A 128,123-nucleotide genomic window follows, 5' to 3' on the forward strand; every position below is an offset into this window, starting at 1 on the left:
AGAGTCACCCTCTTCAACAGTGCATGCAACCGTAGGAAAGACCATTCTCACAGAGCAGTCACCACCTTGCAGAGTCACCCTCTTCAACAGTGCATGCAACCGTAGGAAAGACCATTCACACAGTGGTGAGGGAAGAAGTGGCTCCTCACCTAACCAGTCATAACTGAACATATTCTAGCCAACTGTGTTGCAGCTAGACTGCTGTCACATACACAAAAAGCAATATCCAACAATAAGGTGCCTTCCCCTTCAAAGTGGGGAAGCATTAATCCAAACAATACTCAAACATCTACATAGTGTAAGGAGTTTCTGTCAATAAATATTGACTGAATACCTGTACTCTAGCTTAACAGCTAAATCATAAGAAAGTCACTAGACAGGAAGTTTAGGATTGAAATAGCAATTTGGTGCTTGAAAGCATATAACAGATTTACCTTCAACATATGAAGTAGAGCCAATAAACAAGTTTTCCTTCGAAGTTTCGGTAACCTTAGAATCAAAGATGGAAGAGTCGGCCAAGCTCGTCCTCTCAGTAGAGGACGTTGATCCAGCATTGTCAGCCATTGTTTGTACTTTTCTACGTTGGCTGAAAAAACAAAATTTGAATAAAAATACATGAAACAAATACCATCGTTGGACAAAAACAAGCATTAGGGGCTCTTCTTTTATACCTAGAATTTATAAAAAGCATCATTACCCATTTTTCTTAAAACTGAACCAAAGAAAATCACTCAACTTCTCTGGGCCTCAGTTTCCTCTTCTGTTAAAATAAAGATAATAATACCTGACTCTCAGGAATATCGTACAAACAACAATTTATCAAAAGTACTCAGAACATTAGGTGACATAGAACGAACACTCAAAACATACTCATAATTATTCTACCTGTCTCCTCCACGTCTTTGCCCTCAGCCAACCTATTTCTCTTCCTATATTCATTTATAATACCACCATCATGCCCTAAAAACTCCCACTCAAAACCCAGATCCATCCTTACTCTTTCCTCTACCTCATTCGCCCTCACCAAAATTCCAATCAATCCCATTTCAAGTATCTCTGAGACCTGGCCCATCTTCTCTAAGCTCAATGCCACAATAGCCACTTGGTCAAATACAACAGCTCCACACAACTTTCTCTGCCACCAGTTTCTTCAGAAGTCACTCTTCACAGGGTCTTCAGGGGTATGGTCCTAAAAACAAACGTGACCATATAACTTCCCTGCTTAGAACTCCCAGGAGCACTCCTCCGTATAATGACCAAGTCCAAATTTACCATCCAGTTTACAATTTGGTCCTAGCCTACCTGTTCCGCCCCTCTCCTCTAATTCCTCCAGTCCACAATACTGTATGCTCCAGCCACAATTTTTCAAATACAGATCACAATTTACTCCACACCTACTTGCATTTAATAGTGCTCAATTCTCCACCTAGAATGTCTTTCAACCCCCAACCCACCAGTCTTGACTCATTCTCTGTGGATTTCTCTGATCCTCTCATGTGTAATTGGATTGCTCCCTTATCTGTATTTTCACGTTACTTTACAAAAGCCTCTTCTTTAAAAGATTTAACAAAACAATTATGCATGGGTTAGTACCAATGACTCTAGATTGTGAAAGAAAATCCTTTTTTTTTTTTTTTTTAAGGTTTCCAGGACTTAAGAGTTGAAAAGTTAAGCAAGAAGGGAATGAAGAAAAAGTTGAATAGACTGCCATCAATTCAAACGGGGGTTTTATATACATTTATTATCTTCAAGTATTGGACAAATATAAAGAAGAGGACTCATCTTTATCTGGAGGGACATGTCTGATCTAATTTACCCTTTCCAGCTTTTACAGATTAATAAAAAATATAAATAGCTTCCACCAGATTCTTAGCAAAATAATAGTTTAAGTAAACTGTATGCTGTGGAGAAGCATTAAGGCATCATTAGATTATTTCTGGATGGTGATACTAAGTAGTATGAAGATGTGCACATTAATAAACTAATAGACCTAAAAGCACAATTGTCAGGTCAGGCGACTCAGCTTCCAGTGTCAGTTCTGCACTTACTAGGGTAAGCCTCAGTTTCCACACTGGTGAAAGAGCTAACAGTACAACTCAAATCCAGTAGTTATGAGGAAAATTGAATACATGTCTTAAAATGAGTGACAAGTATCAACTCTCAAATAAAATTCACACTGTGGACATTTCTTAGTGTCTTCCCAAAAATCCATGTCAAGCATTATCCTAAGGCTCTCCAAAAGAGTGCTCCAACAGTTGTTAATAACAGTCTTTATTTAGAATCAATGATAAATTCCATACAGCTGTTATTTTTTTGTTACGTCTCTTTCACTTAATTGTTTTCAGTAAAAAAGACAAGACTCTAAACAGGCTTTCATTCAAAGTTCCCTTAAAGAATATTTTTTTAAAAGTCAAGAGATGAACTAACCTGCTTTAAGGAATGGAGGAGAGAGATTTTAATAAGTCAAAAACACTATGAGTTCACATTTTTCTCCTGTGTGTCTGTTTAAAGACTATCAAAACAGGTAACTAAAAATTAAAGTTGTCTCTGATGGTACTGTGTATGATCAATTCATTGCCGAAACAGCTTTAAAATTTAGGAAAAAGCAGCTGCACGTTAAATTTATGACATAACATCCAACAGCTTGATTGCAAACTGAAATACACTCTTTTTCATTCACGTATTCTGTAAGCTTTTAAAATAAACACAATAGGATTAGTGTTCATAAACCTATACAGCTTATTTCCCATCCAAGAACATATTCAAGGAGCTTCTGACTAAATACACTAACTATAACACAGGCCTCTTTTAATCTCAAAGATAAAAATTGTCATTTAGACAAATATTCACTTTAGGCTTCCTTTTATTCACTTTTTAGGCAATCATTTTCACGGTGGAGGAGCTAAATGCAATACTGGATCTGTTGGTGTTACTGACAATCATGTTATTGTTAACATTATAATTAACAACTAACACATTTAACGCTTAGTAAGTGGCAGATATTGTGCTAAACCTTTCCCTTGTATTTCTTAAATCTTTGCAGCAATCCTATAAGGCAGGTACTATCATCCCCATCTTATAGATAAAGAAACCTAGAACGGAGAGGTTAAGTAACTTCCCCCAAATCGCACAGTGAGTGGTAAAACAGGGATTCACAGCCGGGCTGATTCCAGAGGCTGCGCTTGTAACCACTAATCTGTACCGGGGAGGATGGGGGGCGGCGTTTTACGGAAAAACCAAACTTCCCACAAAGACGCCAAGCAGAATCCTGGAGCGAAACCACCAAGTACCCGGAGATAAGCGCCCAAAGGCTGCAGCTGCCGGGCCCGGAGCCACACAGGACAGCGCGGCTTGCCAAGACCCCCTTCCAACTCCCTCCCTGCACCCAGAGTCTTCCGGAAATACCTGACCAGGTGAGCGATGAGGACCGGCTCCCCTCGGCGTCACGAGCAGCGCGGGGAGCGCGGGAGAGTTCACGCAGCCGGGCAGCCGGGGCTAGGGCGCTCCGGGATTCGCGGTCACCGGGGCGGGGCTGTCCGAACAAGCCACGGGGCCCCCTGCTTCGGTGACGCTGCCCGGCTCCCACCGCCCCCACCCACCCCCACGGAGTCCTCACCGCTCTTAAAAGACGCCCAGGACGTTCCACCGCTTCAAGCGCCGACTCGTCTCCCGGTCCCCGCCATTCCTCGCCGGTGGCAGCCACCGCAATTCAAAAGTGAGCCGCTCTCTCTAAGAGCCATGCCGATTGGCGCGTGATGTCAACCTCCTTCCCATAGGTTGGAGCCTCCAGAGAGGGCGGTGATTGGCCGCTGCTCTCCGCCCGCCTCCCCGGAGGCGCCGACTGATTGGTCGTGCGTGTGTTTCAAATAAACCCAACGACTAGGACGCCGGGACGCCGGGACGCCGCGAGATTGTAGAGTAGTGCCCGGATGTGACCAGCAGTGGGTGGTGGTGGCCCCTGCGCTGCTACTCTGGGAGTAGCAGGTGTGTCTGTGGCTACCGCATGTTTACTCAATAAACATCATCCCGTTTCCTGAAGGCCGTTTGAGTGGATTCTCCTCCCCTCGACTTTTTTCTTAAAGCGGCACCAACCCCTTTAAACCTAGTGCCTCCACAGATGCGTTTTTCTGGTTGCTGTGAGCTGTGAGATTTTTCTCCCTACATCCTTTCTGCTTTAGGAATTTAAAGTTGGGTCAAGGGGTTTTGACTTCGCTGGTTGTGTCGGCTTAGCAGGTTAAGGACGCGGGAACCCGGGTGCTCTCCAGGTCGACTTCCAATTAGTAGCCGCTTCTTTAAATCCTCATGTATGGAAAGCACTGTGCTCTGGTCTAGGGAACTTCACGGATGATGAGAATAAATTCTTAGGGCATCTCACACTTTTTTTTTTAAATAGAAGCTTGCATTTGAGCAAATGTAAAAATATGTCATGAGATTCTAGAATTTCCTGGAGCCAAAAGAAATTGCTTCCTGCTGTCCCCCACACACAAACACCCCCTCTGAGATCTTTTACTTTCCCCTAAAGTCTAGCCAAAAGTGTATCGTTCTTCCTGTAATTACTATTGCTATTATAAAAGAAATCTTTTATTTACTTTATTTCTCTAAATATAATGCCCTGTAACACAATCTCAATTAGAACACCCCTCCCCCAGATGGGTTTTGCATAGTTTCCTCCTAATCGCTGATTTAAACAAAAGAAGAAAGGGAATCCGTTGCCAGAAGCTAAATCCCAATAAGAGGAGGAAAACAGACTTCCGAGCATCTCAAAACAGGTTGTGGGGATTTACAGTTGTTCCTAATTTTGTCAGGCCACCTTAGAACGCCTGAAGAGTTTGTGATCCAATCCACAAAACAAGTAAGCAGTCTGGTAATTACTGATTTCCCTGGATTGAGGAATATTTAGTCTTCTCTGCATTATGATGCCTTGATAACCGTTAGGGCAAAAGAAGAGAAAAACAGTCATTGAAATTGAACTTTGGAATGTGCTTGCGTAAACTAGGGTGTGCCCAGCATTCCAAAAATTCTCATCACTGAAAATATATTAAGCTAGTGAGCAAAGCAGCCTATTTCCTCTGTGCACTGCTCCCTGCTAAACAGGCTTTGCACCCAATCTAGTGATTGACTATATGGTATCACCACACAAATTACACACTAGCCTAGCAAAAGCTATACTTGATTCCTTTTAGGGGATATATGGCAGTTGGACTAGCAAATAAGCAAGCAATACAATCTTTTAACATTTCCTAACCATGTAACCTCCTTTTCCATTTCCTAGCTATGTGATCTCAAGTTATTTAACCTCTCTGTGCCTGTTTGTCCTTTTAAAAAAGGGCATGATAGTACTTACCTCATAGTGTGAGGATTAAAAGAGTTAATATATGCAATTAAAACATATTCTGGCCTACAATAAATTCAATAGGTGTTAGCTGTTATGATTACTACTACTTTTACTACTGTTGTGGCTGCTGCTACTATTAACTACTGCTGTTATGTCAGCTGAGGTCCCGTAATTGCCTGATGGGACTGATGGGTCTCTACACTGCCTTCTCACCCCTGACCACAGGAGCAATGGCACCTGCTTCTATTGCCTTTACCCCACCCTACCCCAGCAGCAAATCCCACCCCCCATCAGACCAAGCTTGATGTAGTGAAGACCTCCCTGCGTTCTTTTCCTACCAGAGGGAGAACAGTCCTTCTACACCAAAGCTCATCTCCCTCTTCTCTTTTAAGGGAAAGCCTGCTGTGTTTAGGCCATTTCCTCTTGTTTAGAAGACATCGCCCTCTTGCTGCTGCCCTTGACCACGCTTCTGTCCCCTTCCAACGGAGACACTAGCCGAGATTCTTTGTGTTAAATGTTAGCCTCCTCCTCCAGGCTCCTTCACTGAAAATATAATTATTGAGTTCCTATGTCAAGAGGACAAAACTGTTTAAAGTATAGCATAGACAGATCGAAATGAGAAGTTCTTTGGAAGAATAAACCATTAAAAAATACTTATGTGTCATCCACAACTCCTAAAATGCTGAATGAACAAGTTTCAGACAAAAAGTACTAAAGGAATTGAACTGAATTTGATTATTTAGTATATTAAAGTGTCTGACATATTTTCCGCAAGCAGTAAAATCATTTCCAAGGTGGATAAAATGAAATAGAACTACTGAGCTTCCTCCTTTGGAGGATCAACTTCCTCACCTCCATCTCTGAATTGAGTGACACTCTGGAGCATCTTTCCTGACTCCCATCTTACACTTGATCCTCTTCCAGTTTATTCCCTCCTGATTATTCATATTTCCTTTCTTTCCTTCCCTCCTGCCCCATCTCCATCTTCTGTTGTCATCTACCCTCCTTCAAAGCAACAGAGAATGGAGAGTTAGGAAAGTTAGTTTTGGGTTTTGGAATATACCCACTCTCACTGACAAGTGCACACTGCCCATCAACCACTCTTCAAATCAGAGTGAACAAGATTTCTCACACCTTTGTAGTTTGTTCTAATCTACTAATAAGAACTACCATATCTGAAAAATTATTAAATTTGTTGCAACAAGTGGCAGCATTTGTTGTAGTGGTCTTTGTTTTTATTACCTAAAGTTGTGATGACATATATTACAATTTCTAGATTTTATTTTTAAATGCAAAATGTTAATCAACCAATAATAACTATTTTATAGTAAATTTAAATATTTCATCATAGGATTAAATGTTTTACTGTAACTAAATACTAACATTGTAATGTCACATAGATCTCATGTAATTGTTTTTCTCCTCTATCACCATCCTTACCCCATCAAAGCATTTATGAAGTACATAGCTACATATAATGCCACACTAGGTATAGTCACAAAGATTCAGTCCCTCTAAGAACTTATCACTTAAGATTTTTATTTCAAAAATTTTAATGAATAGCCATGAAATTCTGTCCTTTCTTGGAATTATTAACATTTTCCAATTAAAATGTCATATTTCTGAGTTGGTTAATACAGCATCTTCTAACCTGTCATCTCTGCCTGTAAAACAAGCTTTAGAAATTATAATCACTGTGAGCCAGAAGAAGCTATTTTACACACTTCAGTAGTCAGTAATTAGGATACGAATCGTTGCTTTATTCATATGAATCATTAGGTTATAAATCACTTGACATAGATTTGCAAGACTATCCAAATCTAGCACTTAAAATTTCACTTGGACAAATAGAATTAGCTTTCCTTGACGGAGTAAGTGGTTTCCAAATATGATGAGGCCATTATTTCAAATTATATAATTTGATTAGTAAAATTTTAGATGTGGAAAAAAAATCTCAGTTCATTAGTCTCAGTCTTTATTTTACAGAGGAATTTTACCAAGGCCAGCAACATAGATGTTATAGTCCTTTACCAAGGTCAGGCAGCTAGTTAGTGGCAAAACCACCATCAAAAGTTTTAGGTCCATTAATCTAGTCTCTCTTTTTATTAAAGTTATTCATATTTATGCTATATATTTTACTTATAAAAGTACCAATGTCTTTATTTGTAATGCTTATTTTTTTTACCTTTGAAAATATTAAGATGCTTTCAGTTCCATGAGAGCCTTGTTGGTCTTGTTCACCAACGTATCTCGAGCACCTCGCAACAGTTCTTGGCACGTAGTATGTTCTCAAAAGTTGTTGCATGCATAGCATTGCAATTGAAATCAAAGAATCCATATCGCCTTCTTCTAATCCATTCTCCAGCCTGCATTCAGAGCAACGTTATGCAAATCCAAACTCATCATAGCACCACTGCTTAAAACACTTCAATCCTCCTGGGCCTGCATGGTCTGACCTCTACCTACATTTCCAGCTTCATCCTACACCATGTTCACTTTCTTTCTCTTCAATCCTATACCTGCCTTCCTTCTCAAAGACTTTTGCGCCTGCTCTTCTCTTTATTAATCCTCTGATCCCCATTCCTTTAACCTAGAGCTGGCAACTTCTACTCATCCTTTAGCATTTGCTCATTTACCACTCCTTGGAAGGTCTTTCCTAACTAGCCACACTATCAGAACTCCCATTATGCAGCCCTCAGCACCATGAGTATCTCTTTTGTAACTTATCAAAGATGTGACTATTGGATTGATGTTTGTCTCCTCCACTATCTAAGCTACTTCAAAGTAGGGAAAATGTCTTTTTGTTCATCATTTTATCCACAGAGCCTAGCACATAGAAGACACTCAAATATTTGTTGAAATAACAAGTGAATGAATTAATGAATAAATGAACTTATTTTTCTTATAATATCAGTGATGCTTTTTCCAAAGATACTAACAAAAGTTTCTATTATTTTTACTTTTATCTAACCCATTAGTTATGATAATTTTTCAGGAAAAATTAAGTGATATACTTCCAAAATTAATATATTCACATCAGGGGCCGGCCCTGTGGCCAAGTGGTTGAGTTCACGAGCTCCACTGCGGGCAGCCCAGTGTTTCGTCAGTTCGAATCCTGGGCGTGGACATGGCACCGCGCATGGAGCCACGCTGAGGCGGGGTCCCACATGCCACAAGTAGAAGGACCTGCAACTAAGAAGATACAACTCTGTACCAGGGGGCTTTGGGGAGTAAAAGGAAAAAAATAAAGTCTTTAAAAAGAAAAAATATTCACATCAAGGATAAAATAACTTTTATCATTAATTGACATTTGAGTAAATTACCCAAGAATGGAATGATTTTTGTACCACAGCTAGGCCAGCCCTGAGTGGAAGAGAGTTCAAGCTAATGGTGCTAAATTGATTTAGTTAAGACTTGCCAGTGTTTATGAACATAGTCAATTATCCATATGAAACATTCAGTTTTCCTACAACCTATGCTTTCATACATTATACACTAACACTCATAAATTCCCTCTTCCACACTATCTACTGACTTGTAAACATCTGAGTTATCTCAAAGTGATACTGTCTGCCAGTTTGGTTTTGGGAGCAACTCCATTGTGTAAAGTAGTATTTGCTATGACAACAATTTGAATACTTTGTACTTAGCAATATTTTTGTTGCTGCTGTTCAAATAATGGAAAAATGGAATTGCTAATACAGTTGAAATAAAAATGGAACCCAGGTCATCAAAAAATGATGGATATTTGGCCTCAATTGTATGCCCATTTGACATAAGCAGATTAACTGTGGGTTTAATAATGAAGGAAAAATTACAGGTATGCAATAATAGAAATGCATTTGGGGAAGATATTTAAAAGGTGAGATACAGTGTTACAAATGATATTCAAGTGCACAATGCAACTATATATAAATCCTATGTATGGAAAAACTTAACTGTAAAGAGATACACAAAATTTTCTTAGTATCTATATCTGGACAGTAGCATTTGGGGAGATTATTTCTCCCTCTCCTTTCCATTTTTCTGGCAATTTTCAAATTTTATGTCATGAGCATTTTAGTGGACAATTGTTGTTTTCCTGGCTGTTGAACATTTAACCCTTCCCTCCTAATAATAGTCTGATTTCCTTTTTGAGGAATACCTCATTGAATATGGTTTTAGTGAGAGGTAATGCTTATCTGTTATCATAGATCTAAATGGGGCCACATCTTCCCATAAAGTTCAGCCAATCAGATGCTCTCTCATAGGACTTTGAATTTTTGGCATGTACTAAAGATATGGAAAAGGTTAAGGATCATTGCATTCCAATAGCTAGCAACAACAGTGTGCAAACCAGATTCTTGTGGTCAGATAATCTTTGCTGATGTTTCTACTGCATATGCCTCTGGAGCTCTCTAACTCCTGCCCTTTTCCCAAGGCTGCTCCTCATACTGATTCTACAAATTTGCAAAACAAATTAAATCTTTTTTTTCCTCCAAGATAGCTAGAGTGGTTTTCTATTGCTTGTGACCAAGCACGCCAAGATATGAAGATATGTTGCTTTTACAAATCCAAATCTCATTGGCTCCACCTTCAAAATATATCCAGAATCAAACCAGTTCTCATCCCCTGCAATACCCTTTTCTAGGCTACCATCATCTCTCACCTGAATTATTGCAATAGCCTCCTAATTCATCTCCCTGATTTTACTCTTAAACCCTCACCGTCTATTCTCAATAAAGGATCCAGAATATTCCTGTTAAAACATAAGTCAGGGGCCAGCCCAGTGGCAGTAGTGGTTAAGTTGGTACACACTGCTTTGGTGGCCCAGGGTTCACAGGTTCGGATCCTGGGCACAGACCTAGCACTGCTTGTCAAGCCATGCTGTGGCGGCGTCCCATCTAAAATAGCAGATCTTCCTCAAGCAAAAAGAGGAGGATTGGCAACAGATGTTAGCTCAGGGCCAATCTTCCTCACAAAAATAAATAAATAAATAAAAAACAAAAGTCAGATCATGTCACTCTGCCCAAATTCTTTAATGGCTTCCCATTTCTTCCATACTAAAGCCAGTGTTCTCACAATAGTTTTCAGGGCCCCATACAATCTCACTGACATCATCACCTATTCCTCTCCCCTTCACATCTTTACTCACCTGTAGCCACACTGGCCTTTTTGCTGTTCCTCAAACATGTGAGGCATGCTCCTGACTCAGGTTGTTTCCTCTGCTTTTATGTTCTTTTCTCACATGTGCATGACTTGCTCACTCTTCCTTAATTCTTGCTCAAATGTACCATCTCAATCAGCTTAGGTGGCTACCCCACCCAAAATTGCAGCCCTTCCACAGGCACTCCTGGGCCCCTTTGCCTTGCTCTTTTTATTTCATAGCCATTGTCACCTGTAAACATATTATATATTTATTTTTTATGTTATTGTTTATTGTCTGTCTCTCCACACTAGAATGTGAGCTCCAGGAAGGCAGGGAGCTTTGTCTGTTTTGTTCCCTGGTAACCAGTGACCAGGTCAGTACCTGCCACACAGTAAGCACTAAAAGATTTTTTGAAAGGAAGAGAAAGTGGAAGAAGAAAGGAAAGAATGAAAAATAAAAAGAAGGAAAGGTTTCAAAATGTTCCAAATATTATTTACATATTATAATGAAATTTTAGGCTATTGTTTTCAAGCGTTTTGAATATTTCTTCAAATGAAATATCATGGTGAGCTCCAATCATAAAGCAGATAAAAGCCAGGCTGAATTGAAATAGGGAAAGAGGGGTCCTGATTGGCCTTCATAGAGACTGCAGAAATTTAAGTTCTTCCAGAACACAGAATGTGAAAACCACCAACCACTGACCACTGGCACAGAATTTGAAAACCACTCACCTCTGAATTTGAAAGGCCAAACCTTTGCTTACAGAACAAGAAGCTGACATTTACTCCTAATAGAGATGCACACCCAGCTATGAAGTTATTTTGCAAAAAAAAAAAAAAAAAGAATTATCTTTGAATTTGACTCATGTTAATCTCTAGATCTGATTTTTTAGGAAATACAGGGAACAGAAAAATATGATAAATCACACCACAGGGATACAACCAGCAAGATCTAGACTTGTAGAAACTCTACAAGACAACCTGATTTCTTCAACAAATAAATTGCAAGGGGAAAATGAGCAATGAAAGGGTAAACAATAGATTAAACTTGAGACCAATATAACCAAAAACAATATATGTATTTTATTTGGATTGTGATTCAAACTTTTTTTTTAATTATAAGAATAGGATTTCTGCTTCTTCTATAGCTGAGTGAACGTCTAGTTGACCAATTCTTTTACAAATAACAATGTAAATTTTTGTAATAGTGCAAAGAACAATTACCTGAAGGCTCTGAACAGTGAGCAAAAGCAGGTAGATTCTGCAGGAGAGTAAAAACTTGGAAGAATGGACTGATATGGGATAATTTTCACAATTTAATGGCTTTTTGATAAGGCAACTCTGCAGTTAGTGTCATGTAGAGGCTAAAACTAAGAAAAAAAAACAAACAGTCTTTCTGGCATAAAGTCCAGAAGACAGAGTTTGGGGTAACCACAGCTGCTGGAAAGTAATGGGGAGTCCTGTTGATAGCCTGAGAGGAGCACGCCAAATTCTGCATATAAACTGAAACCATCTCTAGCTGAATCCTTAATCATGCAAATACAAGGAGGACTGGTAGTAGTCCAGCCAAGAAACAAAGAACAGAGCTAAGTTCTGAGCTGCTGCCCAAAAGACAGAGTTTTCAGTTTGAGTTCAAACAAGTTAATTGCCTGAAAATACAAAAATAACAATTTTTTGAGGACTATAACAGAATTCAGAATATTCAAGACATAACCATCACATCCAGGTTACAATCCAAAATTCTGTGCCATACATAAAAAAACATGTGACACATTCCAAGAGGAAATAAGCCAACAGATGCTAATTCTAAGATAGCCCAGATGTTGGAATTAACATCCAAGGACTTTAAAGCAGTTATTGTAACTATGCTAAATGAGATAAAGGAAAATATGCTTGTAATGAATGAAAACAGAAAATCTCAACAGAGAAATAGTATAAAAAAGAATCAAATGGAGCATAAAAAGGAAGAACCATAAAAAAATTCACAAATCATATTTCATCAAAATTAAAAATTTATACCCCTCAAAAGACGCTGTTAAGAAATGTTAACAGTTAAGAAAGTGAAAAGACAGCCACAGATTGGAAAATATTATTTTCAAAATACCTATGTGATTAAAGACTCATATCCAGAATATTTAAAAAACTCAAACTTAATTAATAAAACAAGCAACCCAATTTTTTAAAAATGGGCAAAGAAAGATCTGACAGATACCCCACCAAAGAAGAGATACAAATGGCAAATATGCACATGAAAAGATATTCGACATCATTATTCATCAGGGAAATGCAAAGTAAAACAACATTCAGATACTACTACACATCTGTTAGAATGGCTAGAATTTAAAATAAAAATGGTTAGTACCAAGTTCTGGTTAGGATGTGGAGCAGTAGGACCTCTCATACATTGCTAGTGTGGATGTTTCTTACAAAGTTAAACATATGATTGCCATAAGACCCAGCAGTCCCATTCCTATGTATGAGGATCTTTGAGGAAATTTTATTCACAATTGCTAAAAACTGGAAAAAACCCAAAGATGTATCATTAGTGAATGAATAAACAAATAGTGGTACATCCAAAACATGTTGTACGATTCCACTTATATGGCATTATGAAAAGGACAAAGATATAGGAACAAAAAACAGATCAGTGGTGGACAGAGGCTGAGGGTGACGAGAGGGGCTTTATTGCAACATGGAACAAGAGAACGTTTTGAGATGATAGAAGTAAAACATTAATGGTATAGTCCAGGTGATCTGTAAATAGGTATTCACTGTTAAATTATTTTAACTTTGCTGTATGAAAATTTTCATAATCAAATGTTGGGGAAAATATTCAATAAAAAATGTATTTAAAATGAGAATATCAAAGAAAGGTAAATGCAGACTGGATATTTAATGATATGAAGGAATTATTTTTTTTACTTTTGTGTGCATGATAATGACATTGTGGATATATTCTTGAAAGAGATCTTATCTTTTAGCGATATATTCCAAAATATGAAAACCAGACTTTTGAGACCCTTGCCAAGTTTTTCTCTGTTCCCCAAATTTACTTATTTTTATTCATGTAATTGACTTTGTGGGCTTTCCAGTTCTCCTTTTTTTCCTATGGTAGTGACATACTGACACTGAACACAATACCTTTACTAAATTCTGGAGCAGAAGTAGAGCAAAGGAGTGACTATTAGTGAAGGAATTCACAACCTATGGGATATGACCTCAAAGGCGCTGGGACCCAAGAGAAGTTTTAAACCTACGATGACTGAGCTACTGAAATTCTAGCAAACATAAGAGACCAAGTAAACAGTGTGTGAGATCCTAAGGACCAGAGAGGCGCAGACAGGAAAAGAAATTCCATATTTTGGACAACAAAGGTAAATCAGAGAAAACCTAAAATTCATGAAATTACATGATTCTAAAAGTTCTTAACCTTTTAAGTTCAAGCACTCCGCTTCAGCAGCCCAGGGTTTCGCTGGTTCAGATCCTGGGAGGGAACATGGCACTGCTCATCAGATCATGCTAAGGCGGCATCCCACATAGCACAACCAGAGGCACTCACAACTACAATATACAACTATGTACCGGGGAGCTTTGGGGAGAAGAAGGAAAAAAAAAAAAAGATTGGCAACAGATGTTAGCACAGGTGCCAATTTTTAAAAAAAGTTCTTAACCTTTGCCCTCTAGTGAATGAACTAATAGGTACCCTATGGAGTAGTTTGTGAGTTTTTGTGAGAATTGTATAAAATAATGTTAGTGCTTAGAATAGTGAAACATAGAAAGCGCTCAATAAATGCTAGCTATTAGTATTGTTATTTATTTGCCAAATATTTATTAGGTACTTATTATACACCAGGCACCGGGGATAAAACTGAAACAAATGGATGCAACTTTTGCCCTCATGGAGCCCAGAGTTAAAAGTGAACTTTACTCAGACCATCCCCATTCCATCATACTGCTTTCCTTTTTGTACAACTGGAGTTCACAAGGTCATATACCATCCTAACCATCCATAATAGAGAGGTAATTGTATGTTAATATGTATAAAATGGAAAAACATTTCCATAATGCATACTAACATGAAAGCTGTGATGCTTGATATAGTCACAGACGTGGGGGAAAAACATGAATGCTTTATCTCTCATTATTTTTACCTTCTCTTTCACACGCAGTTGAACTTATTTTATAGAGGCTATTAAAATATTATGCTATTTTCTCCTTCATTAAGCATAATTCCTTTAATTTTTCATTAACGTTTTGCATGCTTCTCTTTTTGAAGATTAAATGGAGCTGTTACCTATAATAGAGATTTTTTATCAACATTTTCAAATTACATATTTTCATTTTCCTAATTAAAATTTTTTGTTTGTTTTCTTTTCTTTCTTTTTTGCATGAATGTGGCTGATCAAGGAATTGATATATATTAAATCACTGCTCTTGAGAACACCAATACAAAACTAAAAGCCGGTAGGTTATTATATAGTGGATACCTCTAGACAGCACGTCGATATTGTTTGATTTCTTAAATTGTGAACATGGATTGCGTTTATAAAACTTGGAAAACAAAACAGCCTAATTGTGCCATTTCCTTATCAAAGCTTTGACTTCCTGTTAGTTACCAATAGCACTTTCCCGTGAACACTCAAGGTCTTTTACAGACTCTCCCCCAAGCAGAAAGAGCAAATGTGTTTTCATGCTATGAAAATAAGGGACACAAGTTAAAAGACCCATTTCCAGGAAACTCTCGAGCTACCTTAAGGTAAAAACCACAATTCATATATTTCTCTGAAATTTTAAAATTAGAAATTACATCATCTACCTATAAACTTTACGAATAATAGTGTAAATCTCAAAAAAAAAAAAAAACAAAAAAGCTAGAGTTTCCAGTCTGTTACTCTATTCCATTGTCTCCTTAGAACTGCAATGAATATATTTACTATCTTACTACTTAGGTTCCTAGAGAAAAATCTAATATGTATTATCACAAGATTATCAGAGGGAAAAGAATTTTTTAGTAAAACAGACTTTGTAGTGTCTTGAGCAAGCTCTGGCTTGGTATCTTGAGTGTACTTTAGCATTCCTCAAGACAGAAAAATTTTATTATTGCGGCACAGTTCCTCTTCTTGAACCAAGAGAAGGGAGTTTAAGCAAAGGCTTTGTTTCCTAGGCCACAGAAATGAAGGGCTGGGTTCCGGTTTACCATCTTTAGCTTCACCTCCACCTGCTTCACCTGGTGGTTCTTTTTATATCTCCTCTCAAACGTGGACTTGTTCTGCCAGGAACCAGGGATCCACAGTGGTCTCCCTTTCCCATGGGTCCCAGGCTGAATGAAAGTGTACCAAGCTCCACTACTTTTGTAAAGAATGTGAATCTGCTCCAGAGTACTGGGTCCAAAAAACATCATTCTCTTTAGTTTTCTCAATTAGATATATCTGCTGAAGCTTGCTACTCAACAGCACTGGTGGGAAATTTAATCCACTTTGTTTAGCTGATTATATAGGAGAATGAGGATAGGGCAGACAGGCTCCACCCCTTCTCTGGGATCATAAACAATCTAGGTCATCATATACAATCCAAAAAATTGGGGGCAAAGGATTCAGTCCATTTTAATCACCTCTGAGATTTTTTTTTTTTTGGAGGAAGATTAGCCTTGAGCTAACTGCTGCCAATCCTCCTCTTTTTGCTGAGGAAGACTGGCCCTGAGCTAACATCCATGCCCATCTTCCTCTACTAAGATGTTAATTAACGATGCCTGCATAAATTATTTGCAGGCAGCCACCTCTACTCCTTTCATGGTATGCTTAAACAAGAGTATCTCTTATTCCCCAAAATCAGGACACTTGGTGTTCAGCCTCCAAGCATCCTCAGGCTGCTCCTACTCAGCAGCTGCCCCTGTTTCTTCCTTCTCCTAGAGTCCTGCGTGGGAGTGGGTTTGAGATCTTCATCACTCTCAGAAGTGCCTCCACCATGCTTCAGGAAAAATACACTGGAAGTCAGGCTAGAATCCACCTTCACCTCAAAGGACTAGTCTGTGTTTTCTTCCTCCTCTTCCTCCCTCCAATGCTTCCAAAACACAAAATGGCTTACTTCTTTGAGGGCAAAGAGGGGGGTGCTAATGAGTCCTCAATGTCATGGAGCTCTTCACGGGAAGGAACTCTCACTCCTACATGTGCTTTATTTAATGCTAATTTACTACACTAATTATTTAAATGAGTTATTATGAGATACTAAATCAAAACAAATTAAATTTAAACATTGATTACTTACTTAATGAAACCCTGAGACATATAATCAAATTTCATAATTTATTAGTTAAAAATCACAAGGCTAATATATCAGATTTTCTTAAATATTATATATACATTTATCAAACTAAAAAACACAAATTATACTTATTACAAAACTGATTACTACTTTTATACTTCAATCAGTTAAAAAAGTATTAATATTATGGATTTAAATTTATGCTTTTCATTATTTCTATACTATCTTCATTATTATTTCTCATTCATCTTAGAAGTTGCCTTCCTAGGGTTACAGAAATATTAATTACCTTGAAGGTTATAGTACCAAACAAAGGAAACAAAAAACATCAGTGCAGGGTAGACAAGGTTACAGATTGTGCCTTGTCAGCATATTGGGCCTGGTTGCACCTTTCAAATCCTATCTGCTGATCTCCAGAATGTACTTCCTTTTCATACTTATTTTTTGTGGCAAAGACTCTAATGTAAAATTTAGGTTAAGGTATTTTGGGCAGAGCGGAGTCAGAATCAATAAGAAAAGCAGGGGATAAATCATGAATATTAGGGCTAGAGAACATCTTAAAATCAATCTCTGTTCTCTTCATTTCCTAAGCGAGGGAAGACAGAAAGAGAAGGAATCAGATGCTGATGGCAAGGAGACTGTTAAGATGGCCTTTTGAATAGGCCAGGAATCATGATTCTATGGTGATGAACAAGGATGATAGCCGAAAAAAAAAAAAGGCAGGAAAATGTGAGAGGCAGGGTAAACAAAACTGAAGACTTGCCGGTGACTGATTAGATGTAGGAGAATAACATAAAGTTAGGTTGAACTGCAAGTTTCTATCATCAGTAGCACGCTATGGGGAATTGATTTTACAACAAGGTATAGCATGTTTACAGCAGTGCTTGCCTTGTTTCTCAGGGCAGCAAAATTAGTAGAGCCACTGAATGGAGTGACCACCGTTGCACAGTGCTATTTTATATCCCCATCAGGGTTGGTTATCAAATTGGTTTTTCTTAATCCTACACAATAATTTTAGGTGTTTTAAAACAGTGATACTCGAAGTGTGAGTTGTAGATTAGAACCAGTCTATAAACTTTTATCAATTCACAATAAGTACAGAAACTGCAAGTGAGCATTTAGAAACTTTAATAGCAATTTAACATTGCTGTGTCCAAGTGCATGATCAGAGTAACTTAGCGAAAATATTGGTCTGAAAGGATTGAAAAAAACCTGGTCCTTTACAGACAGTTTAAGAAATTCTGTTTTCAAAGATAAGAGAAGTTATTCATAATATATGAAGTTATAAAAGTAGGTGATAAAACTTTATATTGTATGAGACTGTTTTCATGAATATATATATTTGTCTACAGTAAAAGTGGAAATATATTAACTAAAAAACGATTAAACAAAAGAGTGTATATAAAATACTTAGAACACTGCCTGGTGCAGAGAAACACTCAATAGATGTCCTGATGAAGATGATGACGATGACATTGCTGTCAACAATGGTGACAATGCTGGGACCTCTCTGCAGGTGCCAGTCCTATTCTTGCTGTTCTATAACTACCAAGGATTTCAATTCCTTTTTTTTTCCAACTTTTTTCTCCCCAAATCCCCCCAGTATACAGTTGTATATCTTTTTAGTTGTGGGTCCTTCTAGCTGTGGCATATGGGATGCCACCTCACTGTGGCCAGATGAGCGGTGCCATGTCCACACCCAGGATCCGAACCAGCGAAATCCTGGGCCACCAAAGCGGAACACGCGAACTTAACCACTCGGCCACGGGGCCGGCCCCAGGATTTCAATTCTATTTCAAAGCTGCTGCTACAGCAACTACTGTGCTTAAGGGTCCCTCCTGCTGGTGTGGGCTCCACCCAAGGATCTCAGCCTTTTCATTGTGCCATTCCAAGCACACATTCATCATTACTCAAGGATTGTTCCTATGGCAGACAGCCTCATGATTCTTTCTCTTTCTGGGTCAGTTGCAACAAGAGGGAACAGGCTATTAAGCCTACCAAGAAACCTAGACTACCTTACACAGCTTAAAAGTCAAAATGCACGGTGTTTCTTGTAAAAGTCGGCTTACATCTTCCTTGAAGTTCTTATCTAGATTTTCAAATGAATACAAATTTATTAAAAGGGTTATGGCTGAAAGAAACACAAGAGATCAACTAATGGAGATCAAGGAGCGAAGCTTTGGTAACATATTTGAGTGTATAGTCCAGCTTTGCCATCGCCTAATTGTGTGGCTTTCTTATGCAACCTCTCACATCTCCTCTCTTAGCCTGAGGTAGTAATATTACTTATCTCTCTTTCAGCAGTGACCTGCAAAGCATGTGCTCGGTAAATAATAGTTATGATTATTAGTACAACTCCACCATTTACAGAGGAGGAAATTAGGTCTAAGAGGCCCAGGATCCCATGGTTGGTCCATAATTGAACTAGGACTCAATGCCAGTGCTCTTTCCCATCCCCCTAGCTGCCTTTCACAACTCTATGCTGCAATTCTGAGTTCTTAGAAATAACTCAGCATTGCGTTTATTTTGTCTTCTTGGAAAACAGGCAAAAAATATATATCAGGTTCAGTGTATATTTTTATTTTGGGCGTTCATTAATTTAATTCTGGAAATGCAGTGGTGTGGACCTGTAGATGGAGAGAAAGAGGGAGAAAGAGCAAATGCAGCTAAGTTGTAATTCCTGTGTATCCAATGGCTGTACACCACTGACTAGCCTCTACCTTCAGGAATTCACATATGTTAATAAGCTGGGTTTACAAAATATTAAAAAATCATCATAATTGTGAGTTTATTGTGTAAATGGTTATTTTGGGGCTTTCAGTTACAAACAACAGAACCAACTCACTCTAGGTAGATTCAACAGAAAAGGCCCAATCATTCTGAGAGGCTAAAGCTGCTTGGATTAGAACCCAAAGCTACGATGAGACAGTCCACAATGCCTCTGAGAACAATGAGCATGGACACTACTACCAGCCTTTGCCTCTGAAGCCCCTGAGAGCTCCGTGCCTCCCAGCCAGATTGCACAACACCTCATTCCTCATGACTTTTTTTGGGTCATAGGCCTTCCATGAGTACCACTAATGGCAGAAACTAGGGCACATGCTTGGTGATTGAGATGTGAGAGAGACTGGGAAGGTGACAACTATAGCTTCTAGCTTGCAGACCTGGGATTCACAAGGTGGGAAATTACCAACATTTACAGAGTGTTCAAAAGAGTCCAGGAGGCCACAGATAGACCAAATGCCCACTATGATGCTCATGAAAGTTTTCTTTGGAATAGTGTCCCATTCATATGCCCCCAAGACGGCATAGGAAGATTCAGATGATTCACCTTTTAAACAATATGGCATAAAGTGAATATTTCTGGGAAGTTAAATAGTTTAAAAATTTCGTTTTTATTCTTTTCCCCTCCAAGATTCCTCTCTGTCCCCTACTTTTCTTGTTATTCTCCCTCTTTTTTTCCTTTTTATTCGCTGAAACTATAATTTCTCTAAATATGTTTATCAATAATCTGTATAAATGACAGCTGTCATTAAATTTGAAGAAAACATAGAGTGAATTTACCAATGCTTCATAATATTCACGCGTTCAAAATATTTGCTAAGCACCTACTATGTGCCAGGCATTGTTCTAGGCACTGGGGGTACAGCAGTGAATAAAAGACACAAAATCTCTCTTTCCCTAGCGGATAGAATGAAAATTTTAAATTACTTCAAGACCTTACAAAAAGTAATCAGCAAGGTAAGATAAGGTTCAATACGAGAAAAGCAAAAGTACAGTATATAATTCAATTTTCAACAATAATGCTCTAAAATAAGGACTCTCCAGACATAGTTCAAAACAACACAAAATAAAATAACTGGTAGTTGTTTTCTAAATGAGTGACTAATGTTGCATACCTTTTAAAAAATAATTATGATATGGGAATATATTAGCAGATATATAAAGAGAAAAATGAGGACACAACGCTGCAGGCCAGGACTTTTATGTGGCTTCCTCTTCTTCTGTCTACTGTTTAAATATTGTTAGTTCTGTGTTCAACCCTCTCTCTGTTTTTCTGACTTTTCTTCCTGTTAATGTTTTAAATAATCAAATTTACATGACCAGCTAAGTTCTCTCTCCTGAGATCCACACCCATACACTGAACTGCCTACCAGAATCTCCCTTTGGAAGTCTCGTGGGTTCTCGAACATCAGTAAGCCCCAAACTGAACTCAATACTATCTTACACAGACCTTCTTTTGCTGTATTTTTTAAGCGAGTGGTGCCATCTACCCATTGCCTATGACTCCAGAAACAGTCATCTTCCACTCCTCCCTTTCCCCAAATTGTAATAGCCCAGCAATCCTGTGTATCATACACCTCTAAAATCTGTCCAGTAATTTCCACCTCTTCTGCTGCAATGTTACTCAGGGTGTCAGCTCTTCTCACCCAGATCATCACTTCCAGCCTGACATCCTGACTTTCATCTTGCTCTGCCCACTACCGCAGGCATACACCATCAGAATAATCTCTTTAAAAGTGTAGATCTGATTATGTTACCCACCTTCCATTAGACTATTTCAATGGCTTCCCAAGCCCTCAGGTCAAGATAAAGCTCAAAGCTATACCTTAAGAATCAAGGTCCTTCATGATGTATTTACTGCCCCCTTCCCTACCCTGAATTGTGCACTGGAGCGCCAGGATCCGACTGGGGCAGGGTGTTCTACTCTGAGGAAAGTATGTATGCACGCTTTGGATCAATTATAGCTTTGCAGCACCTCAAGTTACCGTCCTCAAGTTTATGAGGGGCTTGCATTTAGAAAGAAAATGATAATTACTTGTTTAGCGTCTGAAAGCATACAAGATTGAACATTTGTACTAACAAGATTAAACTGAATCAATGGGAGATTTTGGTTTAGTCTTAAGAGAGAGAAGAGTTTTTCTGTTTGATTGATTATACCTGAAGGCAACTTGTCAAATCTCCAGAGGTGTTTAAAAACATAATTTTGAGTAATTAGATATTAATCTACCAGGAGGCAGGCAGTTGTAAGAAAGGATTTCTTAAGAAACCTCATAGCTTCTGATTTTTGTGGTGGAACATTTTCTCTTTCCCCACTGCTGTGCCTGGTTAAATCCTTTTTGCTTCTTCAGGCTCAAAGCAAATATCACCATTTCTGTGATGCTTCCTCCACTTAACCTCTAACTGGATGGACTAATTGCTCCCACCTCTGTGTGCAGTCGCACTTCTCACAGTGTATTATTCTTGTGTTTTGCTTCCTATAGTGTATTATTCTGAGCTGGACAAGTGTGTCTCCTCTTTAAAGGCAGGAAAGTCACAAGCTGGTAAGCTTACTGTCCCTATCTGCCATCCCCCTCCACTACCCTCCAGCATAATGCATGCAATATATTTTTGTCAGATTTAACTGAATTGCAAGTTAGTCTTTAATGCACTACACTTTGAAGTGTTTGAGGTTTTCATTTGTTATTGCTGAATACATGAAAGTAGCTTGTGAAATTGACATTATTGCCTTACCATCACAGCTTCTATATGTAACTAGGACTTCTTAACACAGTTAGAGCATGAGCTAAATTTAATATTTTTCCGAAATCAAGTATTTGTAACCCTTAAAAAATTTTTAAAAAGCATCATGCTAGTAAAAACTGTAGCGAATAGCAATGGAATATTTAAGTGTTTACAAAATCCCTTTAGTCACCAGCGTCTAAATGAACGTATGTATAATATGCATCCATATTTGGCATACTTTAGTTTTAGTGTGTTGACTGAAATAAAGAGTCTAGGTGGGGGCTGACTATGTCCGAGTGGTTGAGTCCGTGTGCTTCGCTGCAGGCGGCCCAGTGTTTCGTTGGTTCAAATCCTGGGCGCAGACATGGCACTGCTCATCAAACCACGCTCAGGCAGCGTCCCACATGCCACAACTAGAAGGACCCACAGCAAAGAATATACAACTATGTACTGGGGGACTTTGGGGAGAGAAAGGAAAAGAATTAAAAAAAAAGAGTCTAGGTGATATTAGTGAAGGAGTTTATTCAATAATCAGCATGAGGAGTTCAAACCCTGGGAAAACAGTTCAAAAGAGTATTTGGAGGAACTGCTCTGAAGGGTGTTTAGTTGAAGTGCAGCTTATATCTCTTTCACAAAACAGTTCATGCGCAGGGAAGAGGGAAAGAAAAAAACTTACAACTAGACTTCATATTTATCAAATAAAAAGGGCTAGAGTACATCTGAGCTAGATTATACACTGAAGGTAACATAAACAAGAATTTCTTGGTTATACATCAAACAAGTTCAGAGACGCCGATGATGTCTTTGTGTGGAGGGAGGCAAGGACCAGTGTTGTTAATTATTCCCTCAATCTCTAAGAAATGCAGCTGGGAAATGTGAGAGCGAGGTACCCCTTTAACTCTTATTGCTATGGATCTGTCCAGCTGGTGTCTTCAGTCATGAGGTGTAGGGTTGCAAGGTCATTTGACACAGGCTGAGATGGCCTGCACGGCTGCTTCATAGCACAGCGTGGATTTTACTCTATTGACCTAAAGCCTATGCAGTTGGCTTGCTAGATTTGCCTGTTAGACCAGGGAGAGGGGGCCCAAAAGTCTGTCCACAAGTGAGTAAATATTCTTTCAATGCAGTGGGTGATAAGCAATCAACACAGACCCAACAATGCTTTGTCTAAGAACTGAAATAAAGACATGGGAGAATTAACCTTATATATTACGAATTTTAATATTAACTGAGGGAGTGGTACTTTTTATCACTAGACTATACCTCTCACACCACATTGTATGTTCTTTTTTTCCCTTTATATCCCCAAATCTAGCATAGTAATACAAACAATATTGTTTAAATAAATAAGTGAAAGAATGAATATATGAATGAGACCAAGCAAAAGTCATGCCTAAGAATGATAGTAGGATAATAATCAACCTCACTGGAAATTTATGTTTCCTACTTTTTATACAGAGAGAGAAACTGAAGTCTAAAAAATAAAATACTTCATATCATTATCTTGTAAGGCTGTTATGATCTATACCCTTAGCATTTCCAAGAGAGATATTTCCAATAAAGATCCTGACTTTAATTTTAGTTAGGGTACATGTAATTTCTCGGGCAATCAGAATATTTCTCTACCCTCATCCCTTTCTTGCACACAATGCATGATGCCTAAAAATTCTACCGCTAAATATTATAGCTGTGTTTCTGGTTTGAAGGGTTACAAATCTGAAAAAACTAGGGCTTTAAAAAATATTATTTTTGATTTGTGAAAGAAGAATAGAGAAGTTACTCATTCTAACCTTAAGAGAGAAAGTTTGAAGAAAAAAATGTATATATGCTCTTTCACTGGAAAAATATAAATGAAATTACAATTACTTTGTTTATCATTTAGATTACTAATTTCCTCCCCACTTCCTCACCATCACCTAAAGAAGGGATTTAGAGGATGACTATGTTTTTAAGAAAACAGGATTTGTTATTAGAGCATTGGGTTTAAGTCCTCTGTTTCCTTTCTTTCTTTTTTTTTTTTTTGAGGAAGATTAGCCCTGAGCTAACATCTGCTGCCAATCCTCCGCTTTTTGCTGAGGAAGACTGGCCCTGAGCTAACATCCGTGCCCATCTTCCTCCACTTTATATGTGGGACGCCTACCACAGCATGGCTTGCCAAGCGGTGCCATGTCCACACCCGGGATCCAAACCAGCGAACCCCGGGCTGCCGAAGCGGAATGTGCACAGTTAACTGCCACATCACCAGGCAGGCCCTTCTAAGGTATTTTTAAAACATTATTATAGAGTAATGAAAGCAGAAAATTTAAAAATTCAAAGTACTAAAAACAAAATACAATTATTCATAGTTCCACTGCACAAACACAAATGCATTTGAGGTTTGGGTATATTTACCTCCAGTTGTTGTATTTAAACTTTTTTGTGTTGTTTTAAACATAATTTGTGTCATAATGTATATTCACTTATTATAACCCAATCAGTTTTTGTGGTAGTATCCTGTTTTTAAAATTATTTTAAGGGCTATGTGCTATATTTACATTTAGATATAATATTTACTTATTTTAATATGTAGAAGAAACTCATTTATATGTTTATTTTAAAATAAATATTTTCTTATAAGAAACCATTTACATAGTTAGAAAGATGTTTTAAAAAAATTTTAAATCGGGGCTGGCCCCGTGGCCGAGTGGTTAAGTTCGTGCACTCCGCTACAGGTGGCCCAGTGTTTCGTTAGTTCGAATCCTGGGCGCAGACATGGCACTGCTCATCAGACCACGCTGAGGCAGCGTCCCACATGCCACAACTAGAAGAACCCACAACGAAGAATACACAACTATGTACCGGGGTGCTTTGGGGAGAAAAAGGAAAAAATAAAATCTTTAAAAAAAAAAAAAGGATTCAAAACTGTCTTTAAAAAAAAAAATTTTAAATGACTAATATTTATTAAAGAATTTGTTTTCTACATAAAGATTCATATTATAGCATCATTTATAAAAGGAAACAGGGTACTGTCTGTTTACCTACCTTCCTTAACATCTGTATGATCTATTCCCTCTTTATAATTTTTTGGAGTAAAACAGGGCCCTGAAAATTATTTCACATTCCTGGACTCTTGGCAAAGTTAAATATTTTCCTATGTGTTTCTTTACTAGGTGTATTTTCTGCTACATTGATATAAACATTGTTAAAATGTACTAATCCACTAATTTTTATCAGTGCATTTTTATATTGATAAAAACTTTAAAATAATAGAAAGTTTAAATGTCTAAACAAATGTATCAAAAGTCTTCCATATTATTTTTTACTATGTGTAGCAAATTATCATACCTGAGTTACAAACTCTAGGAGCAAAAATCCTAAAACAGTGCTCACATGATATAATGCTGTAATAGTTGACTCATTTCCCAGGAGCCTTAAAATTACAACTTGCTGAATTAATTGTAAAAGATTCCATTTAATGACACACATTCACATGCAAATAATGAAATCCTACACACTTTAAAGATTTTTGTCTTACCTTTTAATTCCTGGTAACATTAAGGAGTTAAAAAATAAAAGAGTGGAGGAAGTCATCAGCATGATGGTGGCATAAGACAGCCCTTGTTTTTGTCTCTCCTCTCCCAATAACAAAATTCTGGTATCCATCCAGACAAAAGTGCCTTTGAGGGAGCTACAGGTCCAGCACCAGGTGTCGAGGGACCTAGGAGGAGTCTAGCCCACCCCTGCATGGGGTAATAGGCAGACAGACTTCATTTCTAGCTGTGGATCCTGCAGTGGCCTGTGAACTATCTCCAGTCTCTCTTGGTCAAGGTCCAGGAGTCCCGAGAGAACACTGAGTTAGACAATCACTCAAAGAACCTTTGTTGAAGTCTAGATTTCCAGAGGAGAAGTCCCAGTACTCTGTTAGAGCAAAAAAATATGATTTTGGATGCATCAGAGTGGGCAGTCAGTAATGACTGGAGGAAGTGACTACTACTTCAAATGTGAACACACTCACATTTGCAAAATGCAGTGCAAAACTCCAGGAAACATTGAAAAATCAACGAAACACAATACTGCCAAAAAATCACAATAGTCTTCCAGTAACCAAACACAAAGACGTGGAGATCTCAGATAAAGAACTCTAAATAAGTGTTTTAAGGAAACTCAATGAACTACATGAAAACACAGAAAGACAATTCAACAAAATCAAGAAAACAATACACGGATAAAATGAAATGTTTAACAAAGAGATAGAAATCATAAGAGGAAGCAAAGCAAAATTCTGGAGCTGAACAATACAATAAACGAAATAAGTGCAATAGAGAACATCAAGAGCAGACTGGATCCAGCAGAAGAAAGAATCAGTGAGATCGAAGACAGGAACTTTGAAATTATCCAGTCAGAGGAGAACAAAGGAAAAAAATGAAAAAGAGTAAAGAAAGCCTACATGAGTTATGGTATACCATCAAAAAGACCAATTTGTAATCATTACTGTTTCAGAAGGAAAAGAGAAGGAGAAGGGGGCAGAAAGCTTATTTAAAGAAATAATGGAGGGCCGGCCCAGTGGCGCAGCAGTTAAGTTCGCACGCTCTGCTTCTCGGCGGCCTGGGGTTCGCCAGTTCGGATCCCGGGTGCAAACATGGCACCGCTTGGCAAAAGCCATGCTGTGGTAGACATCCCACATATAAAGTAGAGGAAGATGGGCACGGATGTTAGCTCAGGGCCAGTCTTCCTCGACAAAAAGAGGAGGATTGGCAGTAGTTAGCTCAGGGCTAATCTTCCTCAAAAAAATAAAAATTAAAAATTAAAAAAAATTAAAAATAAATAAATAAAAATTTTTAAAAAAATAATGGCTGAGAACTTCCAAATCTGGGGAGAGATTTGGATATCCAGGCTCATGAAGCTCATAAGTCAGTAAACAAAATCAACTTAAAGAGATCCTCTCCAGGATACATTAGAATAAAACTGTCAAAAATCAAAGACAAGGAGAAAATCTTTAAAGTAGCAAGATAAAAAACAAAAAAGCTTATAAGATACAAAGGAACCTTCAAAAGGTTATCGGTGGATTTCTCAGCAGACCCCTTACAGGCCAGGAGAGAGGAAGGTGATATATTCAAAGTGCTGAAAGAATAAAAACCCACTAATCAAGAGTACACTACCTGGAAAAGCTGTCCTTCAGAAATGAAGTTAGATAAATACTTTCCCAGACAAACAAAAGCTGAGGGAATTTATCACTACTAGACCTGCCTTACAAGAAATGCCAAAAGGAGTTCTTCATGCTGAAATGAAAGGATGCTAATTAGTAACATGAAAATATACAACACATTGGTAAAGGTAAGTATATAGTCAAATTCAGAATATTATAATACTGTAATATGGTGGAGTATTAACCACTTAACTTTAGGATAAAGGTTAAAGGACAAGAATATTAAAAATAACTGTAGCTATAATAATTTGTTAATGAATACACAATATAAAAAGAGGTAAATTGTGACATCGAAAATGTAAAAGGGGGGCCAGCCCTGTGGCCTAGTGGTTAAGTTCGCGTGCTCTGCTTCACTGGTACAGGGTTTCGCTTGTTCGAATCTTCGGCATGGACATGGCACCGCTCATCAAGCCACGCTGAGGCGGCATCCCACATGCCGCAACTAGAAGGACCCACAACTAAAAATGCACAACTATGTACTGGGGGGCTTTGGGTAGAAAAAGGAAAAATTTTTTAAAAAATGTAAAACGGTGGGAATAAAAGGGTAGAGATTTTGTATGCAATCAAAGTTAAGTTGTTACCAGCGTAAAATAGACTGTATATCTATAAGATGTTTTATGTAAGCCTCATGGTAACCATGAAGCAAAAACCTACAGTAGATTCACAAATGAGAAAGAGAAGAGAATCAAAGCATACCAATACAGAAAACCATTAATTCACAAAGGAAGGCAGCAAGAGAGGAAGAACAGATCAAGGCAACTACAAAACGGCCTGAAAACAATTAATAATATGACATTAGTAAATCCTTCCCTATTAATAATTACTCTAAATGTAAATGGATTGAATTATTCAATCAAAAGACATTGAGTGACTGGATGAATTAAAAAAACAAGATCCAACTAAATACGGCCTACAAGAGTAACTTTAGTTTTAAGGACACACATAGTCTTAAAGTGAAGGGATGGAAAAAGATATTCCACGCAAGTGGAAATCAAAAGAGAGCAGGGGTAGGTATACTTACATAAGACAAAATACACTTTAAGCCAAAAATGGTAGCAAGAGACAAAGAAGGTCATTATCTAATGATAAAGGAGTCAATTTATCAGGAAGATATAACAGTCAAAAATATATATGGATCCAACATTGGAGCACCTAAATATATTAAGCAAATAGTAACAGATCTGAAGGGAAAAATAGACAACACAATAAAAGTAGAGGTCATCAATACTCCACTTTCAAAAACGGATAGATCATCTAGACAGAAAATCAACAAGGAATCATATGACTTGAAGCATGCCTTAGAATAATGGACCTAACAGACATATACAGAACATTTCATCCAATAGAAGCAGAATACACATCCTTCTCAAGTGTATATGGAACATTCTCCAGGATAAATCATGTGATAGGTCACAAAACAAGTCTTAGCAAATGTAAGAAGATTGAAATCATATCAAGTATCTTTTCCAACCACAATGGTATGAAACTAGAAATAGATGACAGGAGGAAAGCTAGAAAATTCACAAATATGTGAAAATTGAACAACATACTGCTGAACCACCAATGAGCCATGGAAGAAATCAAAAGGGAAATAAAAAAATATCCTGAAGCAAATGAAAATGAAAACACAACATACCAGAACCTGTGGGATGGTGCAAAAGCAGTTCTAAGAGAGAAATTTATAGTGATAAACACCTATGTTAAGAAAAAGAAAGATTTCAAATAAAAAATTTAACTCTATATCTCAACGAACTAGAGAAAAACAAACTAAGCCCAAAGTTAGCAGAAGGAAGGGAATAACAAAGTTCAGAGCAGAAATAAATAAAACAAAGACCAAAAAGACAATAGAAAAGATCAATGAAACTAAGAGATGTTTTTTTTTAAAGAAAAACAAAATTGACAAACCTCTAGCTAGACTAAGAAAAAAGAGGATTCAAATAAATAAAATCAGAAATAAAAGAGGAGATATTACAACAGATACCACAGAAATACAAAGGATGATAAGAGACTACTACGAACAATTATATACCAACAAATTGGATAACCTAGAAGAAATGGATAAATTCCTAGACATATACAAACTACCAGTACTGATTCATAAAGAATAGAAAATCTGAACAGACAATAACATGCAATGGGATTGGAACAGTAATCAAAAACCTCTCAACAAAGAAAGGCCCAGAACCAGATGATTTCCCTGGAGAATTCTACCAAACGTTTAAAGAATTAATGCAAATCCTTCTCAAAGTCTTCCAAAAAATCAAAGAGGAGGGAACACTCCTAAACTCACTTTACAAGGCCAGCATTACCCTGATATTAAAGCCAGATAAGGATGCTACAAAGAGCTGGAAATAAACCCTCACACATAAGATCTACTAATATTTAACAAAGGAGCCAAGAATACTCAATGAGGAAAGGACAGTCTCTTCAATAAATGGTGTTGGGAAAACTGGGTATCCACATGCAGAATAATGAAATTGGAGCCTTATCTTACATCGCTCACAAAAATTAACTTAAAATGGATTTAAGACTTAAAAATAAGACCTGAAACCATAAACCTCCTAGAAGAAAACATAGAGAAAAATCTGCTTGACATTGGTCTTGGCAATGATTTCTGGATATGACACCAAAAGCACAAGCAACAACAGCAAAAATTAATAAGAAGGACTACATCAAACCAAAAAGCTTCTGCACAGCAAATGAAATAATCAACAAAATGAAAAGGCAACCTACCGAATGGGAGAAAATATTTGCAAATGATATACCTGATAAGGGGTTAATATCCAAAATATATAAAGAACTCATACAACTCAAGAGCAAAAACAAAACAAAACAAAGCAAAACAAAAAATACTATTAAAAAATGGGCAGAGGAACTGAATAGACATTTTTCCAAAGAAGACATACAATGGGCCAACAAATATGTGACAAGGTCTTCAACATCACTAACCATCAGGGAAATGCAAATCAAAACCACAATGAGAAATCACCTCCCACCTGTTAGAATGGCTATCATCAAAGACAAGAGATAACAAGTGTTGGGAGGATGCGGAGAAAAGGAAACCCTTGTGCACTGTTGGTGGGAATGTAAATTGGTGCAGCCACTATGGAAAACAGTATGGAGGTTCCTCAAAAAATTAAAAATAGAACTAGTAGATGATCTAGTAATCCCACTCCTGGGTATATATCTAAAGGAAATGCAAGCAGACTATCAAAGAGATAACTACATTCCCAAGTTCATTGCAGCAGTATTCATAATAGTCAAGATATGGAAACAATCTAAGTGTCCATCAACAGATGTGTGAATAAAGAAGATATGGTATGTATACACACACACACAATGAGGCATTATTCAACCACAAGAAAGAAGGAAATCCTGCCATTTGCGACAACATGGATGGACCTTGAGGACACATTATGCCACGTGAAATAAGCCAGACAGAGTAAGACAAATACTTCATGATATCACTTATATGTAGAACCTGAAAAAAAAAAAAAAGGCAAACAGAAACAGAGAGTAGAAAAGTGGTTGCCTGGGGCTGCAGGGCAAGGGAAATAGGGAGAGGATATGAACTTCCAGTTTTAAGTTAGACAGAGAAAGACAAATATTGCATGACATCACTCATACGTGGAATCTAAAAAAAACCAAACTCATAGAGATAGAGAGTAAAATGGTGGTCGCCAGGGGCTGGGGTTAGTGGAATTGGGAAGATGTTGGCCAAAGGGTACAAACTTCCAGTTATAAGATGAATAAGTTCTGGGGATCTTATGTACAGTGTGGTGACTGCAGTTAATAATACTGTATTATCTACTTGAAAGTTGCTAAGAGAGTAGATCTTAAATGTTCTCAGCACAAAAAAGAAAAGGTAATTATGTGACGTGATGGAGGTGTTAGCTAATGCTGTGAGGGTAATCATTTTGCAATATTTAAGTGTATCAAATCGATACATTGTACACCTTAAACCTATACAATGTAATATGTCAATTATACCTCAATAAAGATGGAAAAAAATCAAACACAGGGATAAACATTTAAGAGGGGCTAATCAAAGTTTTGGATTGCTTTTCAAAATTTTACATACATGAAAAGCAGATTTGAATTTAGTAAACTTGTTTTTTTTAGATATTCTGTTATGTACAATTCTTTACCTGATTATATTTAGCTGTGGAGGAGAGGGAATGATCTCTTTTCACATTGTCAGCCTTTCAGATCTAAATATTAGACTTTATCAGCTATACATATCGATTGAACTACGGCTATGTGCCTAGAAGTGAGTTGCGACCTGGATACAGGGCTAAGGGCAGGCACTGGAGGAGGTAATAACTTTAATTTGGGGCTCAAATTTTTAAAAAGAGTAACTTTCTGGGAATACACTAGCAACCTAACAAAAGTAAATATCCAATAGAACTAACCAATAATTGTTTTTTTCAAGATAAGTATTTAAAAACCAAGATGCAGTAGAGGAATTTGACTGAATAAATAACTCACTTGATTTATTTTTAATACACCTAGTTGCTAAAATTTAAATGTCATCCTGACTACTTGGCCTAAGAACTTAGGCCAGTGGACACTTTTTTTTTTTTAAAGATTTTATTTTTTCCTTTTTCTCCCCAAGGCCCCCCGGTACGTAGTTGTATGTTCTTCGTTGTGGGTCCTTCCAGTTGTGGTATGTGGGACACCGCCTCGGCGTGGTTTGATGAGCAGTGCCATGTCCACACCCAGGATTCGAACCAACGAAACACTGGGCCACCTGCAGCAGAGCGCGCCAACTTAACCACTCGGCCACGGGGCCAGCCCCAGGCCAGTGGACATTTTTAATGATTAATTTTTGCAAAGCACATTTTATCAATGTAAATCATTTATTCCTGAGCAGCGTGGACTAATTATCCTAGCATTGATTTACATAAATCCAACTAAATCGGTAAAATAAATTCTGATTGTAAATCACTAACTCTGGTTCCACCAGTAGCTCAGTTAAGAACAGACCTGAAACTTCTGCTGATAAATTTTATTATTTTACATCATTCATAAAATCAATAGAAGTTGCTCCTGAAAGTAAGAGTCTTGAGCACCCAGACCTTCGATTGAGCAGTGGGCTGGCATAGGCCCTTCTCCCCTTGTCTGTCTGATGTGCTTTTACTCACCTTTGAAGACTATTCTTTCTACACGTCCACTATAGTACTTAGCAAGTTTTCTTCTATTTATTTTCCTGTTGACTATTTTCTTTCTCCTAGACTGAGAACTCCTTCCATGCCAGGATTCTGTCCCATTCCCAAGCATGATACGGTGTTCAGTATTTAGTAGGCCATTGGTAAATGTCTGCAATAATAAGGTAATTGTAACATATTGTGATATTATATAACCTTGAATATTAATCAATTCCTCCATACAGTTTTATAATAGACCGTGAAAAGATATCTGGTTCTTGAATGCACACATAAAATGGAAGGAGCCACTTTATATCAAAAACTATAAAATCATTTTCTCAGGGATTATAGGAATATAAGTCTTAAATATGTTAGCCATAGTTGTTTGCATCAGTCTGAAAATCTGAAAAAAATGGAAAAATGGAGAAAAGATACTTAACCAGAACCCTACTAAGCAGGTAAATGTTTAATAATCTTTCTGAACCAAGATTCTGAAATAAGAAAATCATTTTAGTACTTTCAGAAATATTGAAAATTACTTTAAAACAGATTCTTTCAGGGTACAGCTACCCAATAACATAACTCTTTCCATCTAACTCATCTCCATCTTTACCCAGAGGCAAGTCATTTGAATTGGCTTTGTGAGAAAACTGACTCCTACTGCTCATTGGTCAGTTAGCAGTTACAGAAGGTGCTTCCATGATAAGCTTCAAGGCCCAGACATACTAAATGTTGAACTTTATAAAATATTGTCACTCTGAGAAAGTGACATTTCAGCAGATACCTAAATAATAAAAATGGGCCAACTAGAATGAAAAGTAGGGGGCAGCGAGTGCCGGGTAGAGGAAACAGCACAGAGTGACCTGTGTAAAGACTGGGGCAGAAGAGCCTAAGTATATCTGACTACTGAAATGAAGCCCAGTGTGGGTGCAGCATCCAGGACAGGTTGTGGGGACAGTAGGTGAGTTACGGAGGTAGGCAGAGGCTGAGCAGCCAAGGTTGCTAGGCTTGGAAAGGAGCTTGGAATTTATTTGAAGATAATATTCACATTCACAGGTGACTGGCTGGAATCCTGAATGCCAATTCACCACTTTCTATCAGACACACCCCGGGACCAACAACTATGCCCAGTTGTCTTCACAGGCCACACCTTTTCTGGTGGGTAGATCCATCAAGCACACCAAAATAACAATCAGTTCCTTGGAGAGCACAGGATGTTTTAAAAGCTAGAATGTGCCTGACTTTAAGCAATAAATATCTTTGGTCAAAGACCCTGACTTGTGTCTTACTGTAGAGCATCTTTCTCCTTTGGGAAACCTGAGCTAAAGTTGACCAGACGATGGTTAAAAAAAAAATGGTTTCACATGTTTTCTACTGACCTTAAACCTTCTGATTTTTTTATTTCTACCTTATTTTAGAAGATAGGTGTGTGTGTGTGTGTGTGTGTGTGTGTGTGTGTGTGAGATAGATTCTTTGGGCAGTATCAGGCTTACATTTCTGCAAGGCAGATAGCCACCAACACAGGCCATGATCCTCCTCACATATACTCTTTTCCTATCAGCCTGAAACCCAAACAGTACAGCCAGTCTTTTGAGTTAGAAAACAAAGAAAGTATTACTTCCAAGAGGCTATTCAAGGTGCAGGAAAACTCACATACATCCCCTACCCTCACCCCACCCCTTTTCCCATTAGTCAGAATTAGTTATTAGATTAGGTGTCGTTCCAAAAACAAAAGCCTGAGCTTTAGAAGATGAGCAAAGGGAATGTCACCTGTACAAGAGTTGCCCAAACTATCTCCGGAGACCTGGGGACTACCATGGGGAAGGGGCAGGATGCCCTGCTAAAGTGCTTCCATTACGCATTTAACTCTTGGGTGCTGTACTGGATTGAACAGTGCCACACACCCTTCCCAAATCCACTTCCTTCCCAGTACCCCAGAATACGACCTTATTTAGAAATAGGGTCATTAGAAACAGGGTCATTGCAGATGTAATTAATTAAGATGAGGTCATAATTAAGATGAGGCCCATGAGATAGGATGGGCCCTTAATCCAATGTGACCCATGTCCTAAGAAGAAGATAAGGGAGATGAAGACGGATACACAGGGGAGACAGCCATGTGAAGACAGAGGCAGAGATTGGATGCATCTACAATCCAAAGAAGACCAAGCATTGCCAGCAACCACAGAAGCTAGCAGGAGGCAAGGAAGGATTTTCTCCTAGAGCCTTCAGAGAGAGCATGGCCCTGCTGACACTTTGATTTCAGACTTCTAGTCTCTAGAACTGTGAGAATAATTTCTGTTGTTTTATGCTCCTCAGTTTGTGGTACTTTGTTACAATAGCAGCAGGAAACTAACACAGTTACTGAGGGCAAGATTCAGGGAAGTGGGAGATGAGGCACAGGAGCGGTCCCTGAGTTGTGGGTTTATGATGGGAAGATGAGGCACTCTGATGCTCTCAATCAGATGCACCACTGCCGTGTTCCTGGAGCTGCCTTAGGCTAGACTACGCTGGATCCATCAAACTCCTGGATCTTTTGGATGATGATATAATAGGATGGTTGCAAGAAAAAGAAAAACTTCCTTTTGTTCTTTGAAGACAAGCCAAGGTTTTCTGTCTTAAGTGAGTATAATGCTGTCATAATTGGCAACATCAAGGATGAACTTCAAATCATAGTCAGTAGAGGGTGTTATGCAAATTAGGCACACGTTATAAATACAGTGATTTACAAACCAGTTTTCTTCAACATATCATGTAGCGACTTTGACCTTAATCAAATGTTTAACATTGCATTTATATCATGTTGCTGAGAATGTTGCTGAATATAATTCTGAGTAAATCAAGGACCGAACCCTTCATCTTACCCTCAACCTGCTTTCCATCCAGTATTTCTTATGTTAGTTGATGACATTACCCAAACCAAAAACTTTGAAGTCATTATTGTCTCCATCCTCTCCCTGCTCTTTCAAGAATCTAGTTAGGAAATTCCAATTTAACTTCTAAATGCTTTCTTTCACTTTCCTATCCATCACTACTCCGTTTCTCTAGATCAGACAGTCCACCTTCTGGCCTCTTCTTCTAGACCTCTTTTGTCAACGTGTCCCCCTCCTTCTCCTAAACAGTAAATGCCAAGGCCCTCAGGCCTGCTTTTCTTCCCCCAAACCCTCTCATTCTCAGCTGCTCTCTCACCCACTGTCACAGCTTCAGTTACGGTAAGATTCCCATACTTACATCCCCAGCTTGGACCTCTCCTGTGAGCCCTGACTTGTATGCCTGTGAGTCTACTCAAGATCTCTACTTGGATTTTCCATAAATACCTCAAACCTAAATACTCCAGGCTCAATTTGTCATTGTCCCTCAAATCTTTTACTTTTCCACCCTTCTTTATCCAGTTGCTTCAACAAGAAATCTGGGAATTCATCTTGACTCCTCCTTTTCCCTCCCTCTCCAAGTGCTTTTGATTCTACTGATTGATTCTACTCTTAGACATCTTTGACTCTTCAACTCTATTACCATCACTTGATACAAGTCTAAAAGAATATCATCTCTTTCTTGGACACCTTAGAAGCAACACCCTCCCAAACAACTTCGCTGCTCTCCCCCTACCAATATACCATCCACCTTGCCACGAGATCTAATGGCAAACCCATTAATGCCTCTCCATTGCCCACAGGATAATGTTCAAACTCCTTGGCATAACATCCAAGGCCCTGAATCATGTGACCTCTGTCTAACTCTTCAGGTTAAACTCTCCACCTCCTTGCATTTGATGCTCCAGAAATATCAAACTACCTGTGGTTCTGTGCTCACACCCCACTTCAGGACTTTTGTACATGTTCTTCTCTCTGCGTGGGATAGCCTTACCCCATCTGCAATGTCCACCTGCACACTCCTCTTCAACCTGCAGAATCTGCTCAGTCATCACCTTTTTTGTGGATCTTCTTACTCCTCACTCTTCCAGAACAGAACTAATCATGACTTCCTTTGCACCACGTCTCCGAACTTTGTACATATTTGGAAAAATTTGTTTATCTGACTTTCTCTCTGACCAGAGTGGACACTTTTTGCGGGAAAGGGACTATTTTCATCATGACAGCACTTACCATAGTGGCTTGCAGAGAGCAGGACTCAGTAAGTATTTGTTGAACTAAAGTCCTCCTTGTCCTTGGATGAAAAAGCCCACTTCACATGGCATAGTAGATGGCACTTTGGATAAATTATTTCCAGTAATAAAAATAAAGATTTTGTTAAGCAATGATATTGCTATGTCACATAATTAGGAGGTTTTAATAAAAACTAATTTCAGATAGTTCTATATAAGTGGAAATGTCAATTGCTTGACTCAAATTACACTTTATTTCCCTAGAAGCAGAGCATTTTATTGATCGTTCTCTTTTTTCACCCATTACAATCTCTGAGTATGTACTATCCCCCATCTCTAAAATATATCCTAAATCTTGTCTCCATCGCACTGCTACACTGCCACTCCTGGCCATCACTGTGTCTCATCTGGGCTCCTGTAAAAGCCCCCTGACTGGCCTGCGCTCTGCACACAGCTAGAGTGCTTCTTTTCAAATACAGATCAGATCCTGTTACTACCCGGCTGCAAAGCCTCGTTCAAACTCCTTATCATAGCCTACACAGTCCTAAACCATCTGCCTTCCTGCGCTTGTGCTGCCTCCCTGACTGTGCCGGGACCACCACCTCTAGCCCACTATTCCTGCCTCACTAGCACTCTTTTTGTTCCTCAACCTCATTAGCCCCTTATTGCCTCTGCACTTGTTCCTTGGCCTCTAGATTCCTGCACGGCTGTCTCCTTGGTCGTTCAGATCTCCGTTCACATGGTTTCTCCTTAAAGAGGTCCTCTTCATCACCCAGTTGAAAGCAGCCACACAGTGTCACACGACCCTGTCCTATTTTCTTCATAGCCCTAATCACTTAGCAGCGGAGTTGAGTGGTAAAGCACATGAGCACGAGAGCTGACTCTGTGGGCTCAAATCCCAGCCACACCTCTCACCAGCTGGGTGACCTGGTGCAAAGCACTTCACCTTTCAATGCCTCTGCTTTCCGAATAATGACAGTACCGACTTCATAGAATTGTTGTGTGTTAATACATTTAAACTGCTCACCACAGAGCCTGGCTTATAGTAAGCACTCCATGCATGTTAGCTATTATCATTTATTTATTGTTTGGCTCTCCCTTCTGTACCTTCCTTACACTCACCCCACCACCACCATCACCACCAAGCATGTACATCCAAAAGAGTGGAGACCTTACTGCCTTGCCCCGACTCCGTTATTTCCTAGTGGGGGCCAAGTATATTTGTTGAATGAATTAAATTTTGGAAACAAGTGCTGAAGGCTTTTATCTCAAATTGGTCTCATTTTCAAAAACTCTCAGATCTGTAGAAGAAGCACTAAGGACTATTGTGGTTTCTTTGATCCTTAGTTTCTATCTCTCAGTGCACTGCTTGAGGGAGGTAGGAGAAGTAAAGACTGGTTCCATCACTTACCAACTAGAGGACTATGAACAAGCTGCTCTGGGCCTCGAGAGGCTCATCTATGGAACTGGGCTTGTTATTAGTGGCTGAAGACAGACTGACGAGTCAGGTGTGGGGGTTTTTTGTTGTTGTTTCTTTGTTTGTCATCAGCTCTAAGATCTATGATTTTACAAATATAATCAAAGTCCAGGAAGAAAATATTAAAGTCCACAAGGTAAAACTTTAAGTTATTTTACAGTTTACCTGAGAGCAAGTTATGTTAAGCAATCCAGTAGCCAGCTCCGTTTATATCTCTGGGATTATTGCTAATCACCTAAAAGATTAGTCTTTAACTTTATGCACATACGTTGACCCACAAACATATACATCTCTATCTGTTTAGTTATATGCTTAATTAGTAACTACAAAAAATCAAAACGTAAAACAATAACCTCAAACTTGCAAGCTTGAAACACCATTAAAGTGTGCCTTTCATATAAATGCTTCCCTCCAACTTTGAACACGAAACAAATTTTCTCCTAATAATCTTATTATCAGTCCGAAATTTATGATTATCTGACTTCTTTGGGTCAGATTAAATTGAAATTACTATATTAAGGTGCAAAATTATATGTACCAGGTGTCTTAAGGCCTCAATCAGTAAGTTTGGAGTCATTCTCTTACCATCTCCTTGAGACAGTTCTTCCAAATGTTTTCTTTCTGGATTTCAGGTTGTGGTTCTGCTGGTGAAGTTCTCTCTCCCATTCTGTACTCACTGCTGCTCCAACCTTTAACAAGAAATCTGGATTCAATGCTCTTTCTGCTACCATTGACCCACTGAAAGAATTTTTTTCAGGTGGTGTTTTCCCATTTATTTATTGATTTATATTAGTATAGGCTCCTGGATTTTTATTTTATTCAATGGTTTATAATCCATCATTATTATTTACTTTGATACTAAAATCATCCAATCTTTAGCCATTAGGAGATCCTTCAAGCCTCCACCTGTGTCCTCTTGACCAGTCCCCATCATTATTGATCACTTCCCTATCTTCTAGCACAACAGGCTCATCCTGTATTTTACCTGCCCCAGCCCTGGAATCAGGCTTTTTTCCAAAGAGCTGTGGTTCCTTTTACTGGAGAATGGGATGTGGAAACCACGGCTTGGGTGCTAGATGTACTACTGGCTTATCATTGCTCGAGCTATAAGAATTTGTAGTCACCTCCTTTCACCACATATTAGCTAGAATTTACATTCCATCGCAAGTCTGGTTCCAGAAGACAGTGGATTTTTATTATTTTTCTCAGCATCTCCATTTTGCGTCAGAATGGCCTCCTGCTTTGGACAGACAGACTCATCACACTGAAACGGTTCCAGGTTTCCATTTGAGGATCTTCTTCAGGAGGGAGCCCTCGGTCACAGGCGTGCAATACACACCTGTGTCCTGCAGAGTCCGCTGTGCGGTGCGCAGCGCAGTCTCAGGGCCTTCTCTAACCTGAAGCGTCTGCAGCACTTCGCAGGGACACCGACGAGAGGGCACGTCAGCGCCCCTACTTCCTCCCGACGCCGCCTCTGATTGGCTCCTGGGCATATAAGACACCGGTGAATGAGCCGCCGGCCCTGGCAGAAACTTGCCGGAGGTCTTTGGGTGGCATCGTCCTTTCGCCCTCAACCCGCGGGCGAGCCGAGCCCGGGGAGGATGAAGTCGTCCTGTGTCCTGCTCACCGCCCTGGTGGCGCTGGCCGCCTATTACATCTACATTCCCCTGCCCAGCTCGGTGTCCGACCCCTGGAAGCTGATGTTGCTGGACGCGACTTTTCGGACCGCACAGCAAGTGGTGAGACGCAGCCCAGCGCTGATTCTCTGTTTCTCTTCTCAAGCAGTATTTGAAGGGGGAAACAAAATTTCCGGACCACGTCCCACGAGAATGCATGTTTTTCTAATGCAATGAGGCTATCGCTTTTTAAGGTAGTTCGGTCTGGCATTTTCAGCGTGTCGTATTCGCCTCCTTCTTGCTAGCCGCGGGCCAGATCTATCTCTCCTTGCCTGCATTGGTGACGGAGAAGGTGAAGTTCTCTAATAGAATTTGGCAACTGTTTAACCCTCGTCTGTCCTAAATATCCCCCCCCCCCCACTTTCTTGGTTTGCAACGTCAAAAATCAATATTGCATCATTTTATAAACCATCCCTCCCCCATTTTCGTTCTCCTACAGGGGCCGGCGGAGAGGGAGTTAAATGTTTTAGGAAGGCTCTGGGAAAATCAGGCTCTCATTCTGGGCAACGCAGCCACCTTAAGAGCAGAAGCGGGCACGGGCCAGCTCCCCACGTCCCCAGACTGGAGCCCTGCATCCCGGGGGCAGCAGTCGGGGCTCTAAGCACTGGAGGAGCCGCGCGGCTCTCACATTTCATGCGTGGCGTTTGTCAGCTCAGCCCGAGAAAGGAGGCCTGGAGGCGCGACTGGGGCTGGCTGCGGGAGAGGCGGCGGGACGGCAGCGGCTGTTTGCCTGGTGCCTGTGGTTTCTGCTTGCCTGCAACGTTTACTTTTTGTCCTTGAAGGAGATAACGTCTGCCCGAGCCAGGGTACCCTGGCTTACCCTGCCAGGGTAACATTTCTCTCTACTGTATCATGGGTGTGTATTTTGTTTCCCTGCCTGGGATTTGTTCTCCTGTAAAGGGCATTCAGAGAATCTAAAATCTAAACTACCATCTGCAGCCAAAGCTGAGCCTAAGACTGAACAGTGTTTCTGAGCAGCCTGCCTGATCTGAACTCCGAACCCTCCTGCAAAACCGGCCCCTCCTGTCCCCCAACCATGGGCTTTAAACGTTGTAAACCCTTTTTTTTTTTTTCAGGAATGACTAGAGAAAGAGAGACAAAAAAAAATCCTGATTTTCCTAGAGGATGGATGCTCCTTTTCCTGTCCATTCTAATTGTGTCTGTAGGATGACATAGTCTCTGGGGGCTCTGTCCTATCAAAAAGCCCCTTGGCTAGGGGCTTGCAGCACATTCCTAGTAGGCATTTGTTTGTCTTGAATCCAGTCACGTTCTCCACCCAGGTGGCCTGTTGTTCCTTAGGAAGGGTCTACGAAACCATCGATCCACTTACCTCCCTCCTGCTTACTCTGATGTTGACATGGTGGAAGAATGACCAGCCCCTTCTCTTTCATGGGTTCCAAGAAAGGCAGGCTTCATGTAGGAAGGCTGCAGTCCCTCTTCCTCCAGAAATTATGTAATGTGAGAGTAACATCCTTCAAAGATTCTGGGGTACCATGGTCTTTACCTGGGTGGGCTAAGTGGCCTTCTACAGTAAATAATGGCTAATAAGAATAAGAAGAACAGGGCAAAAAAGAATCAAACTGCTATATTGGCCACAGAAATTCTTCTTAGTTTTCAGGTCACCAAGGAGGTCTTCTCCACCGTAAGTAATTTGGGAAAAGCCAGGTTTGGAGAAAAGCTTTTCATCCTCAGCTGGACTGCCAGCCGCCGGAGGCGAGAGCTTTGGTCCCCATGGTCCTTTCCAGAATGTGCCCTTGGCTGTTGTTGGGAACAATAGTGTGTGTAAGGCCTAGTCACAGAATTGGATGGGGTAACAAAACACGGTCACCTGACACTGTGGCCTGGGAGTGGGTTTGCACAGAAGTGGCTCTCATCAATTGTCTTCTGAATTGTGGAACATCAGAAATATCATTCAGACCACGTGGAAGCATCTTCTGCCCTTTAAGGCAATTTACCAGTGTCGCTTCAAATTGTCCTGGGGAAAAGGCAACATGGCTTGAGGCATTGTGTGTTAATAAGAGCATGACTGTTAGAGTCGTGCCTCCCTGAATCCCATCCCATCCCATCCCAGCCAGGTCACTTACTGCCTGTGAGGCCAGGCAATTTACTAATCTTTTCTGATCCTCAGTTTTCCATGGAAAATAGGGCAAATAGCTGCCTTGTAAGGTTGCTGTGAGGTTAATAATGTATTTAAATGCCTGGAACTTGTAGTGTTCTTCTAAAAGTTGTCCCAAAGGTCCCCTATGGATTGTGGGGAAAATCTGTGGGATTGCCCAACTTTGCTGAAACAATAAAACTAATGTAAACTGGAAGCATTTTATCTCACTGAAAGCTGGAGAGCTCCCATGAAATTAATTGCATGCCGGTTAATTTTAGTGAAAGTTGATTGGCTCAATTACGAAAGCAAATGAAGCTGCTTCAGACCTGAAGCTTGGCCTCCTTCCTAACACAGCAGGCACCTGCCTAGCATCAAGAACTATGAATGCTACCTTTCTTCTGTTGTCATTAGCAAATGCGTCACCTCTCACTGCCCCTTCTTGTCTCCTTTATCCTCTGCAGATAAGTCAAATTACTGGGATTATGTTCATTGCGCTTTTCTTCCTGGGGGCCTTCCACTATTACTTAAGAAGAAGCTACTTGGGATCTTTCTCTTAGTCATCTCAAATACAGATGCCCTATTAGAATCCCCTGGGGAGCTCTAATAAGTCCTGATGCCCAAGTCACACCCTATATAAAATTTTATTCAGAATCTCTAGAAGGTGAGTCCCAGGCATCAGTGTTGTTTAAAAGCTCCTTAGGTGATTTCAATGTGCAGCAAAATTTGAGAACCACTGTTCTTTGAGATAAATAAAAAGCATTCCAGATGGAGATAGTATGTTTTCCTTACCCTGCTCAAGTCACATTGCACATATGTTGCAGGGAGAGAGCCCCTTTACATGAGCCTGGATTGGTTTATCAGATTAGTTGGTTGATACTTTGGCTCTAAGAGTCTAAGGGGGTAAAATACTAGCTAGGCAAATTTCAGTGTTAGAGCAAATCCATCATAAGACTTGAGCAGGGGAAAAGCACAAACAAAAGTGGGTCTGGGAAGAGCAGTGGAGAGAGGTTTAGATGAAGACTGGGCAGCTGGAAACCAGAAGGACAAAAGGAGGGAGTTTTAGGGGAGTTTCTGAATACCAACTTCAAAATGCTATGCAAGCAAAGATTTTAAAAAGTGGTAATCCCAGTACACATGAAGATACTGAGAACTGTGCACTGCTGAGTTCGGCAATATCTGTTGGAAGCCAGAGAAGCATGTTTATTCTTTGAACCAGCAATTTCTCTGGATGAATTTAAGTAATCATGGATATAGGCAAAGCTGTAGTTATAAATATGGAAACATTTTACAGGATCAGAAACCTTGTTCAACTAGTCCAAAAGCACTACTATTTTGAGAAATATGGGAGAACATTCAGTAAACTTTTTTTTTTTTTTTTTTTTGGTGAGGAAGATTGGCCCTGAGCTAACATCTCTTGCCAATCTTCCTCTTTTTGCTTGAGGAAGATTGTTGCTGAGCTAACATCTGTACCAATCTTCCTCTATTTTGTATGTGGGATGCCACCACAGCATGGCTTGATAGCAGTGTGTAGGTCCACACCCAGGATTCAAACTGGTGAACCCCAGGCTGCTGAAGCAGAGCATGCAAACTTCACCACCACGCCACTGGGTGGCCCCCTCAGTAACCTTTTTCATCTTTCTTTTTTTGCAGCATTATTTGAAAGAATGAAGGGCTGGCCCCGTGGCCGAGTGGTTAAGTTCACTCGCTCTGCTTCAGTGGCCCAGAGTTTCACTGGTTCAGATCCTGGGCGTGGACATGGCACCGCTCATCAGGCCATGTTGAGGCGGCATCCCACATGCCACAACTAGAAGAACCCACAACTAAAATATACATCTATGTGCTGGGGGGATTTGGGGAGAAAAAGCAATTAAAAAAACAATAAATAAATACATAAAAGAATGAAAACTTAAGAACAATAAGAAATTAAGTAAATTATGGTAAACCCATATTTTGGAATAGTATACAGTCAAAAAATTTAGGTTGTAAAGTAACAGTGAATGGCCTACAAAAGATTTGTGCTGTACGTTAAGTGGGAAAATGCTACAAAACAGCGTGTATGCCATTATCCCATTTAAAATGTCCACATCAAAACATATAGTTATGTATATCTCTATCTATATACATATAGAAAAAGCAGAAGGATATAATTTAAAATACAGTGATTTTTTTCTGGGTTATAAGGTTATATCTTCAATGTTCAAACCTGTACATTCTCGTTTTTCTACAATGAACATGCCATAAGAAATTATTTAAAACTCTTTTTTGTAGTAGGTTTTCATGGATTTCCTACTTCTAAAGTGGAATTGATGTGCATACACGTATCAATGTGGTTAATATTTTAGTAATTGTTCTATGAAGAAAAGCAGATTTCTTTGAAAAAGGCATCCTGGATCCCCTGATACAGCTGTCACAAGTGGATGCTACATGCTCAGTCACTGAGATGTAATACAGATTGAAAGCCTACTGTGTGAGGTTTTAGGGAGATGCTAAAATGATCTAAAAGACACTACAGCCTGGTAGAATGGACAAGCCATGTTAATATACAGCTATTAAAAAGGTAGCTGTCAGGTGTTGCAGAAGAGATACAGTTGCAGAGGCTCGTAGGAGAGAGAGGTCATGTACAGTTTACAGGGGTGGTGAAGATGGTGACTGACGGCTATAAGGCTATCTGAAGGGAGTTCAGAGCAAGAGCTTGGCTTGGCTTGTCTTGATTACCTCCTAATTTACTAGTTCTTATACTATGTATCTTTTTGATGACGTAATGTGAAAGAGAGGTTGTTGAAATTGGTATTTCTGCTGAGTGTTCTCCCATTTCTTATGGATGACCGTGCTTTCAGACCAGTTGAGCCTGGTTTTTCGTCCTGTAAAATGTCCCCAAACCTGGTCAAATCTAAAGTAATCTCACCAGAATTTTCTGTGCATGCTGTGCCTTTGGGCTGTATGGGAGTGGTTTAATTGACAGCTCAGCTGGATGCTATCCAGAGCTTCAATTTGCTAACCTTTTTCATAACCCTTCATGAACTGGAATGTTTACTAATGTCAGGTAAATTTAACTTGAAAGCATTAGTAAATAATAAAAGTTTTGTCTACCTCTTTTCAGACCTGTCATGATACATATTTCTTCATGTAAGTGAAAGATTTCACCAACTACAATAATTTTTAGCTTATTTGATGAGATTTTCTTTAAACACCTGGCAGCAGACGGGCTTTAAGAATAACATCAGAGGGCTGGCCCAGTGGTGTAGTGGTTAAGTTCATGCCCTCTGCTTTGGTGGCCTGGGGTTCTCAAGTTCAGATCCTGGGCGTGGACCTACACACTGCTCATCAAGCCATGCTGTGGCTGCATCCCATGTACAAAATAGAGGAAGATGGGCACAGCTGTTAGCTCAGGGACAATCTTCCTCAAGCATAAAGAGGAAGATTGGCACTGAGTGTTAGCTCAGGACCAACCTTTCTCACCAAGAAAAATAAAAGCTTCTAGGGGAGTATTTAATCAGGATTAGTCTGACAGGTGAGCAATCTGAGCTGATCTCGGTGGATAGCACCTCCTGGTGGATGCATTTGAACACTAAGGTCAGATTGATTTGCTGCCAGGTGTGTTAGACAATGCCTGATTTATAGTTTTCCTTTTAATTTTTCCTAGAACTCTACAAATATAGCCCTGAGCTCAGAAATACCATCATTATTACTGTATTTTAATGGGACATCGTATTTCTAACATATGGCTTTAGCTTGATCTGAAGACATTTCTGTGAGGTGTGAAAGTGCAGTAATCATTCTCAAACATGCTATTAACGCAAAAGTACTTCTTTTAAAATCATGAGTATATGTTTGATTTTACTGCCACATAAAACTATGTGAGAACTGTCTACCACTTGTTTTCGCCTTCATTTTATGTTTATAAAGAATTAAGAAATGTAATTGAATTTCCCAGTGGCAAACCTAGCTATATTCCCTAATATGTGTCACATTATGAAATTTTAAGTCTATCTTTGTGTTTCCAAAATAAAATTAAAATCCTACCATTTGGAAGCCATCACTCATTCGTTAAATATTAACTGAACAGCAATGCTAGGAACTGGCAAAACAAAAATGAAAAAGGCACATATCTAATCTTGAGGAGTTTACAGTTGAGTGGAGGGCAGATAAACCTATTGATAGTTACAGAGTGTGCGCTTGAGTGACAGAAGGAGAGTCATGATAGAGGCATTTATGGGTTGCCGCAAAAGCCTTAAAAAGGGTGTCTAATGTAGACCTGGGCATGGGGAACTGTTTCGCTTTCACATTGCCATCTAATCTGAGTTATCCAGGTTGAGTGTTTACTGTAGAAATAACTGACATCTCTTAAGCACGTGGTGAGTATTTACTCTGCGCCAGAGTCTGTGTCATGTGCTTTGCATGTAATTCATTTAGTCCATGCTATAATTCGATGAGGCGAGTGTTCTTATTTGTCTTATCTTACAAAGGAGGAAACTGAAATGCAAAGAAAAGTAACTTGCTCAGGGTGACACAGGTTATAAGGGTGGAATCATGATTCTGTTCCAGCCTGTCTTACTCCGAGCTCAGGAGCTTACTCATTCATTGTACTAGACTGTATTTCCATAGGAGCTAGTGGAGTGAAGGAGGTGGGGGAAGAGAAGAGAGGGGAGAACAGAGGGTGAGAAGGGCATTCCAACCAGAAGGGACATTCCAATGGGAGAGGATGATACAGCTAAAGAACTAAAAGTGGATTTGACTGGCTGGAGCATAAAGCTCAAAAGTCGGGAGATGAGGCAGGAAGAAAGCACAGGCCAGATAATAAAGGGCTTTGTGGGCCAAGAAAGGAGCCACTGAAAGATTTTTAGTAGGGAAATCGCGTGATCAAATCTGTGTTTCAGAACAGTCTTTCTCAGTGTAGAGACTAGAGTTTAAGAAAGCAAGTGAAGGTGAGAGACCACTTAGGAAGCAATCCAGGTGAGAGGTGAGGGCATGAGCTAATAAAGTAGGACAGGTTTGGAGTGAAGCTCACCACAGTTGCTGACGGAGAGAGAGTATGGAGTGAAGGAGGGAAAGAAGTCAGAGATGACTCCTGGGACAGACTCCGGAGTAACTGGGTGAATGGCGATGATGACTCTGATTTAGGAAAAAGAGCAGATCTAAGAGTGAAGACCCAATAGATTTTTGGACCTTGTTCTGCAGTGTCCATGGGACCGGTCCAAGGATAGCTGTTCATAAATAGCCTGCATACACAAGACCAGAGCTCAGGAGAGTGAGCGAGCGGGGTTGGACATACGGAATTGGGAGTGGTCAGTGAATGGGGGGCGGGTGGAAGTACTGGGGGTGAATGGGTATGGACTGAGAGTAAGATTGGGAGATCCTGCCAAGGACACCCCAGGGGGACACCAGCGGTGAGAGGAAGAGGAGGCTAACCCTAATAGCAATGAGACCCTAAAGAACATCATTTTTTATTATACCTTACCTTTATGTAGCACTCTAGGTTTTACCGAGGGTTTCACTTCTGTCATCTCGTTTTATTTTTACAATAAATAACTGGCGAGCATTAGTTATTTCCATTTGTCAAGTGAGGAAATGGAAGTCCAGAAAGGGTCAATGACATCCCCAAGATCTCATGATTAGTTATTACTGGCAGAATAGCGACTGGAATCAGAATTCTGGGACTCCTAGTTTCATTCTCTCCGCTGGGCCAGGCTGACCTGAAAACAAAGTCCTCCATGATGGATTTGCTCCTTTTTCTCCCTCGTGCTGTCTCTCTGACAGGCCCCTCATAGCGGTGACCACGCATATGGGAATGCTCATGATAACTTGGTCACTGGTACACGGTGTCCTGACTTTTTTTGATCTCTAACGGTTAAATTAATCTCCTCTAGTGTTTCCCAATCTTTTTTCATGCCAGAGACTTGATTACATCCGTGAAGATGCCAGGGGAGCCTGGAACAAATGTGGGGGGAATCTGCATGAACTTGAATGACAGAATTCACAAGATTTATAAGGAGAACTGTACAAGTGGTTCTCAAATAGAATGCCAACTCTGATAAATTTTTTCAATAGTTATAAAAAATGCTTTTAAGTTTTTACCACTATAAAACACCTAACCATCAATATCTTGTGGCCCACCTGTAACCTATTTGTGGCATACCTGCTGGGAAGCTCTCCTCTCTAAAGTTTGTAACTATTTAAATACATGTTTATTATTACTGCTGTTAAACACAGTCCCCAAGTTGCATATACCTAGGTAGCCATATAATTTATTATCCAACCAGGGCATTTTTTGAGAGTGATAAAGGCTGCTATTAATAATCTTGCCAGGACAACCATTTTAAACCAGAATTATTCCCAGACAAATCTGGATAGATGCTCACCTACGTTTCTTTGACTTGCACTGACCAGCGTAACCCAGTCAAAGTAGTAGGATGATGCCTGTGCTCCTTGTTCTGCTCAAATCTGACTGTGAACCTTCCTGGAACCCACCCCCTACCCCTCACTCCCTGGCTGCCCGTCCGCCAGGATAGTGGCAGAATAAAAATACTAAGTTCCTTAGCTGGCGCTTAGGGCCTGCCACAGCCTGGTACCGCTCTGCTGAATCTAGCCTCACAGTGTTCCCAGGACAGTCGACACACTCGTATCTGACACCTTTCCTCCTGTTGTCACCCTTGCATCACATGCCCTCCCACCCCCTCACTTTGGCCACATCCCACACATCTTTCAACACCTACTCAAAAATCATCTCTAAAGGCCGGGCCGGTGGCGCAGCAAAGTTTGCACGTTCCGCTTCAGCGGCCCAGGGTTTACAGGTTCGGATCCTGGGTGTGGACATGGCACCGCTTGGCAAGCCATGCTGTGGTAGGCATCCCACATATAAAGTAGAGGAAGATGGGCATGGATGTCAGCTCAAGGCCAGTCTTCCTCAGCAAAAAGAGGAGGATTGGCAGCAGATGTTAGCTCAGGGCTAATCTTCCTCAAAAAAAAAAAATCATCTCTTGTGGATACTTCCCTTCTTTCCCCAGTCAGCCTTTACACTCTGCTAGCGTTTTGTTTTTCTTTTATGGCCCTTATATTTCTTTCCTAATGTTGATATTTATGTACAAGCTTCCCCCCCCCCCCAATCATAAGTTTTCTTGCCTATCATAGGCATAAATTCTCTCTTAATGTTTTAGGCTTTTTGTTTGTTTGTTTGAAGCTCATTCACGGTAGAGAAAATAGGAATTCATGGTTCCGCTTTCTTCGGTCTTCTGTGTTGCTCCATTTTCCCCAAGGGGCAGACCTAGTGCTCCCAGGTGCTTCTGACTCTGAATTTACCCAAAAAAGGCTTTTTGTTGTCCTTTGCAACTTTTTTTTTTTTGCAAGCCTTGCTATTTTCTGGGTTTCTAACTTCCTCATAGTATTTTTGCAGATTTATGTTTGTTTTTGAATTTGTAATGAATTTTGTGCCTATTTCTAGCTAAATGTTAATTATAGTTACAGGCAGCCTCCTTAAAAGATTGCTGGCGAATTCACATTCATTTGATACCATTCTGCCTTTCCCTTTTCCTCCTGAATGGTTAATTGATGAATGCCCCATGAGAAATTAATTTGACTGACGTTCTTCTGTGCTACCTGTCCCATGATATGCCCTGAGACTCAAAGTGCCTTTTATCTGATGGTTCTGAAGTCTATTTTCCTAAAGTGCAAGATGTTTATCTCACTGCTCCTAGTTTCTGCATCAGTTCTAAGACACGGTCACGCTGTCCCAGCGTTTCAGTCACTTCCATTTCATGGCACAGTTCCTCCTTGTTAGTGAGAAGCAAGTCCAGAGCAGCAATAATCCCTGCTTGCTTGACTTTCTTAGCAAGGCAAGTCAATTCTTTTGCTCTTAGAAGATGATCTGCTTTTAGTGGAATAAGATTGCTGGCAGATATCGGGATAATGGATCCATTTACTGAATGATAAACACAACTAACTTGTGAAATAGTAGTTCAAGTCCTCATTTTTATGAGAAAGGAAATAGAAGCTCAGCAAGGTTAAGTAACTGGTTCGCAGACACATGACTGCCTGGGGAGGCTGGCTGTGAGCCAGGTCTGCTGGTCTCTACAGCCCTTTCAACTTTATTCTACAGCTTCCTATTATGATTGTTCAGTCTCCTCTCCTCCCCTTCCCGCCACCCCCTCCACTCTGACATCTTTTGTACTAGCTGTGTGATCCACATTAAGAAAGCGTCACACAGGGAAGGAATGTATTATGTATTTACAAATTTTAGTCCTGGAGGATTTTAATACATATTACACATTGAAGAAGGTTCCATGGTTAAATAAGACTGGGAAATGCTGAGTTAACAGAGTTCACCAGGGTTTCTTTTTTAACTGTAAAATATTTCAGAATTCCTACCTTACTAATGTGTATATTGAATCTTAGAGAATATACTGTGAGTCCCAAATTTAGTTGACTATAGATCCTTATTTTACAAAAAAACTCATGATACTGTTGGGATATTTACCAAGTTTGGGGGACCGTTTTCATAGTCTTTAAGAGCATGGATTTGGGGATCGGAGAGACCTGTGTTCAAAACCAGGCTCTGAGCATTAGCTGTGACCTTGAAGAGTGTATTTAACCTGTGAGTTTCTTTCCTGATTTAGTAAATGGCCACATTACTTGGCCCATAAAGTTATTGTGAAGATGGCATGAGATAATGTATATAAAGTGTTATTGTTGGTCATCATCATCACACATTAATATGTAAAGCACTTGGAGCAGTCCCTGGCGCATAAGAAATGTATTTAGTCCAGATCTGATTTTTAGCAGTTGTCTCCAGTATACTCCAATAGTAATATGCCATTTTTTATTCTTTTATTTTCACTCTTATTCTTGTCAATCTGCTACTGATCTCAGGTTTGTGGATTCTATACAGGTGTAGATCTTAATCTGGACTGCTGTTGGCTACTGCTACTGGGTTTAAATCCTGGAGTAGCCCTTGCTAGTTGTGAAACTAGTTGGGCAAGTTTCTTAAACTCTCTGAACTTTAGTTTCTTTACCTGTAAAAGTGGGGTAATGACACTTGTAGCGCCTCCCTCAAGGCTTGCTAGATGGATTAAATGTGATTGTGTATATAAGATTCTTGGCACAGTGCTTGGTATATAGCAAGGACTAAAAACTTCTTCCTGTGGTTAAAGTTTCAGAGTCTACGGGCTTAGTTGGCTCATGTTCTAACTGCATGTATGAATCAGCAGCAGCAGCGTCACTAACTCATCCTGTTCTAACCATTTTACATGGATAGCACCTCAATCTTTATGACAACCCTGTGACGTAGTACTATTTTTATTCCTGTATTGTAAATGAAGGGAATGAGGCACAGAGGGGTTAAGTAACTTGCCCAAGTTACACAGCCGGAGCTAGAATTCTAATTCAGGCATTCTGGCTTTGGAGTTAGTGCTCTAAAAGCTGGAGATATTGTCTGTCTCTTAGACTATTACTGTCTTAGATCAAAGATCTCCACTGGGCTTTGCCAAGGTATCAATTCATTTTAGAATATTCTGTGTCACCTGAAAAGAGTTCCTTAGACTTTAGGTTCCTAAGGTACAGCTGGTGATATGACATTTTGTCATATAAATTAAAGTGCTTTACTTGAATTCGGTCCCGATGTGACCACCTTGCCACTATGTGAAGGTAGTGAAGTACTTGCAAGCAGGGTTGATTTTTCCTCAACAAAGGGCTTTGGATTTGCTCAAATTATTGCCATCTCTTGGGTCCAGAGGTCTGTCCCACAACTATGGAAAAGATGACTTTGACTTCTAAAGTTATTAAAGGTTTCAATTGACCACCATAATAGAAGAAATTCACCTTGACCTCTGTGGTTCGTTAACTGAACAATCATTATGTGCCGGGCACTGGGGTTATAGCAATTCACAAAACAAACAGCACTTGGCCTTCCTCTACCTACCTGGTGCCAAAAATATGTGACAAGTGATTATACAGAGGAAAATGTAGGAAATATGGGGAAATTTGTTGGCAGGTCAGTGGTAATTGAAATCCCATAAAGCCATGAAATCCCCTAAGGAGACAATGTTGAGTGAAAGAGAACAGTTTTAGAGTTTCAGAGAAGAGGTTGGAGCCAACAAAGGAGACAGAGCAGTCAGGGAACAGAGAGGAAACCTGGGGAAATAGTGTCAAAGAAACCAAGGAACCACCAAGCGAGAGTGGTCATCTGTGTTGAATTCTCCTGAGAGATTGAGGCACATGAGGATGGAATCAGGCCATCAGCTTTGTATCCTGGTGGACCCCTCAATGCATCAGGCACAAATGTAACAGCCCAGGCAACTGTGGCTTTTACATTTCAGCCTCTCAACCTGTAGCCTGTTTGTTGGAACCGTTTCAAGAATGTCTGCCAAAACTGTTTTGACTTTGGCAGTGTTGATATTGAGCTATCATTTCTGTCTGGAAATAGCCAAAATACACTTTATAGCTTCTGCTTAAACCTGACATGGAGGTTACTGATGGATATTACTGATGTACTAAATAGTTTTATATAAATATATATAATAGTTTTATATATATAACAATGTAGTACATTTTAAAAAATAAATACATAGCGGGCAGGCCCCATGGCTGAGTGGTTAAGTTTGCACACTCCCACTTTGGTGGCCCAGGGTTTCGCCGGTTCCGATCCTGGGCGCAGACATGGCACGGCTCATCAGGTCATGCTGAGGTGGCATCCCACATACCACAACTGGAAGGACCCACAACTAAAACTATACAACTGTGTACTGGGGGGCTTTGGGGAGAAAAAGGAAAAATAAAATCTTTAAATATATATATATATATTTTTTTTTAATTAAAAACAAGGGGAAATAAAAAGCAAAGAAACTCCCCATCCCCCAAATACTTAACTGTAAATTAGTGTTGGTAGGTTCATCTCTGTGAAAACACATTTTAAAATTTAGTCTCTTACCGGGTAAGTAGCTTTTCCTGTCTGCTTCAGAATGAGGTGAATATTAAAATAGATGAATATTAAACTTGCTCCCTTGTAGACTGATGCCTATTAATTCTGTAGTTAGCAGTGGACCATTTAAATGCATGTACTATACTTTTGTCAAGGACAGTGGACCAGGATTTTACAGGACACACCATGTGCCAGATTTGGGTCTTAGCAGCCTCAGAAGTTCCTATTGACCAAGACCAATAACTTGTTAGTCTTATTTCCCCATATAGCCGACTAACGTTGCGTCATTCTACAACTTAAACGAAGATAGTCTTGGATGAAAAGAAAAAACATTGTTATTGGTTATATCTACAGAAGGAACCTGTTTGGAAGTGATTTTCAATTACTCTAAGAACATTAACATGATTTCCTGACTCCATAAAAGCATATTATTGGGCAAACCATAGAATTTTAACTGCTTAAAAAGTTGGACTTTCGTTTGAATGTTTTCAGTGGTTGAATGTCTTTATGTCATTCTCTCCCCTCCCCCACTGCCATTTTTTTCCATTTTTCAGGTTTCAGACAGTGGCAAGCAGCCATGGGTGGCATTTTTAAGGTCCATATACCTGTTATCGTTAAAGTTGCAATAAAGATTGCAGAAAGGTGGTTTTATGTGCATGTGGGAGAACCAGGTTTACTTAGTCTTTTTGTAAACATTGAAGTTATACTTTAATGTATAGTGTTATACTCTGTTACAGCTCTTCCTCTTTCTGTTCATAAAGGAAAACCAGGCATTATTCCTTCTCTAAAATGCCAGTGTATTTTCAGCAAACTAATCGCCTGGAATGTGCTAGACACAGCAGAGACCTTGAGGTGCTCACGTTCTATTTTGGAAAAACCAACAAGTAGGCAATTCCAACAAACGTGCTGAATGCTGCGGTTTGTGGTACGGAGTGGGCGCTGTGGGGGCCCAGCAGCGGAAGGCTCCGTGTGTCTGAGGGACTCAGGCAGAGAACCCCAGAGGAAGTGCCGGCTGAGCTGAGTATGAAAGGATGAGAAGAAGCACATCGGGTGGATGAGGAAGGAAGGGCATCCCAGGATGAGAAAACAGTAGATGCAAAATTCCGAGGAGGAAGAGCATGGCACATACAAGGAGCTAGTTCTGTTGAGTTTCCGAAAGGTATAAAATAAAAGTTTGCAGGAGATCTTTACATGACTGATCCATGGGGGTGGAACTAGTCTCAGTCTTGTGTCATTAAGATACATTCACCGTTTTAATTATGGTGACTTTAAGCAAGCTAACAGTAGGATTATGAAAGCACGCAACCAGTGCCTGGTGTTTTTCAAGAATAAGTACTACTTAGTAAATTAATCTTTAAACTACTTATTAAAAATATTCTCTGTTACAAACCTGTAGAGTAGTAGTTAAATTTTGGTGCCAAAATATATAATGTGATGGAAAACAATTTGTTTTTCTACTCTTGTTTGGTTTTAGTGGCTTTTTGTCTTAAACAAAAACTTCTTTAAGTCAGTCTTTCTTGTGTCCCTAAGCCACCACTTCAGAAAGTCATTCTTTGTTTGAAGTTTCAAACAGACACTGCAGCTGTTGGCAGCTGTGGTGACTTGCTTGAGACAAAAGCGTCTTGCATATTCGTCACAGGGGTTGGGTCTAAGGTTAGAGAACCTGAGCTCTTGTTTTAACCACCCAGTCTACTGCCCCTCTCACTTCGATTTTCCTCTTTTCCTCCACCCTGTTCTTTCCCTCCATAGAACAGACTGCCGTTCGTAATTATCTGTTGAATTACTCCTGAGTAATTTGTCTCCCTCTGTAATTCTGTCTCCCCTGCCAGGCTGGAAGCTCTGTGAGGGGAGGGAGCATGCCTATGGGCTTCACCTCTGTGGACCCAGCTCCTAAAAGTACCTGGCACAAAGTAAACTCTCACATTTGCTGAGTGAATAAATGATGAGTGACCCAATGTTCCCAGACAGGTTTTACAGTAAAGAGAGGTCGCGACAACCTCCTGACAGGAAGTTTTCCCTGTACATTCTCACTTCTCAAATGAGGCATCATCAGTAAGATCAACCAGCAAAACATGCTTCTTTTGCCCTGGATTCCTGTGCCCTCTCCAGAAAGAGCCCAAGTAGGAAAATGAGATGGGGTCCTGCTTTTTCAGAGAGCATGAACAACAGTGAAAGGAAACATAATCAGCAATGTAATCATTCTTTCAACAATTAGACTGAGCACTAATTATGTACCAGGCAGTATGCTAGACCTAGGAGAACAAAGGTGAAGGGGGTAGATCTAGAAACTGACAGTGGCAATAAAACAAGTAGAAGCTTGAGCCAAGTACTAGAGAGTATTGAGGCAGGAGTGACTGTCCAAGGAGTGAGTTGGACAAGGGTGCCACAGAGCAGGAGGCACTTGAGATGGATACTGAAGCATGAGCTGGAATTTGGTCATGAGACAAAGCAGGAGAAATTCCAGTAACAGATGGAACCCTACAGTTGGCCCTTCTATATCCTGGAGGAAAGTACGTACTGCATGGGTGAGACAGATAAGTTGTGCAGGCAAAGTTGTGTACAGGGAAGTGGTGTGTAAGAATGTGAGTGGGTAAAAGGTGTGTTTGGGCAGTAGGTGGATGTCAGAGGGTGGAGAATTTTCTTTAAGTTCTATAATCCCTGGCTGTCACAGCTACTTTTAAAATTTTTTTCCCATAGAAGCATAATTCCTTTAGTAAATTAAAGGACTGAATTTTTTTTATATACTCAAACTTCTATATAATTATGCTATAAAAAATTTAGGTGCCGGCCCGGTGGCACAGCAGTCAAGTGCACACATTCCGCTTCGGCGGCCCGGGGTTCGCAGGTTCGGATCCCGGGTGCGGACATGGCACCGCTTGGCACGCCATGCTGTGGCAGGCATCCCACATAGAAAGTATGTAACACTGACAGACCTCCCTTTATGCAAAGTATGTTTTCCACTTTCTTAAAACTCCTTTTGTGTTACTTCTTCCTAGTTCTCCTCTCCCCCAGGAAAAATGGGGGAGAGGAGAACTTAATTCTTGGCATAGTACAGTCTCTAGAATCAACTGGGAAAACTTGGAGAAAATGAAAAGGAAGCATGGAGAGGAGGAAAGGACAGGTTGGCACGTACCACCAAGTTTCTGGAGGGGCCCAGGTTCACCCAACCCGTTCATCTAAAGACTAGGGCCCCCATTTGAAGAGTCTCACCTTCAGTTGACCTTCTGGGCTTGTTCCTCCAGTTCCCTGGAACCCCTGGGAAAGATCCTTAGGATGGCTTTGCATGCATGTGCCCCAATCTTTAGTGTCACATAAAAGTTGTGTAACTGAGGAAACCCAGCACAATCCTATGTCCTGATTGGATGCAGAGTCAAGCTGAAATAAGATCAAGAGCCCACCACTTCTTACCTCCCCCCACAGGCATACACTGTGTGAACATTTGCAGTCCCTTTCGGGGCAAAGCGTTGGATACTGAGTGTGCGGGAGACCAGAAAGAATTGGATCCAGCCAAGGAGGAGTAATACTTAGAGAGCACACAGTCCCTGGCCAAGGACTCAGAGCTGCATTAGAGCCCTGGGTATGGCCCAAAATAAAGCAGGACCTTGGTAAGTCATTCAAATGCAGATTCAGCGTTGATCTGTAAAACAAGGGGGCTGGACTAGGTGAGGCCTTCCCGAACCAGTTTTAAGGGAATTTAATACGTGTGAAAGGATTAAAGACTAAGCAGAGTTAAATAAATTTCTCTTTTCCTACTGGGACTTCTGTCTTTAGAAAGCTGATGTGCCCTGTGAATTTCTGAGAGAAGAATTGGTATGCATCATTTCCCAAGCTTAGTTAATCACAGGATGACAGAACGTTTCACTCTTTGTTCTCTGTGCAAAATTGTCTCCCCAAGCTGCTGTTCCATAGAACTCAGTTCGGGAAAACTTGCTCTGTAGTTTTCCTTCCAGCTCTAACATTCTCACATTTTAAGTATGTAAAAAGGCAACAAAAGCCTAGAAAGAGAGCTCAGGGATCAGGTCAGCTGAGAGTGAGGATTTAGAACAATGCTGTTGAAATATGGATGCTCTAGGTCTGGGAGGCAGATGGAACAGAAAAGGGGAGGGCAGAATTAAAAGAACAAAAATAAGTATAGAGTTGAGCAATTTTGCTATGAAGGGGAGAGAAAGAAAAATTAGGGTCACAGAAACTTGGAGATAAATTGGAACTTTTTTCCATAAAGATGTAGTGAAGGAACCTGGAACTAGGCCCAGCCCAGTGGCACAGTGGTTAAGTGCACACGTTCTGCTTTGGCGGCCCGGGGTTCACCAGTTTGGATCCTGTGTGCGGACATGGCACCACTTGGCAAGCCATGCTGTGGCAGACATCCCACATATAAAGTAGAGGAAGATGGGTGCGGATGTTAGCTCAGGGCCAGTCTTCCTCAGCAAAAAGAGGAGGATTGGCCGCAGATGTTAGCTCAGGGCTGATCTTCCTAAAAAAAAAAAAAAAAAGAACCTGGAACTAGGAATCAGCTGACCTGAGTTCTTGTCCAAACCTGTAACCGGACGATTTGGGGCTTGTCACCACACCTCTCTGGGCATCAGTTTCCTCTGTTTTCAAAGAAGAGTGTCTATATATGTGGGCCTTTCAGGTTTTAAAATCGTACAACTTTATTTACATCCAGTTTAAGTTAGTAAGGATTGAGCCCTCCAGAAAGGGATTTGGTGAGGAAAGATGTGTGAGGAAATGAGGGCTGAGACCTAGATTAGAGAGAATTAGGTCAAGAGAGGCCATTCACAAGCTCCACGAGGATAGATCTTTAATGGTACTCTGAAACTGCGAGTTCCAAATGCTGGGATTTCTCTACAGAATTGCACATAGAGTAGATGGTATCTGTTCAGTCGCCTCCTTATGTTAACATGGCTTAATTTCCCAAGTAAACCCAGGCAGGCATCTGAACTAGATTGAGTTATCATTAACTCTCCTAAGGAATTGATTTACTTGATTAACTTTCTCCCAGGTTTATGTTTTTTTCATTAGTAGAGTACCTGATAATTGCACATTAGTGAGCCATTTCCAATTTTTGTTTGTTTGTAGTCTTGTGACATATTCTAGATTTGATTTTCTTGGGTATTTGCTAAGGTAAAATTAGTAGTCTCATAATTATGAGACGCAGTAATGCATGTCTTGGTAAGTAGTTACAGATAGATGGGAAGCACCAGTGTATTTCTTTTTCAAGCATTAAATATACACTTCTAAGTGTGATTATGGACACTCATTCATTCCCCAGGTGTTTCTTGCACACCTTCTGGATGCCAGGCAACGTGCTAAGTGATGAAGCAGTGAGCAAACGCATTATTATCCTTGTGACCTGTGTGGATGGGCACCCAGCTTCAAACCAAGAACTGCCTAGCCTATGCAAACATCCACTCCTTCATTCATTTTTATTGACTGATCCTATTCATTTTAAGTCATAAAAGAATGATAAAATGGTAACTTTCAGCAAAGCTTTACCAGAAAGAAAATATGCTTAGTCACCTTATTTACTCAATACCCAGTGTGAGAGGAGGAAAAAGTTGGATAATCCTGTTTTATTAACACCACAGTGGTAAATAACCTTATGCTTATGTTTCTTTTTTAAATCACTGGGTCACACACAATTCAATACCCACCAAGAAACGAAGAATCTTTGTGTTAAATGCGTTCTTCCTGAAACTCCTGAACTGCTGTGTGCCAGACTATCCTTAAGCCAAATTTGACTGTGTGCCATTTTATAGTAAAATAATGCAGGCATAACTCATGCAACCAACTTAACCCTTTTCTGCTTCTGAGGTGGGGGCACACCTTGGATTGGTGGTTTTCCTGGCCTCTTTGACAGTAGTGTCCTGTCTCCAACACAGGCTTCCTCGAATCCATCACTCTCCTCTGCAGTGTAAAGCTGATGATATCTGGGTTACAAAAGATAGCGTTTTTCTTTGGTTCTGCTTTTTCTGCACTAGGAAATTTCAGGGCTGAAGGAGATGAAGAATTAAGCATTGAGAACATGTTCAGTTTTGGCTTGAGTGTTCCATGTGTAGTGTGATGATATGATGAATGGGTTCCAAAATGAAAATCTGTACTTCATACCTACTTGACAACCTTTATAAGCCTCAATTTCCAGCCTTCACAGAAGAGATCATGAAAAAATACTCTCAAATTTAATTCCTCTGCTTCAACACCTTTGGATATATTTATTGTGTTCAAGATGAAAATCAAATTCAACACTGAGGGGCTGGCCAAGATCTGATCGCTTCCATTTATTATATGTATTTTAGGAACGTCGGAATAGGTCCACATCATATTTTAATACAAAACCTGAGCCTTTTTAAAGTCCATCAAATAGTTTTAAATGTTTCAGTGGTTTTCCCCCCTTTGTTTTCTTTCTCCTCTTCAGTCTCTGCCCCCTCTTATTTGTTGGTGTCATCAGACACCTCAGACTGGGAATCCTCATCGTTAGACTCCACCTCATCTTCCTCTTCTTCCTCCTCATCCTTCCACCTCTTCATCCTCCCTGAATCCTCAACTTATAAGGTCCATGCACATCCCTCCATTTTGCCATTGAACTCATGGATCTTGACAAGTAAGGCCGCATAGACGTCATTATACTTTTTCCCCCAGAGCTTGAAATTCCCTATCAAATTTGGCTTCTATCTGATCACATCGCTTCTGCAGCTTTTAGAGGGCAAGAACTGGGCATTTCACAGGTCGAGGCAGGCTCTCACTAAATCCATTTTTAGCCTTGGTACTCTGTCTTCCGGGGCCTGGGGAAAGCCAACTGATAGGCACTCTCAGTCTCCTCTCTGCGCGCCGCCTTCCGCCTTTGCTTTCTCGGCAGCCGCCTCGCTCGGCTCCGAAGATGCTTTGTTTCCTGAGTCTGTCACATTAGATTACAAGTGGCAAAAGTGAAGCGTGGCTCCGACGGAGGCCCGGCAGCCCAGCTGCGCCAGAAAGAAGTGAGCTGAGTAGGGGAGGGGCGGGGGAAGGGAGGAGGTGGAAGGAGGGCGGGCCTGAGACTAGAGCCGCTGCCCCAAAGGAGGCGGGGAAGTGGTCCACCGCGATGAAGTCGCTGCCACCCCCGTCCCCTACAGCTTTACAGCCTTTTGCGCATCTATTTATCTCTGCGCAGCGGCTGTGTGCCAGCCTCGGTACCTGGATATGCAGATGACTCCAACCGGGTTTCTACCCTGCAAGAGTTCACAGGGGAGACGGACACAAACAAGCCTCACACAGAGAAAGGAAAGGTGCAAAAATGGAGATCTGTTCAAGACACATGTTGACAGAGAGCGTAACACGCAAAGCATAACGCGATCAGTTCCCTGTGGAGGACGGCCTGGGGGTTGAGGGGGGGACCTTCACGGAGGAGGTGTCTTGAAGGATAGGAATTCGCGGAAGGGACCATTCAATCCTAGGGGAGGCCAGCAGTGGTCATTCAAACGTTCTACCATGGCTTATCGCCAGCCCTGCACTTAGCAGCATGGCCTCGAGTATCTTCACCCGTTACCGTTGCAAAGAGTCACTAACAACAGAAACTGCCTAATGAAAGACTGTTTCACACTCTGAGTTGACTAGGCCAGTGCTTCTCAACTCAAACGTGCAAAAGAACCACCCTCAGAGATTCCTGGGTCCCACTCCAGAAATTTCTAAGTCAGGAGGTGGAGGTGGGCACAAGAATGTGCATTCAGATAGGCCGCCCTTTGAGCAGCCTTGGACTGGACAACCTGCTTGGTTGTGTAATGGTGAAAATAGAGATAAGAGATGAAAGAACTAGTTCTCAGTAACCTTCTCTTAAAACAGGTGAATTCTAAAAATTAACAATTGACTAATCAGTTGGTGAGCCAAACTCCTTTTGTCTCTTCTCTTTTGGCATCTCTTTCTTTTGGAGGAACCAGACTTTTGCTTCATTAGACGTTGTCCTGGGTGGATGGGGGACGGTAGGGGAGGGGAACAGAAAAGGGAATACATGTTCTTACAGAGCATCATAAACACCAGATTCAAAGTCATCAAATTAGGAATATTTTAATACATTCAAATGCAGTGCCAACCCTATTTGTCTCAGAGCCATAGGACAGTAGTCTATCCCTACTTTCCAGAAGGTTGCTCTTCCGTACCTTCGTGTGTTGCCGTACTTTGTTCCTCTGTGTGGAAGGGCTTTCTCCCCCCTCTTCTTCTGGCAAACTGCTATTTGCTCTGGCAAGAGATTTTCACGTATGGTTCAAAGCTGATTCGGCTTGAACTAAAGAAGCAGGACTTGTGGCCTGTCAAACATACATTGTACACTTGCTTTAGCCATTAAAGTGAAGAATGCATTCTCAAGAACGCAGACTTCCCCTCCTACGCCCTGTTGGTAAAGCCTGCTCCTGTTAGATTCTCTTCTGTCTTAGTTGGTCCTCTGTACCTTCCAGACACTGGGTTCGTGTTGACCTAATTTGCAACTGAATACCTCTTTGAAATTTGGATGCGTATGGATCCTGGGCATGTTTAATGTATGTTCTTTGTTCTAAAAAGATATAAGACTGTACTGAAGACCATGCTTCTCCAGATGCTTCTTCCTTTCTGGAAAAGGCCTTCCGGGGTTATAATCCTCACTGAGGCTCAAGTAAAACTCACCTTATCTCTCTCATCTATAGAACGGTCACTGGTTATTTGGTCCCAACAGTTCTTCGAGATCCAGGTCGAATGTCACTATTGCTGTGATCACATAGCAAGCACCTCCGGGTGGACATGGTTACTTCTCTCTCTGTGTATGTACCCTCAGTACTTATCATACGATGGCATTGCAGTGCGTATATCTGCCCTACGCACCGTCATCTTCTTGAGGATGGAGCCACCTTTGCATTTCCCAAATCGGTTTCGGTGTCTGGTGCACAATAAACACTCAAATGCTTGCCAAACAAGTGGATGAAAAATAGAGATGAACCCTTTTCCTCCTGATGGGATATCTGACCTATAAATTTACTCAGGAGGGAAATATAATGATCTCATCTGTTGTATAGATATTTTGATTTAGACTTAATATGTTAGACATTAAACACACTAGCTTGTTGTAGTTGTGGACCTTGACTGAAGGTTTATGAGGAGCAAATTGTTTCCATTTTCTGAATCTGTTCAAGAAGCTTCTCCTGGGGTGGATTTCAAACCTCCATTGTTAGGGATTGCAGATTCTGTCACAACAGCCTGCCTTCCTTCTTGAGCCTCTGGGACTGACTGCTGGCGGCTGTCCTGTCTCCTCTGATGCCTCAGGCCAAGGAGGCGCTGAGCTGCTTTAACTTGAAACTGCTGGCTGTAGAAATTCTAACTGCTGGGAAGCAGCTGGCTTTTGTACTCATGCCAATTTTCTTAGGCAGTGTTCACATAGGCAAACTAGTCCTGCTAACCCGCCCAGCAGATGTGCTGGCAGATATGCTGCCAGTTGGGTAGAGTTTGGGATACATTTCATGACCCGCTTCTCTTCCCCACCCTGATTTTAAAATTTTTACTTTAAGAGTTCAAAACCTACGTGATGGGAGAGGCTCAGCTTTAAATAATGGCTTGGTTTAAATAATGATTTTCTTCTGAGCTCTGAGTAATAACATTCAGAGTGATGGGGCAGTCATTGCGATTTGGGTTTGTCACTTGGAGCTTTACAATCCTGGGCAAGGCATTTAACTTCTCTAAGTCTCAGAAGAGCATCAAATGAGAGTAACACCTGCTCCTCCTATTTCGCAGGTCCTTGTGAGATTCAAACAAGCGAAAGTTCAAACGGTCATAAACTGTACAACATTATACAAAAAAGTCATTATTATAATTGTATTTTATGTAGAATGTGTTAATTTATTATCACATTATGCATGTACACAAAGGGGTCTTAATTTAGTATAATCATCATCTGAATCAGGCTCTTCAGACATCTGTAGATATCCATAAAAATCATTTGCCTTATATCTTTGAGGTTTACGTGCCATTTAAGAAACCATTTTCCCACGGTCACGTCTAATTTAGTGCCTCCTGCACTTTACATAAAGCGGAAGATTAACTCAATTTCTGGAATGTCCCTTGTAACACCCTTGTGAAGTCAGGCAGAGGGTGTCAGTGGGCAGGCTCTGGATTGCCCTATAGCAGAGAGAAGTTGTGGGTTTCATTTAGAAGTTTAATTCTCTTGTGCTGCCTCTAGTCAGCTGCTGTTGGGAACACTCAAATGAAGACAAACGCTGCTTGTCCTCACAATCAAGGGACGCTTTTAGTAGCCTAAGTAGCCTCATGAAGGCGTTTGTTTATGACCAGCTGTACATGGGGCACTGGAAAAAATGATACCCAAGCCTCAGACCTTGTCTCAAGGAGCTCACAATCCAGTTATTACTATTATAGCTAACAAAGATTTGAGTAAAAAAAAGAACTCAAATTAATTTTGTAAAGTCTCATTTCAACTGTTGCATGTGTGTGTGTGTGTGGTGTGTGTGAAGGAAGGTAAAGGAGAGTGAGACAGGAACAGGACCCAGAAAGAGGTGTTACCAGAGAAGGCTTGAGGGAGAACGGTGCTGGTGAGGAAGAGCTGGAGGAAAGGGGAAGATGGGGGTGCCTCCTTGGCCCAGAGCTGTCAAGACTAGAGCTGCTGACCCTGCTCAGCATCCCCCAAGTCATGCATCCTTTTTGGGCGTCAGTTACACTTTGTGTAAATATGGGAGGCTACACATTCATTCTAAATGTAAAATCTTCCAGGTTTATGATGTAGACTCAGAGAATAAATTGACTCATGAGTGGTAGTAGAGAGTGATAGTTGAGGGTTATGGAGCCAGAATGCTTGCTTTAAGATCCAGGCCACCACTTCCTGCCTGTGTGACCTTGGGTGATTCACTGGACCACTCTTGGACTGAGATGCCCCCACACAGAGAGTAGTGACTGACAAACAGCAAATGTGGATATGCCTGATCTGTATTCCCCTTGACATGTCGTCATAGAACATAGGAGGCTTTTAGAGCTAAGCAAGTACCTTAGCAATATAGAAACTATTTGTCCTCTGTGTGATAGTAAAAACAAACAAAAAAGTGTAGGAACTGGAAAGAGACAAGCTTATCCTTTTTGTGCTCTGCCACATTGAATTGCAGCCTGGGAGTGAAGAACAAACGGAAGGCTTTAGGGTGAAGGGGTTAGGGTATCGGATCCCTCGGTGAGCTCTTGCTGTTCTCCGGTCTCCGTGACCTTGTTAATTGAGTGGTGGTGAGGTTCTCCCCAGGTTTGCTTTGTAGCTTATAATGAAATCCTTGGATCCAGGACTAAACAAATTCAAAGTTCCGTAATGAGCAATCTCATCAGAGAACCCTACTGTTACATAATTATGTTTGTGCTTCACAGGTTGGCTTAGTAATTCCCTCCAGTGCTTTGCTACATGGAGAGGGTGCAGCTGTGCCCCACATGGAACTTTTTTGGTCCATGCCTACTCTCAGAGTGTGGGACAAAAGATTTATTCTACAAAAATAATGCTGAGCAGAACAAGTAAGGGAGGAAGGACTGCTCTAGGAAGGATCCCTAACCTCATGGAGATCTACCAAAGGCCTGAGCAAGGTTCCTGCCAATTCAGGGCCGTGGGAGAGACGGGACCACAATAGGTAATGTGGATTTACTCCTCACATGCACTCTTTTTTTCACTTCTTTATCTGGGAAACTGGAGCCCAGAGAATTCAGGAAGCTTGCCCCGGTCAGATAGCTAATAAATGAGAAAGCCAGGACTTGGCCCTGGTCTCTGTCCAAGGTCTGTGGTCTTTCCTCTCCATCATACTTCCTTAACCCATTCTGCCCTTGACAAAAGAATTTCAAGGCAGGATAATGAAAAGTGACTCTTCACACCCTTTACTACTTCTTCTTTTTTTTTTTTTGAGGAAGATTAGCCCTGAGCTAACTACTCCCAATTTTCCTCTTTTTTTCTGAGGAAGACTGGCCCTGAGCTAACATCCATGCCCATCTTCCTCTGTTTTATACGTGGGATGCCTACCACAACATGGCTTTTGCCAAGCAGTGCCACGTCCGTACCCGGGATCCAAACTGGCGAACCCTGGGCCGCTGAGAAGCAGAACGTGCGAACTCAACTGCTGCACCACCTGGCCTGCCCCACACCCTTTTCTTCTGAGGAAGCCTTGAAGATGGGGTTTATATTTCTTAAAGGACTCTGCTACCCTGAAGTCCTTGTATATCTAGCTCTCAGTTTAGGAACATGTAGCTGGTGATTGAGCCTGGCTCCAAGCTAACGTGAGATTTCCTTTGTGAGTTACCAGAGCTAAGCTAAGGTAGTGAGACTCCATTATATGACAGATTGAAATGCTGTAAAGGACAGACATAAGCGAATAAAAAGAAGTAACATTATGAGCACTTATATACTAAGTTCTATGCCGGGCATCCTTTACAAAAGCACTATAAAGTAGGTATTACGATCACTCCAATTTTATAGGTGAAGAAACTGAGGCATAAAGTGGTTTGGTGACTAGCCCAGAATCACCGAACTAGTGAGTGTCAGGACTGGAATTGATCTTTGGCTGACTGATTCTATGGTCCACACCCTGGGTGAGTAGGGAGAGAGGAAAGGTGAAGTAGAGGAAGTGGAGTACTCACTGGGGGCTGGGAGGTGGGGAAACCCTGATTTGTAGCTCTTGCTTATTTCGGTGATGTAAATACTCCCACCACAGCCAATTTCAAGCTACTGACCTGATGTCCGCTGATTTGTAAATTTCACAGTTGGTTTTTGTGACCTAGCAAGAGCTGGTTCTAGCACCCCACTAAAGGGCATTGCCAAAGAGACTAGCAGGTAGAGAAAAAAATAAAGTCATGCAAGTTATGCTTGAGTACACTTGACTCTAGAGAACTGGAAATTACAAGGGGTGGGGTGGTGAGAAATGCGGTTGGAATGCAGAATGGGGTCAGACTGGAATGCCAAGCTCAGATTTTTTTTCTGTAGGAAACTGGAAATCAATGGAAGTTTTTAGGCAGCCAGGTAATGTGATCAGCCTTTTAGGGTAAGAACTCTGACAGCAGTATGCAGCAGGTTATAGAGAAAGAAAGTGTTGTCTAGAATTCACGTCAGTAGGCAAATACAAGGCAGCAGTGGGAGTGGGGTGGAGGCTGGGGGTAGAACTACATTCAGAAGTTGTTGGCAGGTGGAATTGACATGAATTGATGACTGAGTAGATACACATGTGAGAGAAGGAGAGGACTGAGGAAAATATCAAGGTTTCTAGCTTGGAAGCTAGATTTATGATCAGATCACTAATTGAGAATTTAAGGGAGTAAGTTGCTGAGTTGGGGGTGGAGAAGGGAAAGTAAAACATATTAATTTTGAAGCTTATCGGCTAGATCCTGGAGACAGTTGGAAATGTGGCAATATGGACCCAGAGCTTAAGAAAGATCAGAGCTGGAATTTGGAAGTCATCAGCATATGGCTAGTAAGCACCTGCTATTTGCTAGGCATTGTGTCATAGCAATATGTTGGCTTGCTCAGGGAAAGCAGGAATTGTAAGTTTGAATAAAATTTTAAAACTAGAACCTTGGGGAACACTATCTTTTAACAGGCCAGAGAGCAGGAGAGGAAGAAACAATAAAAGACAAAAAAAAAAAAAAAGAGGAATTAATTACTAGCATGGGAAGAGAAACAAGAGATTGGAGAAATTAAAGAGGAAGAGAGTTTCAAGAAAGAGCAGTTGTTAAATGCCTGCAGAGAGGCCAAGTAGGTCATTGGTGTTGGCAATGGCTGGTGGGTCATTGGTGAACTTAATAACGACAGTTTTGTCAGAGATACGGGCCTGGAAGCCAGATCGTAATGGGTTGCCTTCAAAGAGGACAGTCTTTGAAAAGTCAGTGTCTTCTTTAGGGTCAAGACTGATCTCAACAGAAATCAAGTTCTATTTAGAGGCAAGTCCTCTCAGCTTTCCTCCTTACCTCCTAGAAACTCATCTGATACAGCCCTCCCCAAGGCCAATGCTTCCATCAGTTTTCCAGATCCTATCTCCTTCTTCTTCCGTCTCAGTTCACTTGTCATCTCTCCTCTGCAACCTTTGCCTCTCGTTATTTACAGGCTCTTTCCCTACAAGCATGCTCAAGTCTCTCTCATAAAAAAAGAAGAATTTTTTTCACTCTTTCCCTCATCCTACTGCTTTCTTATCTCTGCTAATGGCGAAAGTACTGTCTACATTCCCTGTTTCTTCACTCCCACTCACTTTGCAACGACTTGCTCTTTCTTGAAACTCTCTTCCCACTTAACTTCTCCAGTCTGTCGTTTCTCCTGCCATTCTGGTAATTAATTCCTCCTCCTCTTTTAGAAGGTGGGCAGATCTTTTAATGATTGGTTCTTCCTCTTCTGCCCACTGTCCCTTTAAATGATGCTGTTCCCAAGGTTTCATTTTTTATTTTATTCAACTTTACAATTCTTGCTTTCCCTGAGCAAGTTGACTTTCACTCTCTGGTGGAACTTACCATGTGGCCTAAAGCCTCCCAGAAATGGTGCTCAGACAACCCTCTCCTTTCTTCAGAGTTGGGTTGGGTTGAATTAGCGATCCAGCCCCTAGCAAGTGAAGGAATGTTCTAATCTCTGTAGTTGAGGTGGGAATAGGAAAGAGGACTTTGATGCCTTCCCACCCTTCCAGGAGGAGAGTGATGCTGAACACTTGTAAAGCAAAGTGTGGGTGGTGGGCAGAAGACTGAGGTGTGGAACACCTGCTCACACCTGCAAACATCTGTGTGCCTTTCTCCACCCTGCTATCCTTCTCCAGCCCACTGAGCCTTCATTAAAACTCGGTTAATCCTGCTCATACTGTCTCCAGCCCGCCTCTTTGGACAGCCTCTGTCTCTTCTCTCCCAGGCTGCATTATACAAACCTTTGTACTTTTAGGTGCATGTCTCTGTTTTTGAAGTTTCCACATCATATCATAATCATCCATTGTGTTTAGGATGTCCCTCCGTGTGTATGTTCCTCAAAAATAGGCCCTTGTGCTTTCTTCCTCCTTGTATCGCTAAGGCTTAGGCTTGTCGTGTGACCAAATAGGTATTTAATAAATGTTGGTTGAATGAATTAGTTGACTTGATTTACTTAGTAATTCTCAACCTTGCTATGTATGAAAATCACCTCAAAAGCTGAAAAGATACCCATCCCTTAGGTCACATTTCCAGAAATCATTATTTAATAGGTGTGGGATGGAACTCAGGCATTGGTAATTTTTAAAAGCTTCTGGGTAATACTAATATGCTGTCAGTTTTGAGAACCATTGGATTAAATGAAGACAATAGATATACCAATGCCTGCTATATGCTACTTTTTTTTTTTTTAGGGAAGATTAGCCCTAAGCTAACGTCCGCCGCCAATCCTCCTCTTTTTGCTGGGGAAGGCTGGCCCTGGGCTAACATCCATGCCCATCTTCCTCTATTTTATGTGGGACGCCTGCCACAGCATGGCTTGACAAGCGATGCGTAGGTCCACACCCAGGATCTGAACCAGCGAACCCCAGGCCGCCAAAGAGGACTGTGCGAACTTAACTGCTGCGCCACCGGGCTAGCCCCTGCCAGATGTTTTAATTAAATTCCCACAATAACTCAAAGGAAATGAGCTTTGTTTTTGTTAACATGTGGGAAAAAACAGAGCCCAGAATGATGTAATAACTTTATAGAAAACAAAGTCGGTAAGAGGCAGGGTAGGAGCTGACCTCGTTACCTTGCATTGCCTTTCCAGCTGCCCAGGCAGCTTCTCTCCAGTGGCGGGGAAGCCATTCAGTCTCTTACCCATTCTTTCAGAAGCGGAGCATTAGGCAGCTGGCTGAATTGTGTAACATTTGGAGAAATGTGGCGTTAGCTCTATTCTACCCCCAAGAATGAGGTTGGATGGGAATCAGTCCATGCAAGGACATGTCTGTGTCACACTACTCTCTCTTTCACTTTTATAGGACAATTATGCCTTTTTTTCTGGGCTGGGCACTCAATCTTGCCTCCAGGTCTCTTTCTCTGGAGGATGGCCATTCCAGTAGCTTCTCGGCTAACCCTTTACATACATCCCCACCCTCCCCTCCAGTCCTGAAATGAGCCTGTGTAGAAATCTTAATTTTTCTTTCAGATTACCTGTAATTTCTTGAAGGTATTGATGCTAATCTTTGATGTTTGTAACACTGTTTCTCCTTCTGCAAGTTCTATATGACATATATTAATTACAAAGAGAACTAAAAAAAAATCACTTAGAGTTTTTGGAGAACTTTATAATATCTCAGACTCACTAGAAGATATGCTGGGATCTCACAAGTTAAGTTAAGCATAAGTTACAGGTTAACAAAAGTTGCTGATGGTCAAGTTGTTCTAAACACTTAATTTGTAAATTTTCATAACTTAAGCAAACATTCCCTAAATACTCTAGTTAGTCTTAATTAACTTGCTAGACATAACTATTGTCAAGTTTGTTCTGTGCGATATAAACTGAGTAACACTTTTCTTTTATAATATTAAGTATTAGTTGGCGATCATAATAATAAACAGTTACGTAGTATTTGATATGTGGCAGACGCTGTTGTGAGCGCTTTCCATATGTTTACTCATTTAATCTTCAGAACAACTCTGTGAATTAGGTACTGTTATTCTCAGTTTACAGCAAGGAGATTAAGGCATAGGACGTTAATGAAGACATACAACCAGTCAAGAGTAGAAACGAGAGTCAAGCCCAGGCAGTCTGGCTCCCCAGCCTATGCTCTTTACCAGTGTTCTATGTTTGCCTGAACATGTGGGTTTGGAATTAGGGCAGTTTTGCACATTGATAGAGGAAGATTGATATGGTGCTGTAATTCCTGAGCATCACTTAGCCTCTACTGACTACTTTACCACTTGGCCTGAGCAACCATAAACATGGGAATTCTCAGCAGGTTGGATGGGAGGCATAGGAAAACCTTGCCATAGTCAAAAGGTTGGGATGGCCATTAAATCTTTTAAGGGAGCAGTAGATCCAGTCAGACTGGCTTGTCCTCTACCTCAGAAGCTGCAACTGGTAGCTCTTAGCCCAGATTTGGCCTGCAGGCATGTTTTATTTGGTCTGCAACTTAAAAAAAAAAAAAAAAATCTGAATCAATGCTTTAAAATCAGAGGATTTCTCTTAAAAATCAGTCTTAGGGAAAGTCCAGAGAACTGTGAAAGCTTAAGGAGGGATGGAAATTTGGGGAAAGGAAGGGCATCACCCAAGATTTAAATTCTTGACAATCTAAGTTCTCAGTCCATCCTTTACCCACCTTTGTATTCTTATAACCTGTAGCAGAGTCTTCACATATAGTAGGTGCCTAATTAACACTTGTCAAATTATGGTTATCTGATCTCTGGTAGTCTCTTGCCACAAACATTGAGGTTTTTTGTAGAAGAAAAGTTCTGGGGCCGGCCCCGTGGCCGAGTGGTTAAGTTTGTGCCCTCCGCTTCAGCGGCCCGGGGTTTCACTGGTTCGGATCCTGGGCGCAGACATGGCACCGCTCATCAAGCCATGCTGAGACGGCGTCCCACATGCCACAACTAGAAGGACCCGAAACTAAAATATACAACTATGTCCCTGGGGGCTTTGGGGAGAAAAAGGAAAAATTGTAAAAATTGTAAAAATTAAAAAAATAAAAAGTTCTGCATTAGTGGATCACAGGTGATCTGTATGGCGGTCTTCAGTGCAAGTCACGTAATTTGCCTGCCAATAAAAAAAAATTAAATCTGCATTTAAAAGTACACATAAATGGGGCCGGCCCAGTGGAACAGTGGTTAAGTTTGCACTTTCTGCTTCTCCGCGGCCCGTGGTTCGCCAGTTCGGATCCCGGGTGCTGACAAGGCACTGCTTGGCACACCATGCTGTGGTAGGCGTCCCACATGTAAAGTAGAGGAAGATGGGCACGGATGTTAGCTCAGGGCCAGTCTTCCTCAGCAAAAAAGAGGAGGACTGGCAGTAGTTAGCTTAGGGCTAATCTTCCTCAAAAAATAAATAAATAACTCAATAGAGTACACAGAAAATTTACACCGTTTAAAAAATATGACTATAATTTTGATGCAGATAATGCTCTATGAAATTGTTTTCCTACAATAGATAGGAGTAGAACAGAATTTGGACAGCAGAATTAAAAAGCTATCTGGCAGGATGAAATGGCCGTTACTGGAAAAGTTGGAGGACCACTGACGTAGAATACAAACCTTGAACATGAGAAATGAGCCAGGTAGTGAGTTACAGTAGATGCTCTAAGTGTTTAATGTGGTTGGTTCGTGTTGAAATTTGACCACATGCTAAGTTATTGATGTGTATGGGGTATCAGTGTTCTATGGCTTTTCCCCAGCCTCTTGCTCCCCCTTTGACATAAGCATACCGGTGAAGTTTTTAGAGATTATTTTATATCTGTTTAACCTATAATAATTTCAGAACTTGATAATCAATGCAGTCCTAATAACACGTGTACATAATGGGAAAAATGATTGTCTCAGCTTCCCTAGAAACATTGGCCTGTCTGTCCCTGGGCTCACGTTTCTTGATGCAATGGTCTTCTGGATCGGAGATGTACTAGTAACTATAACCACCACATGTAAGGCTTAGTACGTGCCAGGCACTGCTATAGGTGTTTTTACTCTTTTTAAGCTTCACAACAATCTTTTGAAGTAGTTACTATTGTTATTTCTGTTTTATACATGAGAAATCGAGGCTCAGGAAGGTTTATAACTTGCCCAAGATCCCACTGCTGGTGGGTGGGGGAGCTGGGCTCTTAACCCAGGTGCTCTGGCTCTGGCGTCTGTGCTTGACCTCGGTGCTGTACATCCTCTTAGAGTGAGCCTTTCATTGCCTGCTCCCTCTGTCTCTACATCCCATATTTACCTTATCTTCCATAGGCATCAAATGGTAACTCTTGCCCAACACTTTGCATTTGGTTTCTGACCTTCTTCCTTGCTACTCATGCTTCATCTTCCATTAAGGCACGATTCGGGCTGGACGCCTTATTGCATCTCATCCCAGAAAGGACAGGCAGAAGTAATGCCTTCCTTCACTAAACTTGTGCAATCCTTTATCCAGGCGTGTCTTAGTAAGCTTGCGTCACTTAGCTAGCTAACATCAGCTATTCATTTACAAGTCTTGGTTCTCCTCTATTTCCCTAAGCTCCCGAAGATTGTCTCTCTCTCCCTCTTAAGGTTCCCTGACCATAGAATATATTCCCTAATTTATATGCTGAATGAATTAACAGAGAACAATCCCGTTCACAAACATAACAACTAACTTCTATGCTAATAAACAGAGTCCAGTTTCTTCTTGGCTTCCTTTGATTCTTGCTTGCCTTCTGACCTTCGGTCATCAGATCTGGGTAGAGAGCCGATGGCCCACCGATTTTCCTGTGTCTGGTTCCACTGAGGTGTAATGAGTACTCTTCATCCCTGTCATCTCCTCAGGCAGAATTCCCTTCCTACATCCTGGTATGGTTATGGGGGCAAGTGTTGAGACCTCTAGCGCTGCCTTAGAGTACTTCAACTAGCTAAGACTGGGTCAGTTCCCAACCTGTGGGGCTCTTAACACTCAGCTTGCTTCTTTGTGTTACTGGAGTTTTCTGGCTACTTCTAAGGAGGATTCAGGAAACTTTGTTAATTTGAGAACGTTTCTTAGGTGGATCTGAATTTCATTTCACAAACTCAAGGATGCAAGAAATATAATTTGGTCTATATTTTGAGCCTTCTTTCTTTAAGTAGAACTTAATCCCAGTGAATGTAGGTATTCCCCCATTGCTGTTTGCTTTGAGGTTTTGGAGGGTCTTATACAGTGTTGAGGCATAATGAGTGGGGAAGGCCATCTGGGTACTCATCTTCAGCCCACATCATTGTTCCACCTGGTCCTTGGTGTGTGGTCCCTACAAGTTGCACTCAGATATCCTGTGTTCTCATCTATAAGAGCCCTTCAGGTCCATTAGTGCTCTCTTTGATTCCTCTTGGACCCTTGAGAACATATAATGGATCGTGGATAATGGAGAGGTTATCTCAGATCCATCTGCAAGACACTCATGCAGCCCTTGTTACTTTTAGGTCTTTTTTTGGGATATGGAATCCCTCTGCTGCTCCTGCACCAGCTGGAGCCTGAGGAACACTCCGAGGCCGTTTGAGACCCTGTCTTCCTAGACATACCTTGCAGTCACACTTCCCTAGAGTCTTGCCTCTTTCAAAGGTTCCACCTGAGCGTGGGGCACATGCCTGCTCTTCTCAGATTCCACAGGCATATCTGCAGGTTGCTGTGTCCCAGGGTTCTTTTTTCGTTGGACCTTAGATATCAATCCACATATTCTTCGTTTCATCTCCACACTTTCCACCTAGCTTAGAGAATCATTTCTATTCTAGGAGTCTTCTTATTCATCATGTAATCTTCTAAATCAGTCTATTTTTTTAATTCTCCGAAGGATGTAGGCTTTTGAAAATCAGGAAGTCACTCCTGTTTATTTGCTATTTGTTTTCATAACCCTTCCCTGAATAACAACTACAGGTGGGTGTGGCTACTGATTTTACTTGTTGGGCAGTAGGGATGGGAGGGGAGTAGTGAGAAGAGCTACATGAAACAGTAGATATTGGAGAAGAAAGATAATATTTACAATTTTATCATGCCTCATGACATCCCATAGACATGTGAATGTCGTCCCCAACTGAATAGGACTCAGAGCAGTTTCTTGGGCTCCCACGGATCTAAGCCACATCTCTAGGGCAATTCTGTCTGTCCTGCAACCTCCCCGCCATGGTTTCCGGAATCCACCTTCCACACTGGTTACTTTAGTTTTTAAGCTTCTCTTCTGTCCTCCTCACAAGGAGGATGATAGTCCCTACCTCACAGAATCGTACCTAGAATTCAACAACCTACCCTGACACTGTAGGCACTCAGACAGTGATAACTATTGATGATAATAATAATAATAATAAGGGTGGTTAATGAGTGATTACTGTTTGTTTCAAAATTTGAAAATGGAGAGAATCAATCTCTATACCGTCTCTAGGATAATTATTTTTCATTCTCTTTTTTATCAACGCAATTCCAAACCTTAGTACAATTTTATTTTGGCACCTTTCTGGGTTTTTTTTTCCCACCCATCCACCCTTTCTTTCTCCCTTCTGCTTATCTTTTTTTCCTGCATAAACAGACTATCCCTTCTCCAGTCAGCACTTCTGCCCCCACGCCATCCTGTCAGTATTGTAAATAATGCAGATAGTTGTTCAGAAATTCTGTTAATGCAGATGGTCATAAGCTAACAGAGCAGCAGTGTTTCTGGAAAGGTAAGGGCAGATTGAGTCAAGGCTGAGCCACTCAGAGCAAGCAGGACATAAAGGAAACCCAAGGCGGAGTCTCGGTAAAATGAGCACTCTCTCTAATCTGTTTGGTAAAGACAACTCACTTGTTTTACAGCTTTCCCATCGTTGAAGAAACTCACATATAATTTGTCTTAAGTCTTCAATAAGGCCTTCATTTAACTCCAAAAAATATATAGCCCTGAAAGTAACACAGCCAAGTCTGCCATTTCTTTGTATTTTATTATTTCATGCCTATCAAGCCACTTGTCCTGTGAGAAATGGAAGGATCCTTTGTGTTCTCTATTAATTGATGACAGTGTTGACAAGGGGTTATTGTGTGAACTCTAGAAATCTTAGTGAATACAGTGATTCTCAGCTGTACCCTGACAGATCGCAATATTCCCCAAGTTAGACTGATATTTTACCGCAAGGCTCCAATGATGATTGCCTTTTCCCAATTTGCCAAAGACCTTAAATTGATGACTAGAATCGTCTGCATGTGTGTGTGTGCATGTGCACACACACGCACATTGTTTATTTCATTTTGAGAACAGTTGTTTTAACTTTTCCAGTAAACTGGGCGATTGATCCATATAGAAGTTGAGTTACTTTATTAATATTCATTTGTTCTGATGCTGCTTGTATTGCCAACAAATGACTATTAATAGAATTCTTGGAATAGCTGTTCGGGGTAGATTAATTGCCTGTCGTTCTTGTTTTTCATGAACACTGGCTAATGGTTTTATGATGCGGGGCTTTCCAACCTTTTTCACGACAGGGCATATGTATACAATAATAACATTTTATATGGGACACTGGAGGAAGTGGCTCAGGAGCTTGGCGAGGGGATTAGTCACAGCACGTCTGCACCGTCTTCAAGGCACAGCAGCGTGCCCCCTACACATGCTGGGAAGCTAGATTATGTTGCCTTGCAGACTTTATGTAGTCCTGATTTCTGCTAGCAACATTGTTTCCTTGATCTTATGATGGCATTAAGCATTTCACTAATTATCAATGTTCTGTTTCATATTCTACACAAGGGTGCTGTTAGTCTCCAGCTGTTCCTCTTGCCCAGCTTTGAGAGCCACCAGGAGATACAGTATCTAAGTTCATGCTCTGTGCCAGGAAAGTTTCCAGTCGCTCTTTGACACTTCTGGGCCTCTCTAGTTTGACTAGTCGCTAGCATCCAGTTGGCTTCCAATTCTCCAGCTTTGAACCGTGGCCATTAAGTCTCACAGGGAGGTCAGTTCTGAAAGTGTACTCAGTAGGAAGAGCTGGTCTAAGAAGCGGACAGAGGGGAGTACACTCTGCAGGGCTTTGCTGGGTGGATGACTTCGCTCTTTTTTCTCTAGATTCCTTCTCCAACCAAATAACTTTCTGTGAACACTTAATGCAGAGCTTGATGTCCTCAGGGTTCAAAGGAGAAGAGACGGCAGGCTGAATGTTGTTTGCACGTTTCTGAAAAGCTCCTGGTTACGTCTGAGCTGGTTTGCTTCTAAATACCAGGGCCACAGTTGACTCGGCTCCTGCCCTCTCACACACTCGTTCCTTTCTCCTACTTTCAGAACAACCAGACACACTTAAATATATAATATATAATGTTTAATAAGCTAACACAAATATATAATGAGCTTAGAAATGCTTTTAAAATAGTTACAGTAAGTATAAAGCTTTCCTCTCTTATTTACATTTAAATAAAGTATTCTTCCTCTGCTCGGAGTATGTGATTGGAACTATGATGTGCTGATTTAGGGGGGGAGAAAAGGGGTTGAATCCTGCAATTCACAGTTCCTAGGTTTGAGTCCCAGAATGCAACTTATCCAGTTAAATGGGCAAGTTCAGCTAATTTCTAAGCCTTCTTGATAAAATGGGACTGATATTTCCTGTCCCATTTCCCTCTCAGAGCTGATCTGAACATCAAAGGAAATCTCATGTATGAAAATGCTTTGTCAGCTCTAAAAGTGGAAGGTAAACATAATTTGTTACTGTGTTCAAAGTGGCCCTTGAGTCCTTAAGTGCGGTGGCCGTTGCTTGTGAGAATTCAAATACTGAGTTGGCGAGTGTTGCTCTGGTGATGACAAAGTTGGAAGCTGACGTGCTCTCCCTCTTTCTTCCCTCCCTCACTCTGCAGAGTAACCTGATACACTACCTGGGCCTGAGCCATCGTTTGCTGGCACTGAATTTTATCATCGTTTCTTTAAGCAAGAAAAGCGCATGGTCATCTGCTCAGGTGAAGGTGACCGACACTGACTTTGATGGTGTGGAAGTCAGAGTGTTTGAAGGCTCTCCAAAGCCAGGAGAGCCACTGAGACGCAGCGTTGTTTATATCCATGGAGGAGGCTGGGCCTTGGCAAGCGCAAGTATGTCCTGGTCACCTTCAAGTTGTCTGGGGTTGTGGTTGGCCCTGGGAGAGACGTGAGATTGAGTTTAACTTTCTTATTGGGTAAGGAGAGGGGGCCCATTTGACTTGGTTCCCCCAGACAGTCCCAGTTACCCCTATTGTCCCAGCAAAATTATTAAAAGTGCCCCCTTTTTACACTGAAAGGGTCCTGGTTTGGATGATTAATTATGTGGTTATCCTATATAAAGGTTTTTGCCTGTTGTTAATTCAGGCAGATTGTTTTGAAAATATTTCCAGTGACCCAAACCATAGACTAACTTATTGTGAAGTGTTGACAGTAGCTTTCTACAGCAAAACAAGGTGAAGTTTCATTGAGCCAGAATGTGAGGGAATTATCTGTAGCTCTTTTGCCAACTTGTGTTTTGAAGATGTCTTTCTATGAAATAGAACAAGTATTTCTAAGTATACATGTTAACTTGTCAACCTTTTGTCTGCTTCTGAAACCAAAGATGAAAATATATAAAGTATGCCACCATTAAAAGGAAACAATCTTGCAGAGTTCAAGAATATTCTCTTTAACATTGGATAACTTCATGAGCAGAACACATTCAAAATGGCAGGCAGCCAAGTGCACCAGCCCAGTGGAAAGCCTACCAGGAGGTAGTAAGGGCCTTCTCTCTGCCTGTAATTGTCATGGAGCTTCTTCCTCATCTTCAGCCCAGAGCTTTTGGCATCTCCTAAGTTTAAAGCCAATGGCAGCTTGTTCTAGCTTTTGGGTTTTTTTTTAATAACATGTTATTTTTTTTTAATGTGTCAAAGGCCAAAAAGTATAACTTTGTCTAGTAATCCCGTTGCATTTAACTCCATGTTCATCATTTATTCTTTTATTCACTGATTTGTTCACATTTTCAACAGATGTTTACTGAGTATGTAGGTTTGCTGAGGGGTTTCCTGGGGTATAGGACTTTCAGTACAAAAACTCCTACAGTTATGTGTAAACCTCGACCTTTGGTCACTCTATTTTGTGCTAGAGGATGGGGATATAAAAAGGAATAAGACAGAGTCTCTTCCCTAGAAAAGATTGTCAGTAGCATTGGACACTTGCCAGGCCAGACATTATGTTGGAGATCAGGAAGTGTAGGTGCCAGGAATGGTGTGGATTGTAAGAGTCAGCCTTTTCCACATAATTTTGACTGATCGCTCCTGCCAGAGGCGGAGCTTGGGCTGGAGGAGGTATGCAGGTGGTTACATAGTTATTTAAACTTCTGGTTCTAAGACTGCCTTGGAAAGCCTATAAATAAGGGAATATTTGATTTTCCCTTGACACAATCCACCTCTTAATCTATTGGAAGAACAGATAAGGGAGTAAATTTTTGCGTATTAAAATTGCTCTGTCACTGTGAACCATTGGATCCTCTTTCTATGAAATGCTGACTTCCTAAAATTCTAGTTTGTTATGTGTTGCTTTAAACAGAATCCAATAGTCTTCAAATTGGTGACTTCCCTGAATTGAGCAAATAAGAGGATTAAAAGAGAAAAATTTTTTGGTTCTAAGGAGGAAACTATTTAGTTGCCGTGATTTTTGGAAAGGCATACATTTGAAAAGCAGAATTAATTTGGTAATTTTTATGTAGTTCATTATGAAATAAATGTTAGTTAAAAATACATTCAAATGTAATCTAATATAGGCTTCCTGTTATTTTATAGTAATTACATTTTAGCACAAACCAGATTTAAGTTTTGCGTATTTGTACATGTAACTCTATTAATGAGACATATGTTCACATTTGCTTTTTATTATGTTTATGATTAATAGCTGAAGTCCAAGTCTAAAAACAATCCACAATTAGCAGAATTTAAGAATGGACAGTATTAAATAACCTGTTTAATGGTGATTGCCCCTTTATGTCTTTTAGAAATCAGGTATTATGATGAACTGTGTGCAGCAGTGGCTGAGGAATTGAATGCTGTCGTTGTCTCTATTGAGTAAGTAATTAATGCTGATCATAGAAAAAAAGTTTTTAGAAATGGATCCAAGATAACCATCTAGCTATTTCATTTTATAAGTAATAAAGTAAAAGTCCAGAGAGGTGAAGTGATTTTCCCAAGATCACACAAAATGATTTCTGATATAACTTCGAATTTCTTTTTTGTTTGTTTGTTTTTTTGTTTTTTTTTGAGGAAGATTAGCCCTGAACTAACATCCGCCACCAATCTTCCTCTTTTTGCTGAGGAAGACTGGCCCTGAGCTCACATCCGTGCCCATCTTCCTCTACTTTATGTGTGGGATGCCTACCACAGCATGGCTTTTGCCAAGCTGTGCCGTGTCCACACCAGGGATCCCAACTGGTGAACCCCTGGCTGCCGAAGCGGAACGTGCACTTAACTGCTGTGCCACCAGGCCAGCCCCAAACTTAGAATTTCTTGAACTAACTCTGTAACATCTCGAATTATCTTTCTATTTTAGTTTTGGAAACTTTTGGAAAAGGAATTAACTGAAATTGAGAGAAATATGCAATCAGTTGTCTATAGCATATAGATTTGATTACTCCCTCTTTAAATCTAAAACCTAATCAGCATTTTAAGAGAATCTTTCGTACAACCAAGAGATGGAAAAGTTATTCTTCTGTGGAGTCAGGTTCTGTAACTCAGACTTTGTAAAGAGTAATGCATTCAACAAATCTAGTTGATGTAGTTATTATTGTCGTTAGTAGTAGTATTAATGTCAATGTTTTGAGTTGTTTCTGTTCTAGACTAGTCATTTTTCTGAGAAACTGAGAAGAATGTGCATAATAATTATAAGAATTGTAATGATGGTAATAATGCAAAAATCATAGCTCCTGTTCCACGGCAGTCACCATGCAAGTACAATTGGGTCCATTGTCTCTCCTCTTTCGGATCTTTGTTCAAATATCTTTTCAGCAAGGCCTTCCTTGACACCCCTATTTAAAATTGCAACCCAGTTTTCCTTTGTTTTATTTTTCTCCAAAACTGTCATCAACATCTGACAGGCCATATATTTAACTTATCATGTATTTATTGTACTGGGTGGAAGTAGACAATGTAAATTCCATGAAGGCAGAGATTTGGGGGATTTTTGTGTGCTTTGATCATTGCTGATCATTAGTGCCTGGAAATGTCCCTGGCAGATAGTGAGCATTTAATAAATATTTATAGAATGAATGAGTAAAGAGTCTTGCTTAATTCTCATGTAAATCATCTAAGATAAATATTTTGATATTTTCCTCATAGATGAGGAAATTGAGGCCCAAGAAGTTAAGTAACCTGCACGAGGTCACATAGCCAGCTAGTTACATAGATTGAGTGGGGAATCGAGCCCAGGTTGAATCACCCCAAGGCCCCTATGTTTCTTTGGTCCAGTGTCAGACCAATATGGAATGATGCTATGTGACAGGGTTATGTCAACATCAACCACTTTCCATGCCCCAAGCTTATCCAGCTCTCTTCTTCTCTCTGCCTCCCTCTGTTCATTCACAGCTCATCTCCTCCTTGCCCCTACGCCAGATCTGAGACTTAAGAGAATGCATTCTTCTGCAGTCCCTTTGGAAGGGCTGGTCTCCTGAGTCATTTAGGCAGTTCGGATCCTATGAGCGGCGGCCTTAGAGTCACACAGAGCGATGCTGTGGCTGCCTCCTCGGTGACTTTGGCTCTAGACAGCTCTGGACAGCTGCCAGACCTCCCTCAATCCTTGGCCAGGCCTTCCAGATCACTCAAGGGCCCTCACTTCTATTTTGTAATTCAAGAACTTTCAAGTAAATGATTGCATCATCTGGCCTGGGCAGCAGGCCAGAGGAAAGCAGGAGCTGTTTAAGCAGCTGAGCCCCATTATGGAGCAAGGCCCTACAGCTTGATGCTGGGGAATTAGCCTCAGGGCCCTTTACTGATTTCTCCAGCTCTTCGAAGCTCTGAGGAAAGGAGGAAAGTTGGACTTTCTGTACTGGACACCATGAAGATTCTCCACACAGGCCTGACTCTCCAGGGCTTCAATATAAGCAATTGGCAACATGTCTAAGCTCATCCTACATGCCCTTCTCCACCTGCCAGGATCTGTCTCAAATAAGACAGGGGTTCTTTTACGTCTTGGCTTATCATAAAACACACTAGGATGGATAGGATGTTTCTAAGATGATTTTTTAAAAAGAACTAAAACATAAAAGGGACTGCTTTCATTTTAACTTTCCATTGTGCCTAATCTCTGCAGTAGCCTCCAGAAGTTTATCAACTGAGAGGCATCACCATAGCAGCCGGGTACCATTACTCATGACCATGTGACCTCAGGCAGGTCATTTAACCTCATGTGCAAAATGAGGTTAGGAACCTTTCCTGTGCATCTTGACTGGGAGCTACTGGGAAGAGAAATCCTATCTTCTTTCCTTTGGGGCCCCATCACCCAGTACAAGGCCTAGAACATGCATGCATGCTATGATCATGATGTTTCTCTTGGAAAGTATAATCAGAGGTCTAACTTGGGAACGTATTTCTTTTCGTTCCCCACCTCTTTCTTCTTTCTTTTATTCCATAAAGATCTATTGAATTCCTCTTATGTGCCAGTTACTATGTTAAATTCTGGTAATATAACAGTGTGAGTAATAGAGATATAATTCCTGCCTTCATGGGGCTTACAATGTTAAGTGTGATAAGTAATGTGAAGTAGAGGGGTAAGTAGTAATGGAGGCATCTAACGGGTAAGATCTCACCTGGTTTGAAGTGTCAGATTCAAATATCACTTTTGTCGAGCTCCTAAGCATGAGCAGAACCTAGTTAGACAAAATGAGTTGGTCATAGAAGTCCAAAGTGGTGTAATAAGAAGGCTTGGGAGGAAGGGAAGGAGACAGAGCATTAAGGGAGTGAAATATGAGAGAAGACAGATGGAGGGACTCCCACTTCTGGTGATGACAAAGGGAAAGAAGAAATAGGGTGGCTGGTGCTGAGAGTTTTCAGGAGCATGGTGGACCCTTGGTTCTCCTGGATTCCACTTTCTCCTGGCAGGGAGGCTGTCTGGAGACTGCTGCTCCTTATCCTCAGGGCCCACGGGGGTGGGTAGTGGTGCCATGGCTTTGCTTCAGCTGGGGCATGGCCTTGGGGAAAGTCATAATCTGAGGAAGCTGGTGGGCAAAGGTTGGGGGCAGCCCTGGTAATGGAATCACCTCACAGGAAGTGAGAGCCGGGAGTTGGAAGGCCTCAGTTCCTGTCACTGGTGCTGGCTCAAGGTCCTGGGGAGAGGCCCAGCAACTGAGGTAAATAAAGGTCTCAAGGTGTAAAAACAGGCATTGGCTTCTACTCAGTAGCTTTTGCAACACTGTGCTATTTTTATATATTAATTGCATAATAAGTTTAATAAGTTTGTTATATAAATGAAAAAGTTCACCTTATAATGCATGGATGTATACTTATTTAGGTAATCTGGGAAGGTCTTATTTTGTGTTCATAAACTTATTTTCATAAACTTCAGTGCAATTTAGCTATAACATTGTACATTTTTACCTGTAGTTTAAATAATAAAACACAACACTAGAACCATAAGACATAAGGGAAGAGGAAGATTTAAATTTTTTTTTTTTAAAAGATAAATGCGGGGCTGGCCCAGTGGCGCAGTGGTTAAGTTCGCACGTTCCACTTTGGTGGCCCGGGGTTCACCGGTTCAGATCCCGGGTGTGGACATGGCACCGCTTGGCAAAACCATGCTGTGGTAGATGTCCCACGTATAAAGTAGAGGAAGATGGGCACAGATGTTAGCTCAGGCCCAGTCTTCCTCAGCAAAAAGAGGAGGATTGGCGGCAGATGTTAGCTCAGGGCTAGTCTTCCTCAAAAAAACCCCCAAAAAGATAAATGCAGGATAATAACAAACTAGGCATGTTGGATATTGTTAAGTTCTGTTTAATTCTATAAATTCTGTTATTAAATTCTACAAGGTATATATGTTGCTTTTTGTCTGTGGAAAACTGTTTCAACTTGTATTTTTCTTTTAATTAAGTCTTTACTACGCTCAAACTCTCCATTTTATGTAAATGGAAACCCATTCCCATTCGACCAAACGTTAGGTGGAACGAAACTTTACAGAGCTGTACAGAAGAATGCTGCTAGAGAAGACAGAGAAGAAGCGGGAGCATTTATCCTAGTTTGCTGCTAACGGAGTTGTAAGCAATGGGATCTTTATGCCTCTGTTTTTTTCATCTGTAAAATCAGCTGAGTGCAAGCTGACAAAATCACAGCAGTTTTAGGAGGCATAATACAATACGCATCTCGATAAATAGATGTTCAAATAAGATACTCTGAAAAACCCAGAGCACCGGTGACTAGCTGTGACTCCCTCCTGCTCCTTTTCCTGCTCTTCCTCCAAGTCGTGAGAGGAGAAATCCTCATGCATCTCTCCCACTGGGCAGCCCTGGAAGGTGGGCAGACCAGGTTCCTAAGGGTTCCCCTCCGAGAAAGGGAAGATCTTGCTCAAAACTTTCCTTCAACTCGGTCCAGGCCGACTTAGCAAACCTGAAGGCCAGCATCACAAATAATTTAATACCACAGAAAGATGGTACTGTGGCTTCTTTTAAGAAGTAGTTGTTTTATTTTCTTCATTATCGTTAACTAATGAATCTCTCCTTTTCAGACATATGTATGACTAATGTCTTCTTGGCTCTGTTGTCTACTAACATAAAAAAATCAACTGGTGTCTCTCTTGTCATGTAGGTCTTTTAGAGTTTCCTAGGGGGAAATTGGAGCTTTATAATCGAGCTTTTTTAAAAAAGTCTGTGCTGCAGCTACAGAACCCCCATGACTTCAAAGCACAGCGAGGTTCTGAAGCCTAGTTCCACCCACGCCTGAACCCTACAGAGCTATGTTTAGCTTCTGAAATGACACAGAGAAAAGAGGCCAGAAGAACTCAGCACCAAGCCTGCTCGGGCTTCGGGCTTCTGTTCCTCCTGGGGAGTGCTCTGGCTCTCTATTTACCGTTGAGCTTAAAGGCGAGGTTGGCATCTGAATGGGAGGAGGCAGTTTAGATAAACAAAGAGAGCCCTGGGAGCTCCCTGCTGTGTGCATAGATATGTCTCAGAAAGTCTTATATTGTGAACCCTGTGAGAGAGAATTGCATCATTTGAATGGATCACAATTCTAGGCTTGGTCACTCCTAGGGTTTCGGTGAAGCATTCTGACCTCTGTCGGTTCTCTTGAATGGTGTTCTTGTCCAGTCAGCCAAGGCTTTCGTAATCTCTGCTCTCCCTTGCTATCTCCAGGGGCTAATTTTGAGAATAGACACAGAAAAGAAGACCCTTCCTCAACCTTTATGCACAAGCCACTTCTTAAGAACAGAAAGGAAAACAATTATCCATTAGCAATTTTATTTTATGTTCTTATAATGGGAAGGAAGCTCCCACCTGTTAGAGGGATAGATTATTCTTCTGGAGTTCTCTCCCTCAGATAGAGAGCAGAATGTGGATGTAATTACTGATTCGATTCAGATAACCCCTACTGAAGATGCGGCTTCTCTGAGACTGAGGAGAATATTAACCTTTTTATGTGCTCAAGATGAATCTATTGAGCTCTTCCTGGGAGATGGCGAAAAGGAAAAAAAAAAAAAAAGACAAAAAAAAGGAATGAGGTTTTTTCTCTCTCCTGCTGAATCTAATAGGAGTATACTTTCATTGCAGAATGTCACATGTACCTTTCACCTAACTGGCAGCACAAGAAGAGAACTCAGTGTCCTTGCCCACAGCAGAAGACTGGACACTGGTTTCCCAGTTAGGTTATTTGGAGGGTGAATGTGCATTACGACGCTCTTAAAACACTAGCGTCATTCAGGGCTTCAACTTCCATAGGCTTGGAGCAACTTGCATTTCCCCTCAACCCTAGGCTTGTGTGTGACATCCGCCTTTGACTTAAGGGGCAATTTGTCAGTCCTTCTGAGCATTGCTCCATCTCTCTGGTCACCGTTAATAAAGTAGGTAATAAAGTAAGTAATGAATCATAGAAATGGTGCTGCTTATTTCAGGCGGGTATTCAGCAAACTCTTTAGTATATCATTATGACCTTTTGTCTATTTCTAGAGGAAGTTGAGGTATCTGTGTTATGACCTCTTGTGAGACAGACTTTGAGGGCTCTGAGGAAAGAGGGTCACTTTGGGCTGGCTCTTAGAAGGTTTTGTGGAAGAGGTGGCACTTGAGATGAGGCTTAAGGGATGGGAACATTTGATGAGGAATTGCTGGGGAAGGGCGTGGGGGGTGGAAAAAGGGGCCAATGCGTTGGGAACGGGAACAGGGAGATGTGTTCAAAGGAGAGTGACAATATGGCTGGACTCGGTGCTGTTTCTGAACCCTGGCTGCAGGTTAGAGTTACTTGGGGGAATTTTTCTTCAAATGTAAGTAGGCTGGGCCCCACCCAGATCAAATGAATTGGCGTGTTTTATAAAGGGACTCAAACCTCAGTGTTTTCGTAAAGCTCCCAAGATTATCCTAAGGTGCATATAGAGTTGAAAACTCTGAGCTATGCATAGAATATAGGAAGTGGAGTGCTTGGCGAGATGAGTAGGTGAGTTAGGAACAATTTTTTATGTTTTTAAAGCCATATGATTTATTACTTTCCCCACCACAGATAGTGTTATACGACATATATTTTATATGTAAAAGGTATGAAATAAATATTTCAAATTTTGTTTGGAAAGAAGAAAAGTATGTTGTTAAAGGTGTACCATGTGCCAGGCACTGTGCCAGGTGGTTTGTTTAGAGTATATTGCAAAACCGTTGAAATCATGACAGACATTCTGGGATGTCAGAAATCTACAGTTTTGAGAATTTACTGCTTTGGTGAGATAATGAGAACACACATACCTATTCGAAAGGCTGTGGGCTTTGAAGATTGAGAATATTTTTAAAGGAAGAGGGGATATGTGGGTCTTGAAGTCAGATCACAGCTTTGCCACTTCCTGGCTGCCGTGGACAAGTTACACATCCTCCTTGGGCCTTGCGCTCTCGTCCTTAAGCCCGCAGGTTTGCTCCTTTATTTAAGTGAGACGCATCTGGCGAGGTGCCTTGCCTAGCAGGAATAAGATAATTTTTCTAGAGTGTACACATTTGTTAAATTGATTAAACCTCATTCCTAAGTTTCCACCACATTTTGTTCTTCTGGTAGGAGGGGTGCACAGTAATAGATCGGCAGAAGCTGGCACTGCAGAGTCATTTATCTCTGCAGTGAGTTGGCAAATTGAGACGATATTTGCTGCAAATTCATCAGATGTTTTAACTCAAGATCCCTAATTTTAAAATTAAAAAAAATAAGGCAGTACTTTGCAGGGACATAGCTTTGAATGAAAGCAGCAGATAAATATATTTATGCATGCTTTCTTTGGCCATACCACTCAAATTTCCTCCCGTCTCTGTTTTCTGTGTCTAGAAAGACATTACAGAACTTTGGCTGTCCTTCTCAGGTCAGTTTCAAGCTACCGAAGGCTCATCTTAGGCTAGGTGACCTCAGAAATATCTAGTTTCACTATATTCTCCTGTCTATGAAAACAGTGTCCCTTCTTATTGAATAACAGTAGAGAATGTTTCCAGCTTGAACCAAGGTAAGGGGAGGGGTTAGAAGATAGATCTTTAAGGGCACCAGAAAGACTTTTGCATCATCACCTGTTTTTAAGTATATTTACTCTGTTATCTGAGCCAGTTATTAATCGACTGGTAAGATTTGAGGCAATAGTGTGTTCTTTTAGATTACCAATTTATCTGGATTCAAAGTCACTAAGACCTTTTATGAAACATCAGAAAATTTAATCCATGGATGTGTCCTAGTAGAATATGTTCTGACCTCTGGGCCACCAAGAGAACAGTTTATCATGATATGTGGAATCCTGCTGAGACAAATAGCCTTTATTTTCAAAACTTGAGTCATGAAGGGCTTTGTTTTTATTTCGTTGAAAGAATTCAGAGATCGTAATACTGAAGTTAAAAAACTGAGACCTCATCCCGGAATTGGGGGTAAATAGAATCATGTGAGATGTCTCCACCTAGTGGACAAAATGGTGTACTCCTACTCCTTTCTGCCTTTATTAATGCCTGGACAAGTGTAACAGCAGCTTTAAGACGTAATGAAACCAACTAGAGCAGAAACATTTTGGATGATTAGTTGATCATCACAGAAGGAAAAATAAGAAATAAATTATAAAATTTATTTTATCTGTTATAAGGCAACCACTAAGGGAATTTCTTATTGAATTTAGAGTTTTAAAATGTAGTAATTCTTGAATGACCAGATCTGCATTCACTACTTATCTAGGTATTTCACAAATATTTGTCCATTTTATTGTATTTACATTTAATGTCAATACATTTAGTTAATTATCTGGATTTTAGATGGGGGAAATTAATGGCCTTATATAAAGTAGCTTTGAAAAAAATTAATGTGCTAATTATAAAATGGAAATTAAAGACCTGAGTCTTAACTATTATTAGATTTTAATCAAGTAATTAGTTTCTGTCCAACCTTGTATTGATCTGCATTTAACTTCTTTTACAAATCAAGTAACTCTTCTGTGCCTCACTTTCTTCATTTGTAAAATGAAGGTATGTTAATACTCAAAAAAAAAGTTTACTGAATGGATGATTATGTGCCCAGCACGTTGATAGATACACACAGTGATGACTAAAACACGGTCTGTGATACCAGAGAACACACTCGTTCAAGGAAATACAGAAAGAAATCATTTTTGCATGAGGCAATATGAACAACAATGTACCCCACCACATAGAAGTACCAAGGGGGGCTGGCCTCATGGCTGAGTGGTTAAGTTTGCGCGCTCTGCTTCAATGGCCCAGGGTTTGCCAGTTTGGATCCTGGGTGTAGGCCTACACCACTCATCAGGCCATGCTGTGGCAGCATCCCACATAGAAGAACTAGAATGACCTACAACTAGAATATACAACTGTGTCCTGGGGCTTTAGGGAGAAAAAAAAAAGGAAGATTGGCAACAGATGTTAACTCAGGGCCAATCTTCATCACCAACAAGAAGCTTAAAAAAAAAAAAGTACCACCAAGGAATGGTAGCCAACTCAGCCCCAGAAGCAAAGAATGCCACCTGGAGGAGGCCAAACTCTCGAGCAAGGCTTAAAGGATGAGTGAGAATTAATAAGCAAGGAAGGAGCATGGAGCCTGAGAGGGTGCTCCAAGCTGAGACTACCAATATGGATTTGTAAGATGATGTGGTTGGGACGTTTGACAAAACCAGGGTTCTTTGGAACTCTTAAATGATTATGAATCCTACTAAGTGTGCAGAATAGGATCCCAAAGGGACTCTGATCATACAAAGTGGGGCAGTAGAAAAAGCCCCAGCAGTGTCCCAGAGGGCCTGCCCTGGGCCGTCTGGCAGACTTGGCTTCCCTTTTGTTGGTTGACGAGTAGCCTTTTAGTTCCAGCCTCCAGTCAGTGAGTGCGTTGCTTGGGTTTAATGTCTGGCTGGCATGACCTCTTCGGTGGAGTACAGTTTTACTATATTTATCAAGTAAATCATGAAGAATGCCATAAGGACTCATTAAACCAACAAAAGGGTTAATTTTAATTAAGGCCAACAAAGGGGTTAATGCTGCCGAGTCACCTTTTAACCCAGAGGAGTTGTGAATGGAACACTGACTTCCAGAAATGAAATTCCAAAATCTATTGTGTTTCTATCCATATCTTAATAATCAACATCTGCGTTTCACTTTGAAGTTTCGTTTTTGCTTTAGTGGTGGTGGTAGGGGGACTGTTTGGTTTGGTTTGTTGTTTCGTTTGGTGGCTTACAGTTAAAAAAAAAAAAGGTTATTGCCAATAGAAAATCATTACATTTTTAAACTATTTGATTTGCCAGAAAATGAATGTTTTATTTTTATATTAATTCCTTAGCTGTTTGTGTCTAATGTCAAAAGAACCAGTTTCCTCTTAAACTTTAAATGGCCTGTAAAGACTTGGTGAAGTCCTTCAATGAATACAACTTTTGTCTTCACAGGTACAGGCTAGTTCCAAAGGTTTATTTTCCTGCACAAATTAACGATGTTGTACGCGCCACGAAGTACTTCCTGCAGCCAGAGGTCTTACACAAGTATTCGGTTGACCCAGACAGAATTGGCATTTCTGGTGACAGTGCTGGTGGGAATCTCGCCGCTGCGCTGGGCCAACAGGTAACAGGCTGCCCTGAGGTGCTGGTGTAGGAGGGCACGTGATAATATCCAACAGACCAGTATATTCTCTACTGTGCATGGCAAAGGCTTAGCCAGGTGGGCTTGTCACTAGGGGGCCAAGTTATTCAGATGACCACACTTAGAGAGCTCTCAGATATCTTTCTGAAGTAGGAAGAGGGGTCATTGAAAGAAGTGTCATTTCTGAGTCCTTGTAAAGGCCCTGATTTCAATTAATGTGAAAGGAAGGGCTAACATTTTAGAGGGCTCCCTTGCTCTCAGGGATATACGTGAAAATTAAGTACCCCCCTCTGCTTTTCCATGTTGGACTTGCAAAACAGGGTATTTTTGCTTAAATTCCAATCGCTAAGATTGTTTCCTTAGAATTTTGAGCCAAATTAAAAAGTGTTTCCCTCAATTTATTTTAATATAAAAAAAGTAAATGGTTCAGGTACATTAAATGTCATAACACAAGTTAATCTGAGCTTACCTGGTTACTTCTTTGAAAACGGTATCTCTCTCTAATAGCAGCCAACATTTAGGGTGGCTGTGTAAACTTAAAGATAAGTACATTTCCTTCCTCTTATGGATTAAATAACTTAAGAAGAGCATCTCTGTCTTCTCACCTCCACACTTCCTTGGGTACCCTCAAATAGCATCTGCCTTTTTATTTGTGGTGTACCTTGGTTTTTTTCTCCCTTGCTATGTTTAAAGAACTTGGTTCTCCACTTGGCCTTGGCACATTTGCTATCCCTGTGTCCACATGTGGTAAGAAGGAGGTCCTGGTGCAGTGGGGAGAGCATCATAGGCTTTCAAACCAGACAGAACTGGGAGAGAATCCAATTCCCCTCTTCGAGAACTATTTGGGCAAGTCCCTTCACCTCTCTGAGCCTCAGGAGAAAGAGGATAATGCCATCCGATTGCCAGGACTTAGTGAGATGATGTAATTCTTGGCACATATTAATAGTACTATTAACTGATTATTTCCTCATGTTTTTACAGAGCAGTTACATCTTCCCAGTAGGGTTCTAAAGTCCCGTGTGAAACAAAATTGTACGGCTAAAGTGACCTTGAAGATGGTTTAGTTGCCTATGAAACACAGTGACTGAGTTAGCTGCCTTTTGGATGTTACACGAAAAAATATATCATCTTAGACACTAGACTTACAAAATGAGGCAGTGTATCCACATTTCAGGGAGGCCTGGGAGAATTGAGGTCTGCTGAGCTGGGGGATTCACTCAAATTTCCATGTCAACCACTCTGGGGCGTGTGCTCGTTAAGTAGAAAGGAAGGTGCATCGTCAGCACTCTTTAAATCCTCACGCGTTCTCCCAGCATGAAGACTAAATGCTCATCAGAGGAGGTACCCTGAGGTCCTACTAAAACACTCTGGAGTCCTATCATCTGCTCATTTAGCTTTTCCTACTCCTCTCCTCTGGAAGAGTCAGACTCGTTTTTTTCTCCCAAGTAAGCCATTGCCTTTTGGGGACTTGCAGGCAGTGCAAAACTAAATAAGACTCACGCATTCTCCATCCATAGCACCCATCAGAGTGTGCTAAGTGCCAAAAGATAAATATAAGTATTAATGGGGGTTTAAAGACCTGAGAGATCACGTACCTTTGAAGTGTTCCCTCAAAACGATGAGTTGCAAACATCATCCCTTTTTCAGTAAGTAGCTAGCAGCTCGATAGGGTGGCGGTGGCGGTGGGGATAGAGAATTAATTATTTTTTAAACTACGTTACTTAATACCAATACCTGGCAGAAATTTAACCCTTATACTCCTTTGATTCAAAGTAACACATTCAACTACTTTATAAGATGTTTCTGTAAAAAGAGCCATGCAAAATGAAATAATGTTTGCTGCTTCTTCTCCAGATTAGTCAAGATGCCAACCTGAAAAACAAGCTCAAAGTGCAAGCTTTAATCTATCCAGTTCTTCAAGCTTTAGATTTTAACACACCCTCTTATCAGCAAAATGTGAACAGCCCGATCCTGCCCCGGTACGTCATGGTGAAGTACTGGGTGGACTACTTAAAAGGCAACTATGACTTCGTCGAGGCCATGACCGTTAACAATCACACTTCCCTGGATGTAGAAGAGGCTGTCGCCCTCAGGGCCCGTCTCAACTGGACAGCCCTCCTGCCCCCATCTGTCACAAAGAACTACAAGCCTGTCGTCCAGACCACCGGCAACGCCAGGATCATCCAGGAGATCCCTCAGCTGCTCGACGCCCGTTCTGCCCCGCTCATCGCAGACCAGAAAGTCCTGCAGCACCTCCCAAAGACCTATATTCTGACGTGTGAGCACGATGTCCTAAGAGACGATGGGCTCATGTATGCAAAGCGTTTGGAGAGTGCAGGTGTGGAGGTGACCCTCGATCACTTCGAGGATGGCTTCCACGGGTGCATGATTTTCACCAGCTGGCCCACCAACTTCTCAGTGGGGATCCGGACTAGGAATAGTTACATCAAGTGGCTGGATCAAAACCTGTAAAGGAGTGAAGTTTCTAGAATGCTTGAGCCCCTCTTGACCCTCCTGCACCTGCTTTGGAAAGACATGCACTTTTTAGTCGACTAATTTCCCCTTGTTACTTGTGAGTTATGGAATCTCTATTCCCTGCAGACTTATGTTAATTTAATTTTTTTAAATGCATTTGACTAATCTAAGTGCAAAAGCATCTGAAATCTGGTTCTCAAAGTGGACCAGTCTCTGTCTTCTTGTTGTTTTAGCCAAACTGCTACTAATACCCACAGCTGCAGAAAGCAGGACTAGGAGCTGGAAATAGCTCTGGGTCCTGCCTTCATTAAGAAGTTCTTTTTAGAAGAAATTTTTCCAGCTGTGGATGATAGAGTGACCTTGAATGAGTTAAGAAAATGTAGGCTCTTCTTCAACTTGCTAGAGTTTGCTTTGAGTTCAGAGCAGTGTTAAATGCGTGCACTTTAAGGTCAGTGCTGGGTACCACGTGCCCTCCGTTCTTCATGAATGGATGGTTTTGTTTCCTATGGGAATTTCGGCAATGGCTTTCTAGCAAGGACAGGTTTCTTAAAAGACTTTCTTCCTTTATAGTGTTAATTTTATGAGATAGCTATCTATAAGTCCAGCTGGATTATGATGATACTTGAAAGTTACTTTCTACCACTATTATTGGAAAATAGGAGGTTTGCATGCACTGAATATATGTACATTGTTACATTTTTTGGTTATACCATCTCCTTGGGAGAGATCTTTTGGGAGCAAAGTTATTTAGATTTAGAATAAATTTTCCATTACAGAACAAGTAAAAACAAATGAACCAAACTACTGTTTTCATAATGAATACTTCTCACATAAATTACCAAGAGCAGTGTGTATATATTTGGCAGGGTCAGAAAAGAAGATCCATTTAATATTAGTTTAAAATTATGAAAAATACCTTTAGAGGGTCTAGTTTATTCTTGAAAACAACTTTTTCACTTACACGGCTTTAAAGTGGGCCTATTTTGGTATATATAATGTATTGTTTATTTTTTTAAGTTATTTAATGTTAAAATATGTAGCTAGACTTAAGTTTTTCAGGATAATGTTGGTAAAGAATATTAGAAATAATGATATTTTTAAAAAACTATCTTAGAGTTTAAAATCTACCTTGGGATTATATCCACATATAATTTATGAAAAGAGGTAAAATAGCTATTAATACTACTATACATTAGGTTTAAATGTTTTGATGTTTATATGCGTATGCAAATTAAAATAACTGGAAACTATGACGACACCTAGTAAAGTCACCTAAGTTTATAGTTACAGCTCAGACAAGACACACGTGCTCATCTCTGCTCTCTCTGTTTGGAGGAGCACTGGCTCCTATTCTTCTGGGTGAAGGACAGACATTGGCGCCAGCTGCCTACGTCTCTCATTAACTCCTTCCAGCCAGGTCTAGAAGTTACAACAGCCCAAGCTTATCTTCATGTAAAGGCTTCACTGCCAGTGGGAACGTCTTCAGCACAGCAAGAAACTGCACTTCTGACTAAGTTGAGTCGCTCTGCCCTCCTTCCTTTCACTCTTACTTCTGCCCCCATCCACGCAGGGACTGCAGAGAACGGCAGTAATGATACAATGACATCGTCCATGGAGAGAAAGTAGAACCTTTTCACTCATTTGAAAGATGAAATATTTTTGGCATTGAAATAACAAATGAAAATTTGCACACTTACTTTTCATTTATTGTGTAAGCATTTAATGTACAAAAAAGAAGTAAATGCAACATTGTGTGTGTGTGCCTGTGTGTATATAAAAATAATCATACAAACTAATGTGCTAATGGACTCAGGCAAGTCATTTATCATCTCTGAGCCTCTTTTCATTTTCCTCTAAAATCAGAGAATTGAGTTATTTGATCTCTGAGGTCTCTTCCAATGATAAATTCCAACCATTTTGTCAGACTGGCAAATTGTATTGGCCTCTTCTCTTTTTGTAGGTCATTATTCTATATACAGAGACTCATGCATCATCGAAAAATTTTTTTTCTGTAAACCTAGGATTTTAGTTCTTACTCTATAATAGCTACCCTTCTCATTTAATACTACTCTTTTTGACACCTTTTGAAGGGACCAATGTTTGGATCTTATTTTGGTTACCTACATCTAAGAAAGCAAAGAAAACGTAATACACACACAGAGTTCCTTAAAATGATGTTTTCTCAGAATTGCAAGGCAAATCCTACGGTAATTGCAGACAATGAATGATTCCGGATCTCTAAAGGGCTTTCTCAGGTGAGAAGGAAGTGAAAGAAAAAAGAGGACAACCACTGTTTCTGATGAAATACTTGAGTTTCATTAAAGCTTTTATATATTCAAATAATTCGTCTAACAACTTGCACTGTATCCCACCTCAGACCTTGCTTTAAGGTCTTCCTTGAAATTTTCCTTGGAATAATAAAAATTGCAAATCATGATACACAATAACCACTAGACACAAGAGAGGCTAACCCAACCCGAGCTCTGAGCTCTAAGAACTCCTTTGGGAAGTCTGCAGAGTTTATGTTGAAGACATTTTGGTTCGGGTGAGTTCATTTTCTTTAGCTTTTGTTTTTATAAAAAAGAAAACCTTATACTCTGCAGATTGGTTTTTTTTTTTTAGTGTTATGGCTTTGCTTTGTTTTCGTATTTTATGAAAAAGTTGATAGTCTTTTTGTAATATCATTGTGGAATATGAACATAAATATATGAAGAAAAAATATTGAAGTGCTGCAAAATATAGTGACGTGTAAATGTTTTATCATCTATTTGTGAAAAATTTAAGACAACTGTATAATTATCTCGGTGGATATAATATTTTATGCATGCCATTTTAACCTTTGACCTTTTGCTTATTTCCCACTGCAAAGGGGAAGGCAGATTTTATGAAGGATTTTAGTAGCAAATCCGTTTTGTAAAACGAAAATCCAGTGTGGAGGCAGGAAGGTATGTATCTGTTTTGACTCATGTTTGGAAATAAAATGGCTCCATCTGGGAATGTGCGTCATCTCATTTTCTGGCTCCCATCTCTCTCTTTCCCTCTATATCCTAGATCCCTAGCCACAGTACCCTCCAAATCTTCTGCCCCTTGGAGTACTCCAGCTGCCTTTCAATCCCCGAGAGCTGGTTCAGTGGCCTCCTTGAGCACATGCATTTCATGTCTCGATACAGCATGTGCTGCTCAAATTGGGGAAACCTACCTTGGACTGGCGAGAAGATTCTTAAAGCCAGGCAGGCCCTGAGATTATTTTGGGACTTTTCAATACACTTATTAAGAAGGGATGATCACAGTGCAAATGAATTTGGATTTGAACTGGTTCAGCCAAAGTATCAATTCCACCGGAGGTAAGTTCTCAAATTGACTCCATCATTACGAGCAAATCTGGCAATTTCACACTTAAGTTTATTACGCTTAGTTTGTATCAGTATCATAGGAATTTACAAAACTTTTTTTTTCCAAATGAATTGTTTGTATTAGTTCTAAATGGTCACATACAGGCTTGTATATTAGATTTTCCTCTTTGATTATAGTTACTTTCATCTTCTCCAACAAGACCTCTAGTCTATGGCTATATTTTGCTGGAGGGATCTACTTACAGTTTCAACAATTGTCCTTTGGGGCATTTAAAATGTACTCTGTTTGAATATTGTTTTTCTTGCAATTTTCATTCTTTTTTTATTGCTCATTTTTTTTTAAATAGCATCTCATTTTCCAGCGGAGCCCCTATTTAAATATCTAGAGGATGTGGACATCAGTACCACACTCCCCAAATCTCAGAGATTGGAAATGTGGATATGATTCCTAGTAGGGATATGTGCATTGCTCAGCCCTGTCACTCAGCACCAGCATTTTGTATCACTAGAGAGAGAGGCTTGTGACATTTAGTATCTTGTTTAGAAGGCTCCTCCCCCAGATTTCCCCACAACTGGTTCAGTGTTGACGTTCAGATTGAGAGCTCCACCTTCTCAGACAGACTCCAACTAGCCCCCAACCCTTCCAATCCCCACCCCTCTCTCCAGCCCCAGGCCCCTCCCTCTGATTGCTAGGCTTATCATTGCCGCTTTCTATCTCACTTCTCTGTCTGCAATTCTTATTCATTATTTGATTGTGTGCTTGTTTTCTGTTTTCCTCATACTTAAATGTAAACTCCATGAGGTGGGGACTTGGTCTTTTCCATTCCTGTTTCCTAGGCATTTAGAACAGAGCACATAGTGGACTTTCAAAATGTGTTTTTAAATACATAAATCCTTAGTGAGAAAAATGGAGCTTATAGGAATGAGGGTATTATTATTTTTGTTTTATTTTTTTTAAGTATGCTTTTTTTTGGCGAGGAAGATTGGCCCTGAGCTAACATCTGTTGCCAATCTTCCTCTTTTTTTATTTTTCTCCCCAAAGTCCCAGTACGTAGCTGTGTATCCTAGCTGTAGGTCATTCTAGTTCTAGGTGGGGTGCCACCACAGCATGGCTTGATGAATCGTGTGTATGTCTGTGCCCAGGATCTGAACTGGTGAACCCTGGACCAATGAAGCAGAGCATGGAAACTTAACCACTCTGCCACAGGGCCGGCCCCTAGGGTACTATTTCCCATGTATTTCTCCTAGAAGTAAATTAAGGTTATGTCAAATATAAAAAAAATCACTTAAGACTAAAATTACTTACTGTCCTAAAAGCTGAATATATCTAAGCAAAATTAAATAATTCAAAGTAATTTCATTCCTGTTTTTAACTAACAAATTTTAAAGCAAAAAATGTTTTTGAGTGAATGGATGAAAAGAAGATTTTTTCTTTCTTCCACAATTCAAGTCCTTCCTGCACTTTTCTTAACAGATACTGAGGTTTTTGCTGTGTTAAATAAACCCTTGCAAAATGCCCTAAGAGAATGATCTACATAACACATTCCACAAGTGTTGCATGGAAGTCACCTTAAGAATTTGAGAAATTTCAACAAATTTCTACTACTTTTAGGATGTCCTCTTCCCTTCTTTCTGTTCTCATTATTTTTAAATAGGGAATCAAATTCTATGTTTTCTATTCCAGTTAAATTCATGAAATAAATAATAATTTGCTTGGCCGCAGATGAAATTTAAGTATTCTGCTTTAAAATGAATGGTTTACTAAGCTAAGTAGTAACATCATCCCTGCTGACTTCGTTTCTGCCGCTCTCATCAAATGAAGTTCTCTGCCTTCTACACAAAGCCAGGACCTCAATTTGCGTCCTTAATCCAGTTCATAATTGTCTCCTCCACGGATGTGCTGAGTTGTCTCCCCTTTCTCCTGTACCTTTAATTCTATTCACTCCTTCCCCTTAGCTCTAAGAATATAGTGAAATCTGTCCTGTGCAAAGAGCTTCCTTCCCTTTGTCTCCATTTTATTTTCCTTCTGATGCAAATAAGGCAATATTGTGTTGGTTATATATTGCTGAGGAACAGATTATTCTGAAACCAGGAATTTAAAACAATAGCCATTTGTGATTGGGTGATTCTGGGTTGACTGAGCTTAGCTTGGTGGATCATCTGCTAAATGTAGTGTTGACTGGGACTGCGATCATCAGAGAGCTCCACTGGGCGGCGACATCCGTGATGGCTCAGTACTTGGCGGGCAGTTGTTGCTGGCTGATGGCTGAGTGACTTGGTTCTCTCCCACATGGCATTTCCTCCTGAACTGGAATTCTAAAAGCGTTGCATCTGGATTCCAACATGGAGCATTCTGAGTGTGCAAAAGTAGAAAGCTTTGTATCTCCTAAGATCCAGGTTTGGAAGTTACCCAGCATCATCCCACCATATTCTATTGGTCAAAGCAAATCACAGGACCAGCTCAGATTCAAGAGGAGGGGAAATAGACACCCCTGCTTACCGGAAGCAATGACAAAGAATTTTCATCTTTAATGTACCACAATTCCTGCTGGGAGAGAACTTCCATTTTGACTAGTCATTGATAAAAACAAAATACTCTGGGGGCTGGCCCCTTGGCCGAGTGGTTAAGTTCGCACGCTCTGCTGCAGGCGGCCCAGTGTTTCGTTGGTTCGAATCCTGGGTGCGGACACGGCACTGCTCATTAAGCCACACTGAGGCAGCGTCCCACATGCCACAACTAGAAGGACCCACAACGAAGAATATACAGCTATGTACCAGGGGGCTTTGGGGAGGAAAAAAAACCAAAAAAAAACCCAAAATACTCTGCTTACATTTATGATATATTTGATGACTGGGAGAATTTTCCACAGATAACTTCTGGCCCCATGCATTTTTAACCTTGCTTTTCCTCCATCTCCCCTCAAACTTCTGGGTGCTGGATACAGTAGAATAAGTTCCTATTTCAGTACTTCTGGCCCCGCACTTCAGCAGAGTGTGGGACAGGGATATTTCTAGAAGTTATTCCTCTACTGGATGAGTCAACAATAACTGGAACAGCTTCAAATCACATAAATATATCCCACTAAACCCAAGCCAAATGCATCCTCAGTTCAATTTTCCCTTGACTGAATCCCAAAAATGCCTGCAGCCTCCTTAAGCTGTCTAACACACAGGGAATCGCAAGGGATGAGAAACTGGAGTGGAAAGAATCAGTAACCAACTGCAGTTAAAAGGTATTTTAACCTTTGTGTATTTAAAGAAAGGCAACAATCTTGTGCGTGTATGAATGGGATCCCTCAAGTTCCCTGAAAGGGGCCCATGCATGTGAGGGGCTCTAAGCTCAAGTTTTACGGTAAATCTGCTCCTACACAAGATTCAGATTCATACATTTGCCCTCCTTCTAGATGCCTCTCCTGAGCCAACCTCTAGTCCCACCGCTGCAGCAAGTCCCAAACTGACAGAATTACCTTCTGTCCTTGTACTGAGTGGCCTTATATGGTCCTTACTTGACTCGAATGTCCCACCTTCTCTTGTGTTACCCAAGCTAGAATCATGACAGTATTCTTTATTTCCTCCAGTCCTCCAGCTTTTGATCAATCTCAAGTCCAATCAATTCGGCTTCCTCAGTCTCTCTCAAAATCTATTCCCTTCTCTCCGTCCCTGGATACACTGCTCTAGTTGAGTCCCTCATCTCTTCCTGCCCAAATAATTACACTAACTTTCTAATTAAGTCGTCTTCTTTCCAGTCTTGTGTCCCTCAAATCCATCCACCCCACAGCTGCGAAACGTGGATGTGTGTGTGTGTTTATCTATATTTTGCTGGGAAAGATGCACCCTGAAATAACAGCTGTTGCCAATCTTCCTCTTTTTTTCCCCTCCCCAAAGCCCCACTACATAGTTGTATATTCTAGTGGTAAGTTCTTCTAGTTCTTTTATGTGAGCCACTGGCACAGCATGGCTATCGATAGATGAGTGGAATGATTCCACGCCCAGGAACTGAACTTGGGCCACTGGAGGGGAGCACGCCAAACTTTAACCACTAGGCTGTCAGGGCTTGCTTGCCAAATGAATGATTTAAAACTCAAACATGACTATTTCCAAGCTCTAGTCCTTCAGTCCATTGGTACGGTTCAGTGCACTTCATGTTACACGCACAACTCTCCCTCCTGGCCTTGCCGCTGCCTATTTCTGCAGCCACAATTCTCCAAGTGTGGCCTGGGCACCCCTCGGGGTCCCCCAAATCATAACAATTTTCATAATAATACTATGATGTTATTCGCCTTTGTCACTGATCTTCTTTCATGAGTGTACGGTGGAGTTTTCCAGCTGCTATTTGACATGTGGTTGCAAGAGATGGATGCAGAGGCAGATATGAGAATTCAGCTCGCTCCTGTTATGCCAGACATTAAAAAGTTTTGCAAACGTGTAAAACAAGGCCACACTGCTCACTCACCTGTGCTTGGAAAATTTAGGTTTGGTAGGTTTTTTTAAGTAAAATATAGCTTAAGGTAACATGAAATTACATACATTAACAACTATGTTGAAAATTTCTCCGTTTTGATTCCTAATACGGTAAACGTCAGTAAATAAAATCCACATGAGCAAAAGCTTTTCGGAGGTCCTCAATAATTTTAAGAATGTGAAGTTCTGAGATCAAGACACCCAAGAACCACTGTTGAACAGTACCATCTCCTGGCAAGCCCTGCACGTTGTGCTAAGTTATAGCCAGCCGACACTGAACTTACCGTCATGGGTCCCCACCCATGCTGCATATGCACCATGTTTTCTCTTATCTAATTCCTTTCCTCTACCTGGAATACCCTTTCTTGGCCTTTCCTTTGCCATCCTCCACCAGGAAGCCTTTTCTAACTGCTCTCTTCCCAGGATCCTGTAGATGACCCTCCTCTGGTCTCACACTGCACTCACCACATGGCACAATACCTGTCTGTTAGTGGGTCTGACTCCCCCGCTAGACTGTGGGATCCTCATATGAGAACGTGTCAGCATCGCCTTTGTGACCCCACTGCTGACACAGTGCCTCTCGTGGAATAAATATTCAATAAATCTTTGCTGAACAAATGTTCTTCTGTTGTCACAATCCAAACATAGTGTTCTTTTCATGATGTAAAATTATGCCTGATGTAATATATTTGGTTACTTATATTCTTAAGATAAAATCTCTGGGTTTCACCCCACCCCCTCCAATGTTTTTTTTTTTTCTATTAATGCGTTAAAAACCTCATTTGGTCAACTAATAAAATCCTGGAGCCTACAATAGAGTATTTTTTTAATTCAAGGCAATCACCAGCAGAGGGCGCTCTTGACAGTAGAAGGCATTCAGCTAGTCACATTGTTGCTTGTGTTCTGCCAGGAATTTGAAAAAGAAAAGATTTCCCAGTAGCTTTCTGTTACTTTTTATGAAGGGTAAACAAAAAGCCATGCAATATTGCATCACAGAATAAATTATATTGGGTATTGTTTAAATACAGAGACTTCAAAATCCTCATAAATACCTAAGAGAAAATGACTGAACTCGCAAAACAAGGCAAAACAAAACAAAAAAGGATTCACATCCCTCCCTTGTTAAAGGATGACTCACCCCTCTGTCAGCCAGAGTGTTTTGTCCTTTTTATTTACTTTTTTTTTACATGTTTTTATTCAAGGTAGATATTTTCCGTCCATTTGGAAAAAGTCTGACAGAGAAATGGTGTCCTGCATTTTTGGAGGACCATTCAGTGCGGCAGGAAATATAGGACTTTTGTCTTTTATTTGCCTGCTGGCAAACCCCACGCATCCAGTGCCGGGTGGAACCTTAGTGTGAAGAAACTGCCTTTGAAAACAATAAGTCAGGCAGAGCTGGTGGCCTTCAAAATGTAAAGCACATTTTCAATTCAAATAACCTTCAGTGTGACATTTGCAGGATTGCCTTACTTTTAAAAATAGATGTAATATGTTCCATGGTTAAGGGGAAAATGCTTGACGCTCAGTTCACATGGAACAGAATTTAGGAAACCACAATTTCAGTTCCAGCTCTGCCAGCAAATATCTCAGTAAATTTTGGTAAGTTTTCATTGGTGCCTTGGTTTCCCCATTTTAAAAGTTATGTTTATCTAAACTTCTTCCTTACTCTACAAAAATACTTGAAGCAGCTTATAATTAAACGAAAACATACAATGAAATAGTGACAGAGAAATAGGAGCTCATAGCCAAGGAAAAGAACAAAAATATGCCAACTAGAAAAAGCAGTTGTTAATCACAACTAGTTTGGCTCTGAGCACCCTGGTAGTTGAAGGAAAAGTGAAAAACATGACCGGTCATTCAGCCTTTCTGTCAGCCTTTCTGAGGCATTCCAGTTTCTCCAGCGTGATGGTCTTTCCCCAGCACTGAATTCTAGAAGAAAATCCTTACATGTGACTTAATGGATAATGTCCTCAATTATTTTAAAACAAATACAACAGGAACTCCCACACAACTATTCATTTAGTGAATCTCAGTGAAAACTGAGGACACGATTCTAGAACTCAGAGTATTCCTATGTTAAATCAATGGAAGCAATGTCACCGAAACAGGTCTGTTTTGCCCGCCGCAAGATTACGCTAGCACCAAGACGATGAGTTTGCAAAGAGAAAGAACTTAATCACAGGGCAGCCAAGCAAGGAGGTGGGAGACTCAGTCTCAGATCTCCCGCTCTGAAAATGGGAACTCAGGGATACCGATGGAGCAGAGGAGCAACGTGGTCTGAATGTAGGAATAGATGATTGGAGTTAAGGGGAAGTAAGGTAATTGATAATCTGCCCAAGTGAAGTCAAGCTTCATGGTTCTTCACAAGACTCTTGTTCACAAATGGCATTCCCGGGACCTGAGGGTGGAGTTTTTAACCTCTTGACGTCAAAAAGTTCGCTTATCGGGCACCTGCGCAGGCCCAGTTAATGGATTGGTAGTCTCAACCAGTCTGAACTGGACAAGGGGGATCCTAATTCCTAAACCATAGCTCAAACATCCATTACCGTGGTGACGCAGGCACCAGAGAGATGTTATCTATGGGAGCCTAGTGGGAGTCGCATAATATATTGCCTAAGCGGCACAGTTCACAATGGGTAGAACAACCAAACGCTATAATTAGTAATTGCAAAAAAAAAAGAAAATTTAGTTACTTGCTACGTAGTCATTAATGGCTAACTGTTACTGGTTTCAGTAATAGTACTTGCCCTACTGCCTGCCTCCAAGGACTGTTTTAACAATTAAGCTATAGAAGGGCATTGCAAAAAGTTATGAGTTACACAAATGTTAGATATTATTAAATCCCTCTTGGCATATTGATAATAAGATGATCAGCTTCCTGTTCTTTTATTGGTGCCAAGGGGAAAAAACCAGGGGACATTATAGGTACACGGAAAAATCAGGAAAGATTACAGAAGACACTGTTAACTCGTTACCTCTGGGGAACGGGAATAAGGGTCCTAGGGGAAGAAAGATCTTTTTTTCTACTTTGCTTTCCTCTGAAGAATTTGAATTTTTTATAATGACTATGTGTTATTTAATATTTAAGGAACAGAAGAGAGAATATGATTTATTCATAAATAATACTTATCCAGGGTCTGCAAAATGACTCCAATATCCATTTTAATTTTCTTTTAGTTGCGATTTACTTCATCTCCTTGCAAGTCATTTCTTGCAAGAAACAAACACTCACTCAAGCTAGCTCAAGAGAGGGGTTCAGTGTAAGGATCTAACCAGAAATCTCCTGGACAACCAAGATGAAAAGATGAAGGAAAGCCTGATCTCCGGGAGCTTGCTATAGAAAATTCAAGAACCCAGGCTTCTTCCTCTGTGTCTCCATGTATTTAATTTCTGCTTCTTTCTTCTTATCTTCTGAAATACTCAACTTCTATCAGCAGATAGGCTTTCTTGCTTGCTTTACGAATCCATCAGAACTTTGTATGATGAAAAATGACCACCAATTCTGGGTAGGGTTAAAGCATCCACATGTACTGACTTTCCAAGATATCTACGTCTCTTAAGGCAGCACTTCTCAGACATTCATCTGCATGTGAATCACCTAGGAAATTGTGAGACTGCAGGTTCCAGTTCAGTGGGTCTATGGAGGTCCCTAGAATCCCAGGTGATCCCCTGATGCTGCAGGGTATCACACTTTGAATGGCAAGGCCTTACTGCACATTTTTGAAAGAGAGCATCTGATTGGTGGCTAGCCTGTCAATGAATTGGGTTGGACGCCATCATCTGTGGCCTGGTGTAACTGTATGATATACAAATGTGGATGTAAATAATCCATAATCAATATAAATTAAAATTGGAGTGAGTTTATTATAAGCCAGATCTGAGGACTAGCCTGGGGCCTTCCTTCTCCAAGGAAGGAAGGGCGCCAAAGAAGTAGGGTACACAGAGTGTTTATACCTAGTCTTGGAACAAAGAGCATACATCACATATGATAGGAATGTCCCTTTTACAATTGTCACGAGATACTTAGCTGGCACTGTAGATCAGTGGTCAGCAGGTCAGTGGTCACAAGGTGAGCACAGCAGGTTGGTAGTTAATCCTTAGTTTCCAGGAAGAGATGCTAATCCTTAAAGAAATGCCGATGAGGGGAGAAGTTACATCCTATCTTTAAGGGCATCATTCTTGTCTTTGGGACATGGTAAATATTTAAAGCAGTGTATCATGCATGCTTAACAGGCTATGTCAGGCCCTTTTGGAAAAACAAAGTCAGGTCAAGTTAGTTTTAATCCAAATGGCTTCCTCATGTACTCCAGTGTATCCTGTTGCTTGTCATTTGTTCATTGCCACATAGCAGGAGCTATGGAGGGGAGTAGAGTCTCTGAGAAAGAGAGGAATGGGAAAACATGTACCTCAAAACATAGAGCAGACATTCTGCTCTTGTCTGCATCCAAAGTTGCCACAAACATCATTCACCTACATACAGCAGAAACTCTCTCTCCTTGTTCCTAGTACTCAACAACCTAAAGTCAAGTCCAAGGGTGACTCTGGTTTCCTCAGAGCCTACAGCCTCCAAATCATGTACATTCTTCCTTCGGGTTTGTGCTATCTATTCCAGGTGTGGTTTCTCACCATTTTGAGCTGATGGAGTAATTAGTGGTTCTCAAACTTGAGATTCTGATTCAGTGAATCCAGTGTGGGGCCTGGGCTTTGGGGTTTTGAACAAGCTTCATGAGTCATTTGGATGCATCAATGCACTCCAGTGTGAGAACCACTAAACTGAAAAAAAAATTCCTTTGCCGTGGAGTGGAGATGAGGGGAGTGCAGAATGGGGTTCCTTATGTTAAAATGCATCTGTAACCACATGTTACATCAGTGGTTTTCAAATATTACCATGTATTAGAATCCTCTGGAAGGCTTGTTAAAACAGAGACTGCTGGCCCCACCCCCCAAATTTCTGACTCAGTAGGTCTGAGACTGAGCCCAATAATTTATATTTTTACAGGGTCCCAGGTTACACTGTTGCTGCTGGTGCTGAACACATCCCGAGAGCCCCTGCACTACGTGGTACTGTTACTGATGTCACCCAACTCACAAACAGAACTGGTGGAAAGAATGCATGTGGGTATTTATGAAATAACTTAGAGTCATAAACATGTCCCACAGTAGGCAGTGAATTACTCAGAGAAATGGATAGAAGATGGTTTCCATTCTGGCCTTTGCTAATTTTTAAGGATCTAAGATAGAAAGACCAACTCTCAGATGCGTTACATTGTCTCTCCACACAAGGTGTAACAGTCAGGGGCTGGTCAGGAAAGAGACGGCGTGCTTAAACTGGTTCATTTGAGAAGCATTTAACAAAGAGACTCTATGCAAAGATGTGGGCAGAGTTTAAGGAAACCAACAAGAGATGGGGGAGTATTCTGGGTCTCATAGCAACAGGGAGCTGTTATCTTGTCTAGAGATGGTAACACAAAGGAAGGGAGTAATCCTCCATACTAAGCAATGATAACTATGTGAAGAAAGCATAGCATCAGCTGTGCCCTTTGGTAGATCATCAGAGAAGGAACCAGGGAAATAAATTCCCCAAACTTCACTCTCCTTCTGCCGTACATTCTCCTGCTTGTGCCTTCCGTGTTCTGAACTGGAAGGAAGGGAACCCATTCAGGTAGTCCATATTAATCAGACTCAATGGGTTCATAGCAGGATGGAGAAGGGGAAAGAATGGATCTGGAAATAGAAGACCCCCAGCACACAGGGTCTTAGGATGAACCCCACATCTATTGCTTTTGTAGCCTGGGGTTAGCAGCACAGTTGACAAGGGGAAGCAGATGTTTTCATGCCCATTTCACACAGGCAGATTTGAGCTCTTTATGCTCTCTGAAGTAATTACACTTAAAAAAGTCATAGAAGTGATGTTTAATTTAGGATGACAGCAGAAATAATAGGTGTAGCTATTTTACAATATCCAGGTCTAGAGGTTATCCTGGCTCAAAATTTGTAAGCACAATAACTAAAAATAAACTACCAGCCTTTCCTTTTAAGTATGAGTTTTAGGATCAAATGACTTTTCCGGCCTACGTTGGAGGAAACTTTGGCTTATGGTAGGTAAAAATAAAGGACCTCATCCCTCCGCAGCTAGCCCCGGCCCGTCGGCGCGCTTCCCGCAGCCGCCAGCCACCCGCACCGAGCATGAGGGAGATCGTGCACATCCAGGCCGGCCAGTGCGGCAACCAGATCGGGGCCAAGTTCTGGGAGGTCATTAGCGATAAGCACGGCATAGACCCCAGTGGCAACTATGTGGGGGACTCGGACCTGCAGCTGGAGCGCATCAGCGTCTACTACAACGAGGCCTCTTCTCACAAGTATGTGCCCCGGGCCATCCTGGTGGACCTGGAGCCTGGAACCATGGACAGCGTCCGGTCTGGGGCCTTTGGGCACCTCTTCAGGCCTGACAACTTCATCTTCGGTCAGAGTGGGGCCGGCAACAACTGGGCCAAGGGCCACTACACGGAGGGTGCCGAGCTGGTGGACTCGGTCCTGGACATGGTGCGGAAGGAGTGTGAGAATTGCGACTGTCTGCAGGGCTTCCAGCTGACCCACTCTCTGGGCGGGGGCACGGGGTCCGGGATGGGCACACTGCTCATCAGCAAGGTGCGCGAGGAGTACCCTGACCGCATCATGAACACCTTCAGCGTGGTGCCCTCACCCAAGGTGTCGGACACAGTGGTGGAGCCCTACAACGCCACGCTGTCCATCCACCAGCTGGTGGAGAACACGGACGAGACCTACTGCATCGACAACGAGGCCCTCTACGACATCTGCTTCCGCACGCTCAAGCTGGCCACGCCCACCTACGGGGACCTCAACCACCTGGTGTCGGCCACCATGTGCCGTGTCACCACTTCCCTCCGCTTCCCCGGCCAGCTCAACGCCGACCTCCGCAAGCTGGCCGTGAACATGGTGCCCTTCCCCCGCCTGCACTTCTTCATGCTCGGCTTCGCCCCACTCACCGCCCGGGGCAGCCAGCAGTACCGGGCCCTGACGGTGCCTGAGCTCACCCAGCAGATGTTTGATGCCAAGAACATGATGGCTGCCTGCGACCCCCGCCATGGCCGCTACCTGACCGTGGCTACCGTCTTCCGCGGCCGCATGTCCATGAAGGAGGTGGATGAGCAGATGCTGGCCATCCAGAGCAAGAACAGCAGCTACTTCGTGGAGTGGATCCCCAACAACGTGAAGGTGGCCGTGTGCGACATCCCGCCCCGTGAGCTCAAGATGTCCTCCACCTTCATCGGCAACAGCACAGCCATCCAGGAGCTGTTCAAGCGCATCTCGGAGCAGTTCACGGCCATGTTCCGGCGCAAGGCCTTCCTGCACTGGTACACGGGCCCGGGCATGGACGAGATGGAGTTCTCTGAGGCCGAGAGCAACATGAACGACCTGGTGTCCGAGTACCAGCAGTACCAGGACGCCACGGCTGAGGAGGAGGGCGAGATGTACGAAGATGACGAGGAGGAATCCGAGGCCCAGAGCCCCAGGTGAAGCAGCTGGAGGGGTATGGCCAGGGCCAAGAGGTCTGGCCCCCAGAGCCATGTAGCCACTGACACCCCCCCCCCCCCTGCCCCCACCAGCTCCAGTCACATCAGTCTGGGCTCCCGAGTGTTTGTTCTCTGGTGGTTAGGGCATCCCCACCCCACGTGAGTCTACCCAGCTCTGTCTTCCTATCATAGGTCATCTCTGTTTTTGTGTCTCTCATTTGTCTCTCTGCTTTATCATCCATTCCAGGCCTGATGTTTTGTGGTTTGTTTTGTTTTTATACACGTTTGTGTTTATATTTTGGGGGGATACTTAATAAATTTATTGCTGTCAGATAAAAAAAAAAAGGACCTCATAATAATTTCAACAGTTACAGGGATGAAGACTTCACATAAACTGTCATTGTTTTGGTTAGTCAGAAAAGAGAATTGTGCTTCCTGTGAGGACTGTCCAGGAAGAGAAGGGACAAAAAGATGATACATTCAGAAAAACAAGGGATCTCAAAAATACCCGCTTCCACCATAGTCTGTCATTCATACATCCATTCATTTATTTAATAAATGTTGTTGCATCTCTCCTAAATGCCTGGGACAGTGCCAGTCCCTGGGGATCAACAGGGAACAAGGCACCCTCCAGGCCCTCAAGGAGCTTTCAATCCTGTGAAGGAAATGAACAAGTTAATGATATTGATCTAATTATGAAAATAACTAAAAGTGTTTATAATAATCCATGGTTTACCAAAGCATTTTTTTACACACGTTATCTTATTTAATCCTCACTCAACTTGGGAAGTAATTTGTGTTGTCCTGCTTTTACTACCTGATGCTTTTAATCAAGACTCTGAGAAGGTGGGTACTGATTCATGACTGGCAGAGATGGAAATGAAACCCAAGTTGTAGGACATACACCTCTCTGCTGGGCTCTTTAATTGCCATCTTTGTTTAAAACCCAAAAATGCCCAGAAGGGTAAAATATCAAGTCATTGATTCCAAAATATAAATCAGCTTTAACCGGGACAAGAATAGAACACCTTGAGAGAACACAGAAAAAGAAGGAGGCACATAATGGAAGTTGGCCTGGAAAAGAAGAAAATAGTGTAAAAATAGAAGATGAAGGTCACCAGGAGGGAAGGTATTTCCCTGGTTCCTCCTCTGATGGTGTACCAAAGGACGTAGTTGACGCTAGGCTTTCTTCGCATAATTATCCACTCTTAGAATGTGGGAGTCTCCCTTCCTTTGTGTTACCAGCTCCAGACAAAATAAAAGCTCCCTGTTGCAACGAGCCCCAGAGTACCTTCATCACTTCACTTAGGTCTGGACCTGTTGCCTACATGGGTTCTGTGACTGCTACCCCACAATTCATTTCCAGGGTTGAGTTTATAGCCACGTCAGTTATAATTAAGTCTGGATTATTTGTTCCAGTTTTTCTGAGAGGGTGTGGGATACCAGGATAATGTGATAAACAACGTTCTATCTGCCCTCGTGGTCAGCATTTGTTCTTTTCACTGGGGCTGTAATGAATTTGTACCCCAGAGAGCACATGAAGTTCTATGTAGCCAAATTAAAGTGCCTTGTAAGTAGTCCCAACACCGTGTTTTTGTCAGTCTCCAAATTGGCGTGACCTAATAGGGAATGAATGCTGTAAACAAGAGGGAACACTTTATTGTCCATCAATGAAGACATGTCCTATTTTCTCCTTGGCTTGCCTTACCAAGTTTGGTACCCCAGAGACTGACTCAAAATCAAAGTACATAATAGAGGAACATGGAGCATACAAAGTATTAGTATCGTAGTCTGGTGTGATTTTCAAGATTTTATTTAAAGTTGTGCACATACTTCAGTGATTTTAAAACAACACTCAGGATACCTTAAAAAAAACACTACATTCAAGCTACTCTGATTCATCTTCCATCTACAAACTATTTTCTATGTTACCTAAATAATTATTTTTTGGAACAATGCTATATAAATGCTGAAGGAAAGGCTAATGATAATAGATATGATGTATTGAATGCTCATGTATGTGACAAGCATATCGCACGCATTTTTGCCTAACAATCTGCAATTTTTTCTGCTTTGTAAGTGAGGACATTGAGAGGTTTATTAATTTACCCAACATCTTATAGCTAGAAAATGGGTGAGATGGGAGATTTGAATCCAGGTCAGTTTAACTCCAAACTCTGTGCTCTTTCACTAGATCAGTCTAACCCGAAGGAGGTGAGTTTTCTAAACCCAAGCTCCAAATTTTAACAGCTGAATTGATTGTTTGGGGCAGTGAGGAAGATCCTGTTAAAACAACTTATGGTGATTAATTTTATGTGTCAACTTGACCAGGCCACAGGGTGCCCAGATACTTGGTCAAACATAATTCTGAGTGTGTCTGTGACACTGTTTCTGGACGAGATTAGCATTTGAATTGGCGGATTGAGTAAAGCAGATGGCCCTCCCTAATGTGGGTGGGCTTCATCCAATCAATTGAAGACCTGAATAGAACAAAAAGGCTGACCCTCCTGTGAATAAGAAGGAATTTCCTCTCTGTCTGACTGTCTTCAAGTTGGGACATTGGTCTTCTCTGCCTTTGAACTTGGACTTGGACTGGAACTTACTCCCTGGGATCTCCTGGGTCTTCAGCTTGCCAACTACAGATCTTGGGAGTCCTCAGCCTCCATAACCACATGAGCCAATTCCTTATAATAAATCTATATATAATCTCCTATTGGTTTTGTTTCTCTGGAGAACTCAGACTAATAATGCAACTCTTCTCATCAAGTATTCTGAGATCAGCCAATTAGCCAGCTGTTAGATAAGTTTCCTCTGGTCCTTCTCCAAGTACACTCATCACTGGTAATACTCTGGAAATTCCCTACCACAGTTCCTTGTCAGCAAAATTCATACCCACTTACCCTTGGTGTTATTGAGAATCTCAGGAGATAAAAAGTGGCTCATCATCCAAAAAGAGCTGAAGACTTCTATTTTGTTCTAATTAAAAAAATTTAAACAAAAAATTTATTTTTTAAAAGAGCAAGTTCTTTGGTTCAAAATACAAATTTATTTTTATATTTTTAGTTTGCATATTCAGTTCAATATTTCTTATGCACCGCCTAAATTACTTCAGGTATATCTCTAGCCACATGAAACTCAGGTCAGAGAAGGGGACATCAAAAAGTTGAAATGTATGAAAACTGAAATGCATAATTCACCCAATTTCGATGACCACATTTTGAATTAGATAATATAATCAACTATGCCATACCTAAGAGGGTTTTTCCACCAGTCTCCTTGATTGTATTGAGGAGTCTGTGAAACAAACCAGTTGAATATGATGTTGCCTTGGGCAGGAGCATCCTGACCTGGGGAAAGGTTGGCTGCATATCTGCCACCAAAGGACTCTGGACCCGGCTCTCTGATCTATTTGACATTCAGGGAATTTTCTTTGAGTGCCCTATCTCTGTGGTCTGTAGGAATTAATTTGTCCGCAAAGGAGAGCAAATGCATTTCCAGTATATTAATGAGATTAGACTCAAGGACAACTGAACAAGAATCCTATTTTTGAAACCTCAAAAAAATTTTCATGAATGAAATGCAAGAAGAATCTGCAAGTCACTCGCTACATTCAAATATCCTGACAAAGGGAGGTGTTTTGTGTATCATGACATGTGCCCCCAAGCTTGTTTTGTAAATATATATTAAAAATGTGTATTTATTTGTCTGCTACGTCATTGATTCATTCATCCATTCAATACACATCATTAAGCATCTTCCATTTTTGAGCCATTATGCTGGGTACTATAAGAGGTTTTAAGATAAATAATAGAAGTATAGGGGTAAGACAAATACCAAAATAACTGAAAGGCAATACAGTGTTATAAGTGCTGAGTGAGAGGAAAAACAAAGGATTATCAGGATTCAGAGGAGTACTAAGTTAAACAGAGTACTACATGAAGTAAATTAGGAAATACTTCATGAAGGAGGAAGGATGTAATTTTAGCTTTGAAGAATGGCAAGCACTTCTGACAAAGGGCCACCACGAGCACATGTATGGATGTGGGAAAGCTCACTGATCAGCACAGTTCCATTGATGGGAATAGTATGGGAGATTGGAAGGGGATGATGGACCCAGCTCAGATAAAGGAGAAACCAGAGAAGCATATGGGGATTAAAGGTTGAACTCAACCGGGAAGCCATCGCCCACGGCTTTGTGGCCAGTGTGATGTGGTGGAGCAGGCACTGATGCGTCTGTGAGTCAGAAGACGTCTGCTCCTCTGGTCTCCTCCTTGTCTCGTGGGGGCTCCTTTCACATCTTTGGGCCTCAGCGTCCATATGTGCAGAAGGGGAGTTGACTTCCCAGAGTCATCGTGAGGATTAGATAAAGCAGATGATTGCTGCTTTCTAGTGTAGATTGGGAGATGAGTTAGTTAGAGCCTTGCTATTCAACATCAGAGAGCTCAGAACACTGATTTCTAATGTAAAATATCCTTCAAAATTCTCTTTAAACTATATTGCTCGACCTACAGAAACATAAAGCAAAAACAATTTAATCATACATCATAGCAATGACCATCATAAAAATTACTTGCCTTTTTTACAACCCTTTTGATATGGATGCTATTATCACCCTCAATTCAGAGGAAACTGAAAATTAGAGTGGGTAAGTCAGTCACCTACAGTCACGGACTAGAAGATGGCAGAGCTGGGGGCTGGCCCGGTGGCACAGCAGTGAAGTTCGCATGCTCCACTTTGGCAGCCAAGGGTTCGCCAGTTTGGATCCGGGCGTGGACCTGTGCACCACTTATCAAGCCACTCTGTGGCAGTGTCGCACATGCGAAATAGAGGAAGATGGGCACAGATGTTAGCTCAGGGATAATCTTCCTCAAAAAAAAAAAAGAGAAGATGGCAGAGCTGGGTCTATGAACTTCAGCAATCAGACATGAGCCCACACACTTAACACCAGGCTATAATGCTTTCAGATAAAGCAGGAAAGACACGACTTTGCACAAGCCTTTAATAAAAAAAAAAATACATACCTTCAGTGTCTGTTATCCAAGAGTATTAACCCAAAGAGATATAATTTTCAATTCTCTCTTTTATTAAAAACAAGTACACGAAAAAGAAAATATTTAATGTTAATATTATAATTCAATGAATTGAAATTAAACAAGATACTGCTTTTAGTTAACATTTTAGTAGATGCTTCAAAAATTATTTGCATTTTTTTCTGATAAGAAATTAAGACAGGTTTGTCATAGAAAATTGAAAAAATATTGAAAACTATAAAGAAGACAATAAAAACAACCCATGATCCCGTTACTAACATTTTATTAAATGTCTTTCCAGTCATTTTTTTGTTAAAAGATAATATTTTTAGGCTTTTCTGTCCCTAGTGAAATGTGCTACATTATTAAGAATTAAAAATATTTGCATTTGAGGGGCTGGCCCCGTGGCCGAGTGGTTAAGTTCGCGCGATCTGCTGCAGGTGGTCCAGTGTTTCGTTGGTTCGAATCCTGGGTGTGGACATGGCACTGCTCATCAAACCACGCTGAGGCAGCGTCCCACATGCCACAACTAGAAGGACCCACAACGAAGAATATACAACTATGTACCAGGGGCCTTTGGGGAGAAAAAGTGGGAAAAAAAGAAATCTTTAAAAAAAAAATTCACATTTGAACATATAGATTCCTCAGCCACAGAATTTTTACTCACTGCTAGTTTTTTTCCTGTATTATATATATAATATAATATGTATAATAATATATAAATTATGTATGTATGATTTACATACAAAATCCACAAATTAACCGTACAGTTCAGTTTTACATATGCCCATGTAACCACCACCCAGATCAAAATACAGAACATTTCCAACAGCCTAGAAGCCCGCTCATATCACCTCCCGGTCAACACTGCCCTCCCCTCAGGATAACTATTGTTCTCATCTCCATCACCATTGATTAGTTTCATCTGTTTTTGAACTTCATATAAATCATACAATATATATTCTTGGTGTCTGACTTCTTTACCACATTGGTACATGTCTCAGGAGTTTGTTCATTTTCATTACCATGTAGCATTCGATCGTATGAGTATAATACAATTTGTTCATCCATTCTACTATACTGTTTTCAGTTTGAGGCTATTATTAATAAAGAAGGTATGAAAACGCTTATCCCTGTCTCTTTTTGGTGGATATAGCACTTATTTCTGTTGAGCTTATGCTCAAAAGTAGAAGTGCTGGGTCACACTGTATATATGTGTTCAGCTTTAGTAGATACTGTCAAGCAGTATTCTAAAGTGGCTACACAGCTTATACTTTTTTTTTTTTATTTGCTGAGGAAGGTTCTCCCTGAGCTAACATCCTTTTCAAATCTTCCTCCATTTTGTTTGTGGGCTGCCACCACAGCATGGCCACCAACCAGTGGTGTAGGTTTGTGCCCAGGAACCGAACCTGGCCTACTGAAGTGGAGAGCGCCGAACTCAACTACTAGGCCACTGGGGCTGGCCCCTGAAATTTATACTCTTCTCGACAATTTATGAGAGTCCCAGTTGCCCCACATCTTCACCAACAGAAGCACTCTCTGTCTTTCATTTTAGCCATCTGGCACAGTGTCTCATTGAGATTTTAATTTGCATTTCCTTGATGGCTAATGATGATGAGCACCTTTTCATATGTCTGTTGGTTAGTTGGACACCCTCTTTAGTGAAATGCCTTAGTTAAAGTGAAAAGACTTTAGTTAAAGTCTTGCTCATTTTAAAAAATTAGGTTTTAAATCTGGGTGAAAGTCCTTTGTTGGATGTATGTGTGGTAAATGTCTTCTTCCAATCTTTCACTCTCTTAGTCATGCCTTTTGATTAAACTACTGGCTTTTTTTTTTTTTTTTAAGATTGGCACCATTGCCAATCTTCTTCACTTTTATTTTCCTTCTTCTCCCCAAAGCCCCCCAGAACATAGTTGTATATTCCAGTTGTGATCCTTCTGGCTGTGCTATGTGGGACGCTCCCTCAGCATGGCCTGATGGGCGGTGCCATGTCCTCATCTGGGATCTGAACTGGCAAAACCCTGGGCCACCAAAGTGGAGAGCACGAACTGAACCACTCAGCCACAGGGCTGGCCCCACTACTGGTTTTTTATGTGACAAAAAACTATTCTCTTTACTGATAGAAACAACAAATTCAATAAGTCATTACTTTTTAGGTTTTTTTGATATCAAATTAATGATAGTTTTTAATAAAATATATGTTTTCAGCATGCTTATAAGGAGAACAGCCTGAATGAAGTTTAAGAGACATTGATTTAGAGCACCAAATTAATGAAACTGATCTTATCAGGCAAAGTGAACATCTCTAAACTCCCAGACTGGGAACTGCCAAGCAAATGCTAGTCCTTTATATGACAGTAAATGTGATTCAGCCTAAATCCATTATGGCCAAACCAACAAAAGGAAAATTTTTTGTTTGTTTGTTTTCACTTTGTTTTTTTCAATTATTTTATTGAGGTCGTATGATTTATAACATTGTGTAATTTCAGGTGTACATTATTGTTTATCAGTTTCTGTATCGACTGCTTCGTGCTCACCCCCAATAGTCTAATTTTTATCTATCACCATACATATGTGCCCCTTGACCCCTTTCTTCCACCCCCCAACCCGCTTCCCCTCTGGTAACCACTAATTTGTTCTCTTTATCCATGTGTTTGTTTATCTTCCACATATGAGTGAAATCATGCGTTGTTTGTCTTTCTCTGTCTGGCTTATTTCACTTCACATCAGACCCTTAAGGTCTATCCATATTGTTGCAAATGGGACAATTTTGTCTTTTTTATGACTGAGTAGTATTCCATTGTAAATATATCTCACATCTTCTTTATCCATTCGTCAGTTGGTGGGCATTTGGGTTGCTTCCACATCTTGGCTATTATGAATAATGCTGTCATGAACATGAGGGTGCATAAATCTCTTTGAACTGTGGATTGCAAGTTCTTTGGATAAACACTCAGTAATGGAATAGATGGATCATATTGTATTTCTATTTTTAATTTTTTGAGAAATCTCCATACTGTTTTCCATAGTGGCTGCACCAGTTTGTATTCCCACCAGCAGTGCATGAGGGTTCCCTTTTCTCTACATCCTCTCCAACATTTATTATTTTTTGTCTTGTTAAATTATAGCCATTCTGACAGGTATGAGGTGATATCTCATTTGTAGTTTTGATTGGCATTTCCCTAATAATTAGTGATGTTGAACATCTTTTCTTGTGCCTACTGCCCATCTGTATATAGTCTTTGGAAAAATGTCTATTCATATCCTCTGCCCATTTTTTGATTGGGTTGTTTGTTTTTTTGTTGTTAAGTTGTATGAGTTCTTCATATATTTTGGTAATTAACCCCTTGTTGGATATATGATTGCAAATGTTTTCTCCCAGTTGGTGGGTTGTCTTTTCATTTTGTTCATGGTTTCTTTTGCCTCACAGAAGCTCTTTAGTCTGATGAATTTCCATTTGTTTATTTTTTCTTTTGTTTCCCTTGCCCCAGTAGACATAGTATTTGAAAAGATTCTTCTAAGACCTATGTCAAAGAGTGTACTGCCTGTATATTCTTTTAGGAGTTTTATGGTTTCAAGTCTTACATTCAAGTCTTTGATCCATTTTGAATTAATTTTTGTGTGTAGTGTGAGATAATGGTCTACTTTCATGCTTTTGCATGTGACCGTCCAGTTTTCCCAACATCATTTATTGAAGAGATTTTCCTTTCTCCATTGTATGTTCCTGGCTCTTTTGTCAAAGATTAACTGTACATAGATGTGTGAGTTTAATTCTAGGCTTTCAATTCTATTTCATTGATCTGTGTGTCTGTTTTTGTACCAGTGTCATCTTGTTTTCATAGCTTTGTAGTATATTTTGAAGTAGGAGCTTGTGATGCCTCCAGCTTTGTTCTTTTTTCTCAGGATTGCTTTGGCTATTCAGGGTCTTTTGTTGCTCCATATAAATTGTAGGATTCTTTGTTCTATTTCTGTGAAGAATATAATTGAGATTCTGATTGGGACTGCATTGAATCTGTAGATTGCTGTAGGTAATGTGGACATTTTAGCTATGTTTATTCTTCCAATCCATGAGCATGGAATATCTTTCCATTTCTTTACGTCTTCTTTGATTTCTTTCAATAATGTCTTGTAGTTTTTGGTGTATAGATCTTTAACCTCTTTGGTTAAATTTATTCCTAGATAGTTTATTCTCTTTGTTGTAATTGTAAATCGGATTGTATGCTTGAGTTCTCTTTCTGTTAGTTTGTAATTAGTGTACAGAAATGCAACTGATTTTTGCAAGTTGATTTTGTACCCTGCACCTTTGCTGTAGTTGTTGACTATTTCTAATAGTTTTCTGGTGGACTCTTTAGGGTTTTCTATGTAGAGAATCATGTCATCTGCAAACAATGTGAGTTTTACGTTTTCCTTTCCAATATGGATACCTTTTATTTCTTTTTCTTGCCTAATTGCTCTGGCCAAAACTTCCAAAACTATGTTGAATAGGAGTGGTGAGAATGGACACCCTTGTCTTGTTCCTGTTCTCAGAGGGATGGCTTTCAATTTTTCACCATTAAGTATGATGTTGGCTGTAGGTTCGTCCTATATGGTCTTTATTATGTTGAGGTAATTTCCTTCTATATCCATTTTATTGAGAGTTTTTATCATAAGTGGGTGTTGGATCTTGTCAAATGCATTCTCTGCATCTATTGAGATGATGGTATGGTTTTTATTCCTCATTTTGTTAATGTGGTGCATCACATCGATCATTTTGCAGATATTGAACCATGTCTGCATCCCTGGTATAAATCCCGCTTGATCATGCTGTATGATCCATTTAATGTATTGCTTCATTTGGTTAGCCAATATTTTGTTGAGGATTTTTGCATCTATATTCATCAGCAAATTGGCCTGTAATTTTCCTTCTTTGTATTGTCCTTTCTGATTTTGGTATCAGGATAATGTTGGCCTTGTAGAATGAGTTAGGAAGAATTCCATCTTCTTCAAATTTTTGGAATCATTTGAGAAGGGTAGGTATTAAATCTTCTTTGAATGTTGGTAGAATTCTCCAGAGAAGCCATCTAGTCCTGGACTTTCATTTTTTGGGAAGTTTTTGATTGCTGTTTCAATCTCTTTTCTTGTGATTTGTCTAGTCAGATTCTCTATTTCTCCTTGATTCAGTTTTGGAAGGTTGTATGAGTCTAAGAATTTATCCATTTCTTCTAGGTTATCCAATTTGTTGGCATATAGTTTTTCATAGCATCGTCTTATAATCCTTTGTGTTTCTGTGGTATCCATTATAATTTCTCCTCTTTCATTTCTAATTTTGTTTGTTTGAGCCTTCTCTCTTTTTTTCTTAGTGAGCCCAGCTAGAGCAGGTGTTGCCATGCTTATATCAGACAAAGCAGATTTCAAGATAATAAAGACAATGAGAGATAAACAGAGGCAATGTATAATGATAAAAGGGACATTCACCAAGAGGGCATAACACTTATGAATATATATGTACCTAACACAGGAGCACCAAAGTATGTAAAGCAACTACTAAAAGACCTAAAGGGAGAGATTAACAGCAACCCAATAATAGAAAGGGACCTCAACACCCCACTTACATCAATGGATAGATCACCCAGACAGAAAGTCAACAAAGAAATAGTGGATTTAAATGAAACACTAGACCAGATGGACTTAATAGATATATATAGCCCACTCCATCCAAAAACAGCAGAATACACATTCTTCTCAAGTGCACATGAAACATTCTCAAAGATAGACTATATGTTGGGAAGCAAGGCAAGCCTCAATAAATTTAAGAAGATTGAAATCACATCAAACATCTTTTCTGACCACAATGCCATAACACTAGAAATCAACTCTAAGAAAAAAGCTGGGAAAGTCACAAATATTTGGAGACTAAACAATATGTTACTGAACAACCATTGGATCAATGAAGAAATCAAAGGAGAATTTAAAAAATATCCAGAGTCAAGGAAGATGAAAATACAACACGCCAACTCTTATGGGATGCAGCAAAGATATTCTGGGAGGGAAATTCATAGCAATACAGGCCCACTTCAACAAACAAGAAAAATCTCCAATAAGTAATCTTAACCTACACCCAACAGAACTAGAAAAAGAAGAACAAATGAAGCCCAAAATCAGAAGGAGAGAAATAATAAAAATTAGAGCAGAAATACATGAAATAGAGACTAAAAAAACAGTAGAAAGGATCAATGAAACTAAGAGCTGGTTTATCTAAGAGAAGATAAAGAAAGGAGAATTCTTAATTAGAAAAAGCAGTGGAAAGGAATACTTGGTTAGAAAAAGAGGCAATATCAGGGACCCCTTATCTGAGTTTTCATTACTCAAATTCCTTTAAGACATGGCTATACAGGAAGGAAATTTTGTCATTACTTCAAAATATTCACTGATGAACTGAATACTTGTAAAATTGTTCCCCTCTCAGATAACCTTCCCAGCTTGGCTTGACTGATTATGCCTGATCAACCAATCACAACTCTCTCTGTCTGCCTCTTACTGCTTGCAGGATATTGTAAACACCTGACAATACAAAGAAACTGGGTGGCAAAGTTGATGAGGATTTTAGGCTGGTTAATTTTAAAACTGCAGATGAGAAGCAGGCTCCGGGGAGTGGAATTTGCTTGCCCTTTGTTGGGAGGCATCTGCATTTGTGAGGGAACCTCCATCTGTGGAGATGCCTCCCTCTCTGTGCCAGGGGAAAGGGGGATGGCCTTGTCTCTGGAAACTCTTAATGGGGAAGGCAAGAACTTAAGTTGGTTACTGTCTGGCAACCTCATGTAACTGATTTAGGGCGGTGGCTTCTGGCCTTTACTTAATCCGATTTGATTCCTATCTAAAAGTTGTGGGACCACCCAATGGCCAGACCCCACCTGCACTGATACCATTTTAACTTTTTTGCATGTTTTTTCCTTTGTCTTGTAAAGAAATGGCTCACATACCTATGCCTTAAATTTAACCTTACTCTCCACCCATGTTTGCAGCAGTAGTAGCAGCATGATGGCACCAGCTCTGCCTGCCCATGGGTCCTGTCCGCATGTCAGCAGCAGCAGCAGCTCCCCATGCCGGCAGCAGTAGCGGGGGCAGCAGCAGCGGCTCCTCCTGCCCGTGAGCCCTGTCCCCACGCAGCAGCCTGACTGCCCATGGGTCCTGTCCCCATGCTATTCCACACTATTCTCTAAATAAAAGAGCACTACCACCAGATCTTGAGAGTCCAAGAAATCTTTCTTTTGACTCCTCGGCTCACCGACCCCACATCAAAATGAAGTTGCAATTTTTTGCAAAAGATGCAGCATTTCATGAAAATGATGTTGGAGAAGTGCTACAATCTCATGTATAGTCATGTGTCAAGAGACTAGGTAAAAATTAAAGACGAAAAAATAGACAAGGAATCAGATAAATTAACATTAAAGAAGAGAAATGGGTAAAGATGATGACACAATAAATGCTTCCAAAAGGTGCTAACTTAAATATCAAAGAATTTTAAAAATCCCTTTGGAAGATTGATTAAAAAGTCCTTGATTTTTTTTCTGGAAAAATGCTCTTCCTTTGATTGTGTTGCACAGGGTAAGACGAACTAAAGCATATTGCATTGTGCCATCCTACCATTTTGTGCAAGAAAATACGTGTTCTCTCCATGCCAAATCAGCTCCCCAACAATCTTTAGACAAAAATTAGTGTATCATTGCAATTAATCTTATAAATGCTGTTAACTTTAAGATAATTATTTTCATTATTTACCTTGAAATTTGCTCCTTATTATAAAAGGGTTAATTCACTGTACACCTTTGCTAATACCATTTATCCTTGGATAATGAGTGATGAGGATTTTTAGGCTGGTTAATTTTAAAACTGCAGATGAGAAGCAGGCTCCGAGGAGTGGAATTTGCTTGCCCCTTTGTTGGGAAACATTTGCATTTCTAAGGGAAACCTCTATCTGTAAAGATGCCTCTTCTCTGTGCCAGGAAGAAGGGGGATGGCCTTATCTCTGGAAACTCTTAATGGGGAAGGCAAGGACTTAAGTTGTTTACCTTCTGGCAACCTCATGTCACTGGCCCCCCACCCCAAAATCCTCCTTTGTCTTTAGCTGAAGATGATATTTAACCACTGACTTCTGCCATTTACTCAATCTGGTTTGATTCTTATCTAAAAGTTGTGGGACCGCCCAATGGCCAGACCCTTCCGGCACTGGTACCATTTTAACTTTTTTTTGTCTTGTAAAGAGATAACTCACATACCTATGCCTTAAATTTAGCTCTAACCCTCAACTTGGGGCAGCAGAAGCTCTGACTGCCCATGGGTCCTGTCCCCATGCTATTCCATACTATTCTCTAAATAAAAGAGCACTACTGCCAGATCTTAAGAGTCTAAGAAATCTTTCTTTCGATTCCTCGGCTCACTGACCCTGCATCATTGAGTACTTCTTCTAACTCTGATCTCTGTGAAAAACTTCAAAGGTGTAATTTATTGCATCCACACTGTTCTCACATTGCCAATAACATAACAGAAGCATAACGCAGAGAAGTGATGTGCAAAGGCCACCAGGACAGTGTTTGCATCCACATCTGACTCCAGAGTCTATTCTTTTTAGGTCAGAATGCCTCCCAGGAGCTCAAAAGTGGGAGCAGCCAGAAATCCAGGGTGATTTCTTTTACTCTCCAAACTTCAGTTCTTTGAATGAGAAAATGGTGTCTGTATTCTTACTCTTATTACGTACTAATACTAATGCTTCATGTCTGCATAGGCCAAGCGCTTCCACATCCGTCTCATTTGGTCCTTACTCCCACCCGAGGAGGTAGCAGAGAAACAGGCAAACAGAAATCTCAGACTCAGAAAACTGAGGGATGTGTGGCTTCTAGAACTGTTGTGGATCAAGGCTGCCCCAGGGAGAAAAGTCCAAGGCCCCTGGCCTACGTGCAGATCTCTATCAGCCTCCAGGAAGTATATGATTTCCTGACCTGATTCAACCTGATTTGTACCCAAAGTTATATGATCACCCAATAACCACACCTGCACTGGTACCATTTTATTGACTTTTTTACATGATCTTTCCTTCGTCTTGTTAAGAAATAACTCACATACGTATACCTTGTAAATTTAGCCCTACCCTCAACACATTGCAGCTCTTCGCTGCCCATGGGTCCTGTCCCCATGCTATTCCCTGAATCAAGGAGCACTACTACTAGACATTGAGAGTCCAAGAAATCTTTCTTTTGACTCCTCAGCTCGCTGAGCCCACTTCAGAACCATCTCCTTTAGGCCTCAGCGCAGTGCTCTTTTCCCTTTACCACTCTGTCTCCTGGTGTGGAAGGGGAGCAGGGGAAGGTAGAAGAAAAATTCATTGACGAAGTTAACATCTCAGTAACATCGCCACCAAATCCATGCCCCTCCTGTTGTGACATTTTCCAGGTGAATAACTTTAGCCTCTCTCTCCTGAGAGTGGTACCCACAACACCAGCAAGAGGGAGGCTCTGAGGTCACAATTCTCCTCACCTTGGGGGCTGAAGAAAGTTCTGGCTTTCGAATTCTATATTAGTGAGAAAACCAGCAAAAAGACCCTGCAGAGGTGTCTGGCTCATCTATTCAGGGGAGCTAACTGAGGGCGGTCACTGAACCTAGAAGCTGTGAAAATTAACAGCACTGAGTCATTCTCTTTCAAAAGGCTTTGTCAGTTTTACTCTCTATTTCTTGAATTAACTTTCTCATTGTTTGTTGATGGCAGGGGAAGGCCAAGACCACAGCAGCAACACAGCCAGAATTTATAAGCTCTGTTTAGCCCTTATTTCTCATAGAACTCTAGGCCCTTCAAATCTCAGATTTATTCTAATAAGCCCCGAAATTGATTAGGTTTACCTCCCCCCCCCGCCCCCCCCCCACCCCCCCACACTTTCCCCATTATGCATGCTCCCTCGGCTTCCTGTCCCGATAAAACTAGTACTAACAAAAGCGCTAACAATTGCAGGGCGGTCCTGAGCAATCTGTGAAGGGAAGCAGGACTTGAAATGAAAACAAACTACCTCAAATCCCTAAAAACACACTCTGAGCTCGTCTACATCTAAAGCTAATTTTTAAAAAATTATTGTGTTAGCCCTTTTCCCTTCACTATCCTGTTTATTAGGATTTTTCTCTCCATTCAAGGAAAGTAGGGTTTTTTTTTTTAGATTAATAAAGCTTTTGCTAAGTTTCTTAGTGGAATATGAACACACACTCTCCTATCAACTTCAACTCACTTCAAAACTTATCTAAAACACTCCACCCAGTCCTTGGGAAATTCCAGATTAATTCCCACCAGTTCTGGTTAATTAGTTACGCACTGAATTGGCCACTAAAGGGAGCTGTTTCTAGATGACTGGAGCCGTTCGTCTAGATTCAAATACCTTCACGTCCTCTTGAGCTGGCACACACATCCTTTCTCCCTGAGGAGTCAAGTGTGAAGAGAGGACACTTTTCTCATCTAAGAGAACAAAGAGATAGGAAAGACATTTCTACAGCTCTAAGGATACAGATATGCAAACTAGTGTATATTCATTTTACATATATGAATATATATTGCATGCATAATATATTTGTGTGTGTGTATATATTTATTTATCTTGGTAGCTAGTTGGAAAGTAATAATTTCTTACCTCTGGAGAATTCAAAGTGTGATTACAGCTATTGCTTTCCTGTCTGCATTATCTTTGGGAGGGAGAGACAGCAGGAAGAAGGGCGAGAGGGAGAAGAGAAGCTGAGGTCCCCTCAGAGGTCAGTCAGTGAATTTGTCCAAGCTTGAACAGGACAACCTGTCCCTGTTAGAATTTGACACTTGTAGGAAAGCATACAAAGCCCACACACACGGGCCTTGATTCACTTAGAGTGGATTTGGCTGGACTGAGTTCTGGAGCCTCCTGAATTTTAAAGAGAAACAGGAAAATCTTCCTTGATCCTTGCTGTGTTTAGAACAAAGCCAGCTTGATAATCATATCCCCGGGACGTGGAGAAAGCTTTTTCAGAGCTCCAGGATGCTCCTCCTACCGCAGCACACATCACCATACCCACTTCACGGCTCAGAACCGTGTGCCCAAGAGGCTCAATATTGCTGGGTAGGAAGGGGAACAGAGTAACTTGTCTCAGGTTTCTGGGCCTCTGCCCGTCTTTCTGCTTGGCACCTCAAACTAGGAAAGGCAAAGGCTTGAAGGAAAGTTCACCAGTGGAGGCCCCATTGTTTAAGAAAATCCAGTGGGATATTTAATGGACACACCTGACGTTTCCTTTCCTTTCATATTTCAGTCTTAGATCCTCAGAAGTTTTCTTCAGGAAAGAAAATCCCAGGTAGCTGCTGCTGCTCAGCTTAAAACTAATCTGATCTCTTGTGGCAGGAAGCCCATGGGTCACGGAGAGCCCTGCTGCCTTGCCCGACGCGAGTGAGAGAGTGGCAGCTGGACCCAGGAAAATTACTAACCCTTCCCTCATCCTACCTTAGCAGATGGAAAAAAAAATTCTCTTCTTTTAATTTCATACTTTGCCTGTCCTGTCAAGATTTAGCTTATCATGCTTTGTGGGGGCGGGAGGGGGGGGGTTGGGCAAGGGGGAGTCACAATAATAAAAGTTTGGCTCGGTGTAAAACCTGATGTTCTTAACCCCCAAGGGTTTCTCTGAAGAATTATCATTATTTCAAAGAAAAAAGTTCATTGGAGAAAATAAACATATATATTTAATTTGTAAAGAAGAAAATGTAGAATAAGTTTTTCTGTTCTTTAGAAAATGACTCTACTACATCTTTGCAATTTTTTATCTTATAGTAAACACATTAAAGAGATATTTTTCTTACGCTCAGATGTAAACCCTTTTCCCATGTTTTCTCTTTTCTTTCTCTACTCTCCTTTTCTTGTCTCCATTCTCTTTCATTTTCTTCAGTTTCTGAAGCTAGAATCAGGAAAAAAAAAAAACAAGAAAAAAGCAAGATGTGTACTGACCACACCCATCAGGCTTCCAGAATGTGTTTATACTGGAGTAAACCACGATAGAACGACACAAGCTTGATCATGTCTAGGTGAACTGGCAAAATTTGCCTTAAATATTCTGTTTAGTCTGGGAAGGACCAGCGTAAGAGCTCAGGAGGAAAAAAAGGCCCATTATGCTGAATTCACTCATGCCTTCCTTGGTTTAACTAAAACTCTGTACTTTCATGAGAGGCTTTTTTCATTGTGTACCCATTCGTGTGGAAGAGTAACTACGAGTGTGTGTGTATGTGTTTATTCACTCCAAACATCCTTTCAGTGGGTGCCTGATTTCCTAGAATTAGCCACGTTGCAAAGAATTGTTAAGTTTCGTTTTACTTAGCTCTTTCACTTTTGCTTCAGCTTACTCCAAATGAGATCGTAATATAGAGCTGGGGGGAATTCTAATCCTCTCATTTCTGTAAAAGAAAACTAGGACCTGTGCCTTGCTCAAGCCCTGCCTGAGCTCCACACAGTGCTCTTTTTTATGACTTTATTTTGGTTTTATATTTTAGGTAAAAATCCACACTCTTCTGTTATTTGATTAAAGTTTTTAGATTTATAACTACACTTGAAGCCATCTAGGAGTCAATTATATTAAGGAAGATGACCATCCATAAACAAAAAATATACTCAAAGGACAGTGTAGATCAGTGTCTCCCTCTTGACTAGACATGATGTTCAATGTATTTAATACTTGGCAGACCACAGGCACTGACCCACTGATGTGGACACCAGCTGTAAACACCTGGCCTTGGTTGAGATGAGCACTGGGGAGAATTCACCTTCTGAGGGATGTACCACATCAGTCTATTTCCAGTTGGTGTGGACTCTGAGGCCTGAGGGTTGCATCAGGAGTTATATTTTTCCATGCTTTTGGTTTCTTGGATAATAGACTTGGGGTTTCTCTGGCAGTATATCTCCTTTAAAGGCTCTTAGCCTCTGTTGATTTGTATTTATTCAACTCCACAGACCTTGATTAGTTATAGTTCTAGAATCAAGAGCTAAATCTGAGCGACTCTGTCGTATACCAACAGCTTCTAGCGCTTCATCCATTCTGCAGGTTTTCAGCATTCAACTTGGCAGTGGGCATCTCTGCAGTGAAAAATTATAGCCTGGGTTGGAGGAAACCAGTTCATCTTCCTGTTACTCCATCTTACACGTCAGAGGGTAGTTTTTACAATGGGGGTAATTATCATCTTTGTCAATAAAAAGTGCCCGAAAGGATGTGTTAGAGGCTAGAGAATCAGACTTTTCCAGGTCTCCATCTTATATTCAACCACATTTCCTCTTATTGCTTCCTCTAACTAGCTTTGTGCAGAAAATCTACCTTTTTAACTCTGCAAAGCTCAAGCCCATCTGCCGTTCAACCATGTTGGATTTACGGCCATAGGCAAAATGCATCTTTCTTAGAAAAACTGTATTTTCCTCTCTCCCTGACTTTCAGGCAGGCCACATTTGATAGAAGTTTATCACTTGTGTGACTTTACTGAAATTTTCAGGAAGTAGTCAACACACTCTAATATCCTAATGTTTTCCCACCAAGCTCTCCACAATCAAGGCTTGGTATAAGGATATGCTCTGATTTTATTTTTAAAAACAGGCAGGAAGAAAATATTTGCAAAAGGCAAATCTGACAAGGGATTATTATTCAAAATTTACAAAGAACTCTTAAAACTCAACATAAAAAAACAGACAACCTGTTTGGAAAATGGACAAAAGACCTGAACGGACACCTCACCAAAGAGGACATAAGAATAGCAAATATGCATATGATCAGATGTTCAACATCACATGTCCTTAGGGAATTGCAAGTTAGAATAACAATAAAATACCACTACATACCCATTAGAACGACCAAAATCCACAACACTGACAACACCAAATGTTGGGGAGAATGTGGAGCAACAGGAACTCTCTTTCATTGCTGGTAGAAATGCAAAATGGTACAGCCACTTTGGAAGTCAACTTGGCAGTTCCTTACAAAACTAAACACATTCTTACCATACAATCTAGCAATCACACTTCCTACTATTTACCCAAGTGAAATGAAAACTTAATGTTTGCAAAAAATACTGCACATGGATGTTTATAACAGCGTAATTCATAATTGCCAAAACTTGGAAGCAACCAAGATACTCTGCAGTAGGTGAATAGATAAATAAACTGTGATGCATCCAGACAATGGAGTATTATTCAGTGCTAAAAAGAAATGAGCTATCAAGTCATGAAAAGACTTAGAGGAGGGGACTGGGCCTGTGGCCGAGTGGTTAAAGTTTTGTGCACCCTGCTTTGGTGGCCTGGGGTTTGCGGGTTCAGATCCTGGACGCAGACCTACTCCATTCATCAATATGCTGTGGTGGCATCCCACATACAAATAAAGGAAGATTGGCACAGGTGTTAGCTCAGGGCTAATATTCCTCAAGCAAAAAAAGAGGAGGATTGGCAATGGATGTTAGATCATGGCAAATCTTCCTCACACAAAAAAAATAATAAAAAAATTAAAAAAAATTAAAGACTTAGAGGAAACTTAAATGCATAATACTGAATGAAACAAACCAATATGAAAAGGCTACTTTACTGTCTGATTCCAACTATATGACATTCTGGAAAAGGAAAAACTATAGAGACAGTAAAAAGACCACTGATTGCCAGGGCTTAGAGGGAGAGAGGGATGAATAGTCAGAGCGTGGAGGATTTTTAGGGCAATGAAAATATTCTGTATGATACTATAATAGTGGATATGTGTCGTTATACATTTGTCAAAGCCCAAAGAATGTGCAACTCCAAGAGTGAACTCTAATGTGAACCATGGACTTTGGGTGATAAGGATGTGTCAATGTAAGTTTATCAACTGTAACACATGTACCACTCTGGCGTGGGATATTGATGGTAGGGAAAGTTGTGCATGTGTGGGGGCAGGGGTATATGGGAACTCTCTCAACTTTCTGCTCAATTTTGTTGTGACTCTAAAACTGCTTTAAAAAAATAAAGTCTGTTAAAAAAAAAATGATGAAAACTTAGCCGGCTGCTGTGCTATCCCCTATCAGGGACCATTCCTTCTCAGCCAGGATAGGAGAGTTTTCACAGCCCCATGATACATGTTGTCTTGCACAAGTTCATAATTTAGGGTCTATCTTATGTAAAGTCTCATTTCCATAGACTAGCTTCTAGAGTAGTTAAGACCTACTGAGTTATTCAGAAAGCCAGCTGCAACCAGCTTAATCAAAAATGAGAATGCATCAACTAGGTAACTGAAAAGTGTAGGAATAAGACTGGATTCGGGTATGATTAAATCCAAGTGCTTAAAAGATGCAGTCAGGTGTCTCTCTTTCTCTCTCTCTGCCTCTCTCTCTCTCCGCTCCCAACCCCATGATGACCTCATTCTCATGAGGGCTGGCTCTCTCTATGTGGAGGCCATATGGAGACCAGCATCTCTAGACTCATATTACACTGGTTAAGCAATACTTAGAAGAAAGAATGCTCCTTTCTCAGCAAAATTCAAGCTGCTATCTCATTGGACAGACTATGGCCACTTGCCCATAACTGAAACAACTTTAGTCCACTGTTTCCAAAAGTTTATATGCATGTCACTGTTGCTTATGCGATGATTTCAGGTAGTAAGAAAACATTTATTCTAATTTTAATAATGCTGTTAATTTTCATGTATATTAAAAAATTAGTGCATCAAAATTTCTTTTTTGCTTTGGATGAGGCTGAAATAGGAAAGGAAGGTAGTAATCCACTTTTCATGAACATTTCAAATCTTTGATAATCTGAATGGTCCACCAAGACTTCACCTTTTTCATGTAGGCTAAGTGTTGCACAGGCAGAAAATTCTAGTCACTGTTGTATACTGAGGGAAAAAGTTTGGGGTAATGTAAGAACCTCAAGGATTCTGGAAAAATCCATTTCATGTGGTTACTTATAAGGCAGCTTTCAAAATGAAGTACGCCAGAAATCATATTTGGTAGTTTCACATTCCATATCACAGCTGATAAATGAAAGATTTACTCCTGTGGAATGTGAAACTCATTCATCATAGCAATCTTGTAGCACCTAGGGGAGCTTGAATTAATGAGATAGATAAGCCCTTGAGTATAACTTTGAAAATCTTTACCCCACTTGAGAAGAAAACATGTCATTTTAGTATTAAAAAAATTAATCACATAACAGAACCATCCACAGTTAAACTCCTTGTCAACGAAAATTATACAACTGAGTTTTGTTCCTTCTGATTTGTTTTTATGCAGTTTGTTTCCAAGAGGAAGCACCTCCCTTAAATTTAATTCAAAGTCCATTCCAGAATTTGGAATCTGTTCCTTTTTCTGTTTGGAAGCTGTTTCTTTTTATATTTTCTTTGAAAGTATCACTTTTATTTCTCTGTGGTTTCACTTTGAGAAGTAACTCAAGGAGGAAGATGGTTACAACTTACTTGCATAAGTTAAAAAGTTCTTCAGATAAGTAGAGGATGTAGTTATGTAATTTTCATTTATTTGCAAAAATAAAAATTTATGAGAATTCATCCATCATCAAAATAAAAAATAAACTTTCATTGCTCTATATAAATGATCATTCTATATAATGATCAATATGCTAAATGCCAATTGTCTATATTCTTCTTATGGTCATTGTTTCTTTCGATTCATTTTATCATAATTGGTTCT

At 40.7% G+C, this 128,123-nt stretch overlaps 3 protein-coding genes across 8 annotated transcripts in view; 2 read left to right on the forward strand and 1 right to left on the reverse strand.

Moving 5' to 3' along the window:
* The window catches only part of ECT2 (epithelial cell transforming 2), a 66,943-nt gene extending 63,114 nt beyond the window's left edge, over positions 1 to 3,829 (reverse strand). For 2 of the 6 annotated variants that reach the window (XM_046659768.1, XM_046659762.1), the window contains exons 1-2: positions 3,617 to 3,827; positions 435 to 586 (exon numbers count right to left, since the gene is read on the reverse strand). In XM_046659768.1, coding sequence (XP_046515724.1) covers positions 435 to 564 — 130 coding nt within the window. In that variant the 5' untranslated portion in view covers positions 565 to 586; positions 3,617 to 3,827. Of the gene's footprint in view, positions 1 to 434; positions 587 to 3,616 lie in introns of all 6 variants that reach the window. The other 4 variants (XM_046659764.1, XM_046659763.1, XM_046659766.1 and 1 more) reach the window with 4 other exon arrangements.
* A 35,695-nt stretch (positions 3,830 to 39,524) lies between these two features.
* On the forward strand, positions 39,525 to 94,070 carry NCEH1 (neutral cholesterol ester hydrolase 1). The gene is made up of 5 exons (XM_046659914.1): positions 39,525 to 39,878; positions 76,221 to 76,449; positions 78,347 to 78,416; positions 88,417 to 88,588; positions 90,461 to 94,070. Exons 1-5 carry the CDS (start codon positions 39,648 to 39,650, stop codon positions 91,076 to 91,078), a joined length of 1,320 nt encoding a protein of 439 aa, XP_046515870.1. The 5' UTR covers positions 39,525 to 39,647; the 3' UTR covers positions 91,079 to 94,070.
* Positions 94,071 to 103,903: 9,833 nt separating this feature from the next.
* On the forward strand, positions 103,904 to 106,469 carry LOC124238375 (tubulin beta-3 chain). Its single transcript, XM_046659285.1, has 2 exons — positions 103,904 to 104,010; positions 105,028 to 106,469. Exons 1-2 carry the CDS (start codon positions 103,969 to 103,971, stop codon positions 106,432 to 106,434), a joined length of 1,449 nt encoding a protein of 482 aa, XP_046515241.1. The 5' UTR covers positions 103,904 to 103,968; the 3' UTR covers positions 106,435 to 106,469.
* The last annotated feature ends 21,654 nt before the right edge of the window (positions 106,470 to 128,123 follow it).

The sequence above is a fragment of the Equus quagga genome, chromosome 4 (genome assembly GCF_021613505.1).
Source record: "Equus quagga isolate Etosha38 chromosome 4, UCLA_HA_Equagga_1.0, whole genome shotgun sequence".
Classification (NCBI taxonomy): Eukaryota; Metazoa; Chordata; class Mammalia; order Perissodactyla; family Equidae; genus Equus; species Equus quagga.

Bases quoted from the DNA above. Each gene is read 5' to 3' on its own strand.
- NCEH1 (XM_046659914.1), top strand. From the start codon at position 39,648: ATGAGCCGCCGGCCCTGGCAGAAACTTGCCGGAGGTCTTTGGGTGGCA. The intron at 39,879-76,220 runs GTGAGACGCAGC...CTCACTCTGCAG, and splicing joins TTCGGACCGCACAGCAAGTG to AGTAACCTGATACACTACCT. The intron at 88,589-90,460 runs GTAACAGGCTGC...CTTCTTCTCCAG, and splicing joins CCGCTGCGCTGGGCCAACAG to ATTAGTCAAGATGCCAACCT.
- LOC124238375 (XM_046659285.1), top strand. From the start codon at position 103,969: ATGTCACCCAACTCACAAACAGAACTGGTGGAAAGAATGCAT. The intron at 104,011-105,027 runs GTGGGTATTTAT...ATCCCTCCGCAG, and splicing joins AACTGGTGGAAAGAATGCAT to CTAGCCCCGGCCCGTCGGCG.